Raw genomic sequence first — 144,179 nt, 5'->3', positions numbered from 1 at the left:
TCTCTCTCCCTCCCTCCCTCTCTCCCTCCTTCCCTCTCTCTCTCCCTCCCTCTCTCTCTCACCCTCCCTCTCTCTCCCTCCCTCTCTCTCTTCCTCCCTCTCTCTCTCTCTCCCTTCCTCTCTCCCTCCCTCCCTCTCTCCCTTCTCTCTCTCTCTCCCTCCCTCCCTCTCTCCCTCCTTCCCTCTCTCTCTCCCTCCCTCTCTCTCTCACCCTCCCTCTCTCTCCCTCCCTCTCTCTCTTCCTCCCTCTCTCTCTCTCTCCCTTCCTCTCTCCCTCCCTCCCTCTCTCCCTTCTCTCTCTCTCTCCCTCTCTCCCTTCTCTCTCTCTCTCCCTCCCTCCCTCTCTCCCTCCTTCCCTCTCTCTCTCCCTCCCTCTCTCTCTCACCCTCCCTCTCTCTCACCCTCCCTCTCTCTCACCCTCCCTCTCTCCCTCCTTCCCTCTCTTTCTCCCTCCCTCTCTCTCTCCCTCCCTCCCTCTCTCCCTCCCTCCCTGTCTCCGTCCCTCCCCCTCTCTCTCTCCCTCCCTCTCTCTCCCTCCCTCCCTCTCTCTCTCCCTCCCTCCCTCTCTCCCTTCCTCTCTCTCTCTCCCTCCCTCCCTCTCTCTCTCCCTCCCTCCTTCCCTTCCTTCCTAGCAGCCAGTTATGAGTGAGAGCATGTGGTATTTCTATTTCCTTGTCTGGTCTATTTCACTTACCATAATTTTCTCCAGACTCATCCATGTTGCTGCGAATGGCAGAATTTCATTCTTTTTTACAGCTGAGTAGTATTTCATTGCATATATATATATATAGCACATATTCCTCATCCAGTCATCCATCAATGGACACTTCAGTTGGTTTCATATTTTGGCTATTGTAAGTACAGCTGTAATGAACATGAGAGGGGAGGTATCCCTTCAACACGATGATTTCCATTCCTTTGGCTATATACCCAGAGGTGGGATTGCTGGATTATATGGTAGCTCTATCTGTAGTTGTTTGAGGAACCTCCATACTGTTTTCAGTAATGGTTGTATCAATTTACAGTTCTACCCAACAGTGTAGAAGAGTACCCGTTTCCCCACATCCTCACCAGCATTTGTTATCCTTGGTCTTTTTAATAATGGTGAGTCTAACTGGGGTGAAATGATATCTGAATGTTTCTCTGATGTCCAGCGATGCTTAGTATTTTTTCATGTACCAGTTGGCCATTTGTATGTCTTCCTTTGAAAAATATCTGTTCATCTCTTTTGCCCATTTTTAATTGGATTATTTGTTTTTTTACTGCATAGTTATTTGAATTCTTTGTATATTCTGCATTTTAATCCCTTATCAGATGTATAGTTTGCATATATTTTCTCCCATTCTGTAGGTTGTCTTTCTCCTCTGTTGATTGTTTCCTTTACTGTGCAGAAGCTTTCTAGTTTGATATAATCCCATTTGTTTATTTTTTCTTTTGTTCCTTAAGATTTTGGGGTCTTATTCAAAAAAGCTTTGCCCAGTCTTACTTCCTGGAGTATTTCCCCTGTGTTTTCCTTTAGCAATTTTATGGTTTCAGGACTCATATTTCAGTCTTTAATCCATTTTGAGTTAATTTTGGTATATGGTGAGAGTTACAGGTCCAATTTAATTTTTCTACATATTGATGTCCAATTTTCCCAATGCCATTTATTGAAGAGGCAGTCTTCTCCCCATACATGTTCTTGCTGCCTTTGTCAATGATCAATTGGCTGTAAGTATGTGGGTTGATTCCTAGGTTTTCTATTCTGTACCAATGATCTGAGTGTCTGTTTTTTATGCCCAAACTACACTGTTTTGGTTATAATAGCTTTGTAATATAATTTGAAGTCAGCTAGTGTTATGCTTCCAGCTTTATTTTATTTATTTATTTTTTGCTCAGGTTTATTCTGGCTCTTCAGGATTTTTTATTGTTCCATATGAATGTTAGGATTGCCTTTTCTATTTCTGTGAAGAATGCCATTGGTATTTTGATGGCGATTATGTTGAATCTGTAGATTGCTTTGGTTACAATGGAAATTTTCATGATATTAATTCTTCCCATCCAGGAGCATTGTATGTCATTCCACCTTTTTGTGTCCTCTTTAATTTCTTCCAGTAGTGCCTTGTAGTTTTCATTATAGAGATCTTTCATCTCCTTGGTTAAATTGATACCTAGGAATTTATTTTTTTGGCGACTATTGTAAATGGGCTTGATTTCTTGATTTCATTTTCTTCTAGTTTGTTACTAGAATATAAAAATGCTACTGATTTTGGGGTGTTGATTTTGTATCCTGAAGCATTACTGAAATTGTTAATCAGCTATAAGAGTTTTTTGGTAGAGTCTATAGGTATTTTATATATAAGATCATGTCATCTGCAATCTAGGACAGTTTGACTTTGTCCTTTCCAATCAAGATGCACTTTATTTCTTTTTCTTGCCTAGTTGCTCTGGCTAGTACTTCCAATACTGTGTTAGATAAGAATAGTGAGAGTGGGCATCCTTGTCTTGTTCCTGTTCTTAAAGGAAAAGCTTTGAGCTTTACCTCATTCAGGATGATATTGGTGATTCGTTTGTCATGAATGCTTTTTATTGTATTGAGATAATTTCCTTCTTTACCTAATTTGCTCAGAGTCTTTATCAGGAAGGGATGTTGAATTTTGTCTCATGCTTTTTTTGGCATAAACTTAATAATCATACGGGTTTTGTCCTTAGTTTTGTTGATGTGGTATATCCCATTATTGATTGCATATGTTGAACCAAACTTGAATCCCACTTGATCATGGTGTGTAATGTTTTTGATGTGTTGCTGTAATCTGATTGCTCGTATTTTGTTGAGGATTTTTGCATCTATGCTCATCCAGTATATTGGCCTGCAGTTTTCTTATTTTGTTGTTTCTTTATCTGGTTTTGGTATCAGAATGATGCTGACCTCAGAGAATGAGTTTGGAAGAATAGCTTCTATTTCAATTTTTTGGAAAAGTTTGAAGAGAATAGGTGTTAATTTTTCTTTAAAGATTTGATAGAACTTACCTGTAAAGCCATCCAGGCCTGGGCTTTTCTTAGTTGGAAGATTGGTGATTACTTCTTTAATCTCATTGCTTCTTTTTGCTCTGTTCAGTTTCTCTATTTCTTCTTGGTTCAGTCTTGGTAGTTTGTATGTGTCCAGAAATTTGTCCATTTCCTCTAGTTTTTCATATTTGTTGGTATACAGTTTTTTACAATAATCTCTAACGATTCTTTGTATTTCTGTGGTATTAGTTTTAGTGTGTCCCTTTTCATTTCTGATTTTTGTTATTTGTGTCTTTTTTTTAAACCTAGCTAATGGTTTGTCTATTTTATTTATCTTATTAAAAAAGCAACTTTATGTTTCATTGATCTTTTGTATTATTTGGGTGGGGGTCTCTATTTCATTTAGTACTGCTCTGTTCTTAATTATTTCTTTTGTCTGCTACTTTTGGGATTAATTGTTGTTGTTTTTCTAGCTCTTTGAGACATAGCATTAGGTCATTTATTTGAAGACTTTCCATTCTTTTGATGTATTTATTGCAATAAGCTTCCTTTTAGTACTACTTTTGCAGTATCCCACAGGTTTTGGTATGATGTATCTTTATTTTTGTTATTTCAAGAAACTTTTTGACTTCCTGTTTAATTTCTTTTTGGACCTATAGGTCATTCAGGAATCTGTTGTTCAGTTTCCATGCACTTGCAAAGTTTCCAGAATTTTGATTGTTATTGATTTATAGTTTTAACCCACTGAGTTCTGAAAAGGTATGTTTTATTCCATTTTGTGTTGCTATAATAGAATACCTGAGACTGGGTAACTTATAAGGAAAAGAGGTTTATTTAGCTTATGATTTTGGGACTGTTGTATCTAGCATGGGTACGGGCCTCAGGCTGTTTCTACTCATGGCAGAGAGTGGCAGACAGCCAGCAGGTACAAACAAATCACATGGTGAGAGGAAGCAAGAAAGAGAATCACGAGGTGCAAGGGTCCTATAAACAATAAGATCTTGTGGGAACTAATAGAGTGAGAACTCACTCATTTCTTCCCCCTCCCCCAGGGACAGTGTTCATCCATTCATAAGGGATCTGCCCACATGACTCAATCAGTTTTCAACACTGCCACATTGGGGATCAAATTTCCACATGAGTTTTGGAGGGGACAACATATCCAAACTCCATCAAGGTACTTGGAATTATTTCAGTTTTTAAAAATGTGCTAAGTCTTGATTTGTGACCTAACATGTGGTCTATCCTAGAGAATGTTCCATGTGCTGATGAGATGAATGTGTGTTCTCTAGTTGTTTGATAAAATGTTCTCTAGATGTCTGCCAGGTCCAATTTATCTAAGGTGTAGTTTAAATCCTGTGTTTCCTTATTGATTTTTTGCCTGAAATTTCTGTCTAGTGCTGAGAGAGGGGTGATCAGAGCACTCACTATTATCATAATTATGTATTAGTATATGCTGCCTAAGCATACACTATAAACTTCTTCAATTCAATTTTATTTGCAGTATAATTTGCATACAATAAATCTGTCCATTTAAAGTATACCTTTGGATGAGTTTTGTCTCTATAAAGCTCTAGTGATGAAATAATTGGTACATAATTAATGAGTTGAGAAAATATTTATTACTCTTTAAAAAATTCAGTTTGAGAATGTAATCTCTGATATTTTGATTAGGTTATTAAAATTAATCAGATAACATATTTAGTCTTTTCTGTCTATAACAATCTGTATGTCTTTGACCAAATTGTTTAACCTTTCTACGCCTTGGTGTTTTTATTGGTAAAGCTAGGAAATAGTTACTACTATTATCCTCATGTTATAAATTATAAAAATGAAGAATAGATGGGTTAAATAACTTGTCAGGGACACAAAGCCAAGGAATAATAGAACTCAATCAGTAATGCTAAAGCCTATGACTAGACTTTCTGCAACAAACAGTCTCTCATGATTTATCTTTGCTTTAAAGTTGAGGTAAACTGAGACAAAGAGAGGCTAGCGTATTCACCTAAGATTATGTGGTTAATGAATGTCAAATCTGAGACTTGCATACAGAGCTAATTATGATTCTTGTGTTTCCTTTGTACCAAGCAGCCTAACAAAGTGGATACCTCATGAAGTTCAGCAGTAGTAAGAAGAAGACTCTAGAGACAATGGCTGGTCAGTGTGTGTGTGATACTGTGTGCATGTGCATTAATAGGTTTTCAAGGTTGGGAATGCATGTACATGGTGTATAATCCAAACAATACATAGATGTCTAGTTCTTGTCTAGGAGGCAATTACTATTAACAGTAGCTTTTCAGAGACTTTCTATATATTTACAAATATACACGTGTATATGTTCTATACATAAATGGTATATACTACACTTACTATTTTGCTTCTAACTTTTTCCTTTGAGGATGCTTCCATATGATCCACTATATATCTGTCTTTCTTTTAAATGGCTGTACAATATTCTGTTTTATATGTGCACCATAACCACTTACAAAATAAAGAACTTATAAATTATTTCCAGTTTTTGTTATGATAAACATACCCACAGTGAATATACATCATTTTAAAGTATGCAATTTTATTTGTAGAAAAAAGATCAATAGGGGTAAACAAACATATATTTTTAATTTTAATAGATACTTCAAAATTGCTGTTTAGCAAGCCAATAGTAATTTCCTGCCCAGCGGTACTTATGAGAAGGATTGGTTTCCACACATTCTCCATTAGGGTTATCCAATTATTTTGTTGCTCACTGGCAAAACATGATCTGGTGGTTTTAATTTTACATGTCTTATTGAAAGAGAAATGAAATATGTTTCAGTTGACAAAATGCCTCATTGGAAACTGTTTTCTACTATGGCATGTGCTTCCTGCATGTACATTCTTACTATCAAGATAATGCAAATGTACAAATGAAAATGACCTAATGAACTCTGGGACTTCACCCAGGTAATTCAGATAGTACTAGGGAACTTATTAATGACCACATTGTGCATGTCCTTGTTATTTACTGTTTAAAATATATGATAAGCTAAATTCCAAAGTTATCCATACTTTAATGCAGAGCAAGTTCTTTGAGGATAAAAATTTCTGACTTTTCCACTAACTGTGGACATCGAACTTTGTCTTTTCACTTGAGTTTCTGGAACAACTGCTCAATGAGTGTGGGATTTTTTTAAAAGAATTTTTTTGAGGATAAAATAAAACAATGAGAAAAGAATGTTTTATAAAAAGTCATAGAAATGTGAAGTTTCTTTCACATAATAACAGATATTTTAGTTTACTTCAAAAAATGTCCTATAATAACTCTCCAAACATATTTTTATGACTTTAAAGTCTTTTTTTTTTCTTGAATTTTTTTTTTTCTTTTTGTGAGACCTAGCTTTATTATTTAGGGATTTTTTTTTTTTTTTTTTTTTTTTTTTAGAGCAAGAGAACTTTATAGTGACCTGAAATGTCCAAATATTTCAAGTAATTGATTTTATTTCAATCAACATGTGAACTTTTAAAATAAAAAAGTTAATATAAGGTAGAATCACATAACATTGTACATTATGACGTCTTTAATTTCTTACCAACTTTTTATCATTAAATGCTATTATTTCTATATGTCTACATTACATTATTTTTAGTAATTTGCCTTCACAGACCTCTTCTTTTGGCTGCTTTTCTTAAAATTACTTGGCCATTACTGGCCTTGAAAGAGAAAATGTAGGTTCATTACATCTCAAAAACAGTTCATTTGAGATTGTTACCATTAATTTGAGTTCTGATGTAGTTATTATAATAGATTTACTCCAAATAAATAACCTGTACTCTCTTCCTCTTTACTGCTCAAAGTGACCACAAAATTAGTAAAAATAAATTTAATCTGATTCATTTGCAAATTATTTTTTCTTGCTTAATGAAAAAAAATTCAAATTTATCACAGCAAAGCCATATAGAATGAGATATAATTTGTTTACACTTCCCCGCACCTCAAGTATTATTTATGTTCTTTTCCTTGTATTCTCTTGTGTCCTGAGGCTAACCTTGAAACTAAGAACATGACAATTTGAAGAAATAAATATATTATTTGTTTTGTATAATGGGCTTCCATTCTTGATTTGTGTAGTTGTACTTAAGGGACAAGATGTAGTTCTGTATTATTAAAATTATCTTATTATTAATTATTTCCCATCAACAGACTCTACCTGCTGATCTTTCTTCTTGTCATAATCTGCACGTACAATCCTTACTTCTATTATTATCTCAGTCATATCTGACCCACATCTGTGGGCTTTCTAATCCATAAAGTGTTCAAGTAAGAGTAATCATCTTATTCACTGTCTATTCCCTACTGCTATTGCCTTCCTCAGTCATCGTAACTGCAAAACTTGACATAATGGTTAGTAGGTATCAGTGGGCATATTATTAGTAGGGTGACAGAATAGAAAAAAAGAAATTAGTGAGCCAGAAATGATAATTTCATCTTTGTAATGGAAAGAGATATGGAAATAAAAATATTGGAAGTGAGGAGGAGGAGCTCAGGTATCTGAGATTGTTTTGTTTACTTCAGATGGGTGAATCAAAAAAGATTATTTTTAATGCTGTTCTGGAAATGCACACATATACAGATTACACACAAATAAGAATTTCCAAATTTTAGACCCAGTATTTTATTTTGGCAGCAAAAAACAGGAAAGATTGAAAAATAATATTGTCTGAGCTGAGAAAATTAGATCTCATAGAATGAAAGAGCTTTAGCTAAAATGGAATTTACTGTATAAAGGAGAAACTGAGGCAAATGCGAAATAACTTGCTCAGTCTCAGATTTAAGTATTCGTTAGCTAAACAAGATCTCCTGTCTTCCAGACCAAGGTTCCAGACCAAGATCACCTGGAGAGAATAATCAATTGCCATGGGTATGAGGCAGGGTGATGTTAACGACCCCAGGTTAATGCTGGTTTTAGAAATAAATACATGGAAAAACCAACGAACAAGTCAAACTCACTATTCCTGAACTGTAACATGAAGAAAGCATTTAATATCCTGCTGATAAATTAATCGTTTATCCTCATTTAACAGATATTTATTGAGCACCTACTCTGTTGAAACCTCTTGTTTTTGTTAATGGTGCGTCTATTTTGTTTATCTTTCATAACACCAGCTTTTGGTTTCGTTGATCTTTTGTATAATTTTTTAGGTATCTATACTAGTTAGTTCTGCTCTGGTCTTAATTATTTCTTTCCATCTGCTAATTTGGGGATTGGGTTGTTCTTGTTTTTCAAGTTCTTTCAGGTGCAGCGTTAGTTCGTTTATTTGAATTCTTTCTATTCTTTTGATGTATGATGTGTCTTTATTTTCTTTAGTTTCAAGAAAGTTTTTGATTTCCTGTTTATTTTCTTCTTGGACCCGTGGGCCATTCAGGAGCATGTTGTTTGAGGGATTTTTGTATTAACTGCTGCTGCTTTGTTCTTCTGATGACCCAGAAGGTTAAGAGCTACAGCCATTCAAGGCTCCTCATCTCCATTGTGGCTTAACTGTCTCTAAGTGAGCTTTTAGCATCTTTAGTTGTGACATGGTCGGAAGTAATCTCTGGAAATGGCTTAAGATTGATTGTCCTATTTAATTAAATGTTGTGTAGAGGATTAATTTCCTATGTGGATAACCAGTTTGAAATAAATATAATTTAATACATAATAAATACTGATCATCATGTAACATTTTCTATTAATTCTGAAGACACTTTGAGAACTTGGAGCACATCCTGGTCATCATCATATGAATTGAATCATTTTTCATTGTCCAATATTTTGAGGAGATATTCTAGTAATATTTTATCTTCTGTATTTATATTCAGTAAATATGGTTGCTTACTAAGATAATAAATCTAACTTTTGCATTTCTCTTTTAGCAGGCACCAGACTTTGGCTGTTAATATCAGTGAAAAGTTCAGAAAATGGGTGCAAACCGAAGGATGCTAGGCAGTGCTAGAACATAGCAATGCTAAAACCCTAAGAATGATCTGCTTAGGATTCTGTCAGCACTACTAGACCCACAGTTCTGTTTCTTCCCTGTGAATTATCTCTGGCAGTTAATGTATCTGCTGAAAGCAAGGAAAGAGATTATCTGCTCCCTTTATCATGAGTGACAGTCGTTATTCCCTATGTCTTAGGATCTTTCTTCCAAAAAGAAGGGTTTTGAGATGTTATAACTATGATTTTCTTTTAGCCAATTTTTGCTTATATTTAAAGTAAAAGAGACTATATGGAATGACCTGTGTTTTCCAAGCTTGATACTTCACTACAGTGATGGCATTAACTAATGATATTATACCAGGAGGCATTATACACAATTTAAAACTAATCAATGATGTCCTTTTTTAACACCCTTTCCAATATTTTGTTTTATATCCTTTTCACATGCTAACATTTGGCGACCTGTCTTTTGATTTCAGATTTTATTACTTTGATTCCGTGGGTTTTAATTGTGACTATAAATGACCCAGAACATACTCAGGTAAATTTATGATCTCTGCAATCTAGTGTTGCTTTACTTATTATCAAATAGAATAGTTTCATTTTTGTAAGACTCATGTTCATTAACTTACCAATCAACCAATAATTATGTTAAATATATGCAATGTTTTCAGAATGGGGTAGAATTTGAAGAAAACTAAAAAGAAAAAATGTATCCTGATATATTAGGAGGAAACATATAACCTAGAAACTTCTTCAAATTATGAATCAGAGTAGAATTAAATCCAAGTTCTACTATGTGATTTTGGGATAGATATATTACTTTTAGTCTCAATGAACCATCTGTAAAATGGTAAGTATACATTTTACTTGTCAGGATTTGGTAAGGATTTAAGATTATCTAGGTAAGACATTAAGTACATAATATACATAGCTAAGTTCTACACGCTTAAAACCATTAGGGAACAAAATAAGATGTACTTAATGTTAAATGTATTTTATAAATACTATAGAAATTCTGAGATGGGAAAGCCCTGATGATCAAAGCTTCATGCAAGATCTGAAACATAAAAGGTGATAGATAGATGTTGAGGATGAGTTCTATAGAAATGGTGTCACCAAAAAATCTTAAAACATTTTAGGAGAAAGTTGAGAGGAAGGATGCTGCATTTGATTTCAGAACAGTTGACTTTGAAGGATGGAAGAACATTCAACTAAAAATGTGCAGCATAATTTGTAGGCATATTGCAGTTTAGATGAAAAAATGAAACTAGAAAAATGTACAGTAGAAAGTAAGGGATACTGTAGTTTCGGTGAGAAGAAAAACTAGAAAAACAAATTTAGTAGTTTTCAGTATAGAGATGACAAGTGAAGGATGAGTTCTCTGAAGAATGGGATTTTGAGAAAGAACAGAGGCCCAAAGTAATTTTAAAAGTCAATAAAACATATTATTTGTTTGCTGTTCTATCTTTCAAGGTCTAGCTCAATATTCCCTTGACAATCATGGAAAATATGAAGAAGAGTCCACTTTCACAAAGCGAATGTTGTTACCTTCTTAAAAATCCTATCTGGAAATCAAAGACCCAAATATACTTACATTTTAACTTAATTCATATTTTAGTGTACTAGTACAAAGAAATACTTCATTTATAGATCAGTTAGCTACATCTTTTCTAGTGAAAGATTTTTTTTCCAAAAATATTTTAACCCTTTGATCTAGGAAATTTTTGAGGAACAGAATATCTTTACTTTATAGTAAAGTACACTTTCTAAAAAAGTCCAAGACAAAAGTAAACTTTAGACAAAAGAGAACATATTGCTTTTCACGACCCTAAATTATGATTGAAAATAAATTTATCAAGTTTCAAACAGCCAATTTTAGATGAAAAGTTATATCTCCTGCAGATAATTCCATCTCCTTATAGGTTTTTAATCAGCAGTCAATTATGATTAGGGACAGTCTTGTTTATATTCTGTGCTTGCCCTTTAGGACAAATGGTGTCTTTGAGATGTGAATATCATGCAGATCAATACTTGTATACGTTATAGGTGAAATAAAAATTGTGAACAGAGAGATTGGGTATTCTAAAACCTATACTTGGATTAAGCCAGATAAGCAAAAATTTAATCTTCAAACACCACGGTTTTGACCTCTTCTAGAATTAATTACGAACTACCCTTTGACATTTTTCTGTGAGCTTATATAGAGAGGCAATAGAAAGGACAAGCCAATGAAGCTCACTGGCTTTAGATGCTATAATTAGGTGATATAATATTGATTACTTTTCTGTGTCCTATACACAAAATCTTATGAAATAAATATATTTACAATCTCAGTACAAGGAACTGGTGTAAGCTCTCTGAAAAACTAGCTTGATTTTATCTAATAAAAATGAGGAATTACCTAACTGATTCTGACTTTCACTTGGTTTAGGCTACTAAAGAGCTGAGAACAACATTTGTGGTCATTTTCTCAAATATTCAGAAAATTGCATCATCAATCTTCGTGTTATCATCAATCCTGATTTTTTAAAATCGTATTATCTCTCTCTATCTCATTTTTCTTTATTATCCTATTTTATGATGTACAGATTTGTGCAAACTCTCTTAAGTTCTTTTTATTATTCAGTGAGAAAATTATATGTAAACAAATAAATAGGGTTACTTGCTAATGCACTGAGTGATGTTTACTGAGTATTTACTAGTTGATAGGCCATGAAGCAACTAGTATGAGGCCTTATGCTAAGTGGTTTGGAGCAGTAAAAGATTTTTAGTAGAATGGTTGGCAAATACATGCAAATACTAATGAAACAAATAGGAAAAGGAAGACAGGAGAGAATAAAACATACCATATAGCGTTTGAGAGAGGAGAGAAATTGACAACAGGTAGTATAAGACAAGCGGTGTTCAAAAAAGTTTTCATGATAGTTAGGGCATCACTATCTTTAAGACCTGATCTTTAAGGAGTGGTAGGATATATATATCAGCACTGTCCTGTATGGAATACAATTCTGTATATCTGGTGATGCATCAAGTGTGTTTACTTATAAACATATTAACTTGTATTTCTTGTAGGTAGCACCCTATCCAAATTTTTTAAGCTAGTAAAATAAATAAATTCTCCTCACAGTTTTAGCAGATTAACTTTCCTAACATCAGCAGATATAATGAATGACTTTCTTATTTGGCGTTTTTGTATTAAGTTTACTTTAATTTATTAATTACCTATGTCTAACATTTACTGGTTTCTTTTTTTATGTGCCAGATGTGCTACAGACTATGATGAATGCAAATATCGCAAAAATATTAAATAATATTAAAGAAACAGAGTAAATTGCATACTGTTTCACATTTATTGTCTTAAAAATTTCAGTTACAATAATTTAAATAAACGGAGCACAAATATATAGAAAAAGATGCACGTGAGCAAAACACCTAATACAAAAGCCCATTATGTCATTCCACTATGGTTATTAAACAAAATGAGAAAACAAAAGGTATCCGTTGTTTCTCTTATTTTTTAGTACAGAACATCAGATCCCAGAAAGTAAGAGGATAAAATTTTAAAACAAAACAAAACAAAAAAAACCAAAAAGCAAACAAACAAAAGACATCTGCAAAAGTGAAGACTTTTATCCTGGAAATCTATAGCACTGTGACTGTCAATGATTATCAGCTCCTATCCTATTTCATCTTTAAAGCACTTTGCTTCTTAAATACATCGACATAGGTTTTGGAATAACTTTCGTTGTTTTGTTGTTTTGGAATAATTTTTAATCACTATTTTCATTTTGACTATTTAATGAATAAATTTTTTCACTTCTGTGGCTTTTTTCATAAACAGTAGGCCAGAATTTGCTACAATTGCCTTAATCATATCATCTTAGCCACTTGAGCTTAATTTTGTTTTTCCCTAGTATTCTACAATGCATTATGGATTTTATTTGGAAATTCCTTCAATGTTATGATTTGGGAAAAACAATTTAACCTAATAAGAATATTTTTCTCTTCCATCCATGTTGTTCTTTTTATTTCAATAACACTACCTTTTGTTAGTTTTTTTGTACTTACAATTGAAAAGCTTCTGCCTGTATCATTCTAATTCAAATTATATATATTTTTATTCTTGCCTTTATTATTATTGTTCTACTAACAGGATAATTTTTGCAGTGTTTTATAATAACACATAATTTCATAGTGACATTAAGAAAATGGGAGTGAGAAAAATAAGTTTGTAAAGAACTAAAATATCATATAAATAAAATTATTTCTTTAGGCTTTTGAAAGAAAACACAGGGAAGACAAAAAATAGACACAGAGGGTCACTACTTATAATATTTTAAATATAATTTTAAAATATGCTCATTTTAAATAAAGCATTTGTAAGTACACTTTTATGGGTTGCATGTAATTGTATGATGATTTCTATTCTAAATGGTAACGGAAATGTTAAGTCAAAGTAAGTGTTTTTACCTTTTTTTTCCTATAACAAAGAAAAGTAAAAGTTATGCAGCTTAAAGATACATAATTTTACTTATTTTGGAAGTTTCACTGGAGACATTGGAATTAAAAATCAGACCTGTAGCAATTTCATCATATTTCCCAGATTTATTAGATGACTCTGCTCTCTGATATGGTTTAATGAAGGGAGTATCATTTCCCTGGGGGAGTGGCACAGTGTTGCCAAGACAATATGTTCTCTATGTGTGTTCACTTATCACCCTTAACCCTTGACACACTATTTTATTATTATGTTAATATTGAGGTGGATGAAAATTAACACCTGAAAAGAAAATGTAAAAGAAGGAAATAACTACATATATTTAGGCTGAAATGAGAGGCAAATAAGGAAACATAATCTTGGGATTTGATGAACTGCATTTGTGGCTTACTCAGTGAACTATTCACAAAAAAATGAAATTTAAATAATTTCAATAAACATACATAATTATTTATACCAGTTAACTTTTAATATTTAAAATGGGGATAAGACTATATTAGTAGTTAACAAATTTCTTTTCACATATTGAGTGTTCTAACCAAAACAAAAAACGTAAACAAAGCAGAAAGAGAAGTGGGGAAGGACTGTATATAAGATATTTACCTACTAAGTTTTTAGAATGTTAGAATTAAATATGACTTATTAAAAAAATTACTGTTTTGTAATAATGGATGTCCTAATTATATTGATTTGATCATCACACACTGTACACAGGTATTGATAATTGACTATATACCCCACAAATATGTGCAATCAATTATTTTACAACAAAACAAAACAAGTAAAGATTTAAAAAGACTAGCAAATCAAACCAACATTATACAGAAAGATAATATGTTATGACCATGTAGAATTTAATCTGGTAACGCAATGCTTTTTTGATATTTGTAAACCAATTTGCATAACCTCTATTTCTTTTGCCTAATTGCTCTAATACTTCCAATACCACGTTGGATAGGGATGGTGAGAGTGGGCATTCTTGTCTTGTTCCTGCTCTTAAAGGAAATGCTTTCAGCTTTTCCACATTCAGCGTGATGTTGGCAGTGGGGGTTTGTCATATGTGGCTTTCATTGTGTTGAGATATTTTTTCTTCTATAACTAATCTGTTGAGGGTCTTTATGATGAAGGGATGCTGAGTATTGTCAAATGCTTTTTCTGTGTCTATTGAGATAATTATATGTTTTTTGTCTTTGCTTTCGTTGATGTAGTGGATCACATTTATTTATTGATTTGCATATGTTGAACCATCCTTGCATCCCTGGGAGGAATCCCACTTGATCATAGTTTATAATCTTTTTGATGTGCTGTTGTATTCTGTTTGCTAATATCTCGAAGAGGATTTTTGCATCAATGTTCATCAAGGACATTGTCCTATAATTTTCTTTTATTGATGTGTCTTTTTCTGATTTTGGTATCATGGTGATGCTGGCCTCATAGAATGAGTTTGGGATAATGGCCTCTGTTTTGATTTTTTGGAAGTCTGAAAATGATTGGCATTAATTCTTTTTTCAGTGTTTGGTAGAATTCAGCAGTGAAGCCATTTGGTGGTGGGTTTTTCTTCATTGAGAGACTGCCAATTACTGCTTCAATCTCATTGCTTTTATTTGTCTGTTCAGGTTTTATATTTCTTCTTGGTTTAGTCTTGGTAGTTTGTATGTGTCCAGAAATTTATCCATTTTCTACAGATTTTCAGATTTATTGTTGTATAGTTGTTCATAGTAGTCGTTATTTCTGCAGTATTGGTTGTAAGGTCTCCTTTTTCATTTCTGATTATTGTTACTTGGGTCTTCTCTCTTCTTTTTTTAGTTAGTCTGGCCAATGCATAATAAATGCTGCTGTGACACTTGTATATCCATGTACAAAAAATTAATACTGCCAGAAGTTGCACAGTATACAAAAAAAATATATATATAAAAATTTCTGGAAAAAAAGTAGAAGAAAATCTGTAAGACCTCAGGTTAGGCAAAGATACTGTAGATATGACACAAAAAGGATAAGCCAACAACAACAAAAAAGAAATATTGGACTTTAAAAAATTAAGAACATCTGCTCTTCAAAATACTTTGTTAAGAGAATAAGAAACCAAGTCACAGAGCAAGAAAATTTACATTTAAAAGAATTACATATATAATAAAAATATAAAATTATATATAATTACATTATATAATCACATTATATATATTAGATGTACAGTCATATTATATGTAGTATATATAATCCATATATGAGTATAATCAGCTATGTAAATATATCTTAAATACATAAATTTATTTTTATATAATTATATACATGATTAAATTACATACAAACTATTATATAAATTATGTAGATTATTTATAGATTATGCATCATATAAAATTACATATGATTATATTACATATTATACATGTAATGCATATTACATGAATTTAATTACATAACTGATTATATACTTTATAATTATATGTAATTATTGAATATATTCTTTATTATGTAAATACATGATATCTACATATGTATACATCCATACATTATATATGCACGTAGGCATATTTTTCTTTGTGGCCTCGTTATGGTAAGTTGTACATCAATTGTTCAAAGTTCCTTTGATTTAAAATTTGAAATTTTAATATATAAAGCAATATTTTAATCTCTGCTCTTCCTATTTAGTATCTCCTCTTCCATTAGTTTTATATACTTATGTCTTCCCTCTAAATTCTAGTCTCAATGTTTTCTTTTGTATCCTGTGATTTTAAGCTTGCTAGTATAAATACTATTCTTTAAAGAGGATGCATATACCAAGAAAATAAAAGAACAGCACTTTTGAGATGTGATGAAGTTCATTTAAATATGGTTAAATGTCTCATTTGTAAGGCAGACTGTCAAGAAAAAAAATTTTTACCCTGATGTTTTAGATAAAGTTTGTTTCTCAAAGCAATAGTAGGCTTATAATAAATGGAAATACAACCAAAATTTTAATAATAGTTCAGGTTAAGTTCTTGGATCTGTGAATGGGAATACATATCATTTTTCTTAATATTTTAGTTAGAAATTGGTTGAGATCACTAAAAGAATTCAGGTAAAGGCTGTTTTAAATTATTTTTATTAATTTTTTAACTGATACTTATTGATTGTACATATTTATGTGGCAAAAAGGTATACTTTAGTGCATGTATTCAATGTGTAATGATCAAATCAGAGTAGGTAGCAAATTCATCACTGCAAAAATTTATCCTTTCTTTGTGAAGAGAACATTTGAACTTCTCTCTTACAGCTATTTAAGAACGTACAATAAGTTGTTGATTATAGATGCCTAGCACTACTACTGTACTCCACTAGAACTTATTTTTCCTATTTAGCTATAATTTTGTGTTCATTAACCAACCTCTTACTATCCAGCCTCCGTAATAATGGTCATTTTTAAACCTTTAAAAATCTTTATATTCTGTTCATGTTCTTTAAAGTTTTTATTTTATCAGCAGGCTTCTTGTGAATCAAGTTATTACATTTTTCATTTTTCCTTTAGATATTTTACTTTTTTATTATCTTCATTAAAAATAGATTATATGTAGAATTTTATTTCCCACAATATATGTAGGCATAGGTTAACATTTTTCTTCTAGAATATTTCCTGGTAACCAAATTTCATAGAACATACAAACATACATATTTCATTGTATCACTAAAAATTTGCTTCAGTAAATTTTAATTAGCAAATATGGTATTAACAATACATTATTTGAATAGGATAAATAAAGGAAGCTAATATATCATCCATGATCTAATGGGTGTACACTATTATGAATTATGTAAATATTTCTGTACTGGTGCGAGACACCAAAAAAAAAAAAAAAAAAGAATTGTGTAAACAATTACAAGTAAATCTGGTAATAAAAAGAATCTGGGTTATCCTTTGTGGGATAGTAAGAACTGAGGTAAACATTGTTTATGCCTGGAAATGGTTACATCATAGCTTTTGCTAGTCCTTTATTGTTGTGGAATGTTGTGTTAATCTAGTCAGGAGATAAACTGAGTTTGAATTTTTTTGTTACTAAGGGTACCCTAATTGTACCACAGGCTTCAAATTTCTCTAGAATTACTATAAGTTTGAAGCAGGGTGGGGTATAGGGGTGGATGGCTTGCAGAGTGTGTTTTTCTCAATGTCTGCCCCATCCTTAGCTTTAGGTCTTATTTTTTCTTCTGTACCTCAGAGAGGGTCTCTTTCTGTGTCCTTGATCCTTCCCTTAAGAGTAGACAGCTGTTCCCTTTTTGCCAATGCTCTTTAACTAGTCTATTACCGGGTACTGTTCTTTGCTGTTCTAGCTTAGCTTCCATTTCAGCAGGTACTGTGCCCCTGGGTCTCAAGGGTGTGGCCTTTTTAGTGATTCTGACCCTTACTCATGGGAAGGGAGACCTTCTACTAGTGCATGTCCTAGACATGTTCCTAACCCCTTTCCTAAGAGTAGAGGGCTTTTTTACTGTTTATTTCTCCTAGCTTCAATAGGTCTTCACCTGCGCCCTAAGGACACCAGGTTCATTACTTTTTCCCAGTGTCTTAAAGCCTTTGCTCTGTGGTGTAGTTATGGGAGCAGGTGGAATACTGTGCCTTTCTTAAAGTGGTGGCCATTTTCTTCTACTATGCCTGCCACATAGGGGAGGATTTCTCAACACTTTCCCCCCAGTCACCAATCAAATGCATGAGAAGAACTTGTGGGTGCATGCAAATTCCCCTATGTCTTTGGCTCCAAGAGTTTCCATACTCCTGTAATAGCCTTCAGCAATTCATTACAGATTTCAATAGTGTTCTGCTTACTGGCTTTTATGGCATTTGTGCCCATCTGCTCCAGGTAAGCAAGCACTCATATCCCATGTCTCTTTGGGTTCTTTTGGATTTCTCTAGATTTTGAGTTATTAGGTTTACTGTGTGCTGTAGACTGGATGCCTTGCCAACCTCACTGAAGTTTAATCCTCACTGTAACTGTTGGGGGTGGGAAATCCTATTATGATAATTGAAAGGTGGGGCCTTGAAGAGGTGATTAGATTGTAGGACCATGCTGTAGTGAATGGATTAAAAATGGTAATCATGGGCGTGGTTCGGAGGACTTTAAAAGGGCAGTGCATGAGGAACTGTCTCTCTCTTGCTCTCTCTGCTCCACCATTTTCACAATGTGATACTCTGCCATCACTGAAGTCACCACCTAAGAAAGCCTTCACTAGATGTGTTTCCTGGACTTTGAACCTCCTAGCCTTGGAAACTGTAAGCAGTAAATTTCATTTTCTTTCTAAATTACCCAGTTCCAGGTATTTTGTTATAAACAAAAGAAACAGACTAATACACTGTGACTTCGACTGCCTGATGGATTCAAGGAAAGTTGTGTTTTTGCAGAGTCTCCAATTGTTTTGTTGTAAAAGTATGATCTCTTTAGCTCTCTTTATACAGACGTTGGAATCTCCACATTTTGAAGTATGAGTAAAACAAACTACTTTTTGAGAAATTATGTTGCCAAAATTGATGTATCAAAAAGTAGAAATTTATAACAACTCAGTGTTTACTGCAGAAACTGACATATTATTCCCTCCAAAATGTGTCTTGGTGTGCCGAGTTTTCAGTTTTGTGCCAGCAACCCAGTGGATATCCAAAGCACAGCATTAGATGTTTTCTGGGGTCTTTTTGTCTATCAGCTGGAAAAGAGTGGAATAGTTAATTAGATATATGTGTAATAGGTGACAGGTAATGTGGAATTTTGCTGGATTAGGATTTCTTTTAATATAATTTAAGTAATATAGTATAAATCTAAAATGAACCCTCTTTGTTAGTCTGACTTTATATTGTAGCTATAGATTCTTAGACATTCTAGGGGAAATAATTACAATGTTAATATTGTAACCTTTGTTTTACATATTCTGAAAACATCAGGGAAGTTTACTAGCAACATAAAATGTCTTCCTTATGGTTTGTGTTCTCATTTTAATGGGACAATTTTCCTGTTGTGTCATAAAGAATTTAATAACTTGAGACTTTTGCAGCCAGTATGATTAGGCCTCACAGTCAGCTTAACATAATAAGAACATGTGCTACTCCTTCCCCATGTCCCCCTCCCCCCCTTTTTTTCTCAGGCTGGTGCTTTCTGATAAAAACATCTTGTACAAGGCCAACCCCTCACCCCCCAAAAAACCCCGCAAAGCCATTATGGAATGCTGAGTGCTCAGAATAGTTGCCCTACCCCCTCCCAGACAAACTCTGGGCAGAGTTTCAGTTTCCCCTCCAGGTTCACTGGAGTAAATTCCCTTGCTTGATAATGTCTGGCTCGGAGTCTTTATTCTGTTTGTCTCGCTGACCTAACATGTACAAGGTCTCAGATACTCTATGAGCAGTGATTGTATTGTAGTACTGTTCATCTATTTATCCTCCCTAATGCAGAGTTGGCATTTGGCAACATATCAATAGGTTAGAATGGTCATAAAAATCTGAAAATGTGGTGAATGTGAATATTAGAGTTGAGCAGGGTTTCTTGGTTCAGTAGTTGTTCATTGGCTTGGAGAACTTATGAGTTAAATGAGCCTTTGAGCCAAAAGTTTCCTGCTAAAAACTTACATGTTTCTTGAAACTACTGCTGATATGGATGGATACTAAAATGAATATTGAAAGATATTCGGTATAATCTTGATTGAAGGCTTAGAAAGGACACATTTGGAGACTGCTTCATTACTTTCAAATAACTTATATTTAAATTAAATTGGTAAAGGGCCACAAAAACTGATGACATTGTATATTGTTGAATATACTAATACACCTGATTTGGGCATCACATATTACACACAGGTATTAATATTCAATTCTGTACCCACAGATACAGACAATCAATTATCTTATTATAAAAGTAAATAAAATGAAATTCACTTTTAGCAACTGCCAATTAATTAATAAATGTTTTGTCAGTTAGGTTCCAGATGTGAAGGAATATGAAACCAAGTGTTTAGTTCATGTTTATTGAGAACTTGCTATCATTGTTAAAACCTTTATAGAATTAGAACTAAAAATTAGTTATACAGAATCCTATGTGATTTTTACTCATATCATTACCAGTATAGAAATCGCCTTGGAAGAATTTCAAAAGCAAGTTTCCAAGCTGGTTCCAAAGTTCCCGACTTATTTGCCAAAGAAATATGGCTTTAAGTTTCTAGAAAATATTTAATTAAAAGTAGATAAATATCACAGTGCTAGGAGAATCAGGTTAATTTCAGAGCAGCCTCTAGTCACTATATTTTTATTGATCTTTACTGTAATTTATGAAAATTCTGTTTCAAAAATATATCTGTGTCAGGCCTTAAAAACTAACGGCACCTTAAGTGACATTACAAGTGGCGCCATTATGGGCCCACAAGGGCGTATTACCGTGGCAGCCTAAGACGGCACCCTGAGGAAGTAGGGTGGGAGTGTCTGCAGAAATCTTGCCTTAGCCCTTATTGGCCAAATACGTGCTTCTGCACTCGTGAACACTGCGTGATTACAATAGCTAGGCATTGAGACAGGATGCGTGCCCTTGACTTTTAAGATGATAGGATTATGTTAAAACCTCCCCTCCCCATCTACCTATAAAAGCAAGTGTTTGTGTGATAATAAACGGAACTGCTCGACAGAACCACCGCCGTGACTGAATGTCCTTTAACGGGCTTGTTGGGGCCGGCGGCTGTGCTCACCTCTCTTCACGGCTCTCTTCCCCCGTCTCCTCCCAACGCGGACTGGAGGGAAAGAGGAATCTGGGCTATTCACTGGCCCACCAAAAGGAACGAGGCTATGGCTGTTTGGGGCAGCCGGCAGCGGACCTGACAGAGAGGTGCCCCTTGTGAGGTGCTTTTTAAAACTCGTGGGTGAAAGGCAAGAGAGTGAGGCCCCTGGCTGCTCGGTCCTGAAAGAAGGTCGACGAAGGGTGATCAACCAATGGAGTGGCCCCCACAACCACGGTAGTCGCTGTGAAGTAATCCGCTTCCAGCGTGTCAGGGTGAGTACCATAACAGGGGGAAGTCCCTGTACTTCTCTGCCCAGTTGCTCCCTTTGTCCCTTCCTCATGGGGCAACATGGGAGGCGTGTGTGGAAAGAGTGAAGAGACAGCCTGCAAGGCTCTAAAGTACATGATAAAAAGCAGAGGCCTGGAAATATCAGACTCCACAGCCACCAATGCCTGGCGTCATGTGGTGAAGGTAGCCCCTTGGGCACCTTCGTCCAACTTGTTCTCGTATGAGACTTGGGACTGGGTTCAGACCCTGGCCAGAAAGAATGAGATTAGTCACGGGCTAGATCCCCCCTTAGGGTTCTACATAACCATCTCTGCCCTAAAGCTTGCTTCCTTCCGAGCATCAGGAAAGGGCAGAAAGGGATTGGGCGCAGTTCCATGAGGAGAGAAAAAAGGAAACAAAGCTGCCAATGCAAGGTCCTGAGCCACTGAGTTGGAGCCCGTGGGGGGAAGCGTCCCTTCAGGCCTATCCGGTCAATGTTGTGAAAGAACTAAAAAAGGCTGTTGCCAAGGCCAGGACTTTATCCTCAGCCTTGCAGGCTCAGACACAAAACTTAACCGAAGAAGCCTGCAAGGCGTTTACCGCCCTGATCCCCTCAGGAAACAATACTACCCCACCCTTCAAGGGACAATGTTTTACTTGTGGAAGACAAGGTCATTTTAAAAGCCAATGTCCCAAGGCTAAACACAAAAAAATCCCTACCACACCTTGCCCCCAATGTAAAAAATGATTATATTGGAAAAAGAACCCTTGGGAAGCTCACGACCTTAAAGAGCTGAAAAAGGCTGTTGCAGAGGATGGGCCCAATTCCCCATGGGCAGAAACCATCCTCCAGGGCTTAGCGCACCAACCCTGCACAACCCAAGATTGGAAAATGCTCTGTAAGGCTGTCCTCTCACCAAACTTGTTTATCAAGTTCTGGGCCTTCTTTAAAGAAGAGTGCCATGTGCAGGCAGAGATAAATCAAGCAGTAGCATTGCCCAATGCCACCAACCCCAGACTCACCTTCCCGTGGGTCCTTGGCAAAGGTTCCTCCGTAGGTGCCAACAAACCCTTTTGCAGCACTGTGGCAAATCTCACCGCCCCCGAAACCCAAAATAAGCGGACCCGAAACAAGCGGGCTGCAGGGGCAGCTGCGGTGGCCAGCAGCTCTCTCTTGGGAGTTATTGGAGCGGGTACCAGGACCACCGGAATAGCCTTGGCACATCAACAGGTAGCTTCCCTTAGGGAGGCAGTGGACATAGATCTTGGCCTCTTGGAGGTGTCTGTATCACATTTTAAAAAATCGCTAACATCACTTTTTGAAGTTGTTTTACAGAATTGACGTGGACTAGACCTGTTGTTCTTACAGCAAGGAGGATTATGTGCTGCCCTCAAAGAAAAGTGCTGCTTCTATGCTGACCACTCTGGAGTGGTCAAGGATTCCCTAGCTAAGCTTAGAGAAGGATTAGAAAAGCGAAAAAAAGAACTCGAAGCCAATAGTAATTGGTTCCAAAGCTGGCTTTCAAGTTCCCCATGGCTCACCACCCTGCTGTCCTCCCTGCGGGCCCCCTAGCCATTTTCCTTGTCTTAATCATCTTGGGGCCTTACGCCATTTGCCAGGTTGTGTCTCTTATAAGGCACAACACCACTTCTCTCGTAATGCTCACCCAGGTGTTAGAGGAGGTGGACCATAATGAAAGCCCTGACAGCCCTTGGGTCAATATGGCCCTTCAAGAAATCAATTCCAATCTGTAAGGCTCTGCCCCACCCCCACTTGGCTTGATAGTCAATGACGGGTAAGATTTCCAGAGGGAAACAACCTAAGACAGGCACAGCCACCTGAGGGGATGGAGGCAAGGCTGGGAAGGTTAGACGCCTCCAGCTGCCTTATTAAAACAAAAAGGGGGAATTGTCGGGCCTTAAAAACTAACGCCACCTTAACTGACATTACAAGTGGCACCATTATGGGCCCACAAGTGCGTATTAACGTGGCAGCCTAAGACGGCGCCGGGAGGAAGTAGGGTGGGGGTGTCTGCGGGAACCTTGCCTTAGCCCTTATTGGCCAAATATGCGCTTCCGCGCTCGAGGTTGCAATAGCTAGGCATTGAGACAGGATGCATGCTCTCTTGACCTTTAAGCTGATAAGATTATGTAAAAAACCTCCCCTCCACATCTACCTATAAAAGCAAGTTCTTGTGTGATAATAAACGGAACTGCTCGACAGAACCCCCGCCTCGTCTGAGTGTCCTTTAACGGGCTTGTTGGGGCCGGTGGCTTTGCTCACCTCTCTTCACGGCTCTCTTCCCCCATCTCCTCCCAATGGGGACGGGAGGGAAAGAGGAATCCAGGCCATTTGCTGGCCCACCAAAAGGAACGAGGCTAGGGCTGTTCGGGTTGGCCGGCGGCATACCTGACATATCTGTTAAATAACCATTGCAAAGACATCATGCCCTGTTTATTTTAAACTCCTTATTGTAGTCTTGTTTTTATTGGCTATTTCCAATATGTGAATGAATATTTCATATTCCAAACTTCGTTTTTACTGTAACAAGTCTCCTAAAATTAAAATATTGAAATATGGTAAAGAAAATTATTAACAAATTGGAAATCTGAGGACTGTTTTCAAGAAAGAGATGTCTTTTCATGATATTTACAATGTTTACAGTGATAATTATTAAGACCATAATACCACCCAAATTCACTGTTCACATTTCTAGAATGCAGATTTGACAAAAACAGATGAAATTTTTATCAAGTAGCAAAGTGTGAGGGACATTTTTATGTTTTATTCCATTTTATAATTATTTATAGTGACACTATTAGTCTTTTAATATTTTTATTATTTCTTCTTAGTGCTATATGTTTATGCAGTGAATGTATGCATATAGTTTCCTGATTTGTGAAAATACTTGGCTGATACCTAGTGGAAGGCCAAAGGAGGTAATAGCTAATGCACATAATTCAAATAGCAATCTCTAGATCCATAGTTGACATAGTTAACATTTCATCACTAGAGTTCATAAGTCAATTGCGAATATTTATTCTCACCATCGTATCAGATGAGTATGGAACAAGCTATTCTAATTAAAAGACCACAGTACTCACAGGCTTTAAAAAAAATACCTTATTTCTCTTTCATTTTATCTTCAGAAGAATGTGAATAATTCAGGGTGGATTGGGAGCTATGGTCCACAATGTGCTCCAGTGATCTAAGACTCTTCCACCTTTTGTTGCTCTATCATTTCTTAGGGGAAACATTTCCAAACCTGACATATAGACATACATTTTTTTGGTCTGTAGAAAGAATTAAATACAGGATGTTGCGGGGGGGTGGGGGTGGGCAAGAAGTTTATTCTTAAGAATGTAATGTGGAAGTTGCATGAATGAATTCTGGTTTCATCCCATTGACTAGAATTTAATTACTTAAACAAAATTAACATCATAAGAGGTTAGAAAATGTATTCTGGATGGCCATGTATTCCATTAAATTTACGTGTTCTATCTCTGAAAGGAAGAAAAGATCGAAAATGAAACATTGGCTCTGGTTGGGATCAAACTATGCTAAACTTAAACAATGTTTTTAACAATTCCGTAGTGTTGCTGTAAAGATTGACTTTTGAGTATGTTGATGCTTTATTAACAATGACATCCACATCTTGACTTATGTTCCTTTCACCTCTTGAACAAGGATTATGATACCTGGCAAATGTATTGCTGAATTGCCTTTACTTCTGCACATTATTCAATCCAGAGTTAGTCTTCCCTTCTCTAACCTCTCTTTATAGTCACACAGCACAAGTCCAAATCCTATAATAAACCTCTTCCAACTTCCTCTTGCTAACACACCCTGTTCTTTCTTGTTTGACTACAGTTGTGTTCCTGATGGTTGTTGCTGGTGGCTTTGACAAGGGAGAAATGATATAGGTATACAAGTGGCAATCACTGCTATACCTTTCTCCCTACAAAACATTTTGTGAGGCATTGTGAATTAAGTAAAGGCAAGGAAGGCATTGTCCTTGCTTTCTAAGTGTTCCCAGTCTCACATGGCCACTGATATGGATAACTTTATTATAAGACAAGCTAAGACAATACTGTAATACAGGTATAAGATACATTGTTATTGAGGGACTAGAAGGAGAAATTAGTGCTCTTGAAGGCAAGCATAAGTATTTGAAGGGTCTCTTTGGAAGAAAACTGATGTCCACTGAGCCTTGAAATATATATTCAAATTACTTTAAGAAAAGGCAATCCAGTTTCTGGACCCAATAAGCATAGGTATGAAAGCTTATGAAAGTGGAAGGGGCTTAGTAGGTACTTATGGCAGTAGAGTGGATTGATTTTGGAATGTAAGATGAAATGGCAAACATAGAATGTATAGTTTTAAATATAAGGTTAAGAAGTTTGGTTCTTTTAGGAAGCAGGTGTCATTGGAATACTGCATTGGGAATGTAATGAATTATTTTCTTGGGGAGAGTTAGGTGGATATACTTTAGGGAAAAGAGAGAATTTGAATAACTGGAGTCTGGAAGATCAGTTAAGAAACAATTACAATAATGTGGGCTTGAAGTTATAAATTATAGCAGCAGGAGTAAAGTGAATGGAAAAGGCTAAATATGAGATATCAAGGGAGAGTACTTGCAGAGTTAAGTATCTACGTATAATGCTGAAGAAAAAGGAGTTGAAAATTTTGGTTCTACATGAATTGGAGATAAGTAGAGATTATTAATTGCAACAGAGAGAGAGAGAAAAGGAATGGTCTTGATGGAGTTCTCTTTTAGATCTGCTGAGGATTTGGAAACTTGGGTCTGAAGCTCATAAGAACAGTCAGATCTAGGGATAAAAACTGGGCGGGGGGGCGGTCACCTGTACTATTTATCAGTGAATGATAATACTGGGATACCAGCACTTGCATATGTCCTATTTTCTGGAAGCTCTTCACATAGCCCTCCAGGTCTTGGTCTTTCTAATGGTGTTGGTCTCCAGCTCCTTAATTTGTCTATTTCTTCTAAAATTGTTTTCATTCAATGCTTTTTACGTGTTTTCAGGCAGGAAACTTGGCTTCCCTATTTATATTTGTGTCTACTACATCTGCTTTTGACTTTAGAACTAACAACTCAAACAATTCATCAACTCCTAGGACCTCTTTTCGTCCCTTCTCCTCTTTCCATGTGGCCATTTTCCTTCTAGTTTTTACAGTGGTCTCTGAAAGAAATAGGGACATTTTTGATGAGTTAGTGTTTTGAAGTACCTTTGCATCATCACTGTGAGAATCAGATTTTTGTCTTCTCTCCTGTTGCATTTTGATGGGCAGCAATCTATAAAACTAACATATGAAACGACACAACTTTTAACCTAAACTACCATATGTTTGAAATTCTAAAGTGCAACTTACAAAGTCTAAGCACATCACAGTCCATAAAGAGAGTAGCTGTGCACTAATCTGTTCTGATTACACTAGGTGTCAATCACCAGTTATGGTTCAATTTCATTCTTGGTATTTACAACTTTTTCTGCCTACTGCCTAACCAATTTAGTAGTTATTTTGCTCCATGAAATTTTAACATTTTAGCACTATTTGAATATTAATAATTGGCATTTTAAAATTTATATTATCTTTTAAATGAAAACAATACGTTTTTAAGTTAATATGCATTCTGTTACTAATGTATATAATTTCTTTTTGTTTGTAATTGAGTATCTTTATATGGTGATTTTGTCTGAATTTACATTGTAAGTAATTCATGAATACCTTGCTCCCCTGTGGGTTGGGGTTCATGGATGGGAGGAGAACCAGGGTGGGAGAAGGAATGAAACAAACAGAAGAAAAGAAACATTTCAAAGCAAAGGCCAGCTTGTGGCACCAGACAGGGAGATCAGGATGTGAAATAGAAGACATAAAAATTGAAAATCACATAAAGTTTTTAATTTGAGAGAGCAAAAGCTAAAACTTAAAATAGTCTTATACATAAAAGAAAATATAAAGGACTATTAAAATTTGATGGAGTCTTAAAGTTTCAGTTCAAATATGTGGACAAGTGGAAAGAATGTTTGTTCTCACTCATAGAAGAAGAAAAAAAAGATAGACAAACTGCTAATTAATTACTTTAAAAAAATCATTACACAATATAAACATTTTTTGTGGACCTTTACCAATTTCTCTCTAACCTTCCTTCCTTTCCCCCTTTCCCACCTCTTTTCTTGAACCTGTCAGAGAACTGAAATTGCAGAGAAAACAACCGAAAATTTAAGATTCATCCATGTTGCATGAATCAATAGTTCATAACTTTTCATTGCTGAGTAGTTCACCATTGTGTAGATTTGCCAGTTGTTGCGTGACACCCAGGTTGTTCCCAGTTTTGAAAATTATGAACAAAATTGTTATAAAAATTGACGTATAAAATTTTCAGTCAACTTACTGGACCTATTTGCTGAGATTTTGATTTTGATTAGATTGAATGTATAGATCTAATTGTGGAAAATTGACAGCTTAATATTGAGTTTTTCAATGCATGAATACAATATATCTCTCCATTTATTTAGATCTTCTTTGACTTAACATTTTTTGGTGCTATTGTAGATAATTATCAATCTATCTATCTATCTTAGTGAAAAAAAACACACTCAGTTTCTTCCACTATACTCTCATAAAATGCTTCTGACACCAGATGATTGGGAATTTCTTCCCAGCAGCAAGCAATCATTTTTGCAGCAGCCAATCAGCAGGGCATCCTCTATTCTAACACTATCTACCTGGAGATATACCATCAGATCCGACAGGTTGAGGGCTCAGTCTCCAAGACTGCCCCCAACCCTTAACTCAGGTGCCAATCTCAAGCCCCAGGTTGTTTAACCTGTGCTTCTGACCAATTGGCTATAAATCAGACTTCCCAAAATCCCCCCCTTGGATTTGATTCATTTGCTAGAGTTGCTCACAGAACTCAGGGACATGCTTACTTTACTGGTTTATTATAAAGAATATTGCAAAGGATACAGATGAAGACTCACATGGGTCAAAGTATGGGGAAAGGAGCATGAAGCTTTTATGCCCTCCCTGGGTGAGCTACTCTACAGAAACCTCCACATGTTCAGATATCTGGAAGCTCCCTGAACCTGTGCTTTTGAGTTTTTATGGAAGCTTCATTATGTTTTCCATGATTAAGTATGGACAATCATGTAGAAATGTGAATGGACAAAAAGGGTGTGGTCTAATACTAATAGACTGAGTTGGGCAGGACCCCTCCAGAAATGGGGGTCTTACACCTGCTATCAAACAAGACAGGTCAGAGAATTTCTTTATAGCCAGCCCCAAGACAGAAAAGCAGGGGAAGATTAGAGTCCTGCCTTGGGGTGCCAGGACCTGTGGATGGAAAAAAAGTATGTGTGTGTGTGTGTGTGTGTGTGTGTGTGTGTGTGTGTGTGTGTGTGTGTGTATGTATATATATATATATGTATGTATAAACTATCACACTATCCATTTATATCTATGCCTATATTTTAGTTTCAGTTTCCAATTGTTTATTGCTGTTATGTAGGAACTTGATTTACTTTTGTATATTGACTTTATATTCTACGACTTTGATATGCTTTCATCTTGGTTCTAGGAGATTTGGATAGGTTTGGATAGATTTAACAGGATTTTCTACCTACTTAATTACATGGTATATGAATAGAGAATAAATTACTCACAATTTCTATTACATTAGACTTAGTTCTGCCCATTGAGGTCATTCTACAGTGATTCTAATCTTATTTCCATAAAACTGTTCTTTATGTACTGGAAGTTCTCCTTTATATCTCCCCTGAGTCTTAGAGTAATCCATGTATACACTTCTTTTTATTGTTTCTCTTTAAATTTATGTTCAGTTTGCTTCAAAAACTAGTTGCTCTTCTCTGTGTGACCACGTTATTTTAATTAGTATATATTTTTATTATATATTGGCTTTAAACTTGGTGTTTTAGAAAGGGACCATGCTATTTATACAAATTGACATCCATTATGTAAAACTGACAAAGGCTGGCATTGGAGGCAGCCTCAGCCCTGGACCTCCAGCTACTACTGCAACCTCTACAGCAGCCACCCTCTAAAAACTGGTCTCTTCCTGCAGCCATGTTTTATCATTTTTATAATTTTTCAGTGATTAAAAATAAAATGGGTCACAGGAATACATTTATTCCTCATTTGTTGTTAAAACCATCCTAACATGCTTGAATATTAGTTTCAATTAAAAAAACAAATTAAAAAAAAAGATTCAACAAAAAAAAAAAAAGAAAATGAAAATGATACTTATTATTTCATTATCACAAAGGTCTGAAATCACAATTTAGGCCTACCATGAAGTTACCTCAGTTACCTAAACAACTAGTGACTGTGAACTAGAATCAGAATCACAAATAGAATATGTGTGCTTGTATGTAAATTTTTTTGTTCTAGTTTTCTAGAAATTTAATTGTTAAATTTGCAAGCATTTTACACAATTTGCCTAGAGGAGATTTTGCCAAATTTGTCAAGCATGCTTCTGCTAATATTTTAATATGTAGTTTTAGAAAAGATAGTGCCCAGATTGTGTTCAGAACTCAAATATTAGACTCTCTTTATGATAGTAGAGCTACAATAACAGTAATAGGCTATATTTGCTCATATAATTTTCACAATGATCCTGTGGGTAGATATTTTAATTAACACTCTGTAGATAAACAAAGTCTTAAAAAAAAAATAACAAATTTGCCCATGATTTCTCAGGTATGTGTAGTACAGCTAGAATTTAAACACAGATATTTTATAACAAATCCTCTGCTCTTAAACACTGTATGAGCTTAAACCAATAGTGTAATTGATTCAATAAATTTTACTATATAAAATGAAAAGTGTTTAAAATATGATTTTTGATAATTAGTGCTATACATAATAAATAAATAGGTAAAATGTTGATTTTATTTCTGAATTATTTATCTATATATCTCTACTTTTATGTTTTATTCCTATAGATTGGTCAGTTCTTCAACCTTAAGGTTAAGAATGAGATAAGGGATAACTTTTGTTTAATCATTGTTATGAAATTTTATATTCTATTGATAAGTCCTGCAAATGTTTTACTAATTCTAACTTTCAAATATATTTTACTTTCCAGTGATAATTTAAATTTCACACATGAGCTAAAAGTTATGAAAATGAAAATAACATACAGGTAATGAAAAAAATATGTATTTGAAAAGAGAAAAAACACTTTGAAATAACTACTTATATGTTAATATAGTTCATAACTCCTAGAAATCAAAGAGTATCTGATAGCACAATTATTAATTAACCTAGATTCTCAAAGAGTTATATTTATGTAAAGTAATTTTAGTATTAAGGCCTTTAACAATTGCATTTTGAACGGAAGATTATTAAACACTGATAAGCTGCTGAGGGTGTAATAAAACTTTATTAGTAGGTGAATATATATCTGACCAATTTTTTCTGATTATTACTTTGGCAGAATTACCCAACCCTCGTACAACATAGCAAACAAACAGGCTATGAAATAAGGTAAGTCTATGGATAACTTTTTTTGTTACTTTCATGTTCCTAAGTAATTATGTTTTCCCCTAATTCACGTTAGCAATATTTCCATCTATCTGCACTTGTTTAAAATAGCAAAATTATATATTTTAAGCTGTCATTTTAAATATATAATACCTTGTATAAAACAGGAGAAAACATTTCTAATGTTTTAAAGAAATGAGAGTATTTTCTTTGCTCAGCTCTTCATTATAATTTTTGTCAGACTCAGGTGGAATCATAGCAAGTTTTGCTTAATTGTTCTATATCAAAGAAAATAAGGATTCAAAAATATTTTGGAAAATAGAGGAATAATGTAAGTATAATTAAATACATTTTAAGAAAATCTATATAGACAGAGTGCAATGCTACATTTCTAAAACACTTAATTTTTTAGCAGATCTTATAAAGATTAGTCATCAAGCTACCATCTTATAAGACATTATTCATTTTGATAATAAACATGTAGAGAAAAGGTATAAATGTACAATTTTCAAAAAATATTTGCTTAAAATTATTGTGGTCCAAAATATCATCACTGTAATTATCACCTACAGCATATAAACAATTTTAGTACTGATTGTTTATGAGTATTTATATGAGTAATTTAATTTTGGTACATTAATTTGTTCTGATATTTCTAGATTAAAGAGTTTGTTTCATGACAATATGTGTTTTTTTAAGACTTCCCCTAACAAAATAAGTGTAATTCTTTTGGTTGACTTCTTGATACCAAAGAATAGTGCTTTAAGTGAGACTTTTCACTTATTTAAAGTTAGACATTAAATGTAACCTTGTCATTTCTCACATAACATCGTGCAACTGGGTTTCATTTACCAAACAGCTTCATATATCACCTGTTGTTTTGGTTAAGGTTAGCTTACATTCAGTTTCTTTGAAAATTACCAGTGGAATACCTATCTGTAACAGGGAATCTTATGCTATAATTGAATATTAACCTTGAAACATTCATTCGTAAGGTATAATAAAAAATTAAGCTTTTACTTGGTTACTCGATGTCATTCTCTCAAATTCTTTCATATTCTTGCTATTAAGAATGTAACAATATAATACAGAAAATTGACATTCATAAATACTCATAATTGCAATAGATATGATATGTGTTATGGTAAGATGAAGAATGAATATATTAATTATGCCTGCAAGAGTAAGAATGGGCTCACAGAGGCCATGGCATTTGAACTGGGCATAAACTGGAATTGACTTAGAAGAGTACATGGGGAGAGACTGAAGGAAGATTGAATAGCAGGTGTGAAAGAAATATATCCAGATAAGTTGCTGCAGTGTTGGGGATAGGATGAGAGCGTAAATCTGAAAATACTTTGGGCATGAAATCAACAGGACTTTTTGAATGACTGCATGTGGTAGAAAAATATGGGAAAAAGAAAAAAAGATTTTTAGGTTGAGACAACTGGGTATACAAACTGGCATAGATAGTCACAGAGGGAAGAACCAGGGTGAGGCCAAAAAAAAAAAAAAAAAAAAAAAAGTTTAAGCCAGCAATTTATTGATACATTTACCATAGCAATTCTATAATCTATCTGGGTATATGCCTTTAGATTAGGATTTATATAAAAATTATGGAATATAGAAAATCCATGGAAACTTGAAGACTAGGGAAAAATAAGAGTTGTATGTTCAAAATTAAATTAAATAAATACACTCACATTTAGTAATTATGGAAGAAGGGTTCTTCAGAATCTACATTTGGGTACCACATGCTAACTCACAGGCATAATGTTATCAAAAAATAAATATATATCTTGATGTAAGAGTTTGGTGGAATTTATTTACTATTTCATGGAAGAAATTGGAGATTGTATAGTCAACACATTTTTAAAACAGAGAAACAGCTTCCAAATATATACTGTTCTCCCAACTGTATGTGTTTATATTCTTTTCTACAATATTAGTATATGAAAGCAGTGTTGGAATTGGAGAGATGAGAGTTAGAGTAGGAAGAACTGGATTTTTTCACATTGAAATATAACTTATTCTCTCTAAGCTTGAAATTCCTAATCAGTAAAATGTGAATAACAGCATCTCCTTTACAAAATTGTGAGAACTAAGAAACAGGGCAATTGGATGTCATTGACTTGCAAAATGTTCTAAAATGAGAGGAGGGCAAGACACACCTGCTTAGACCTATTTTTTCCCCTCTATGTTTTCATTTTAGAGTACCACTGTAACATGAATCCCTAATTCACCCCTTTTACTTAAAATTGCTTGTGTTGCTTACATTTTTGTCAATGTATGTTACTTTCGATTACAAACTGATAGAGCTATCTGCAGCTCTTTTCGGATTGTGCTTAGTAAAAAATATACATATGTGTAATTTTATGATTATTGATGATGGTTTATTGTAGTTATATATATTATATTTTAAACATTTTTTTCTTTCTTTAGATGGCAAGGAAGAAATTTTCTGGATTAGAAATCTCTCTGATTTTCCTTTTTGCCATAGTTACTATAATAGCTATTTCCCTAGTTGCTATTTTAGCAACTAATACACCTGCTATTGAAGGTAGGTAATATTAATAATACTTATATATTATAATAAACTTAAGAGAAAGTTACTCCATAATAGTAATGGATTTTAAAAAATAATTTATGTGAGATGAAACATGAGAAGAAAGATCTAGGGTAAGTTACACAATTAGTCCAACCTTTTCTGTCTATTTTGTTCCAATTAGTTCAATGAAGAGCCATTGTAGTTAAGGAAACCATGTGATTTGACATTTAATGACCTTCCCTACTTATGTTGCATGAGAAAGCAAAGAGGCATAGGAATCAAAGTGCTAGTCTAAAGTGACATAATTGCCTAGTATTACCAGTGAAATTATTCTCCTTAGTGGGAAAACATGGGTTTTTGCTCTGGCCTTCAGACACTTGCAAAGGGAATGGGGAATTTGGTGAATATTCTTATTGTCCTGGATCAATTTTTTTTTTTTTTTTTAAGGAGATAGAGGTTATATGAAAAAGGCAGGTAGAGGGAAGGTGAAAAAAAGCTTGAGGTGAATAATTATTTTTTTCTAAATATTTAAATCTTAACTTAGAGTTGGTGCATATTTTTCTAAATATTTATATCCTAATTTGGAGTTGGTGCATACTACTCAGGACCACCAAATCTCTTTCTTCCTCATTCTCTCTTGACTAAATCGGAATTATAAAGTATGTCCAACATTATCTTCTAAACTAACTGTAGTGCTGTGTTTTACCTTCTTCCGGTAACTGAGAGTTCACTATATTGTAAAGCAATCAGTTTTATCTTACCCATATCTGGTTGCTAGAATTTTCTTTATATAGAGTTGGGATCTATTTTTCTTTGCTATTTCCAGCTTTCTTTTCTGTACCTATCAAATTATTCCCTTCGAAGTATCTTCTTCCTCCTATTTTTCTCTTTTCTAATTTCTAATTAAAAGGGTCTCGTTTTGAACATTCTTTTCTGATCACATGTTTCTCCAACATTTTTCCTCAACTATAAGACACAAATTGTAAATGCGGTGTGAATGTGCATTTTGTTTCATTTTTGAATCTACACCAAGACTTTCTAAGAATGTATTTTGTTTTTCTGAAGAAACAGTCTACAGGTTACTACATTGTCGATATTTAAGTGTTATTTATATCTTATCCTTTTGATGACTAGGGCTTGAATTTGTAAGTCCATATTTTAATACAAGATTTATTTTTATTTTTATTATATATAAGTTCATATTTTTTTCGTAAAATATTTATTACTTGACACATTTGAAAAAAATTAATTATTATCATGTATTATTTCATTGAGTTTTTTCCCTCCTCAGAAATTACTGATTCTAATTCAGCTCCTTCAGCTTCAGGAAAATGTCCAGATGAAGTAAATGATCCTGTCAATGAGAGAATAAACTGCATTCCAGAACAATTTCCAACACAGGTCTGCAACAAAAGTTCTTAATATTTTTATGAATATATAAATCATTATATTAAGGTAATTAGATCTCAATAGCAGATCAATTCTATATTATTAGAAATCTAGACATAAATCGGGCTGCATTTATCTTTTTATTGTAACTCGGTCAAACAGATGATAGATAATAGAAGTTACTAATCTTGCTTTTGTGCACCTCTGTTCAGTTCAAATTAACAAGTTCATATTCATCCGTGCTTAACAAGCTATTGTTAATTTTATAAACCTTCATGAAATTCTGTCCTCTCAAATCTACTTCTTAAAAAAAGTATAATCTTTGATAATATGGAACATTTGAGAGAGAATGTCTATGCTCCATTAGAGTGTTAGCAATAACAACATTAAAAGTACCTGTGGAAAATAAAATATCACACATATTTTGAAAATTATTTTTCATTATTTAGCAACTAGGAAGGACAAAGTGCAAATGGAGGAAATTAAGGGTAACTGATTTGATTCATGTAACCCTAAATTGACTCTTCTTTTTCCTTCATAAACCTGTGTGTGTGTATGTATATACACACATTTTGCAAATATTTGCATTTTGAAAATATTATAATATGCATATGTAAATCTCACCTCTCCCACTTCTGCCAACCACACTGATAAAAGAGCTGTATAACAGTATTTATTGTGACACACTGAGAAAAGTGGCCTAAACTAAAGATACTCTCTTTAGTTTCATTCTCCTTGTATGAAGTTTAATGTAGAATTTTATTAGGAACAGTATGGGCTGTGAGGGTCTTGTAGGCAAAGAACATTTAAAAGCTATTGGTTTAGGGTTTTGATGCCTGCTATTAGTTTTTAATATCAATTTCACCTGTTAGGTTGCTAAAGAGTGTTTTCGATGTGAAATGAATTAAGCTTATGAATTAAATGAATTAAACAGCTAATGTATGTATGTTTATCATTTGAGAAAAAAAGTAAACATCTTTTTAAAAGGTTTTTAACTTAGTATATCTCAAATGAATTTAAATGTTTTCTTGACATTTTTATCTAGGAAAAGCAAAATTTAGCAAAGTAATTTTAAAGAGATTCTAATTGTAAATGGAATATCATTTACAAAGTTTTAGACTTATATGGGAACTTAGAGAGTTGTCCAAGGCTAAATGAATACACTAGGGTCACTACTGGTTTAGAGGCAAAGCTGGAGTGAGAACTGTGGTATGCAAAGTTCAGTGTGAGCTCATGTTTCATAAACTCAGTAGTCACTGTTCATTTACTAGAAGTGTATATTTTCCTCTAAGTGGATCATTTTACAAGATAGTGTTTTTCCATTATAGAAAATGGATTAAAAATAAATAAGGAATAATTTTTTTTAAAACTACCTAAAATTAGGATAAGGGCCTACACATTTTTCCCGCTTTTTTTCTTTTAGAAGATGTTGCAAATTTCAAACGAGATTTTTAGTCAAACTTTGTCACTCATAAATGTTTTTTATTTTATTTATATTATATACCTTTCATATTTTTTCATTAAATCTTTTGAAGATTCTTAAAAATACTTCGAATGCTGGTTTTCCATCATCTCTAGTGATCAAATAAAAGCAATTATTTATCACCTTAAAAGTATATACTTACTTTTCTAAATATGAGAATCATGCAGTCTCACTAAATATTATTTGTTCTAAACAAGGTGATTAAAATTAAATTTGGTCAAAGTGGTGATTTTCTAAAAATTTCCTTAAGTTTTTCTAATTAAAAAAAATTTCTGTTGGGTTTTCACATATATGAGGATGGATCATGATTATAAAATATTTGAAAATAAAAAAATTGTTTATATTGAACTTATCATATACATAACTTATTTTTTAATTAGAAAAGGCATCCCTACTTATTGCACAATGATGAGAAAATATGGAAGAGTCAAAATAATAATTTAAAATACAGCCCTTTCCACTCAGGTTGCCATAACGAAATACCACAGACTGGAGAACTTAAAAAATGTTTTCTCACGGTTCTGGAGGCTAGATGTCCAAGTTCAAGGTGTCATCAGGGGTGTTTTCTAGTGAGGTCTTTCTTTCTGGCTTATAGACAGCTGCCTTGTCCTTATGTCTTCACACAGCAGTTCCTCTGTGTACATACAAAGAAGCAGAGAGATTTCTGGTCTTTCTCTTTTTATAAGGTCACCAGTACTACTGGATTAGGGCCATACCCTTTGTTTTAGTCCATTCTGTGTTGCTATGACAGAAATACCTGAGACTGGGTAATTTATAAAGGAAAGAGGTTTACTTGGCTTATGATTCTGGGACAGCTGTGTCTGGCACAGGCCTCAGGCTGCTTCTACTCATGGCGGAAAGTGGGAGGCAGCCAGCAGGTACAAGCAGATCACATGGCGAGAGGAAGCAAGAGAGAGAGAGAGAGGAGGTGCCAGGGTCCTATAAACAACAAACTCACGCAGGAACTAATAGAGTGAGAACTCACTCACTACTCCTCCTCCTCCAGGGAGAGTATTAATCCATTCATGAGGGATCCGCCCCCATGACTCAATCAGTTTCCAACACTACCACATTGGAGATCAAATTTCCACATGAGTTTTGGAGGGGACAACACATCCAAACTCCATCACCCTTGTTAACTCATTTACCCTTAATTACCCTCTTAAAGGCCGTGTCTACAAATAGAGTCACATTGGAAGTTAGGTCTTCAATATATGAATTTTAAGGGGACACAATTTAGTGTGCATATATATATATATGTCTGTATATGTGTACGCACACACATATACACTCATGTGTTGTATATATACACTTTGTATATTATTACATGTAATATTATTATGTATAATTGTATATATATTTTCATATATATGTATATTATGTATAATTGTATATATAATTATATATATAATGAAAATAAGAATATAACAAGTTTATTGTATTTCTACCTACTAAAGTTTAGTGAAACTATATTTATTGATGGATACTTAGTGTTTTAATTTTTTGTTTTTTCAAATGAAGCAAAAAAAAAAAACCCTTGAAGTTAGATGAAAAATTAAAAATAATGCTAAAAATGCCTAAAATCCTGAAAAATGAAAAGAGCAACTAAACATAAACAAGTGTTAAAATCTGCACAAGATATACTAAAATTACTAATAATTTAAAAGCCATAATTGGAATTACAGCTTTTACTAATATGTTGATGTGTATATGTGATAGATTGAATAATGATCTTCGGAAATTTATGTCCACCTGGAGCCACAGAATATGATCTTATTTGGAAATAGAGTTTTTGCAGAACTAATTAGTTAAAGATCAAGACATACTGGATTAAGGTGGGCCCTAAATCTAATGACTAGTGTACTTATAAGAGGAAGGAATAAAACAGACAGTGGAGAAAGCCATGTGAAGATCTTAGCAAAGATTGGATAGATGCATCTACAAGCCAAAAAATACCAAGGATTGCCAGGAGCCACTAGGAGCTAGGAATGGACAAGAAAGGATTCTTTCCTAGAGACTTCGGAAGCAGCATGGCTCTGCTGACACCTTGAATTAGGTCTTCTAGCCTCCAGAAGTGTGAGAGAATAAATTTCTGTTGCTTTAAAACACCTTTTTCACAGTTTTTATGGCAACCCTAAGAATCCAATATAGAATATTTTGAGGAATTTAATATGTCTATTTTACTGTATATTTTTTAGTTTTTCAAATTGTGATTATAAAGTGCTTATTTATTTTCTCTTGTTTTTTAAACTTAGCACCTTTATACCTTTTCAAATTATTTTATCTACCTCCTTGTTTTGTACTATTATTTATTTTTAAAAAAACCTTATAAAGACTGCTGCAAATGATAATTTTTGTACAGTTTTCTCTTTGTATTGCTGGGAATATTTCTACAGGTTATGTGACTAAAGATAAAATTGCCTCATCAAAAGTCACACATAGTTTAGACTCTGATAGGTAATTACCCTCTAACATGGTCAAATCCAATTGTCCTCTGGTTTGCAATATATATGTATGCATATGAATATGTGTGTGTGTGTGTGTGTGTATCTAATACTATTTAAAATTAATGTGAAAATAGTGATGCATGTTACAGTTAATGTATTCTGTCAGCTAACTAAATATGGAAACTTTTAACATATTTTCATAGCAAATAGCCAAGAGGGGGAAACTCTACAAGGGTTCAAATTATGAAAGCATGTCATGTTAAATTTAAATATTAAGTAGATTTTAATTATACTATTGTTATCACATAGCATCACCGTGTTGCTCAAAGTTTTACATACAAATTTTATCATTTTTCTTCCACTTCACATAATATTTTCATATAGATAATAATATTACTGAAGGTCAGTATTTGGCTTTATTCACTGAATGCAAGTTTCCGTCAACTAGATTTGATACCAGGCACATAAACTAGTTAAAATAGTTTAAATAGTTAAATATTGAACTAATAAATAGCTGGAAATAGCCATCTTAAACATTTTATGTGGGCTTGAATTCAGGACTATATCTTCATCTTTTTAGCTTCACCTGCAGCTTGATACAAAATTAGTACAAAATAAATATTTCAGTTCTTCTGAATCAACACTGACAAGAGAATAAATTATAGTTACACAGAGGGCGGGAACCTTTAAAATACATGACCTTACAAAAATATTGATATGTGGAAAGTATTGTGAAAGTACTGATATGTGGATCTGATAAATCACAACTCAGAGCATAAATTTCCGAGAGGGTGTAACAATTCAATTTATCAAATTTATAATTCTTCCAAGTAAAAGGAAGAAGAGAACAAATAATAGTTTGGTATTTTATATAGGTGAAGAAATAAGCTTGTTTTTAAAACATTTATTCATTGGAAAAATAGAGACTGGTGCATCTGATAACAGTACTAATCATATTGTTTATTTTTAAAAAAAATTCATTAGGCAACTTGTGCACAGCGAGGCTGCTGCTGGAGGCCATGGAATGACACTGTTATTCCTTGGTGCTTCTTTGTTAATAACCATGGCTACAATGTTGAGGAAATGGCAGCAACAAATACTGGTGAGAAGTACTCATGATAATTCAATATGATATATTCCATATGGAACAAATAATGTGTTTAAAATTCTCTTTGGGGTACATCTACACAATGGAATACTACTCAGCTATAAAAACGAATGAAATACTGCCATTTGCAACAACATGGATGGACCTCGAGAGAATTATATTAAGTGAAACGAGTCAGGCACAGAAAGAGAAATACCACATGTTCTCACTTATTGGTGGGAGCTAAAAATTAATATATAAATTCACACACACACACACACACACACACACACACAAAACCGGGGCGGGGGGAAGAAGATATAACAACCACAATTATTTGAAGTTGATATGACAAGCAAACAGAAAGGACATTGTTGGGGGGGAGGGGGGGAGGGAGAAGGGAGGCAGGTTTTGGTGACGGGGAGCAATAATCAGCCACAATGTATATCGACAAAATAAAAAATTAAAAAAAAAAATTCTCTTTGGAAAAATATTTTAAATGGAATCAAATGAAAATATGTGCACAAGAATGTTCAAATTGGTTATACTAAGAATTTCTTTTTTGCATGATCGTTGTCATCCAAATTTTAAAAATTACTTATTATTTGTTATAAATGTAATTAAATTATAAAAGTATAAAAATATTCAGCAATTATTAATCTTTGTAAATAAAATCACCAATGCCTGACTTTTCCCCTTTTTAAGGACTTGAAGCCAAATTAAGCAGGATAGCTTCACCTTCACTATTCGGAAATGACATTAACAGTGTTCTCTTCACATCTCAAAGTCAGACACCCAATCGTTTCCGGTTCAAGGTATATTTTTGGAGATTTTTAAAGATTTTATATTACGAGACATTTTATAAAGACACCCTTCACCCTACCAGTACCTTTTCCCTCTTGAGAAATATTTATCCCAAAGCAAAGGACTGATTAGACTGGTTACTCCACCTCTCTGAGCCTGATTACTTAAAAATAATGCAAGGGTAATAATAGTTTCTCCTGTAGTTATTTTTGAAGAATTTAAATAATACAGTCTATGTAAAATATTTAGCATAGTGTCTTGAGAAGAATAAACACTCAATAACATTAGTAATTTTTATTATTTCAACTGTATGCTATGATGAACAATTAGTTTAAAATTTAATTTAAGAAAGATGATAATAGTGCTGTATAAATTCAGCTTATACTCACTACTTCTTTTAACTGGTTTTCTCTTGCATTCATAACTAAAAAAAAACTCATTCTTTCTGTTTTTCAGCAAGTAGATTATAATATGGTTTCTTGGACATGGAAGTTAAAGCAGCACTATATCCTTTGTATATTACCTTTTTAGCAATGATTTCACAGGAAATAAGAGATTTTTTAAAACAAATTCAAAATCCTTTTAGAACTATCTAAGGGGGTGAACACTGAAAAACACTGAGAATAATTAAATTCACAAAAGTGTAGTATGAAATAATCAATATTTGTCAATGCTACTATTGATTTTTTATATCAGTCAATAAAAATTTTTACTTGATTTTATACACAGTACTTTCATAACTAATTCTATTTATTCATTAACAATTTATATATTTTATTTGTTAATAGCCATTCAACAATGCTAACATTAAGATTGTGACTAGATTAATAGCTCTTCCATAAAATTACTATTATATTCTATTTGAAGGTTGCATTTAATTCAGAATTTAAAAAAACATCAATAATAGCTTTTGCTAATTTGTTTAAATCTTTGCAGATTACTGACCCAAATAACAGAAGATATGAAGTTCCTCATCAGTTTGTAGAGGAATTTACTGGACCTGCATCTTCTGATACATTGTATTCTGTGGAGGTTACAGAAAATCCATTTAGCATCAAAGTTATTAGGAAAAGCAATAGCAGAGTTTTGTAAGTAAATATTTTATTTTACATTTATTTAAATTTAAATAATTAGTCCATTTTATTCTATTATTATATAACAGAAAGTCTTAATTCCAAGATATTTTCAGAAATAAATTTCTTCCCAGAAGAGGGTGGGTGTGTATTTTCATAAAGCTTGTGATGATAAAGGTGTTTTGTTTCCTATGAATGAAAGGTGATAGAATGTGAATGAAAATATACAAATTGGTGCCAACCAAAAGTGAAGGTACAGAGCATCACTACTACAATTATAGCCTTCTCTATATTTCTGCAAACATAAAACTCTTGTTTTATCTTTTCCCCATTATTCATTATATTCTGTTGCTAATTGGTAGGATCAAATGGTTACTATTCAGAGAGTGGTTAATTTCCATAATATTAAAAGAATTTTCTTATATATATTAAATTAAATATAGGCTGGACACCTTTATTATAAATATATTTGGGGGGGTATTGGTGCAAGGGGTTCAGTAATTTCCTGTGAATATTTTTTAAAAAAGGAATATGTATATTTTTAAATTGAAACATTGAATATACATATTTATGGAGTACAGAGTTATATTTCAGTACATATATACAATTAGTGAGGATTGAATAAGGGTAATTAGCATATTTATCTTTGCAAAACTTTATCATTTCTTCATGCTGAGAACACTTGAACTGCTCTCGTGTAGCCATTTGAGACTATACATTTATTGTTAATTATAGATGACTAGCACTACTGTACACCACTAGAACTTATTTGTCCTACCTACCTATAATTTTTCATCCTTTAACCAATCTTTCCCTATCCGCCCTCCCCTTCCCAGCTGCTACTAACCACAATTCTCCTCTCTGCTTCTAAAGGTTTAACTTATTTTGTTTTTCAGTTCCCACATATGAGTGAGAACATGCAGTATTTGTCTTTCTGTTCCTCACTTATTTCATTTAACATAATGTCTTCCAGGCTCATCCATGTTTCTGCAAATGGCAGGATTTCATTATTTCTCATGACTAAGTAGTATCCGTTGTGCATATATATCACATTTTCTTTGTCTTTTCTTATGCTAATGGGTATCTAGGTTGATTGTATATCTTGGCTGTTGTCAGTAGTACTGTAATAAACATAAGGATGCAGATATCTCTTCAGTATGCTAATTTCCTTTCCTTTGGTTAAATACCCAGCAGTGGAATTGCTGGATCAAATGGTAGTTCTAATTTAGTTTTTTGGGGGAACCTCTACACTATTTTCCATACTGGCTGTACTAATTTCCATTTTCACAAACATTGTATAAGAGTTCTCTTTTCTCTACATCCTCACCAGCATTTATTTTTTGTCTTTTTGATTGTAGGTATTCTAACTGGGGTAAGATAAGCTCATGTGGCTTTGGTTTGCAATTCCCTGATGATTAGTGATGTGGAACATTGGTGTATAGAAATGATACTGATTTTTGTGTGTTGATATTCTGTCTGGCAACTTTACTGAATTTGTTTATCAGTTCTAAGAGGTTTTTGGTGGACTCTTTAGGCTTTTCTATATATAAGATCATGTCACCTGCAAACAGGGCAATGCGGCTTTCTCTTTTCCAATTTGGATGCCCATTCCTTCTGTTGCCTAATTGCTCTGGCTAGAAGTTCTGGTACTGTGTTAAATAGGAGTGATAAAAGTGGATATTCTTGTCTTGCTCCTGTTATTAAAAGAAAAGTTTTCAACTTTTCCCCATTTAGTATGATGTTAGCTGTGGGTTTGTCATATATGGTCTGTATTGTGTTGAGATACTTTCCTTCTATACCTAATTTGTTGATACTTTTTATCATAATGGGATTTTGAATTTTATCAAAATGCTTTTCTGCATCTATTGAGATAACCTTATGGTTTCTATCTTTCATTTTATTGATGTTGTCTATAACATTTATTGATTTGCATATGTTGAACCATACTTGCATTCCTGGGATAAATCCCACTTGATCATGGTGTCTAATCTTTTTGATATGTTGTTGAATTCTGTTTGCTGTTATTTTTTGGGGATTCTTTCCATCTATGTTCATCAGGGATATTGTCCTGTAGTTTTCTTTTTTGTGTGTGTGTCCTTGTCTGATTTTGGTACCAGGGTGATGTTGGCCTCATAGAATGAGTTTGTAAGAATATACTCTACCTTTATTTTTTTTAATAGTTTGAGAAGAATTGGTATTAATTCTTCTTCATTCAGAAGTTTAGTAGAAACCAGCAGTGAAGCCATCTAGTCCTGGGCTTTCCTTTGTTGGGTGACTGCTAATTCAGTCTTGTTATTTGTTATTGGTTTGTTCAAGTTTTCTTTTCTTTGTTCAGTCTTGGTACTTTATATATGACCAGAAATTTATTTGTTTCCTCCAGATTTTCTAATTCATTGGCATGTAGTTGACCATAATTGTCTCTAATAGTTACTTGTGTTTTTATGGTATCACTTATTATATCTCATTTTTCACTTACAATTTTTATTAGAATCTTCTCTCTTCTTTTCTTAGTATAGGTAATTGTTTGTCAAATTTGTTTATCTTCTTAAGATACCATATTTTTACTTTGTACATTTTTTATATCATTTCTTTGTTCTTTATTTCATTTAGTTCTGCTTTGATCGTTATTATTTCTTTTTGTCTATTCAGTTTGGGGGTTGGGTTGTTCTTGCTTTTCAGTTTTGTAAGGAGCAACATTAGGCTGTTTATTTGAAATCTTTCTGCTTTTTTACATAAGCACTTACTGTATTAAAATTCCCTCTTAGTACTGCTTTTGCAGAATCCTATAGGTTTTGGTATTGTGCTTCTATTTTGATTTATTTCAAGGCATTTTTTAATTACCTGCTTAATTTCTTCTGTGATCCACTGGTTGTTCAAGAGCATGTTGTTTAATTTCCACTTATTTATAAATTTTCCAAAGTTTTACTCATTATTGATTACTAATTTTATTGTGTTGTGATCTGAAAAGACACTTGATATGATTTCAATTTTTGAAAAATTTGTTGAGACTTGATTTTTGGCCTTACATATGGTCTATCCTGGAAAATGATTCATGTGCTGATGAAAAAAATATATATTCTGTGGTTTTTGAATGAAATATTCTGTAAATGTCTGTGAGGTCCAGTCATTCTACAGTGCAATTTAAGACCAATATTTCTGTTTTTTCTTTTTCTTTTTTTTCTTTCTTTCTTTCTTTTTTTTTTTTTGTGTGTGAGTGTGTGTGTTTGTGTGTAGAGGATCTGTCCAATGCTGAGAAAGGGGTGTTGAAGTACCCAACTATTATTTTATCAGGGGTCTATCTGTGCCTTTAGATCCCGTAATATCTGCTTTATATATGTGGGTGATGCAATGTTGGGTGCATATTTATTTACAGTGTTATATCCTCTTTCAGAATCGATCCCTTTTTCATTATAAAATGCCCTTCTTTGTCTCTTTTTATAGTTTTAATTTAAAGTCTATTACATCTGATATAAGTATGGATACTCCTGCTCATTTTTGGTTTCCTTTTATGTAGAATCATTTTTTCATTCCTCACTATTAGTCTATGTGTGTCTTCACAGGTGAATCAACTTTCAGGGAACATATTGTTGAGTCTTGCATTTAATCTGTTCAAATAGTCTATATCTTTTTCAAGATAAATGCGCTTGCATACTCAAGAAATACTAATAAGCAGTTGTCCAGATTGAATATCAGCAATTACTTTTATTAAACATACTGTAATACTTTCACAGTTGACTCTGTGTTAAATCATTAAAATGTTAAATGCTAAGTGACAAATACTGCATGACCTCACTTATATAAGGAATCTAAAAATGTCAGAATCATACAAAGAGAGAGTAGCATGGTTGTAACCAGACACTGGGGGTAGAGAAAAATAGGGAGATGTTAGTCAAAGGGTCAGACAGGAGATCATACATTTTAGGGATCTATTGTAGAGCATGGAAACTATAGTTTATAATTTAATTTAATGTATACTTCAAGATTTCTGAGAGTAAATTCTAAATGTTTGTACCACAAAAAAAAAAAAAAAAAAAGAAGTGGGTTAAAGGATATGCTAATTATTTTGATGTAGTCATTCAATAAATGTATATCAAAACATCACATTGTAACCCATAAGTAGTACTATTATTTGTCAGTAAAGATAAAAAATAAAAAATATTAATGCCATTTAACAATAATTGTAGTACATATTTCATCTGCAAAAAATATACAACCATCTTCTCTATTAGAAAAAATGGTTTTGAACTTAATTTTAGTATAAGTGTTAGATACGTTGAGGGCAATATCAGATGTATTCTAAAAATCTGCCCCTGAAGCAAAGGCAGAACCGGGTTTTTGAAGCCTGGCTTTGATGCCTACCAGTTTGTGAGCCTTGAAAACATGAACTAACTTTCCTAATTTGTGTCATCTGTGAGAAGGGATTGATAAATGTAGTTAAGTTTTCAGGTTGTGATGAAGATTAAAGGAGAGAATGCACGTGAAAGTTATTGGTGATGATGAAGCAAATTGTGTTGGTGCAGTGAACAAGTTTGGTTATGGGATAATTTGTGTTTTCCTAAGAAGTGCCCACAACTAAAGAGTGATGTCTTTAAAATAAAATATTCTGGATACTGTTGACATAACCCAAATTTGGTAGATAGTTTGCATATATTTCTAGATCATTTATTTTTTTATTTCATTGTTCAGGTTTGACACCAGCATTGGTCCCTTGGTGTACTCTGACCAATATTTACAGATTTCAACCAGGCTTCCTAGTGAATATATGTATGGCCTTGGGGAACATGTTCATAAGAGATTTCATCATGATTTGTTTTGGAAAACATGGCCAATCTTTACTCGGGATCAAATTCCTGGTGATGTAAGAAACTATCTTACTTGTTATATATAAAATCATTATATTGGAGCAGATGTTAATTTTAACTTGTTTGAAACCATCATTCATTTGAAATTATCAACTAAACTATTTGGATATCAGCGATATCTGATTCAGAAGCTTGCTTAGCTTAGGAGTGAAAATTGATAGCTAAGTCCTAAATTAATTCAGCGACTAATAGATTTTGTGAATGTTTGAACAGGTATTTTCAGTTTGATGATGTTTTCCTTTGCCTTTCATCTTTATATTTTATCTTTCCTTTTTCAGTCATTCTTGTACTTTAACCCATCAGTGGTTAACCATTGCACTACAGTAATTCCAAACATTTACCATGTTCTATATCTTTTTATATGATATGGTGTCTGCTTATCTGTTGGACATTATCTCATGCATCTCTGTCCTACTTCTTCCTGTTCCATAACATAAGATAATGTTCCATAACTCCGAATCTTTGCACAGGGAGTTGATTTTCTTTGTAAGTACTAAATGTTGTGGTTCTTTATCATTCACATAATCTGTTGTTGAAGGTTCATCTGAATTCTCACCTCATAAGAACTTCTCTCAAAGTCTCCCATGTGGAATTAGTCTTTACCTTCTAACCTTTTATTTATATTTTAGTATGACAGTCATCACAGTGTATTATTTCTGTATATATTTGTCTCTCCCTCTAGGATGTAAAATTTTTCAGGACAAAATACCACACCATTAAAAAAAATAGATTTTACATTGATTCTTGATTGATTTTGATATGTTTGTGATTTTTTCAAATGTGAATACTATTTATTCCTAAAAATGAATAAGTGCATGATTGTTTTACAGATCCTCATTCAGTACAGAACTACTAAGCTAATAAATTCTAGCAATCTCTGTTTACAGAAACACTGTCTATAATAAACACCAGACTGAGAACTTCATAGCTATTTTCCATACATCCATTCCTTTCAATCTCCATATTCACTCAGTGAGGAAGTCTTTTTCCTTTCATCTTATCATTTTTTTTTTCCAGTTTGCCTTCACTATTTCAGCTTCTCATCAGCCTCAACAGTCATACTGCAAAAGTTCTATGAGAGTGGGCATCATCTTGGAATTCCCTGTAGTGCCTTGGGCATACATTGGGCATAATAAATAAACATGCCATGATGTTATCATGAATGGCTTATTAAAACTCATTTAAGCATAGTAATACATAAAGAAAAGTTAAGCAATCTATTAATAGTATAATGCGTATATTATGTTATATATTTTATATGTTAATATATTAATCGATAAAATAAATTAGATGTTTTTTGTGCTACAATATTTTATATGGTGCAAATACTGAAGAAAATTAGTATAGAAATATGGGGAATAATTATAAAAACAGATATTTGCAAAGACCGTGTTAACATATGTAATCTTTTTATTTTAAATAGATTTGTACAGTTAATTTTTAAATTTTTGCCTTTTAGAGTAATGATAATTTATATGGCCATCAAACATTCTTCATGTGCATTGAAGATACTTCTGGAAAGTCATTTGGTGTTTTTTTAATGAATAGTAATGCAATGGGTAAGAATAATTTATTCAATAATATGTTTAAATGAAATTAACATGGTTTAACTGCTCTCTTTATCCCAAACATCCATAATGTATGCCAGAGTAAATGTTATTGTTAATGATTGCAGCAAGTGGACTTATTTAGGTAGGTTTAGAAATTAGTGAGATGATAGATTTTTGCATATCAGTGCTTCTATTTTGTGGAGAGTACACTATGTTGTGACATTCAAACATTTTATTTTCCCTTCAGACCAACATTGAAACATGTACATGCAAATGAGTATTCTCATTTCCATGGCTTCATTTGTGAAGATAAAATTAACATACCACTACAAATAAAAAAGAGAAAGGTGTCTATGGGATAGAATAAAGGAAGGGTAATTTTTTAATTTATCATAATTCAAAAAATGTAGAATCTTTTGTTTTTTAATATTGTGAGTGCAATGTCTTTTTAATAGGTAAATAAGCAATAAAAGTTTACAAAAATTAGTAATGTTCCAGCAGGAGCAGTACATTACATGGTTATGCAGTCAATTAATGTGTTTTACATAAGAAAAGTTAAATAAAAAAACTTTGGTATTTTTTCTTCTTAGAAATTAATGTGTGGTAATATGATCATTCAGAGAATCTTCAGTTAAAATTACTAATTTAAATGCAATTTTGGAAAGAAATTATTTTGTTGTAAGAAGACAAATCTTTTACCCCTTACAATGTAGTGTGCAGGGGGACTTTTGCCAACATGTGTAAAAGGAAGTATCTGGAATATCCTATCATAAACCTCATGCATGGTAACATACTACTCTTCTCCTGTGCTGTTTCTACATTCAATAATTTATTTCTTCTTAATTATTTTATAATAGTGTAAAATAATATGGTTAATGCAAAGTATTTTAAGTGGACTCTGCAAATTACTATGTACCTTTTTACTATTTACATATATTTTTCCAATTTTTATTTTATAGAAATTTTCATCCAGCCTACTCCAATAGTAACCTATAGAACGACTGGTGGCATTCTGGACTTTTACATCTTTCTAGGAGATACACCAGAACAAGTAGTTCAACAGTATCAACAGGTGTGTTTCTGATAGATTTTATACAATTATGTTCTGACATACTTTTCTTTCATCTAACATGTCCTCCTATTTAGATAATTTTATTTTACATATCTGGGGCTCTTAGCTAAATGTATTTTAAAGATACATTTATTACCATTTTTAGGATACAAGTAGGTAGTTTTTATTTCTTCCCCCTATACAATTAACCACATGTGTATTTAAATGTTTATATTTCTTGTTTCAAAATGGTTTCTTATTTCTTGGCAGCTGGTTTCAGGAGTTGGATTTCTTAGAGATTTTGCATATTAAATCATTACTTATTTATGACTGACTTTGGTGGAATAAAGCAAAAGGAAGCATCCTATGTTTAATACTGAGAATATGCAATGAATGTGTAGGTCATACATCCTTTTGATCAACATCCTAGAAGTAACTGAGTTAAGAGAAAGGCCAGTACAAGTTGCTTCACTACTGCAAATGCATAGTAGGTAAACTCCAGGAAAATTGGCTCTGATCCTGAGGCCTGGAGAGGGCCAAGTTTTAAACCTCGTCTTAAGCCTTGCATGTTATGTTACTATCTAAGCAACTCTCAGTTACTTAATTTAATAAAATCTTAGTGTACCTAAGCCCAAAATGAGCTTAGAGAGGTGAGTAATCCAAGACTTACACTAGGTCTGATTCTAAAACTACCTCCTGTGTAACTGCTCTCCTGTTAACTATTGGTATATATAATACCTGGTGTTATCGTGGAAAAGATAATTATTTCTTTTGTTGGTGTAAGATTCAAGGATCATACTATTTTAAAAATTTGGTCTTCTTGAAATACCTTTAGGCATATAGATTTCATTCCCAAAAATGATTTCAAAAGAGAAGTGATTACTATAAAAATATTCAAATTAGGATCCAAAAATCTGAAATGAGACTAGCTAGGGTTTTAGGTGAATCATTTACAGTATCTTAACAATTCCAAAATTTCTGTTTATAAATGTGAATTTCAGAAAACAAACACAAATATTTAACAGTCTCTGGAATATAAAATCATAATTACAGTTCTGGGTTGACCTGTATAGACTTTGTGTGGGGTTATCACATGAGCAAAACAGGGGGAAAGAAAGAAATGTATGTTTTTTGAAAGAAATTGACATTTGATTTATCCAACATTAGTTGGCATAGCTGTCTATTATATGCTAAGTAAGGTCTGTGGTCAGCAGTAGCTGAGTGTGACTCATGCTTGCCATATAAATGTAGCATACATACAGTACAATAGTGCACTTGCTTACAACATTTTATAAGTAAATTGGCCGAGACTTGAATTTAAATAATAAGATGAAAGAATAGTATAGAATATAGCACTATTAATCACCACTAATTTAAATGAGCCTCAAATTGTATAGAGAGTAGTCAGAAGAAACTTTCTTATTTGAAGAAAAATGAACTACCCACTGTGCATAAACTAATGTATTAATGGTATCAATGTGTTAAAATTTAAAACATATTTTTTGAATTATTTTATCAATTTTAAAGATAATTTATACATATACAAATATAAAATAACACATAAATAAATATATAAAAATATTTTACATACTTATATGAAAAATAAATATATACACACAAACATATATGAGAGTATTTCACAAGTTTATGGGAAGATTTGTCTTATCAATCTATTTGTTTTTTTATTTATTTTTTGCAACTGGTGGGTATGGTATCCAAACCCTTGACACGGGGGTTGTAACACCACACTCTAACCAATGTATTTTCTTTTAATTCTATTTTTCCACAAACTTTTTGAAGTGACCTCATATGTGTGTGTGTATACATCACACATATATGAGAAGAAATTTCAATCAAATGTTCAAATCTTTAAAGAATTCTACAGAACATAAGGTATTTACTTAGAAATATCATTTGAAAAATACTGAGTTTTTTGAAAGCTTTACTTTATACAAAGTTATTTTCAAAATAAATTTAATACTTTATTTGAATAGAAAATAATAACCCAACGTGCGTAATTTCTGTTTGGTTTTTATATAGCAGTTTTTCATACATAAATCATGGATAAATCATGAATCCAAAATATAAGTATACAAAAGCCTCAAAGAACACCCATTATGCCAAATGAGGTTGTGTTTTTGTAACCTAACACTCAGTTATTAGTGAAAAAAATTAACATCAGTTACATCCAAATTTCCACATGCTAAATCATGTCTTCTGTTGTAATGAGACACTGCTACTCTCTTGCAATTTGTACACTGAGCTTGCTTGGGCCACCTCAGATGGAAGGAGAAGGTGGTTCCTTTGGTCCCAGATGGAAGGGCAGAAGCCAAGGTACTGCATGTGAATGAAATAAGAATGCTATGCAATAACTGGCTGGGACCTTTATAGAACATACATTTTATTAATATTTTTGCAAGCCAGGAAAGAAATAACTGTCAAAATGTAAAGGAATAGAAATTGTGTACTTTTAAACATCTTTTTTTCTTACATAACGACTTTTATTTATTTGTTTATTTGTTTGTTTGTTTGTTTATTTATATATTTATTTATTTTGTGTGTGGTGGGAAAATTTCCCTTTTATCATATTATTTCTTTGTTGAAATTCTTTTATTCCCTTTTTTAACTTTCCATGATGGACAATATATATGTTTCTTAAATGCTGTACTTTCTAATTTTTTAACACAAAATAAAAGATGAGGGGCAAATATAAACTTGTTAGGCAATTTGTAACAAAATTTATACAGATATCCAGGCAATATTTTAGATAACACTAAATCTTCATTTAAAATATGTAAACTTAAATGAATATTAGAGAAATAACAAAATAAAAATCACATTAATCTTAGTTACTAATTCTAAATGCATTTCTTTTTATTGAAATGTCTATTTATTTCAAGCTTATTGGACTACCAGCAATGCCGGCATATTGGAGTCTTGGATTCCAGTTGAGTCGCTGGAGTTATAACTCACTAGATGTAGTGAGAGAAGTGGTACAAAGAAACCGGGAAGCTGGCATACCATTTGTAAGTAGAATGAAGTGTTTGTAGGAATATACATTGTCACATAATTTATAATGGAGGGAATTACCAAAAATATCTAATATATGTGTAAGTTATATTATACATTTATAATTATAAAGCTACTTTTTAATGGTAAAGTATATTTCATCTCCATATACATTGCTCATGCTACCTGAGAGTTACAAATGAGTACTTTTGCAGAACTAATTATTAGTTATACTAGAATGGAATGCATGTTTAATTGTTTAAAATTATATTCAGGTTTTAAATGTAGAGCTTCATTTTAAGAGCCCATATATTTTAAAAATAATTTTCTGAAATGTGTAAGATTTTGTTTTCTATACAATGAAACCAATATATATAAACATAGTGTAGTCATCACTCTAAAAATTTGAAGTCATTTAAATGCTTTATACTTAAGAATGCGAAATAACTAGTTTTATAACCACTATTATTACTTCCTTAGTAAAATTAAAGGGTTATAAGTTTATTTATCTTTTAATCTTTATCATACAAGTTCATTGGACTTTAAAATTGAAGTGATTAGAGAGTCCTTTTAGTTCTATTTATTGAAATACTCTTTGCTAACTTTCAGGATACACAGGTCACTGATATTGACTATATGGAAGACAAGAAAGATTTCACTTATGATCAAGATACTTTTCAAGGACTTCCCGAATTTGTTCAAGATTTGCATGACCATGGACAGAAATATGTCATCATCTTGGTAATGAATGATTACATATTAATACACTTTTAGTATTTCCAATTTATAAGTTAGTAGATTTTTCTCTAATTTCTTCTTTCTATTATTAGGACCCTGCAATTTCTACAGGGAAACTTAGCAGTGGAGCAGCATATGAAACCTATGACAGGGGAAATGCACAAAAAGTGTGGGTAACTGAATCAGATGGAACTACACCACTTATTGGCGAGGTAAATTATTTTATTCACTGAAGTTGTGTTGCTCAGATTTTCTACTCTGCAGCAACAAAATTTCTGTAAGTGTGTATGTATATTTGTTTTCAACTCTAGATTTGATATTTCAATTATGAAGAGAAATTTAGACAGAAAATATTCCAAGTATCTCTAAAACAGTCTTTATAACAAGTCATACAGACTAACAGATGCCATATTATTTTCAATTCTACAAACAAAACTAAAGCTAAGAAAATACAATAATTTTAGATTATTATAAGGATTCTGAGAAGTCTATGCAGATATTTGATACAAAATAATTGCAAATATATATTGAGTACTTATATAATAGGCACTGTTTTATCATTTACATTTAATCGAGAAAATGAGATAGCGATTATTAAAATCCTTACTTTACAGGTGAAAAAATGGAATCTTAGAGAGGTGACGTATCTTTTTTAAGATTACAGAACTAATAAGAAGCAGAATCAGAGAACTGCCTATTTCTCAAATGCACATTTTTATCCAGAATAAATATTCTTTTGGAGGCAACTTTGAAAGATATATCAAAATCATAAAATGCCTAGACACTTTGAGTTGGCAAATTTACCACTGTGGTTTAATCAAAAAGAATAAAACATAAAGAGAAAATATTAATTTATAGAAACATGTTTCTTATAGCATTATTTACAACAATGAAGAATATCCTAAGCATCAAACTTAATCACATTCATCAAACTAATATCACATTCAACAAACTTAAAACTCTGGCGAAAGTCTTCTTCAAATAATTATGAGTTCCATCAAGGAAAAAAAAAGGACCACATTTTTATATTCTTGATGCCTATCAACATTTCAAAGAATGCATTTTATTAAATCCTGGTTTGTTGGATATAGACAGTTCAGACAGTCAATATGGATTATATGGATATAAAACAATATAATTTATCTCAATTTATCTGAATTTAAATTCTTCTCTCCTAATGTTTTCATTGTAAGTAATAAGTAAATAACGTAAAATAGTTTGAAAAAGTATAAATCATAAAGAGGCAGCAGAGTGAATATACAGTGTTCGATAGCATGAACTTCAATATAAGATTGCCTGAGTTTGAATTCCTGGTGTACCTGTTATTAGTGGTATGACTTTGAACAATTTATTTAGCTTCTCTGTGCATCACTTCTGTCATCTGCAAAATGGGCTAAATTATAGTACTTACCTCTTCTGTAAAGTTATAAAAAAAGTACCTACCTCCTAAAGTTCTAATGAAGAATACATGCTAATAATTATAATAGTGCCTAAAACAGTGCCCACCATATATGTTGTATTCTGTTTGTTAATAAAATAAATAAATAAAAACAGTTGTTTTTTAAAAAATTTCTTGAAGCAAATGTCTTTGGAAATAAACTAATGTGCTTTCTTTTATCAGATAAGGAATATACTATGTAGTTTTTGTTTATTTATTAACCTAACCTACAAGAATGCTCAGAAATAAATTTAGTTGCTTCAAAATAGCAGCTTTATCCCATGTTCTTATATCTTTCTCTTCTTGAATGCTTTTTCCTTAAATGCATCTTAAAGTAGGCCCGAGATTATTATGAACATAGGTGGTTCATGAGACACATATATCTAAAGAAGTACAATATTATAACTTTAATAATTTTGCTATTCTTCTCAGATAAATAAGTTCAAAATTCTGTTTATTTATTTTTCGTTTTATTTACGTATATATGTGAATGATCTGTTCTTCCAGGTATGGCCAGGAGTAACAGTATTCCCTGATTTCACTAATCCAAACTGTATAGATTGGTGGGCAAATGAATGCAGTATTTTCCATGAGAAAGTGGAATATGATGGACTTTGGATTGTAAGTAGCTATTTTAAAACAATGATTTTGGTCAATGAACATAGAATGATTATCTGTAAAATTAAGATATATTTTTTCTAATGCCTTCAACATAAAAATTAAAAGCTCCTTTAATATTTTTCTAGAATGTGTAAATATCATACCTGCCATTTTCATGGGTTAGAAAAGATCAGAACCAAAAAATTGCAAATTGAGATTTTTTTTCTCTAGTAATATACCTTAGGAATAAATTTTGCTTCTGTAACTTTACGAATAATAATTCATCTGAAAAACTGAGGCTTCTAGCAATGCAATCACAAAAACGTTTATTAAAGTCTACAATGGGCATGTAATTGCAGCAATATGAATCTTAATAAGCCTCCACCATTTAGAAACTTCTTTTTAGTAAACTACGGAATAGGACGAATCAAAATTGGCAATAGCTTATGTGTTTTATCTTTAAAAACACAAACACCAAACAAAATCCTAGGTACTCGTAAAGCTATTAAAGAAAAACACAAATGTTAGAAGTTTCTTCGGACAAAGTTTCGTATCTGTAGCTACTGATAGCCTGCTAGCTTATGGTATAGAATAATATTTGATGATAGTGAAGGATTTAGTGCCTTTAGGTGTTGGTAACTATAACCACATTTGCAGAATGAAACTACCTGGTATCCCTGAGTTCTATATTTTGGAAATAATATCTGATAAGCCTAAACACAGACAGTACACCAGGGATATTGTCCAAAACTATTACAACTGCATAGAATTTTGGAAGAAGGCATGAATGATACTCTAGGGATAGCTATATATTTTTTGGCCATTTAGGTCTATGTTATGTCTTCTTTCCTGAAGTGCTCATTAATCACTCAGTCATTATTTTTATTATTCATTTATGTATTGAATGAATGGATGCTTTATTTTGCACCATCTATGTATCAGGTATGCTGTGAGGAATAAAAAAATGTGAAAATTATTTTTTCTGATAACAACGTGGAATTAAGTAAACGGTTAGCATGATCTTCAGGAATCCTGTGAATGAAAATGGAGTCTTTAGATATTAACACAAAATCAGTGAGATCACACTACTAACACGTAGCTACTGGTAGAAATAACCAAAAAAATTAATCGAGCTTCTTTTTAAGTTTTAGTCTTAAATTATTTAATTAAATTTAAAGTTTATTTAGTGCCGGCCCGCTCACTCGGGAGCGTGCGGCACTGCTGGCGCCGAGGCCGCGAGTTCGGATCCTATATAGAGATGGCCGGTGCGCTCACTGGCTGAGCGTGGTATGGACCACACCGTGCTGAGGGTTGTGATCCCCTTACCAGTCAAATGAATGAATGAATGAATGAATGAATGAATGAATGAATGAATGAATGAATAAATAAATAAATAAATAAATAAAAAGTTTATTTAGATTTTTTCCCCCCCAATTTAGGAAACACTTTGATTGGAGCAAAGTTACAGGTATAAATGACACTTCAGAAATAGCAAAAGAGAGTTGATTGTGCTAAAGAGAGAGAATACTTCATTTCCTACATCCACTGAAGACTGAAATCCCTGATTCATCTCCAAAAATAGGGAGGGAATGGAAGGAGGAAGATCATCTGAGAAAGTCAGGGTTTTTCCAGTACTAAATACAGAAAGATTTTGACCAATACTTAGACAAAAAAACCTCACAATGTGAAAATAGTACGATTTCAAAGCTCACTAAATATCAATGAATTAACACTATGTTTAAGCAGTGGATATTCTGCTTCTAGCTCCTACTTGAATAATTGCCAAACCCTACTAAGTTGTTTGTCTAATTCCTTCACTTTTTTTAGATTGTTTTTCCTGATCCAGTTAAAAGTAGTGTTGTTAATTAACTGAGGCTTTATTTTCATGTCACGTTTAAAAATAATTTTATCGTTTACTAGATTTGTAATTTAGTTTCTATGCTGTTTTTGAATTTTAAGTTTAAATATTAAAATTGCTTTGGAAAATGATATGAGCTTAATTGTCATTGAAAAATAGATTTTTCCATGTAAAATATAATACATTTGAATTCTCTTTTTTCTTTTATTTTCTTGAGATAACAAACTAATACTTGAGAAATGAGAACCTACGGCACTTGATATAATTAAGGCTGAATTTGTGATTTCAAAATAAAAGCATTAGTCAATATTTTTAAAATTAAATGCCATTTTAATTTTTCTGAATGCATAGGCATTTTTTTATATCATGTTGTTATCATGGTTTCATTCTTAAAAATCTAACAAGCAGAATTCTTCAATGAAAAAACTCTAATATAATATATAGTATTTGGAAAAAAAATTTATTAAGAAGATATAGCCAAATACGTTTATATATTCAAATAACCGAGAGCTTATTTGGCTATATTCTCCCTACATTTTATGTGATTCTTATAAAAATTAAATTCTTTTGCAAATTCTTTTAAAATAAGGCTATATTAACTTAGATTTAGTTTAAATGTTAAGACATGAATTATGACCAGATTACTACACACAATTTTCAATTAATTTTAAGGAAAAGAACCTTGAGAGACATTCCCCCCTCCCAAAAGAGTTGACAATTCCTAGAAATAGTCATTAGTAGACTTATGATGATTTGAATAATACTGGAATATCTTTAGGTATACTTATTACTTGCAATTCACTGAAGATTTTGCTTCACACCTCAATAATGCTTGGAATCTGCTGGCTTTAGTATTTAAAATACTAATTGAATTGACTTTTATATGATATTAAATAACTGTAGTTTCATTTAAATCATGTGGATAAGTTAGAGAAAAATACTTTCAAAATTTTCAAAATGCCTACACACCACATTCAATTAAAATATTTCTAGTAAGTTTAACCAAATACGATCTTACCGAATAGACATACTTTAGACATATGTCAATAAAATATAATAAAATATTAAATGCTATATTTGATGTAAAATATAGTTAAAATCATACAAAAGTGTCACTTTTTTCCTTTAGTAAGTTAATATTTATCTTCTTCAGCTCAGAAGACTCTCTTCCTTTATAATTTGAACTGGTAAAATTATCACATTCTGATTATATCATGTTTACATGATTGCATGATAAAACTTTTAAGTATTATTGATCAATTCTTTCATGTAAAACAAATTAATTTTTAAAAATTATGTTTATTCTTAAATTATATAATAATGTTTACTCTGAGTGATTGCTGGATCATATCATAGGTCTATCTGTAGTTGTTTGAGAAAGGCCCATACTGTTTTGCATAATGGCTGTGCTAATTTTCTCCAGACTCATCCATGTTGCTGCAAGTGGCAGAAATTCATTCTTTTTTACAGCTGAGTAGTATTTCATTACGTATTTATAGCACATATTCCTTATCCGGTCATCCATCAATGGACACTTCAGTAGGTTCCATATTTTGGCAATTGTGAGTACAGCTGCAATGAACATGAGACGGCAGGTAACCCTTTGACATGACGATTTCCATTCCTTTGGCTATATCCCAGGAGTGGGATTGCTGGATCATATGGTAGTTCTATATATAGTTGTTTGAGGAACCTCCATACTGTTTTGAATAGTGGCTGTATTAATTTACAGTCCCATCCAACAGTGTAGAAGAGTACCCCTTTCCCCACATCCAGACCAGCATTTGTTGCTCTCCATCATTTTAATAATGATGAGTCTAACTGAGGTGAGATGATATTTCAATGTGGTTTTGATTTGCATTTCTCTGATGCTTAGCAATGCTGAGCTTTTTTTCATGTACCTGTTGGCCATTTGTATGTCTTCCTTTGAAAAATGTCTATTCATCTCCTTTGCCCATTTTTTAGTTGAATTTTTTTTTTTACTGTATAGTTCTTTGAGATCTTCATATACTCTTGATATTAATCCCTTGTCAGATGTATACTTTGCAAATATTTTCTCCCATCCCATTGGTTGTCTTTCTGCTCTGTTGATTGTTTCTTTTGCTGTGCAGTAGTTTTTTAGTTTGATATAATCTCATTTATTTATTTTTTCTTTTGTTGCTTTGATTTTGGAGTCTTATTCATAATGTCTTTGACCAGTCCTACTACCTGTTGTGTTTCTCCTATATTTTCCTTTAGCAATTTTATGGTTTCAGGTCTTATATTTAAGTCTTTAATCCATTTTTAGTTGACTTTGAAATATGGTGAGAGATACATGTCCAATTTCATTTTTCTGTATATGGATATCCAATTTTCCCAGTACCATTTATTGAAGAGGCAGTCTTTTTTCCAATATTTGTTCCTGCTGACTTTGTCAAAGATCAGTTGGATGTAAGTATATGTGTTGATTCCTGGGTTTCCTATTCTGTTCCATTGATCTGAGTGTCTGTTTCTATCCCAGTACCATTCTGTTTGGGCTACAATAGCTTTGTAAAATAATTTGAAGTCAGACAGTTTTATGTCTCTAGCTTTATTTTATCACTATTACTTTTTTTGCTCAGAGTTGATGTGGCTATTTGGGGTCTTTTGTTATTCCACACGAATGTTAGGATTGCTTTTTCTATTTTTGTTAAGAATGTCGTTGGTATTTTGGTGGGGATTTCATTGAATCTGCAGATTGCTTTGGGTAAAATGGACATTTTCATGATGTTAATTCTTCCAATCCAAGAGCATGGTATGACTTTCCACTATTTTGTGTCTTCTTTAATTTCCTACAGTAGTGTTTTGTAGTTCTCATAGTAGAAATATTTCACCACCTTGGTTAAGTTGATACCTAGGTATTTTATTTTGTGAAGCAACTATTGTAAATGGGCTTTCTTTCTTGATTTCATTTTCTGCTATTCTGTTATTGGAGTATAAAAATGCTATTGATTCTTGGGTGTTGATTTTGCATCCTGCAACATTACTGAAGTTATTAATCAGCTTTAAGAGTTTTTTGGTAGAGTCTATATGTATTTTATACATAAGATCATGTCCTCTGCAAACTAGGACAGTTTGACTTTGTCCTCTCTGATCTGGATGCCCTTTATTTCTTTCTCTTGAGTGATTTCTCTGGCTAGTACTTCCAATACTGTGCTAAATAGGAGCAGTAAGAGTGGGCATCCTTGCCTTGTTCCTGTTCTTAAGGATGATGCTGGCAATTTATTTGTCATAAGTGGCTTGTATTGTATTGAGATAATTTCCTTCTATATCTAATTTGCTGAGAGTCTTAATCATGAAGAAATGTTGAATTTTGTTGAATACATTTTCATCATCAATTGAGATAATCATATGGTTTTTGTCCTTGGTGTTGTTCATGTTGTGTATCACGTTATTGACTTGTGTATGTTGAACCATACTTGCATCCCTGGGGTGAATCCCAATTGATCATGGTGCATAATTTTTTTGATGTGTCACTGTAATCTGATTGCTAGTATTTTGTTGAGGATTTTTGAATCCATGTTCATCAAGGATATGGGCCTGTAGTTTTCTTCTTTTGTTGTATCTTTACTTGGTTTTGGTATGAGGGTGATGCTGGCCTCATAGAATGAGTTTTGGAGAAGGGCTTCGGTTTCACATTTTTGGAAAAGTTTTAAGAGAAGTGGTATTAATTCTTTAAAGGTTTGGTAAAATTCAGCTGTAAAGCCATCTGGTACTGGGCGTTTCTTCATTGGAAGATTTCTGATTACTTCTTCAGTCTCATCACATGTTATTGGTATGTTCAGGTTCTCTGTTTCATCTTGGTTCAGTCTTGGTATTTTATATCTTTCCAGAAATGTATCCATTTCCTCCAGGTTTTCATATTTGTTGATGTACAATTGTTTTTAATGATCTCTAATGATTCTTCATATTTCTCTGGTATCAGTTTTAATGTCTCCCTCTTCATTTCTGATTTTTATTACTTGGGCCTTCTCTTTCTCTCTCTTTTTATTTTTTTGTTTTTGTTAACCTAGCTAACAGTTTTTCTATTTTATTTATCTTCTCAAAAATCAAAGTTTCTGCTTCATTGATCTTTTATCTTGTTTTGGGGGTCTCTATTTCATTCATTTCTGCCCTGATTTTTATTATTTCCTTCCATCTACTACTTTTGGGATTGGATTACTGTTGTTTTTCTAGTTCTTTGAGGCATAGTGTTAGTTCTTTTTTTTTTTTTTTGAAGTTTCTTCATTCTTTTGATGTAAGTGTTTATTGTAATAAAATTCCCTCTTAGTACTGCATTTGCAGTATCCCATAGCTTTTGGGATTAGTTTCAAGAAATTTTTCATTAGTTTCGAGAAATTTTTGATATCCTGTCTGATTTTTTTTTTTTTTTGACCCATAGTTCATTCAGGAATCTGTTGTTCAGTTTCCATGTACTTGAGTAGATTCCAGAATTTTACCTGTTGTTGATTTCCAGTTTTAATCCATTGTGGTCTGAAAAAATACTTCCGATGATTTCAATTTTTTGATATTTGCTAAGACTTGATTTGTGACCTATTATGTGGTCAATCCTGAAGAATGTTCTGTGTGCTTATGAGAATGTATATTTTCTAGCTGTTGGATGAAATGTTCCGTTGTTGTCTGCCAAGGCCTATGGTGTAAGGTGCAGTTTAAATCCTGTGTATTTTGTTGATTTGTTGCCTGCAAGATATGTCTAACACTGAGAGAGGGTTGTTTGTTTCACCTTCTATTATTTAATTTGAGTCTATCTCATGTTTTAGTTCTAAGAGTGTGTGCTTTGCATATCTAGGTGTTCCAGTGTTAGCTGTATATGTATTTATGATTGTTATGTCTTCTAACTGGATAGATCCCTTTATCATTATATAATGGCTTTCTTTGTCTCTTTCTATGGTTTTTGATTTGAAGTCTATTTTATTCTATATAAGAGTAGCTACCCCTGCTCATTTTTGTATTCTGCTTGCAAGGTATATCTTTTTCCATCCCTTCCCTTTTTTCTGTGTTTGTCTTTACAGGTGAGGTGGGTCTCTTAAACACAGCAAATGGTTGTGTCTAGCTTTTTAATCCATTCAGTCAGTCTGTGTCTTTTGAATTGTGAGTTTAATCCATTTACATTTAGTGTTATTATTGACAAGTACCTTTTCACTCCTATCATTATATTGCTTTTTGTTTAGTTGTTTTAAATATCATTTGTTCCTTTCTTTCACTTTTATTTTTAATCTTCAATGGTAGTTGGATTTTTGAAGTGAAATGAATTCGCTTCTTTCTCTTTATCATTTGCATTTTGGTTTTAATGGCAAGTTTTGGTTTTTCCTGTAAATCATTTTTCAGATTCTAGATGCAGGACTTCTTTGAGTATTTCTTTCATGGCTGGTCATGTGGTAGTGAAGTCTGAAAGTTTTTGTTTTTCTAGGAAATACAGTATTTCTCCCTCATTTCTGAAGTATAACCATGCTGGGTAGAGAATTTTGGGCTGTTTCTTTTAGTCTTTTGAATATATCATTGCTTTTTCTTTTCTTTTTTCTTTTTTTTGGCTGTAAGGTTTCAGATGAGAAATTTGCTGTTAGTCTGATGGGGTCTCCCTTATATGTGACTTGACAGTCTTCTCTTGCTGCTTTTAGAATTCTCTCATTGTCTTTGAGTTTTGCCAGTTTGAGTGTCACATGTCTTGAAGAGGGTCTTTTGGGATTGAATCTGTTTGGGCAGGTATCGGCTTCCTGGATCTGAAGGTCTGCATCCCTCCCTATACCTGGGAAGTTTTCTGTGATTACTTCCTTAAATAAGTTTTCAATGACCATTCCTTTTTCCTCCCTTTCTAGAATATCCATGATATGTATGTTTGTGTGCTTGAAGTTATCTGCTAGCTCTCTTAAATTTTCTTCATTTAAAAAAATTTTTTTTTCCTTTTACTTGTCTGCCTGGGTTATTTCAAAAACATCATCTTTGAGTTCTGTAATTCTTTCTTCTGCTTGCTCTAGCCTGCTGCTCAAACCTTCTGTTCTGTTTTTTATTTCATTAAGAGAATCCTTCATTTCTAGGAGTTCTGTTACATTCTTTTTTAAGTTATTAATCTCTTTGTAAATTTCCCCCTTCATATCCTGGATATTTTTTCTTGTTTCATTGTGTTCTGTAGCTGATTCTTTTCTTATTTTCTGGGATTTGATTAAGATCAGTGCTCAGAATTCCTTTTCAGACATCACAGGGGTTTCTTGCTCTATGGGGTTTGGTACTTGAGAAGTACCATATTCCTTTGGTGATATCATATCTTGTTTATTTGTAGTTCTGATAGTTTTACTCTGGTGTTTAGTCATCTGATAGAACACTTGTTTCTTTTATCACTCTGGAGTGGACTATGAGGGGGAAGACTTTCTCCTCTTTTTGTAGGTTCTGCTGGTGACTTTTCTTGTATCATTGCAGTGGAGTGCACAGTGGGCTGCCTTTGCACCTGTTCAGTCAATGAGCAGGCCCCTCCAGTTCTGGCTCTGGGTGGGTCTACAGCTGTGTCAGTCATGGGTTGTGGTGCAGGTTTGGCATACTTACCTGGGTGGCCACATGGTTATTGGATGGGTCTGTGTGCCCCTTTGGTGCTCAGGCATGGGCACAGCCTACAGTTATGTCAGTCCTGTGGTGCAACTGCAGTCTGGCATGCTCACCTGAGCAGCCACAGGGTTGGTCCCTTTATCATTTCTTATAAGGCAGGTCTAGTGTTGGTGAATGCCTTCAGCTTTTGTTTGTCTCAGAAGGGCCTTATTTCTCCTTCATATTTGAAGTTTAATTTTGCCAGATACAGAATCCTTAGCTGACAGTCTTTTTCCTTCAGCACTCTGAATGTATCATCATATTCTTTTCTGGACTGTAGGGTTTCTACTGAGAGACTTATTGGGGATCCATTGAATACTGTGTGCTTCTTTTTTCTTGCTGCTTTCAGTATTCTCTCTTTCTCTTTGGATTTTGATAATTTGATTATGATTGCTTTGGAGTATTTGTATTTGTATTGAATTTTTCGGTGACCTCTGAGCTTCATGTACCTGGATTCTGTCATGAGAAATTTTCAGGCATTATATCCTTAAATATGATTTCTATATATTTTCCTTTTTCACCTCCTTTGGGTATGCCAATTATGCAGAGTTTATTTTCCTTGAGGGAGTCCCATATTTGTTGTATATCTTTTTTTTTTTTTTTTTTTTTGCTCCCGTGTAGGATAATTTCATCTGTTTTATTTTCAAGCTCACTGATTCTTCCCTCTGTTTGATTAATTTTGCTGTCAGAACTTTCTATCGAGTTTTCAATTCAGATAATATATTCTTTAATTCCAAAACTTCTTTTTTTAATTGATTCAGTTTCTTTGTCAAGTTTCTTGCTCTGCTCCTGGATTGTTTTCCAGATATCATTTAATTTTCTGTCTGTATTTTCTTGTGACTCCCTGAACATTCTTAAAGGATTTTTCTGGATTCTCTGTCAGACATTTCATACATCTGCTTTTCCTCTGCATCCATAGCTGGTATTTTGTTTGTTTTATTTGTTGGTGACATATTTCTCTATTCTTTCTCAATTCTTGTGTTTTTACATGGGTGCCTAGGTATTTAGAAGACTGTGATCTGCTGCTGATTTTCTGGGAGAGGCTTTACATATAGACCAATAATCACTTCCAGATCTGGGCTGTGTGAGTCTTTCCTGCAGATTGAGCCCACTGCAGGTCCTAACCACCCTAACTGATATCCACTGAGACCAGCTGCCATGGTGCACCTAATGTTCCCCTGGTGGGCCAACCCCTCCCCTGCACTCCAGCAGCTTCTTGTTGAGCAGGCCATATGTGCATCCTTGTGATAACCCACCGGCATCTGGGTGGCTCTTTCCCTCAGTCAATTGTGGATGCCTGCTCTTTGAGGGTCCAGGGAATCCTCTGAGTGGTCTTTATGGCCTGTAAGTTGGTATGCTGTGCTCTGAAGCCCTCCTTTCCCCTGCAGACTCCAGGTAGGTTTATACAAAGGGTGCCACTGCAGCCTTCTCAGGCCTTGATCCATGCATAACAGCTAGTCCGCACCTCTGTAGCAGGCTATCCCAGAACAATAGGTACCTGCCCTATACCCTCTCACCATTGCCGCTTGTGCCCTCACAAACTCAGCAGGTCTCTTCTCCTCCATGCTTAGCTCCAGTGGTTCCAGGCTGGCAGCCTTTGCTTTTTACTTGTGGGAAGGTACAACACTGGGAATCATCTATTCTGTAATCTTGATGATGCCACTCAATAAAGTTGTTTCTGAATTATATTTAACTGGTGGACTCATGAACAAAAAGTGGTTAGGTTAATTTAAACATATTGGCTGTATAACTATAGTATCCCTTTATTAATTTTAACTGGGCACAGGCAAATAAAGTGAATATAATATTCCAGGTAATTTCAAAGAAATAACCCCACTGAAGCTTTAGGCATTTTTATAATTCAGGATAATTACATTATTTTCCATCATTCTTGGCTGTTCCAAAAACATTTGGGAAATGGAGACATTTGTCTTTTAAAACCTGCATCACTATGAGAAACCTATTCCTTTTTATTCCTTGAGTACCCTTAATTTCTCATTTTATTTCCACATGACAAGTTTCCTTACATTCTCTTTATATCCATAATCTGGATACTTCCATGAGAATGTTTTGAGGTTAATACCAGTAAAAGTGAGTACTCATTTACAGTGTACTAGGGTCAGAAACAGACAATATTCAGGGAGGCTGTAGCAAACTGAATAAGTATGTCTATTTGTTATAATAAAAAAAAATTGAAAGAAATAATGTAACTATAATAAGATTGATTCAATTTTGCATTTTCAGAAAAAAGTTTTTATTAGTCACTTTTAGTGACTGTGCCAATCTCTTAGAATATTATTCAATCTGTTGATAAATATAACTGCATATTTGTGAGGAATCAGAAGGCAGTACAAGAGATGAATCCAACCATTGAAATATTAATACATGAGTTTTAAAGTTAAAGGAGATGCTTGAAAGCTGGAATAAGAGAGGGAGTCTCATGAAGGTGAAAAGAGGTTTCACTCTTAAAATATGGGCATGATGTGGGTGGAAGAAGTGAAGAGTAATAAAGAAAATATACTTCTGATGGAAAAATACATTAACAGAGACAAGGATGTGACAGAATGTGATGGCTTTGTGAGAGCAGAGACAACTTATTAAAGAGATATGGAAAATAAGGCTTGGAAATTTATAGAAGTCCTCAATGTAATTAGCAGAGAAAGAGGAAGAAATACATATTTCTGGAACATGTGTGTTGTGAGATCTGATTTGATATGCATTATCTTTTTTAGTACAAAGACTTTAGCTAACTGGTTATAATCAGACAAAATCAGGGCCTAGGTTGAATGGCCAGAAAATCCATGAAAATAATACTCCACCACTGTGCCTTAGAGAGGTGTTTAGATTACGAGTTCTCAGAATGTGGTCAAGCTGGTATAAAGGTCTTCAAGAATCTTTCAGGAATTCAGTGAGGTAATAACTATTTTGATTAGGATACCAAAGGCTATTTGTCTTTTTATACCTTCATTCTCTCATGAGAGTAAGGGAGCTGTGGGCTAGGCAAATATTGCTGCTAAAAATGTGCTTAGCCCATCACAGAATCTAGATAAATGCCAGAAGCAAAATATGTTGATGAATATGCTAAGAATGTGTGTAATAGTAGACTCACAGTGAGAAAACTGACACAACTTTTTAGAAAAGACTGTTGCTTAATACTTATAATTAATGTCTTATATGTATAATTAAAACTAGGTAAGTGAAATACATTTTGGTTGTTCAAAATCTGTCAATTACATCTAAGATACCTCTTTCATCTGGTGTATACATTCTGTTTTTTTTTAGGTTGGTAGCTCATGCATTTGTCTTCTAGGAGTGAAAGAACATCATGATTGCCTTAGATAAAACATTTTCAAACAAATGGAGAGTTTCTACTTGTATGATTTATAATTAAAATCTGCTGTTCTTCATTTTATATCCATTCAGGACATGAATGAAGTTTCTAGTTTTGTTCAAGGTTCAGCAAAAGGATGCAATGACAACAATTTGAATTATCCACCTTTTACTCCTGGTAAATTTCATTTGGTTGTCTAATTACTATTGATTGAGAATAATTTTCTAATTGACTGGTAAATTCCAGCATATATTTCCAAATCAGAATCTTTGGTATAATTTTGAAACCCTGAAATATTTTTTTTTCTTTCAGGCAAAATATTTCCTGCTTGACATTATATTTAAATAAATTAATCTACTGTAAAGCTTTATTATGAGTCTATAGGTATATGATGCAAAATATAGATGTGTATATGTATGTATATCTATTAAAGCTTATTTTTTCAAAGGATTTAGTTATTATTGAAATTAGAAATGAGTATTTGTTAATGTAGATATAATTCTAATAGTTACTCCAAGCCCAACAGGAGTGTAAAATGGGGACTTAAGTGGAACTTAGTTTAATTAAATTGTCCTGTTTCATTATTTTTTGACTAAGCATGATATTCCATAGCACATCATAAAAAGGGATATACAATTTAAAATGACAAAATATCTCTTAAAAATGTTTATTATTTATTTTCTCTAAGATATTCTTGACAAACTCCTGTATTCCAAAACAATTTGCATGGATGCTGTGCAGTATTGGGGGAAACAGTATGATGTTCACAGTCTCTATGGATACAGCATGGCCATAGCCACAGAGCAGTAAGTGCAATTTCATTCAGAAACTCATTTCATACTTATTGTCTAGTAATTTTTTGTACTTTATCCATATAGTTAAAAAATAGCAAGAGAAGGAAAGGTAATGTTTTCATGCTAAAATTTTATGGCATTCAAAGTATTAGTTTTTTTTTTTTTTTTACTAATATTCGTGAATTTGGAACTCAGTTATCAAGAACTCATTTATCTGTATTTAACTAGAATTATTTTTTAATTAATAGGTTTAAATTATCCTTCAAATTTTTTATTCAGTTTGCCATCTCTTAATATAATTGATTTATAAGCAGGAACTTCACAACTGACCTGGGAAAATGTTGCTCCTACACCAGGTCTTTAACTATTTTCTTTTAAGCGTTGCAATTAAAATGTAATTTTCTAGAGTAATGTTTTACTTGTATGTAAAAGTGAACATAGTACAAAACAAAAGACAGGGACAATCATGTGTTGATTATCTGCTATTTTCTGAACATTGTATAAGGTCCTATAATGTAGTAGTCAATAAAACCCAATTCTGGTCTCAATATATTTCTAATTTTCTCATAATTAAAAAATTATGATCAAGTGTTAATTAAAAACTAATATATTTTCCTGGTCCCAAATAACACCATAATTTCAAAATTTGTATAATTTGTCTCCATAGTATTAGTTTCCTTCACTTTTTAAACTCAGTAGAATATTATATATTGCAGTGTTTCAGTCCATAAATTCTAGGAAAGAAAAAGCAACAGCCTATGGTTCAATATGATGAACATTATAATATGGAAAACATAATAATAACATCTGAGAATATTATTATATTTGTACTAAAGTAGGCAAATAATTTTGTATATTGAATTAAATTTTTGTATCTTTTCTTGCTTATTTCTCATTTATGGAAAAATTATCAATAATAGTCAGGTACCAGTAGAAGTAATATGAATAATGCTAATAGTTGTGGATGGTGGTTTACTTATGGAAGCCCCAAAATTAAAATGCCTATTAAATACATAAGTTTTATCCCAACATTGCTTGCTAATGCAGACATTAAGATAAAATTATTCATTGCACTACAAAAATTGTATTGAGTTCAAGTTCAGATTACTACATTTTATATCTATAAAAGGGCTTCAGTGAGTTTAAACCATATATTTCCCAAACAAATGCTGAGTGAATATCAAAAGCACGTTTCTTTAATTTGATAAAGGATGAGTGATGTTATCTTCCAGTCATTTTTAAAAGCTCAGTCATTTCTAAAAGATTTTCTTTCTCTATGTTTGATAAGAATGTATTTAAATAAGCAAATATTGATAAATAAATACAAAATTGAAATAAAATGTTGACCAAATAATTGCAGATATTATGGCTTGGCTGTGGGAATTATAAGATACACATTTGACATTCAGACTTTAAAACTTACAATTACCAACTTTATTTTTCAGATAAATTTAATTTTATTTTTCAGATAAAAATTAATTTGTTTTTATCTTTTAGAGCTCTACAAAAGGTTTTTTCCAATAAGAGAAGCTTCATTCTTACCCGATCAACTTTTGCTGGAACCGGAAGACATGCTGCACATTGGTTAGGGGATAATAATGCTTCGTGGGAACATATGGAGTGGTCTATTGCTGGAATGCTGGAGTTCAGTTTGTTTGGAATGCCTTTGGTGAGGCAGTTTCATACAATGTTTTTTATAAAATTTACATTTAAATTTTTATATCATCTTAATGATTTTTGGTAAGATGATTAAAAGGCATGTCACAGAAAAATTAAATCTCTATTCTTAAGGAAGTTTTGAGAAAAACGAGAATATGGATGTTGTCTATAATATTCAAACCATTAGAAGAGAAAAATGGACTCTACAAAATTCAGTCAAGTCAAAATAATTCAGGAAAAAAATATAAATACAAACAAGACATAAAAAAAGCTGACTGAATAAATATAAAACACCAGATAAGTTGGTAAAAAAAAAAAAATACAAATATATCGGTAATAGAAGTAAATATCAAAGTCAGAATATATTTAAAATACTAACTAGATCATCAGTTTAGATGAAAAAATAAAATAAAGACTTTATTAGATAACAGGTAAAAAATAAAGACAGACAATTGTTCAGAATTTTTAAAGTGGAAAAAATGTATTCCAAAAAATGTAAATAAAAGAAATATGGCAAATCTCTAACTATATCAAACAAAAAATAAGTATACAGTGTTGATATTCGAAACTAAAGAGAGCCATTATGCAACAAAAAATGTGAAACATATTAAGAAATTATGATTCACTTATTCTTCTCCAAAATTTGACTACAACAAAATGAAAACTTCTGTTCATCAAAAACTTTTAAAACTTTAAAAATAAATAGCAACTCACATACTGCAAAATATTTCCAACTCATATAGCTAATACATGATTAATATTCAATTTAAAGTGCCTACTCTAAATCTAGAAAATAACAATAGAAAAATTAGCAAAGGCTATAAACAGGCAACACTATAGGAAGAAAATCCATATGGACCCAATGAAATATTCTCAACTTCCCTGGTAATCAGAGAAATGCAAGTATAAACTTTGGTGAGACACATTTCATATAGGTAGGTAGGAAAAAAAGATTACAAATAAAAAAATATCAAAAATTGGCAAGAAAATGGATAAAGGGAACTTTCATGTACTGCCACAGGACTTATAAATATTTACAGCCAGTTCTGATTAAACAATGTAATTTTTAATTATTAAAATTACCAAAATTTTTATTTCCAGTAAACAAGAAAAACAATGTTATGTGTATATACCATTCAATAAGTTTTTACATATTGAAAGGAAACCTGTTTATGGGGTATTAATTTCATAGAAATTAATTTCATAGAAGTACTTCCAACGGTCAAAAAATGCAAAAGTGCATTATGCGTAAAATAGAGAATGAGAGCAACATTAATATAATTAGATCCCATGAAAACAAAGAAAAATGTGTCGTAATGCATGTAACGTGCCATTTATATAAAGTTAGTGAACATGAAAAACAACTGTACAGATGTAATAATATTGTAAATAATACGATGTAGTTGCAGATTGTTTATAGATACATACATGCTTACGTAGAAGAAATAAAGGAACGCTTGCAAATAATACGTGTAAATTCAGGACAGTAGCTTCTGGAGAGTCCTTGAAGGACGGGTAATGCAATCTTACATGGGCACATATTGGGTGAAGCTCAATTTTATTTGGAATACTTTATTTCACAAGCTCCACATGAATACACAGTCATTGTTTTTTTTATTCTTACTCCTATATTAATATATTATATTATAAATGGGAAAAAATCAATCAAGGATGGTGAGATTTGGATTAAAAAGTAACACATTTTAGTACAGTAATTTTATGTTTATACATTGAATTAATAATAAAGTAAATAAAAAATAAATATACCAGGCTAAGAAAATGTATAGAGACAGTGAAGAAAAGAGTATATAAAATAATACAATTAGAAGCAGGGATGGAGCAAAAATGAAAAATAAGGAAACTGAGTCAAGGAAGGGTAGATAAAGGCAGTAAAACAAAGAGATTGTAAATAATGTGAATTAATCAGTTAAGGCATAAAACCTGATGCTCGAGGCAAATTTGAGACTCTTAACACTGTAAATAATAGATATATTTGTTATTTAGGTCGGAGCAGATATCTGTGGATTTTTGGGGGATACCACAGAAGAGCTTTGCAGAAGATGGATGCAACTTGGGGCATTTTATCCATTTTCCAGAAACCACAATGCTGAGACATACATGGCAAGTGCCTCTTGTTCTCGATGTTTTGAAATATAATGCAAACGTATTTTTAACAATGTACTTAAATTAAATCTGTAGAAGACATGGTCTGAGAGATTGTAGCACAATTCATAGAGAATGGTTAGAAGTTCTCTGCTCAAGACCTATATATATTTTGAATAAAAAAGGTCTAATAACAAAATCATGAAACAAAATGTATTTGCAACATCAATATTTTCTTTAAGCCTAAAGCACATACAAGTGTGTTAAATCACCAAAATTTAAAATTACAGCCACAGTTTTTTGTGTATGGATTCTTGGATTTTAACAATGTAAGTTCCAGGTAACTTTTCTTTCATAAAAAATATACTAACAAGAATTTCCAGTTTTTGTTTAATTAAAAAAACAGCAACAACAAACTAAAGACACTTGCAAAGCAAATTTGAGTCCAAAATCTTTCTATAGTACATAAATCTGGGATAAACAGGTTAGGAAAAAACAAAACTAATACTTTAAAACAGAACTGAACTGGTGGGAGCAGACTTACAAGGAAATACAGAACTAGTCTACCAGCCCTGGGAATTCATCATGCTGTGGACTCTCCTAGGTATATTTTTCAGAAGGAATAATGAAATTAAGTTAAACCATTAAGTCAATTAAGTACATATTGGATAAGAAATTATTCAGAGTTCACACACTAGTTACATACAGGGCCTTAAATCGGTTTGAGAAAACCAAAAACTTAGCTCAGCCTGGAAGAAGCCATGGTAGAACAGAATTAAAAGGTACAAATTAGAGATTAGTCACTTCCTAATCGACCTACAAGATGCCTTCCAGAAATCTGTGTCCATAGGAGATCTTGATACGGATTACATTCCAATCTGTGTTCATTTGTGTTCTCCAAAAAACAAATGGCAAGACAGAAAAGATACATTAGAGATTTACCGGTGAAATACTTATGAGGGATAAAGGGGAGGGAGCATGAGAAAGTGGGAAGAAACTTCAGAACACAGTTTAGCTCTGAATCTGGTGAAGACTACAGGGGAAGAAAGTGGTTGATAGGGAGAATCACAAAATGCAGCCGAATTCTAAGTATCAGTCAGGTCTACAGGGAGTCATCAAGGCAAAGATGACCATTGACCTTTCCTGTATCTCCCAGGAAAAGGCCTGCGTAGTATTCCCAGCATGCTCATTCAATGGCTGGGATCAGTTAGAGGAAACTTGGCTTCAGTACAAACATAATGCTGATCCAGGGAGGCAGTAGCTGAGGCCCTCAGTTAACTTTGTTATCTATAGCAGGAGTTCTAAACATCAGTGCACCCTGGCAGAGGTAGTCAGTTGATCTAGCCTGGGCTCAGGAGGGCAGCTCTACTTCAAGGTGCAAGTCTCCAAGCTGGCCAGACAGCTCTATTCCCCATGGTCCTGGTCCAGCAGGTGACCAGGCTTATTCTTCTAATGGCAACGGCAAGGCGCAAGACTTCCTCAGACAAGCACATTCCAAGCCTATAGTTGAGTATGTCACATGTACTAACATTCCACTGGCCAGAGTAAGTCATATGGCTGAGCACAAAGTCAAGAGGTGGCAAGGTACACTCCATCTTCTTTGGTGGGGACTACGAAGTTACAGAACAAAGGTTGCAGGTAGAAAGAAGCATGAAAAATTAGAGTCAATTCTTCATTCTATCACAATTAGCAGGTTAAAAACTCTTATTTTGTTAAAAACCATTCATCTTTTCTAAATGTGTATATTTAAATAATAAATGTCCACTTCAAAATTAAGTTTCAGTAAAATATATAACCAAATGAAAACATACAACCTAGAAATATTCAGACACTGATGATGAAATAGGGGTAATTTCAATCTATTTTTAGCTTTCTTATTTCAATTTCTCTTTTTTTCCCACAGCATCAGGATCCTGCTTTTTTCGGACAAAATTCACTTTTGGTTAATTCATCGAAGCACTATTTAACTATTCGCTATACCTTATTGCCTTTCCTCTACACTCTGTTTTACAAAGCCCATATGTTTGGAGAAACAGTAGCAAGGCCAGTTCTTCACGAGTGAGTACTCTGTACAAGAATTATAATACCTTTTAAAGTATATTCAGACACATATTTAAAAGATTAGTGGAGATAAATCAATATAGTAAAGTAGATTTGTGCTGCATGTTTTTTTACATTTATATAAATGATTTAATGAAGTATATAGTGAGGCAGTAAATATAACTAATTTGAAGGACTGGACAACATTAAACTAGAAATGTGAGAATTAAATAGAACTTACAAGAAAAAATAGATATGTAGAATACATTAGAGAAATATGTCAGTAAGAAACATTAAACATGTAACTATAGAAAACATATCAAATATATATTGTAAAAATTATCTAAATATAGATCAAATTTAGTATACAGGGAATTTTAGTACTTCAAGTGGATGCTTGAAATTATGGATGGTATTGAACCCTGTCTATACTATGTTTTTTCCTGTCCATACATACCTATGATAAAGTTTAATTGATAAATTAAGCACAGGAAGAGATTAATGATAATAACTAATAATAAAATAGAACAATTACAACAGTACGCCAGCATCACTACTTTTCCATTTTGGGGCTATTAGCAAGTAAAATAAGGATTACTTGAAACAAGCACGCAATACCCCCACAATCTGATAACTGAGATAGCCTTTAAGTGACAAGGGATGGGGGTGGGGTGGGGAATAGCCTATACAGCGTGAGTACACTGGACAAGGGGATGATTCACGTCCTTGGCAGGAGGATGTGAGAGGGAATGAGATTTTGTCACACTACTCAGAATGGTGCATAATTTACAACATATAAATTGTTTATTTCTGGGATTTTCCATTTAACACTTTTGGACTGCAGTTGACCATAGGTATCTGAAACCACAGAATGCAAAATTATGAATGAGGGGTGATACTGTAGTTACAAAATAGGTGAATTGTGCTTATCTTTGTATATCATGACCAGAGCAGGGCCTCTCCTCAAGAAATAACTCAAAGATCCTTTCAAATCCAGGTCCAAAATAGGGTTTATAATAAAAAGTTTAAAGTTGAAAAAGTAGAATATGAAAGATTTCTGGTACTTTATGAACCTATCTTACAGGAGAAAAAATTAAACAGAAAGAATAGTTGTTTATTGCAGATAAATGAACTTTATCATCTATGATAGATTTTTTCTGAGTACTAGAAGAACTAATTCCTTCCTCCCTCCCTCCCTCCCTCTCTTCCTTTCTTCTTTCCTTTTCCTGTGTTTCTCCTCCCCCCCACTTCCCCCTTTTCTCTCTTCTTCCTTCCTGCCTTCCTTCTTGAGTATCAGATGAACCATAAAGGATATAAGAAGTATGGATACAAAATAACATATCAAACAAGTAAAATCGAAGCTACTAATCATTTCCAGGGAAAAAGTGAAAAATAAATTGAACTTGGAATTTGCATGAACTTGTTTATCATTATATCCTAAACATTGTCATTGTTCTTAGGTTTTATGAGGATACAAACAGCTGGATTGAGGACAGTGAATTTTTATGGGGCCCCTCATTACTTATCACTCCTGTTTTGCAACAAGTAGGTTGTACAAGTTTAATAAGTTTATTTCTTAAAGGGAACTTTGTACAGTCAAATCCACACTAAATTATAAACATCGTATATGTTACTCAACGGATTGTTTCAAGCTGATAAATAGCCTTCTATAATATGGAAGAAATTTCAAAATATTATAGAAATATTAAGTAGATTTGTGCTTAGCAAGTATATAATATCTGACTGAGGATAAAAGAATTGTATTAAATTAGTATTATCCTGAAAAAGCTTTATTTATTTATTAAAAATCAACTCTTAAAGTAATACCAATGAGCTGTCACCGTAGTAGATGTGAACATTAAGGTTTTATTAAGTTGAAAATAAAAGGGAATTTGAAAACCAGTTGATCATATGAAAATATTGAAAAAATAGTGGAGTGAATTTTGTGATTATTACCTATGTTTAAAAGTCTATATGCCTATGGGGATATATAAAAAGGAATATGTTCACATTTCAGAATGACCATGTGGTTTATAACAATTCAAATGCATGCATGCTTTATTTTAATTTCTACTTAAATTAATTTCATCTTCACCTCTTTGCTTTTGGTGTGTTTTACAATATATTATCTAAAACTAGTAAAGTAGCTCTTTGATTATTATCAAAGCGTGTAACAATATGAAGGATTTCTTTTTCCTTGACTATGCAAACCCATATTTTTTCTGTTAATTGAAATTGTAAAAAATATGTATTATTTTGCTTTATTTCAGGGAGCAGATACAGTGAGTGCATACATCCCTGATGCTACTTGGTATGATTATGAAACTGTAAGTACCTTAATGTAATTATGAGCTCACAAGTATATTTTCAAACATCTGTTCTTGGAAACTTCACTTGAAACACATAGCATATCTATTTTTATAATTTCTGTAATTATTATAAAAAGAATAATTCCAAGTTTGAGAACTATGCAAAAATTTGTGTAAGTGTACTCTTTGTTGCATATGAACTAGAGTTTAATATGAAGTTATAGTCTTTAGTATAAAGAGATATTATTCATCTTAAAATTCTGGTAATAAAATGTCAGTATCAATTTTAGGAAGGGGTGGTAACTTATTTTAATGGTTTTTTTACTTCACATATTTATCTTAATAGTAGAATTGAATATTGAGTAATCTTATAAATTTATTTTTATGTAGTACATTCAAACATTTGGAAAGGTCTTTTTATTTTAACCTTAATAAAGCAAAATAGCAGCATTCATTCGAACAACCCATTTTTTTCAATTGATCAAGACCTCTTGAAGTATTTATTTTAAAAGGCATTATTTTACATATCACTTATATTTGCTAATCAGAGCCTCTATTTTTATGGGAATACTGATTTTTTTTTTTTTTTTTTTTTTTAAAAGGGAATACTGATTTTTAAAAAGTTCTTTCTAGAGTCATGGTTAACTGAACTAAAAGAATAAAAAGTGGGGCTAATTACAGATATTGTTAATTCTTGTAGAAAGAAATGGATTTTCTGTATGTTGACTTTTTGGTATCAAAACAAGTGAAAGTGAACTTATTTTTCTCTGCTTTGTTTAGTAAACTGGAAAAAAAATGTTTTTCTAAAAGTTAGAGAACAACTTATTAATATCCATTTAGATGGCATAAATTGCTCATAATAAAAATTGTTCAATGTATAAACTTTAATTCTCATGAAATAGACTTTAAAGTCTTCACTAATAATAAAAAATATTTTTTTTATCTTTCAAACATTAGGGTGCAAAAAGACTATGGAGAAAACAACAAGTTGATATGTATCTTCCAGCAGACAAAATAGGATTACATATTAGAGGAGGTTATATTATCCCCATTCAACAACCTGATGTAACAACAACAGCAAGGTAAAATGAAAAATCATTAACTGAAATCTAAGGTTTAATTCAAGTTTTAATATTTTATATTGTTATTAAGAATCGGGATTAATGTTTTCTTTTTTCACCAGAAGATATCTGACACACAGAGGTAATCCTTAATTTTAACCATCATAGTTACAAATAGAATCAAATTATGCATATTGTTACAAATGTCTTGATTTTAAAAATAAATATAGAAGAATGTTGATAACCTGAAAGTAGAGTAGAATATTAGTCACTAGAATCTGGAAAGAGTAGGGGAAAGGGGGATAGTGATAGGTTGGTTAACAGATACAAAATTACAGTTAGATAGGAGGAGTAAGATTTAGTGTTTTATAGCACTACAGGGTGACGGTAATTAACAACAATTTATTTCATATTTTCAATTAGCTAGAAGAGAGGATTTTGAACGCCTCCAACACAAAGAAATAATAAATGTTAGAGGTGATGGATGTGTTAAGTAACCTGATTCTATCATAAGGCATTGTATTCATGTATTGAAATATTATACAGTACCCCATGAAGATGTACAATTGTTACATGTCAATAGAAAATAAATTTTAAAAATGAGTAAAATTAGATTACAAATGTATTTCCTGTAACAAAAATTAACTCGTACTCTCTGTAGAATATACAGAATTGAAGATAATCTCTTATTAATAAAAATGTGGAATATTAATATTTGTTACATAATTGATAAAAGTATGTGTCAGTTTTTACATACGAGTGCTTGGATTTTCTATACATAAAAAAGTCATATATGCATATATTTTAATCATATATGCACCCAATTTTACTTAACAGCCGTAAAAACCCGCTAGGACTTATAATTGCATTAGATGAAAACAACACAGCAAAAGGAGACTTTTTCTGGGATGATGGAGAAACTAAAGGTAAGTCTCAAGCTGATATGCTTTCAAATGTTCATTCTACTAATGGGAAATTTTGGCTTTATTGATATTAGTTGCCTCCATTTAAATAATATCAAAACAAGTTTTTATTTTTAATTTGTAATGTTTTTATGTGTTGTAGGCATTTATGTTATATTATAAAATTTAATATTGTTATTTGAACCATATATATTTAATTACAATATCTAATTTTGCTCATTGGCTTGTTGTAAAAGTCTTTGACAAGTATACATATCTTTATTATTAGATTAATATTCTAAATTAAACTAGTTAATAAGTTTCCAGATGTAAATTATATCATATTTTCATCTGTTTTAAATTAGTTTAGTGGTTAAAACTTAATTTTTGTTACTGTGCACAAAAAATAAAACCAGCATTTAAAGCTTTAATTAATTAATATAAATTATTTGGGTAAGAATATTATCATATGTATGATTCACAATTTATTTCTTTATCAAGTGTCTTTAATTTTATTTCTTGAGATCTAAACTGAGAATTCAGTACATCAAACAAATAAAAAAATTAGCCATTTTATGCTAACTTCTAATTATGCTATAGTAAATTTATGTTTGTGTTTAATTGGTCAATTAGAATTTTTCTCATAAACTTAAGTTTTTTATACCATTTCTTATAATAGAAGGCTCTTAGCTATGTGTCTTATATGTGTGCACAAAAAAAATTATAGCTTAGCTTCTATTTTAACTCACTATTTCTCAGATGTATGAAAGAATATACCATATTAATTTAAATGTATATGAAACATCCAAATATTTCAAACTTAACTCCAAGAAGTAGTCTATGTATTAGTGTACTCTCCTATAATCGACTATAATCGTTACCTGTAATCTTTCCCTTAATGAGTGTATTCTTTTGTGCCATTTACCCAACTCCCAAATTTATATCTCCAAACCAGACATCTGTGTACTTTACCTCTCCATTTATACGTCTAATAAAAATCGAAAACGTAACCTGTCAAAATATAACTCAGACCTTAGAGCAAATTATAGATTTGCTCTAACTATAGTCTACCTTTGTTAGTTGACAGTAACTTCATCTCTACAGATGCCAAACACCTCACCTTAACTATTGTCTCTTGCAAAGGTCCTGGAATTTGTCTTGGTTCTTCCTTAATCTGGATCCTCTCTCATCAGCTCCACCAGAGTCGCCACCCTTTCATTTGAATTACTGCAGTAGCTCCATAAATGGTCTATAGGTCTATGGTTCTTATCAATCCCTTTTTACAGTCTGTTTATAATCTAGAAGATAGAGTAATTTTTTAAGAGGTGATTCAAATCATCACACCTCTGCTAAAAACTTTCTAATGAGTCTCCATTCTACTCAATTAGGAGCCACAGTCCTCACAAAGACCTGGAGGGCTTACCATGATCTGATGTGCACACACACACACAAACACACACAATTTCCCATTGCTCCCCATTTCTCATTCTATTCCAACAACCAACCTTCTTGCTCTGCCTCAAACTCCCTGGGTAACCTAACCACATTGCGGTAAGCTCTCCTGTGAGAATAAGTTTCAAGCACTTACTAGGTAGGAGTTCCGTAAGAGGAGATTCCAGCTGACCCTAAATTATTTGTAGTCAATAATCAATGTTGTTGAAATGATATCTCTATTGGTAGCATGTAGAGCATCATTTTACGTTTACTCTTATTTCTCAAATTATATAAATATTCCTAAATACAACCCTTTCTTTCTACCTGTAAGAGATTATACTGAAAATTTACTTTCATATAAGCAGGTGTGTAAGAATATGAAAATGTGATTTAATGTCATCCAATATGATATTTGTATAGTATGTGCATTAAAAAGCTAAAGAAAATAAGAATTTTTTGAGTAGGAGTTTGTAAGCAAACATGCAAACAATAAACTGATCTTCAATTAAGGTTCTGATTCTAATTTTATTTCCTAGGTTTACAATTTTAACTAAATTAATACTATTCAAAGTATTGTATATAAATTCTAGGATTCACTTTATATTTTTCGCACTCTGTTTTCTTCAAATTATTTTACAACTTATCTTCAGTTTCTCTGTTAAAGAGACACGTTGATGAAGTTTTAGTACATATATGGTACAGAAATTCTATTTTCCTCATTTAAATTTACTTCAATTACAGATTAAAGTTTATTTCAATCATTAACATGTCTCCACATTCATTCCTTTTTCCCAAATAATAAAAAACAGTGAAAAAATAAAGAGATGCAATATAAAATTATGGTGTGCCATGTCTTCCTAGGGAAACTTGCTATTCCATGGTTAGAGAATAAGATATCATTTAAAATAATAAATTTATAATTATATATCTTTTACTATAAGTTTTGCATTTTCTGAATTTCCAGAAATATTTTAGCAGTCTTTGAAAAGGTAAACTAGGCAAATATGTATTAATTACCTTTCCTTACTGGGAAAACAAAATGTCAAGATTATTTTATAGAGACAGTTTAAAAACCTAATTTAAAAGGAAAATCTGTTCAGAATGCTTCATTAGTAAGAGCTATCTAATGTTTTCATATTTCTTAAGTGTTATATCATATCACTGTACAAAAAAGAGCAGAGAATCTAACATTGCATTTTGATCTGATAGCTTTATTTTTTCTTCTATTTCAGATACCATACAAAATGACAACTACATATTATATACATTTTCAGTTTCTAATGTAAGCATTCTCTTTGGACACATAGTTCAATGTGTACTTTCTTAAGGTCTAGGTTATTCTTTTATCATGGATTTTTTTCAAAAGATGTTTACATTTCCCTTCAAATTTCAACAGAATGCAATAAAATAAATTGTAAAATTAAATTGTTAAACTTAAATTTTAAATTATAAACAAATTATTACCTTAAGATTTTATTTTTAAGTGTAGTAGATGAATGTGTGACCATATAACTGATACTGATGAACAGAAGTCTAGACTTTTTAAAGTAGTGTGTCTGGTTTTAAGCAACGTGAGTTGGGAAATAATTTTAACATATTTAAAAATGTTTTAATGTATCAGACGCAGCAAAAATTGGTGTGGATTTTGGGTGAGAACCTATGTACAAGATTAAATTTTGAATAATTAACAGAGATTATTTTATAGATGTTGTATTTCTTAATATATTCTTTTTTTTTTTTAACCAAAGCTGAGTTACTTTTCATCAATGTTAGGGCTAGAATAAGAAGGGGTATATATAAGTTGCATCATGAGTAATTTAGGTTATCACTGAAAATAAAGTTTTATTGTCATATATACAAAAAAATGAAAAGAGTTACTAATGAGTATATTTATTTCTGCTACTTGGATGGGGAGAGCTAGTAGGAACAGAGAGGTAGATGATTGGTCATTTTCCTATTTCATACCTCTATTGTTGCTTAAGTTTTGTGTCTGATGACTTAATATTATTCAATCTTCTTTCCCCAGAACAATTTAGATATTACTTGCACACATTCATCATACCAGGAAGGAACCACATTAGCATTTGAGACTATAAAAATCCTTGGGTTGACAAACCGTGTTACAGAAGTTACAGTGCAGGAAAATAATCAACCAATGATGACTCACTCTAATTTCAATTATGATCCTTCTGACCAGGTAAATACATTCTTTTAAAATATTTTAGCTGTCATATACTCTCATGTGTAACATTATGTGACCATTCAAGCACTTGGTTGTTTTAAAAATTTTGTTTTTCTTTCTGGCATATCCTTCCTTCTTCCCTCTCTTCCCCGTTCTCTTTCTTTCTCTCTATTTTCCTCTCATTTTCTTTCTCTTTCTTTTTTCCCTGTCTTTCTCTCTTTCTCTTTCTTTTTCCCTGTTTTTCTCTCTTTCTTCTTTCTTTCCCTTCCTTCCTTCTTTCCTTCCTTCCTTCCTTCCTTCCTTCCTTCCTTCCTTCCTTCCTTCCTTCCTTCCTTCCTTCCTTCCTTCCTTCCTTCCTTCCTTCTCTCTCTCTCTCTCTCTTCCCTTTTGCTGCCAATATTCTATTTTAGCTGATTCCAATTTGTATTTTCATATCCATATTAAGAGGACTCCTTGCTACTTCTCCTTTCCTATTTCATTTTCTCTTGGATATTGCTCCTATATAGGTCTTCCTGGTGCTTTTTATACCATTCTTCTACTCTGAACTCTAACTTACCTATTACATACAATAAATATTCCAAATGTTTTAGCTTTTTATTTAAGACAATTTAAGATATTAATTTATTATCCATTTATTAATTTATTATCCATTTATTCAATCATTCTCCCTGCTCCCCCTTTTATGAACTCTCATTATCCTTAGAATATATCTTGAACTTTTTGTCTACTCTTTTCCCTTCCTGTAGAAGGTCTTTCTTATCTTGTGATTTTTGTCTCTCTTACCAGGTATAATAGAGAGGGAAGATGAGTCACAGTATTGGGCTGTAATTCCAGCTCTGCTATCTGTGTGTTGAAGCACATTAAATTCATCTCTCATTACCTAAGCTTCCTCATCTGTAAAATGTAACATTTAAATCATAATGTTGATTTGGGTAATAAATTAATGTATTTAAAATGTTAGAAATAGTAATAATTCAAAACATAAAAGTGATTGTTTTGTCATTTACTTTTCCGCCATTTAGGTAATACTAAATTATTAGTAACATCAGCATAAATAAACTTTTAATCATTTGAGTTAGAGAACATTGTCTTATAATATTGTTTGTCTGACTCCTAAGCCATACGGCCCAGGGGTTATCACTTAGCAAATTTCAGAAAAAATTATTGGTTAATTATTTTTAATTTAGTAAGCATAGTATGGTGTGTGGATTTGATAGCACTAAGAATAAGTCAGTACTGTATAATACAGGCTTATTGAGAACTTTTTGAATATAACGAAGATTGTCAAGGGGGCATAATATAGAAATCATTTTATTTGGTTATTCTGCAATATCAATTTATATCTGTGTCTATTTTACTTTACTTTTATGCTTATATAAGTATATACACAAACACTAGTAGATCAACCTTCCTAATTCTGCTGTGCTTAGCTGATCTATATATGAATTTTCATTCCTCAATGTAGATTTATGAATGTAGGTTTGGTGATATCAAAAAGTAAACTAAGCCTATGAAAATCTGTTTGGGATAAATATTGCACAGGTTATTCCCAAGGTATACAAGTGATAACCAAACGTAACTTTGCAATATCCCAATAAAGTGTATTTTTTTTCTTTTTTGCATAATGCCATATTATCTCCTCTCCAACTTGTCCCTCAAACATTGTAAGTAGTGGATCCAACTAGAAGCAGAATTAAAGGAATATGTATTCTCCTCTTCTGTCTCTGAGAGCCTCCATATCAACGAAAAAGGTCAACTTTTTCTTCACTGTGTTTTCCTTGAGGGAACTAACATTTATTTCATACATAGAGTGTCCCAGACATTGCATTTGGTGCATTACATTTCACATCTCATTCATTTTGCATAGCAACCCCTCTCAGTAGGAGTTAGTATTCCCATTTTACAGGGGAAGATATTGAGGATAATACAGAATATGCAATTTCCCGAAAGACTCATTAGCATTAAATAGCAGAACTGAGAATTGAGCTCATGTCTGGATTAAGAAGATAGTGCTTTTCATCCATATTGTACAATCTCTCATAGCTTTCCCGTCTTGAAGTCTTAGCCATTTCAGTGGTGTGACACTTTTCTCCTTTCTATTCTGTTTTTCAAGTTTTATATCAAAACTATTAATGATTTGATCTGAAGAATTGCTGTGGCTGTCACATTTAGTAAAATGTTCAATATTTTTAAATTGTCCAATGGTCAGTAATAATCTTTAATTTTTTTCTTTTCTCATTTTTGTCTTTGAAGGTTCTCCTAATTAATGGTCTCAACTTTAACCTTGGAGGAAACTTTATCGTTCAGTGGAATCAAGTTTTCTCAGAAAATGACACGTTTACCTGTTATCCAGATGCAGACACAGTAGATGAAGAAAAATGCATACAACGTGGCTGTATATGGACAACGGTAATAAAAATTTAAATTATGACTCATGATATGGTTTTAAAATAGCATTTCAATATAAATGTTACATATTATAATGTTACACTGCAGTATATGAACTGTATTCATATATATAATTTGGAATTTATTTTAACAGCTCTGCTAGATAATTCATCTTTACCTTAATTTTCCAAAGACATAGCTTAGTAAATGCTAGGCTAAATGAATGTATAGGTTGCTTTCCAGGTATTTGGAAATATGTAACTTTATTTAATAAATGATATTCTGTTTATTGCTCTTTATTAGATATTGGCTGTGTCTGACTAGCTCAATTAGGTAAGATTATGCCAGTAACAAACAATCTTTCAAAAGCATTGTCTCCAGTTACTAAAACTTAAGAAGTTGAATGATGGGCTATTTCTGTTCCACTAAGAGGTGATAATTTCTGGACAGTTATTTTGGCCATTTTTTCAACAGAAGGATAATGGTTTATTTATTTTATTTTATTTTTTATTATATTATAATATATTATATAATATAATATTATATAATATAATATTATATAATATAATATTATATAATATTATATAATATAATATAATATTATATTATATTATATTATATTATATTATATTATATTATATTATTATTTTTTTTTATTTTGTCAATATACAATGTGATTATTGTGGCCAATTGCCGAAATCTCCCTCCCTCCTCTCTCTCCCTCCTTCCTCCCAACAATCCCCTTTCTGTTTGCTTGTCTTATCAACTTCAAGGAATTGTAATTGTTGTGTCTTCTTTCCTCCCCACCCCCCAAGTTGTTTGGGTATTTATTTATTTATTTTTAGCTCGCAAATAAGTGAGAACATGTAATATTTCTCTTTCTGTGGCTGACTTGTTTCACTTAATATAATTCTCTCTAGGTCCATCCATGTTACTGCAAATGGCAGTATTTCATTCTTTTTTATAGCTGAGTAGTATTCCATTGTGTAGATATACCACATTTTCCGTATCCACTCATCTGATGATGGACATTTGAGCTTGTTCCAACTCTTAGCATTGTAAAGAGTGCTACGATGAACATTGGAGAACAGATATCCCTTCGACTTGATGATTTCCATTCCTCTGTGTATATTCCCAGCAGTGGGATAGCTGGGTCATATGGTAGACCTATCTGCAATTGTTTGAGGAACCTCCATACCATTTTCCATAGAGGCTGCACCATTTTGCAGTCCCACCAACAACGTATGAGAGTTCCTTTTTCTCCACAACCTCGCCAGCATTTATCATTCACAGTCTTTTGGATATTAGCCATCCTAACTGGGGTAAGATGGTATCTCAGTGTGGTTTTGATTAGCATTTCCCAAATGCTGAGTGATGTTGAGCATTTTTTCATGTGTCTGTTGGCCATTCATATATCTTCCTTTGAGAAATGCCTATTTAGCTCTTTTGCCCATTTTTTAATTGGGTTACTTGTTTTTTTGTTGTAAAGTTGTTTGAGTTCCTTGTATATTCTGGATAATAATCCTTTGTCAAATGTATTTTTGCAAATATTTTCTCCCACTCTGTTGGTGGTCTTTTAACTCTGTTAGTTGTTTCTTTTGCAGCGCAGAAGCTTTTTGGTTTGATATAATCCCACTTGTTTATTTTTCCTTTGGTTGCACATGCTTTTGGTGTTGTATTCATGAAGTCTGTGCCCAGTCCTATTTCCTGAAGCATTTCTCTTATGTTTTATTTAAGAAGTTTTATTGTTTCAGGGTGTATATTTAATTATTTAATCCATTTTGAGTTGACTTCAGTGTATGGTGAAAGGTATGGGTCTAGTTTCATTCTCCTGCATATGGATATCCAGTTATCACAGCACCATTTGCTGAAGAGGCAGTCTCTTTCCCAGTGTATAGCCTTGGTGCCTTTGTCAAAGATCAGATGGCTGTAGGTGTGTGGGTTGATTTCTGGATGTTCTATTCTATTCCATTGATCAGTGTGTCTGTTTTTATGCCTGTACCATATTGTTTTGGTTATTATAGCTTTTTAGTAGAGTTTAAAGTCAGGTAGTGTTATGGCTCCAGCTTTATTTATTTATTTATTTTTGCTCAGAATTGCTTTGGCTACATGTGGTCTTTTGTTATTCCTTATAAACGTCTGGATAGCTTTTTTCCATTTCTGAGAAAAATGTCATTGGAATTCTGATGGGGATTGCATTGAATTTGTAGATCACTTTGGGTAGTATGAACATTTTCACAATGTTGATTCTTCCAATCCAAGAGCATAAGATATCTTTCCATCTTCTTGTGTCCTCTTTAATTTCTCTCAGAAGTGGTTTGTAGTTCTCATTATAGAGATTTTTCACATCCTTGGTTAACTCAATTCCTAAGTTTTTTTTGTTTTTATTTTGGTGGCTATTGTAAATGGGCAAGCTTTCTTGATTTCTCTTTCTACATGTTTACTATAGGAGAATAGAAATGCTACTGATTTTTGTGTGTTGATTTTGGATCCTGCTAATTGGCTGAAATTATTTATCAACTCCAAGAGTTTTTTTTGTAGAGGCTTTAGGCTCTTCAATATACAGGATCATGTCATCTGCAAACAGAGACAGTTTGACTTCATCTTTTTCCAATCTGGATGCTCCTTATTTCTTTCTCTTCTCTGATTGCTCTGGCTAGCACTTCCAACACTATGTTGAATAGGAATGGTAAGAGTGGGCATCCTTGTCTAGTTCCTTTTGTTAAAGGAAAAGCTTTCAGCTTTTCCCCATTCAAGATTATATTGGCAGTGGGTTTATCATACATGGCTTTAATTATGTTGAGATACTTTCCATCTATACCTAACTTATAGAGAGTCTTTGTCATGAATGAGTGTAAAATTTTATCAAATGCTTTTTTAGCATCTATAGAGATGATCATATGGTCCTTGTACTTGATAATATTGATATGGTGTATCACATTTATTGATTTGCATATGTTAACCAACCTTGCATACCCGGGATTAATCCCACTTGATCATGGTGTATAATTTTGCGTATGAGTTGCTGTATTCTGTTAGCTAGTATTTTATTGAGGATTTTTGCATCTGTGTTCATCATGGATATTGGCCTGTAGTTTTGTTTTTTAGTTGTATCTTTACCTAGTTTTGATATCAGGGTTATGTTCACTTCATAGAATGAGTTCAGGAGAATTGCCCCTGTTTCCACCCTTTGGAATAGTTTGTAGAGAATTGGTGTCAATTCTTCTTTGAATGTTTGGTAAAATGCTGCTGTGAATCCATCTGGTCCTGGGCTTTTATTTGTTGGGAGCCTTCTGTTAACAGCTTCAATCTCTTTTATTGTTATTGGTCTGTTCAGGTTTTCTACATCTTCTTGGCTCAGTTTTGGTAGCTTGCATATGTCCAAAAATTTATCCATTTCCTCCAGATTTTTAAATTTCTTGGCATATAGTTGTTTGTAGTAGTCTCAAATGAGTCCTTTTATTTCAGATGTATCAGTTGTAATATCCCCTTTTTTATTTCTAATTTTTATTTGAATCTTCTCTCTTCTTTTTTGAGTTAGCCATGCTAATGTATTGTCAATTTTATTTATCTTTTCAAAAAACCAACTTTTTGATTCATTGATCTTTTGTATGTTTTGGGGGTTTCAATTTCATTAAGTTCTGCTTTGATCTTAATGATTTATTTCCATCTGTTAACTTTGGGTTTGGATTGCTCTTGTTTTTCTAGTTCTTTAAGGTGAAGTGTTAGTTTGTTCATTTGCCATCTTTCCATTCTTCTGAAGAAAGCATTTAATGTGATAAATTTCCCCCTTAGTACTGTTTTTGGAGTATCCCACAGGTTTTGGTATGATGTATCATAATTTTCAGTAAATTTTTTGATTTCCTATTTGATTTCTTCTTGGACCCATATGTCATTAAGTAGAATGCTGTTTAATTTCCATTTGCTTTTATAGTTTCCAGAATTTTGTTTGTTATTGATTTCTAATTTTAATCCATTGTGCTCTGAGAAAATACATGGGATAATTCCAATTTTTTTGAATTTGTTGAGACTTGATTTGTGACCTAATATGTGATTTATCCTGGAGAATGATCCGTGTGCTGATGAGAAGAATAAAAATTCAGAGGTTGTTAGATGGAATGTTCTGTAGATACCTGCCAATTCCAATTGGTCTAGAGTATTGTTTAGATCTTGTGTTTCTCTGCTGATTCTTTGCCTAGATGTTCTGTCCAATATTGATAGTGAGGTGTTCAGATCCCCTGCTATTATGGTATTCATGTCTATTTCCTTCTTTAGGTCTAATAGAGTTTACTTTATAAATCTGGCTGTTCCAACATTGGGTGCATATATATTTATGATTGTTATGTTTTCTTGATGGATCAATCCTTTTATCATTATGTAGTGTCCCTCATTATCTTTTTTTATGGTTTTTAGTTTAAATTCTATGTTATCAGATATAAGAATAGCTACTTCAGCCCATTTTTCATTTCTGTTTGCATGGTAAATCTTTTTCCATCCTTTCACTTAGTCTATGTGAGTCTTTATAGGTGAGGTGGGTCTCTTGAAGGCAGCATATAGTTGGGTCCTCCTTTTTAATCCAGTCAGCCAGTCTGTGTCTTTTGATTGGGGAATTTAATCCTTTTAGATTAAGTGTTGTTATTGAAAGGTGTTGATTTACTCCTTGCATTTTATTGATTTTTGTTTGGATGTCTTAAGTGTCTTTTGTTCCTTTCTTTTTGATTTACTGTTTGTTTTCTGTATTTGTTGGTTCCTTGGGTTGTAGATAGCCTTTTGTTTGTTTGTTTGTTTTCTCTTCATAGATGCCATTTTTATTACACTAGTGGGTTTTGATTTTTCTTGAGTTTTTATTGCAGTGGTAGTTATTTTTCAGGTACCAAACCCAGTACTCCCTTGAGAATTTCTTGTAAGGGTGGTCATGTGTTTGTGAACTCCTGCAATTTTTGTCTGTCTGAGAAATATACTATTTGCCCTTCATTTCAGAAGGATAGCCTTGCAGGGTAGAGTATTCTTGGCTGGCTATCTCTGTCTTTTAGTATTTTGAACATATCATCCCATTCCTTTCTGGCTTTTAGGGTTTGTGATGAATAGTCTGATATTAGTGTGATTGGGGCTCCCTTATAGGTGATTTGACGCTTCTCTCTTGCAGCTTTTAAGACTCTTCATCTTCGGGTTTTGCCAATTTGACTATAACATGTCTTAGAGAAGACTTTTTTGGGTTGAATACATTTGGGGATCTTTGAGCTTCCGGAATCTGAAAATATGTCTTTTCCAGTACCTGGGAAGTTTTCTGCCACTATGTTGTTGAATGTGTTTTCAATGCAATCTCCTTTTTCCTCACCTTCTTGAATACCCATGACTCAGATATTTGAGTGCTTAAAGTTGTCTGATATCTCTCTTAGATTTTCTTCAATGTTTTAAATTCTTTTTCTTTCTTTCTTAATTTTCTTTTTTTTCTTTCTTTTTTTTTTTTGTCTGCCTATGTTATTTCAAACAACCCAGCTTCACAGTCAGCAGTTTTCTCTTCTGCTTCTGCAAGCCTGCTGGTTAAATTCTCTGTTGTGTTTTTAATTTCATTGAATGAATTCTTCAGCTCAGCAAGCTCTGCTACATTCTTTTTCAGGGTATTGATTTCCTTGTACATTTCTTCTTTCAGGTCCTGTATACTTTTCCTCATTTCATCATGTTGTCTAGCTGAGTTTTTTTGTATCTCATTTAGTTTCCTTAGAATTGTCACTCAAAATTCCTTGTCAGACATTTCAAGGGCTTCTTGTTCTATAGGATCTAAATCTTGACAGATATTACCCTTTGGTGGTATATTTTCTTGATTTTTCATATTTCTGGTGTCTTTCCTTTGATGTTTAGTCATTGTGGCAGGGATTTCATTTTCCACTGGTTTGACAATATTGTCTGGCCAGGATGCTTCTGGGGCTTCTAATTTGGTATGGCTGCCTCAGTGTCTGCTCGGTTGCCCTCTATTGCCTTGGGTGTGTGGTTGCCTCAGGTCTTGGGCCTCTCAGGGGAGGTGCCTCTCTGGTCAGCATGCAGTGGGCTGAGCTGGGGATGGATTTGGGCAGCGGTGGTGAGGCATACCTGCTGGGTCGTGCACTGGCACCACAGGGCCTCTGGTCTCCGAGGAACTTCCACTTCTCCAGCTGGGTTCCTCTTTGATCCACATGCAGTCAGCTGGGCTGGGGATGGATTTGGGCAGCGGCAGTGAGGCCTACCTGCTGGGTCATGCACTGGCACCACAGGGTGTGTGGTCTCCATGGAGCTTCCTACAAAACCTTTTCCAGGCCTGTCTGTACCTCACAAAGGGCTGCAGCACCAGATCCGGTCACCTGGAGTTCCCCCATGCTACGGTTCTCCCAGTGGCCACTCTGCCTGCCGAGGATAATAGTTTTGAATGACAGACATTTTTATCCATGTTACAAGAAAATAACATGGAAAATGTCCCCTCTTTCTAAGCTTGTTTTTTCAAATTTTGTGCTTTTGGTTACATTAGTGGATTTTGTCAGCAAAAACATTTATTTCACATAACTAGAGATTAAATGCATATCACTGAAAAGAGTCAAGAAGTCAAGACATATCTGCTGGCAACTTCCCATAAATTTCTGCATTTTTATGGGGAAATACATACAATTTCTGCCTCCAGAGAAATTGTCAAATTGTCACATCCTCCCACACACCCACTACCACCACCCCTTTCCTTTCCATCACTTGATAAAGCAGAATAATCTTTACCATTAGAAAAGATTAAGGAATAATTGAAGAAAAGAAGAAATGAGGAGGAGAAAAGATTCTGAAATCAGTGAAAACCAAATAGTGAAGTATCTTTCATTTCTCCAGTAAAAGTAAAAAAAATTACTTTTCTCAGAACCATTTGTATTCTAGCCCCTTACATATTCTTAAGTCAAGGAAGTGAAGCTTTAAAATTAGGATGTCAGGCTCAAGAAGGTTATTAAGCTTGATGATGTATGGTGCAGATATACTTCCTGTGTTTCTTTAGACAATACTGTTTCTTCATTCATTTATTTAACAAATACTTATTGAGACCTAGTATGTTCTAGTCAGTATTCTAGGTGAACAAAATAAACAAACTCCCCTTCCCTGGTAGAATATATATTCTAGGGTGAGAAAACAAATGAATAATAAGAAAATTATGTGTTACGTAGGATAAGTACTATGGAATAAGTATATCAGAAAAGAGGAAAGGAGGAAGAATACCAGTGATGTAATTTTAATGATTGGACAGGGAAGGTTTCTTTGAGAAGTTGACGTTTGTTCAGAGAGATGAAGGGAAGAAAGGAATGGCATGATATTCTAGAAAGAAGAATCATCAACCTGAAGTGCATCTGAAGTAAGAATACACCTAGTACAGTTGACAAATAGCAAGGAGGACAGTGTGTGTGAACCATAATTAGTGAGAGGAAGAACCCCAGGAGATGATGTCATAGATCATACAATCACAGATGTATGGAAACAGAGAATGCAGATCTATCACTTCGGCCATTTTGGGGATTAAGAGTTTTACTCAGAGATAGGATGCTGTTGGGAAGTTTTGAGCAGAACAAGTGAGAAGATTAAACTTCCATTGTAATGGGATCATAATGGCCGCAATGCTGAAAACAGACTTTTAGAGGATCACGGTAGGGAGACCAGGAATGAGGCCTTTGTAATAACCAAGGCAAAATAACATTGGTAGACTGAGCCAGGGTGGTAATGGTAGCATTAGTAAAAAATTTGTGCATATTTTTAAGATAAAGCCAGTTTTTTTCTTTGATTGGATGTATTAAATGAGAGAAAGAGAAGAGTAAAGAATGCTTTCAAGTTTTTGATTTGAACAACTGGAAAAATAAAGAAAAGGAAATTGATATTTACAGACTTTGGGGAAACTGTGCTGGGAGACAGGCTTGGAAGGTAGGGTTATGTTTTGGACACATTAAGGTTGAGATGCCCAATAGAAATCCACATGCCACTGTCCAGTTGTGAGATGTATTTAAACTAATAAAATTGAGAATTTTATATCGCAGGTAAGTTTTAAAATTTAGAGTCAGTACATGTACATATGTTTAAAGCTATGTGATGTGATAACATTATCAAGGGAATGAGAATGAATAGATAAGAGAAGACTTTAAAGACTAAAGCCTGGGTCACTGCAACATTTAGTCAGGAAAATGAGGAGGAACGAGAAAGAATATCAAAAGTATTAAGCTGAAAACAACATGTTGGATTCTGGAAATCCCATGAACAAAGCATTTTAAGATGAAGGAAATGATCAACTGTGCAAGTTATGCTTATAGGTCAGTAAGATGAAAACTGGAAATTGACATTTGGATTTGGTAGCATGAAAGTCTTTGGTAAATTTGACAAAAAAAAGAAAAAAATTATCAAACGGGTCCTGTGGGCTAGAGACCTGGTCAGTGGGAGTTCAAGGGGAACGAAGGGACAAATCAGAGACAATGTGTATGGTGAAATCATCTATCTTTTGCTGTAAAGAAAGCAGAAAAATGGAACAATAGTTGGAGAAATCAGTGAGGTGACAGTTTCTTTTAATTTATATGTAGTAATTGTACATATTTATGGGACATATGTGGTAATTTGATACAATGTGAAATGGTCAAATCAGGGTAATTGGTATATTCAGCACCTCATACATTTATCACTTTTTTTTTGTTGTTGAAACATTCCAAATCTCTTCTAGCCATTTTGAAATATACAGTAAATTATTGTTAACTATGACCACCCTGCTGTACTTTCAAATGGGAGAAATAAAATCAATTTATGCTATTAAGATAACCTACAATAAATGTAATATTAGTGCAACAGGAGAGAGAGTGGAGAATTGAGGGAGAAATGTCTTTGCAGACAAGGAATTGGATACACAAATGAAATGGTTAACCTTGGAAGTAAGATAGTACATATCTTGCAACAGGAGGTGAAGATGTGGGTGAGCGAGTAGATAAGGTATTTAGTGCTGATTTTGCTCTGATTATTTTCCTTTTCATATTTAAATAACAAGAAAACCATTAGGTGACCATGAGAATAGGGAAGAATCTGTTGGTGGTCAGAGAAGAAAGGAAAATGTAGGGTAGTGTGTTGGTGAATGAACTAGGGAAATAGAGTATGATTGCATCATTAGGACCCACTGGGGCTTTCATGATTATATAAAGAGAGCAGTCAGCATGGTTGTGTGTATTTCTCAAGCCACATTTAACCGCACAATTTTAGGCATTGAGAAGATAGAAAATAGATTTTTTCCCCCCAGGATTTGTGTTTTGCAACTGAGTACGATAAAATGCTAATGAGGTGCACATAGATTGATGTTGTATGAAAAAGTGATTTTAGTGATTGAGAAAAGAAACAAGCTTGGTAAGGAGGGAAGTGAAGACATCAAGGGATGAGAAACAAATAAGAGTTGGATGGTGTAGTTACTCTGGCTGTGGTTACTCTGTGCAAAATCCTTTAATTTGCTTACCCTTATGTAAAAATAAAGACAAAAGAAAAAAATCTTTTCCCAAGGCTTAACATAGTAAGACATTATTGACACTTCCTAAATCACTGAAAATTTCAGGAAAAGATCTTACCTAGAACATCGAAGTACCTTACTTATTCTTCAAAATCATCCCTGTATTCACCTAATTTCACATTTGTACTTAAAGCTGACATCAGATCACATGAACTCTAAGGGTCTTACTGATTTAATGTTTTCTGAAAACCCCAGAAGTTTTGTTGCAGGTGGTAATTTAGCTACTTCTAAGATATATAGATATATGTGAAGAAAACCATGTTTAAGTATTTTTTAAAAAACTATTCAAAGGTATATTATATTTGAAATTTAATCAGTTATATGTTATTTGGGTAAGCCAAGTTTTTAAAAAGTTATCTGTTGAATACTTAGCCCATAGGTCTTTATAATGTTTCCCTAAATTAAACAGCCTGATTATTTTCATACTAACTACAAAAATAGCAGTTCTGATGAGAACTATCAATAAGAAAGATATGATTTATTAAACAATAAAATGAAAGTGATACTGGACAGAAAATTAGCTATAAGGGAGTCACAGACAGACTTTGAAATTTTCTAGTCAATCATATTCCTGGTTCAATTGGCAGGCACTTAATGCACTGCATTTGGAATGAGTACTACTGTATTCCTATCAGTGAAAGATTGCTTTAAGCTGAGAGTATCAGACACCTGAAGTCTGACAAAGTTAAGCAAAACAGTACTTATATTTCTTTTACAAATCCCAGGCCTAATATGATGGCATTTCAATGTCATCCATGCCCCAGGCTCTTCCATATTTACCATTTGGTTTTCATCTTCGAGGTTGTACCATGGCTTCTGCCATTCTATTTGCATTCTAGGCACAAGAAGGAAGATAGAAAAGTAAAAGACATCAGCTTATTAATTTAATCAGCCAATTCCCCATTCTTTTGAAGAGATTTTGGGGGTCTTATTCAACTTTTTCAAAATTGACTGGGAAATGTAAATGAACATATTGCATCTTCTACCAATATAATAATTAAATGAGTAAGGAAGATGGGGAGAATGGATTGTGGAAAGGCAACTAACCACCAATTCCAAAGTTTGTCATTTTTTATCTTAGGCTCCCACCTCTACATAAACCAATCAGCTTTCTATAGAGCCATTTTTACACATGAAAAGCAAGTCAATATGAAGAGTGAGAATATGCACAGAACCAAAATTTACAAGTAACATACTAATTTTTTACAGAGAATACAATCTAACTCCGTTTATTGAGTTGCAGAGCTATGACATTTGATCATTCTGCTCTACTGTTATATTTTTAAAATAAAAATATAAATATTCTGCATAACATTTTAGTATATGGTGTCTCAGCTGCCATACTAGATATTTTGTGTTGTCATTGTTATTCTATTTTAGTATTAAACAATAACATTTGTAAATCATATAACATGTGATTAAACATAAGTCGGCCTTATTTTGTTAGAGTCAAATATCACAGTGCTTCCAATTTCTGGCAATGATCATGCCTTGTGTTTTTAGGTTCCTTCGGGATCCAGAGCACCTCCATGTTACTTTCCCAGTGACTACAACTCTTATTTAGTAAAGTCAACTCAGTATTCATCAATGGGTATAACAGCTGACCTGGAAGTAAATACTGCAAACCCTAGAATAACACTACCTTCTGAACCCATCTCAACTCTTCGTGTGGAGGTGATATATCACAAAAATGATATGCTGCAGTTTAAGGTAGGTATAATATAAACTATCCCAATTCTTGACTCATCTCTCGAGACAGAGATTTTGAGTAGATTAGGAGTTCAGATTTTTAATGTAATATTAAGGGTTAATAATTGGCTTTTTCACGTTTTGATTCTATAAAAATAAATTTTTTTTCTACATGTCTCATAGGTAGAAGCACAATAAATGAAGCTTCTCAGTTTTGCTAACGTTGTGAATAATGAAACATACATTGTGGACTAAAAAAAATTAAACTCTTGTTAAATAGATAAATCACTTAGATTTGAACTATGTTGATAGTCCTGTTAACGCACACAAAATGGGATGCTTACTATTTCCATTATTGTTAAATAGTGGCCTGAATTTTGGGGCCAATGTGATAAGCCATTCAAAAGAAATAATTTCTTTCAACTTTTACAGTTAATTTTTTTTTTTCAACTTCAGAATTCCAAGGGAATCCATTAAGAAAACTATGGAAAATGATAACAAAGATTAGCAAAAAGAATGGATACAAAATAGTATTTCCAAAAAATATTTTCTTGTATATGATCATTCACCATTTAGAAGCTAAAAAGGTGGCAAATCCCATTAGCAAAATCAAATAATAATTTAAAAAAACAGTAAGAACATAAAGAAATTATAGGAGTAAGTGAGCCATATGTAAGGAAAAAAACTATTAAAAAGTATTAATAGATATTAAATAAGTGCTGAGAAAGTCTAAGGCAAATGTTATTTTACAAGTTAATTCACTTTAAATCAATTTATTATTTTAAAGTATTTCCCTAGAAACCTTAGTGGAATGTTTTTTGAGGCTTTGTAAAATAAACTTTAAGTTCATCTGGAAAAATAAACATATGGCAATATGTTTAAATATCTTTAAAAAGATGGGATGGGTGACAAAAATTTGCAAAATTAAAGCAGGGTGGAGCTATTACTAGAATTGCTTGACAGTTTATTAAAACAGGATGCACAAAAGCATAAAGATAAGTATATGTGTATATATATATATATAGAGAGAGAGAGAGAATCTTAATATAAAACAAAGCAAGCTTCACAAATTAGTAATAAATAGGTTATTTAATAATTCATATAGAAAAGTGTATCAAATCATATGCTAAAATGAAATTTAGATCGAGTTTCATGTGCAGAAATCAAACATAAGCCTAGAACAAAATTTAGTTGCATATTTACCTCGTATTGGCTAGTAGTTTTTTTAAGCCTCAGGTAGAAAGCATAAATCCCATAGATAAAAATCTATATATTTTCAATAGAAATTAAACATGTTACCACATCAAAAAGCATTATAAATAATTTGAAGAAAAAGATAGGTAAATATCTGACACAAATACAACATAAGGAAAGCAATTTCAATTCATACAATCAAGAAAAATAGCAAGACTTCATAAGCACACATTTAACAGAAGAAATAAAAATTGGAAATAAAAACATGATATTTACACTCACTAAAAATCAAAGGAATGAAAAGCAAATTCAAAGAAGAGGAAACATAGTGTTGAATGAAATGAAGAAAAATGTGCATCCTCATCAGCAGGGAAATAATTAACAATTAAAAAATGCTTTTAGTTTAATATAAATTAGTATTAAAGTATACACTATGGTGAGAATATTAATGAATACAATAATTCTTGAAGGCAGTTAACCAATAGATATAAGGACCCTAAAAATGTTAGTACACTATAATGTAGTGCTATCACTTCTGAAAAAATGTTTAGAGGAAATTAGGACATTAATAAACACAAATTAGAATTAACATTTATTGTACATTCATATGTGTGACAAAAAAAAATTGGAACAACTTCTGTGTCTAACCATGAAATGATAAATAATTTTGGTATATCCATGTAATTGAATATTTGGCTCTAAAAGTTTTGTATTTTTAATTTCTTATTAAATGGAAAAAGAATCACAAAACATTTTTTAGAAAGGTACAAAAACACAATACTCAATTTGATTTCATTCTATATGTGTATATGGAATTGTATACAGATATATCAGCCATGGACATAGAATTAGGAATTACATGGACGACAATTCTAAATATTCTTGTTTGAACCATAATTTAAATGATTTAATGACATTTATATGCTATTACAGCAATAAGAACAAACAGTGTCTCTTTTTATTAATTCTCTGCAATAGATTTATGATTCCCAAAATAAGAGATATGAAGTTCCAATACCATTAAATATTCCAACCTCTCCAACAAGTACTTATGAAAACAGACTTTATGATGCTGAAATCAAGGAAAATCCTTTTGGTATCCAGATTCGACGGAGAAGCACTGGAAGGGTTATGTAAGTAATAGAATTATTTGAGTTGAAATATACTTTGATTTTCGCTTAGGAAGAAAAAAGTAAGATTATAATTTTCACAACCTTTACTGTGCTAGAGTAGCATCACTCCAGTTTTATTGTGTTAAATGACTTTGCCTATTCTAGCATTTCTAAGCTAAATAATTAGCATACCCAAAGGATTATCATATAGAATTGGTCTAAAATTTCATTTACACTTTGGATGTGATCAATTTCATTGTTAAGTATCAGACTTATTCTTCTAGTCAAGTTGAGAGCCAAAATCAAGACTCCCCTTGAAAAGCAAAATGAGTGTTGGTAAAAATAAGTAATTGGAAATGAGTTATGTAAATATTTTATAAGAACTGTTAAAATTGTTTATTGGGGTTGGAGTCTGATAGAGTTAATAATTTATCTGCTATGTATTTATGAAAAGAAATTGAGACACATAAATGTAGGTATATTTTTATTATAATTAATAAGTTTAATTTAAAATCGTCTTTGTTTTCATCAAAAGTGCTAAAAGCTGTAATATAATGAAATATACTTTTATGTAATTTAAGCTCGCCATGCTATTCTCTAGGTGATGTTGTCAGAATATTTTCAGGTATTGGCAGGGTGGATACAAATAATAAAGAAAACCATGTCTGCATTATTTTAATAATTTGTTGTTACAACAACATTTTTGTTTAAAAGGCTGAGAAGCTAAGTCATTTTGTAAAAATATCCTGGTGTAAGGACATTATTTATTGTTATTTGGGAAGCATTATTCTCTATTAAGAAGTTTTTCAAAATAATTAATAAAATTTTGAATACATCCCAGGTTATTTGTTGTAATACTTCTGTTTCCTCTCCCTGACAACTGTATTTTCTTTTCCTTCTTTTCTTCTTGCACATGACTAGGATAACAATAACACATTTCTTCACATAACACCAATTTTAATAAATACAAATTAAAAAAAAACAATTGGGAGTAGTAACTTGGGATAGTTAGAAATTAAAATATCTATTATGATTAAAGTTTATTGTAATATTGATTTTTAAAATTTTATATATAAAAATATTTATAGTGATTATCTCAAGGGAGTAGGAAAATGGACTTCTTTCATTTCTAGGAAATACATTACTGAGTCTTTTATAAGTTCATGTTAATTTTACGGGTTTCTTTTGTCCTTTTCGTGACCGGCACTCAGCCAGTGAGTGCACCGGCCATTCCTATATAGGATCCGAACCCGCGGCGGGAACGTCGCCGCATTCCGAGCGCCGCACTCTCCCGAGTGCGCCACAGGCTCGGCCCCTAATTTTACTTTTAAAAGTAATACTTGTCTAAAGATAAACATGTATGATCATATTATTCCTATTATGGTTCACATATGTATATATGAAACATATTTTACATATTCCTTGACTTAGGCAAAATAAAAATGTATTGGAGTAATTATCTATTTCCATTTGACACCTGGGTATTATTAGATACATAGGGAAAGAAATTATTAATTTTCAGATCACCTAAAAAATGATTACCATTTTTATTTGTGATGTTATTTTGTATATATTTTTACGAGAACAGAATTGTTTTCTTTTGTTTTCAGTTGGGATTCTCACCTGCCGGGATTTGCTTTTAATGACCAGTTCATTCAAATATCTACTCGCCTGCCATCAGAATATGTATATGGTTTTGGGGAAGTGGAACATACAGCATTTAAGCGCGATCTGAACTGGCATACTTGGGGAATGTTTACAAGAGACCAACCCCCTGGGGTAGGTACCAGCATTTGACCACCCCATGAGGGACCTAACCATGTTTAGGATCCAAGCCACATTTTACAGGCATGTAAAAAAGTAACCATAAACTACAGGTGAAAGTAGAGGATTGAATAGATAAGAAAGTAGAGGATTGAACACTTGCCTGACTATGGTGAGAAACTGGGCTGTGACCTTTCAGATGCATAGAAAGAATATGCTGATTCAGTATTACCTGTCAAGTCTACATTTACTCCCAGCTTTTAAATAATAACTATTAAGGGTTCTTCTTGATTCCTTCCCTTCTTCTTTCCTTCCTTCCTTCTGTCTTTCTGTTCTTTCTTTTTTTTTTTTTTTGACTTTTAGATAATGATTTGATTCTAACTTTTTCCTTTATAATCCACAACTGCAGTTGTGCATTTTTGTGAGACCATACAGCTAGCTACATCTTTAGAAAGTGTTTTTATATACTCATGACACTTTTCCCAAAGTTTTTTTCTTGTTAATGTAACACATTTCATGGATATTTAATGAACTGTTCAACAAATAACGTTAAATATAAATATTCCACACATATCATGAAAAAAATACATTTCCATTTTTCACATGTGATGTGTACTTAAAGGATATATTCAGTAACAGACTATAAAATTTGTGCTGTTGAAACTATTTTTTAATTAAGTGTTCAAACAACTTTTATTTGTATCATATTATTCCCAACTTAGGTTACTGAAGGCTGTTTTTCATTTACACCAACCTGAAAAAATATGTTTTACTAAATTCACTTCCTAAAAACCCTTCAACATTGGAACAGATATTACTAGGTTAGGATAATCTTGATTCTCAATATATAAAATTACTTTCACATGTTAATAAATTACTGGGATTCAACTGTGGGACGATGATTAAATGTTTAAAAAATATAAAATGTATAAACTTAACATATTATTTTCTGCACAGTTTTATTATTTCATCACTTTAACCATTTCTTGAACATTTTATTATGGAAAAAGAATAGCCAGTTCATAAATAAATGAAAACATAAAAGCTCTGGAAAGAAACTTAACTACTCCTAAAGCCAATGTTTTTCTACGTGGCAGTGTTTGTGGGTGTTATTGTATATTCATTTGCGTGCTCTAAAGTAGTAACAGTTCAAGCAATAAAGAAATTATTTTCTAAGAGAAATGCATTTATTTTAATTCAAGCATAGTTTGAGTGTGCTAAAAAGGGAACATTTAAATCCCAAGGCTCAGTCTAATACATAATTTTAAAACAGGATGAATTAAATTCGCATGCTATTATTATTTAAATGTATGTTTAATCTTTTTCTATTTCAGTATAAACTTAATTCCTATGGATTTCATCCCTATTACATGGCTCTAGAAGAAGAGGGCAATGCTCATGGAGTTTTGTTACTCAACAGCAATGCAATGGGTAAAACCATCATTTGTTTAATTTCTCATATTTTATGTGACATTTTCATAAACTAATATCTTATATATAAATAAAAATGGAATAATATTTTGGACTTCCAGATGTTACATTCCAGCCAACTCCTGCTCTAACTTACCGCACAGTTGGAGGAATACTGGATTTTTATATGTTTTTGGGCCCAACTCCAGAAGTTGCAACAAAGCAATACCATGAAGTATGATTGCATATTTCTTTTAAAATACAAAAAGTTTTCTTTATAATATAAAATAATTCTCTTAGTTCATGCATAACAAAAAAAATTTTGTTTTAAAGGTAATTGGCCATCCAGTCATGCCACCTTACTGGGCTTTAGGATTCCAATTATGTCGATATGGATACAGAAATACTTCACAGGTTCAGGAGTTATATCAAGAAATGGTGACTGCCAGGGTCCCTTATGTATGTATATCAATTTTTAAGACAATGTTAAATATGGAATATATAAAAGCAGAATAAAATAATTAAATGTACACTTTTAAATTATTTTAAGCATTTGGTACTAATGCTCAGTTTTTTAATAGCACCTTATGAAATCTTTCTACCAAGTTCTATGACCTTGATTTGTACTAAACAAGTCACCGTGCACTTGCTTACCTCTCATAAACTATGGGTTGCATAGGTAGACACATTCTATAAGTTCTTTGTGTATTATACTGAGTCCACAGGAGTCTATATCATCACTAATGTGACAATTACAGAGAAGGATTTGGGGGTGAAACTGGGTGATTATTGCCTAGGAATAGATAATAGAAACAATGTATAATACAGAATGAGGAGCTTTGCCAAATATTCTCTTCCCGCAATGTACAGGAAACTAAATATTCCGAAGTATTAAAAAACGATCAGTCCTTGTAATTTTACTTTTTGGTAAAATTAAGGAATTCTAGGGATCTTCTTGTTAACACTTAAACATCGAAATACAGAATTCTTGATATATAAAAACTCATTCTAAGAAGAATCAAAAAGACCTTATTTTTAAGATATGGTACTCATAGTAGAATCTAATATATAGTTCCTGAATACATTATTATGGGAAAATTGATTGTAAGGTTAATGATATAGAAATATGCACATGGAAACTTATCATAAAAAGTGAAGTTTTCTTATTATTAGACCTATTATATCAGCCATAATTTTTATAACACTTAGAAGAAATCAAGCTAATGTCGATTAACAGAAAATAACTAACAAATTTGTTATTTAGGCCTACACTGAGGATTCTGTGATAAAATCCAAATGTTTGTTAGTTTACATACATTTTCAAATACTTATCTGTAAGCAATATTTTGCTTATTCAAGCTGGACTGTTATTCCAAAACTTTGATGGATAATACAAAAACAATCTTAGTTGATGGATTTTCTAATAGTCCTTTCTCTCCTTTTGCCAAATTAGAATTATTTGAAATTATCCCATATTTGCTTTATACTTTCCAGAAATAGAGCAACACTTGTTTCTGTATACATTGTACAAAATTCCAATTTGCCATTTAACATTATTTCACAGCATCATAAATCCTTTACCCATGTCTTCCTGTTTCCTTTGAGAATTACATAAAATAAACTGATTTAGAAGAATTTTTCTTTTTAAATCCAAATTACTAAATGAACTGTTAACAAAACATTTATATGAAGCTGTTCTTAGAATATTTTACATCTTTACATACTACTTTCATTACGTGAATACTGCATTACTTGATTGATTCTTTTTAGGATCAAGTGAAGAGGAATTGAAGCTTTCATATTGCTGTTACTTTCATAAGTATCAGAGAATATGATACTCTTACTCTTTTGCGTTTCTTACCTCACTGTCACAATTCTCCTATATTTCAGGATGTTCAATACACAGACATTGACTACATGGAAAGGCAGCTAGACTTTACAATTGGTGAAAGATTCTCTGACCTTCCTGAATTTGTTGACAAAATAAGAGAAGAAGGAATGAGGTTCATTATTATCTTGGTCAGTATTTATATTTTATATCGTATTTTCTTGGTTTTATTAATTCTTCTAAAATAAGGGAGAAAAAAAGGTGTCTCAAAATAAGAAGCTTCTAACTTTGGGTTCTACTCCCAAATCTAAAACTTTCTTCCTATAGCATTTCATTTTATTTACATGGGCTGCCACCAGCTACCTTTGTAAATTTAGGTGTATCTTTAGAGATCCAAGTCTAAAGCTGGGAGTCAAAGACAAGCTAATTTTTAGTTATTATCAGGCTACAAATTGGTTTCATTTTGTGGCAGCTATCACAAAGTGATAGTGGATTTTCTATATCTATACAATTCTCCAGTCATTGTTCGGAATTGCTTCAGATGCTTTTTGTATTTGAAAATTTGTTTTCAGGTTAGTGATTCAGTGGGGAGAGTATTTTACCACTAACTTATAGGAAGAGAACTAGTCAGCCAGAAGTCTCACCATAGAAATAAAAACAAAACAAAATAAATACCCTAGTAAACTTGCTTCAAATTATAACTAATGCATTTTCAAAAGTCCTTAGAATTTTCTTCTAAGGATTTAGAAAACAATCTAGCTAGAACACTGATGGTTTTACTACTTGTTAATCCATGTGAGAGCACAATATTATGATATCGTGATGATAGAAAATGTATGATTATGGAAAAATGTATGATAATTATGATAATGTAATAATTTAAAATTATTGGTTGTTCAAGTGGCTATACTTTTATTCCATATGTACATTGTTTATATTCATTTTAATTTTAGGATCCAGCAATTTCAGGAAATGAAACACAGCCTTACCCTGCATTTGAAAGGGGACAGGAGAAAGATGTCTTTGTCAAATGGCCTAACACCAGTGATATTTGTTGGGCAAAGGTACTAAATTGATATCTTGAAATAGAATAAGTATAAAAATGTTATTTCATTGAAAGTTTCTATTTAATCAAAACATTTTAAAAATATATTCAGAGGGAGAGACAAACAGAAATGTAATGATTTAATAAACTAATTAAATAAGATAATATATACTCTTTAATACAAATTATTACAAATTATTTTAATACAAATCAGTAGACATGAAGAAAGAATTCATACAAGTCATGTGTCCAAATCCCATTTGTTTCATCTTTAAACTGTATTTTATGATATTTCTTAGTACCATTCATGTTATAAAACTACCATTAGCAATATGGCTATTCATTATTTTACGAGTCCTTTAAATGTTTGTGTTTCTCTTAAAAATATCACAATAAAATCAAGTGCTTCTAAAGGACTATGCTTATGATCTTAACTTGGATGAGGAATATAACTCACTGTATTTCATATAAGCAATAACATTCAGACCTAACTATATGAATATATTATTAAAATATCTTAATTTGGCTTTCATATGAAACAGTAAAAAATGCAATAGTCATAACTAGCATTAAAAAACACCACAAAATCCCATAATGGGAGACATACTTAAGTACAATGTGAGATCCTTATGGGACCTTGGACCAAAATTAAAACATTATTGATAATAATGTAAAATTCAAACATGGTCTATAGATTAGTTAATTGTATTCTATCAACATTAATTGCTTGGTTTTGATAATTGTACTATGGTTTTATAATATGTTAACAGGGGAAGCTAGGTGAAGGCTGTAGTCACACTCTAGGTACACTTTTTGCAGCTTTTTTTAAAGTCCAAAAATATTACAAAATAAAATAGTAAAATAAAATAGAAAGCAATCATGATAAAATTAGTGAAACTTTATAATGTTTTAAGAAACATGCAAGTAAGTATAGTATATTGGCCACAGAGGGGGATTATTTTTCCTTCCTACTTTTTCCTCATTCCATATTTCTACACATTTTCTGAGATTTCTACCCTCTTTTCCATTATTCCCCAACAGCAACTAAGCCCTTGTAAATAATTAGTCTTTTGGGAATTATTTACATTTTTTATATGGGACTTACTAACTTCGACAACATAGATTCAAATTCCAAAGCTTTCCCCACGACTGAATTTGGGCTGTGTTTTGTGTGTTTCTGGTATGAGTAGAGGAGAACATTGGTAGGTAGTGAGGCAGGAAAGGGTGGGGGTGGGGTGATTTGTGGCAAAGGGAAAGAAGGATTGAGTGTTAACTGTGAAAATCAATGAGATATTTGTCTCAGCATGACACTATACGATCAGATCTTCGGTTCCTTTCAAATAAAAAATATTTATTGCTTTTAGTGTTTAATCCTGGAGTAATTCTAGAAACAATTCTAATAGTTCTAATATATCACACTAAATTAAATTCGGTATATGCTTTTCATATTATTTCTTGACCAAAACTTTTGGTTGCATGCATTATTTCCAAAAGCAATAACTATCACAAAGGTTGGCAATTCATTTTGGAATATACCTTATTAAAGAGTAGACTAATAAAGAAAATGGGAATAGTTTGCAAAAGATACATACACAAAACAAAACTGGAAAAAAAATAACTGAAGGAATTACATACCTGGGGATCTTGAATTTGTAATATTCTAATACTCCATTACACTTTATTTACATCAAAATCACATAAGACTAAATTTATTTTGAACTGTTTTTTTCATTTTTTCTCTCTTGCAGGTTTGGCCAGATTTGCCCAATGTAACAATAGATGAAAGTCTAACTGAAGATGAAGCTGTTGATGTAAGTTTAACAATGGTTACCTATATAACTAAAAGAAATTCAGAACTTGGACTTGATGATCATTTTAACCAATAATTCAATTTCAATAATTTCCTTAAAAAAGTAAATGGCTTTTAATTTTAAAGTATCTGTATTGGACTATATGTGGATCATATTTACCTATGTTTTCCTAAATACCAAAGTGTCAGTCACTCTATTGAGCAATTTTATATTTTACTTCATTTAACCCAAACAATTTGTTTATTTTAAAAAATTATGATGATTCTAACACAGTGTGTTTAAGATCAGAGCTGAATTAAATGAAATGAAACCCAAAAAATGATACAAAAGATCAATGAAACAAAAAGTTGTTTTTTTGAAAGATAAATGAAATTGGCAAACCTTTAGCAAGGCTAACTAATTAAAGAAGAGAGAAGACCTAAACAACAAAAAGTGGAAATGAAAAAGGTGATATTACAACTGATACATCAGTTATACAAGGAATCATTAGAGACTACTATAAACAACTATATGCCAACAAATTTGAAAATCTGAAGGAAATGTATAAATTTATGGGCACATACAAACTACCAAAACTAAGCCAAGAAAATATAGAAAATCTGAACAGGCCAACAGCAATAAAAGAGATCAAAGCTGTTATCAGAAGTCTGCACAATTAAGAAAAGCCTAGGACTGGTCAGGTTCACTGCAGAATTCTACCAAAACTTCAAAGAGGAATTGATACAATTTCTCTACAATCTATTCTAAAAGACCGAAACAGAGGCCATTCTCCCAAACTCTTTCTATGAGGCAAATATTACCCTGATACTGAAACTGGACAAAAATACAAAAAAAAAAAAAAAAAAAAAAAAAAAAAACCAGACAAACAAACAAACAAACAAATAAAACCAAAGGCCAATATCCTTGATGAACATAAATGCAAAAATCCTCAATAAAATACTAGCAATCAGATTACAGCAACAGATCAAAAAATTATACACCATAATCAAATGGGATTTATCCTAGAGATGCAAGGTTGGTTCAACATATGCAAATCAATAAATGTGAAGCACCACATCAATAAAATCAAAGACAAAAACCATATGATCATCTCTATAGATGCTGAAAAAGCATTTGACAAAATTCAACATTCATTCATGATAAGGACTCTCTATGAGTTAGTTATAGATGGAAAGTATCTCAACACAATTAAAGACTTATATGATAAGCCCACTGCCAATATCATCCTGAACAGAAACTAGAAAAGGGCGCCCACTCTCACCACTCCTATTCAACACAGTGTTGGAAGAACTAGCCAGAGCAATCAGAGAAGAGAAAGTTTGGAAAAGATGAAGTCAAACTGTCCCTGTTTGCAGATGATATGATCCTATATATTGAACAGCCTAAAGCCTTTACAAAAAAACTCGTAAGAATTGATAAATGATTTCAGAAAAGTTGCAGGATACAAAATCAACACACAAAATCAGTAGCATTTCTATACTCCAACAGTGATCATGCAGAAAAAGAAATCAAGAAATCTAACCCATTTAAAATAGCCACCTCCAAAAATAGATTACTTAGGAATAGAGTTAACCAAGGATATGAAAAACTTCTACAAAGAGGACTACAAACCACTGTTGAGAGAAATATGTACACAAGAGAGAAAGAGGACACAGGAAGATGTAGAGATATCCCATGCTCTTGGATTGGAAGAATTAACATTGTTAAAATGTCCGTATTACCCAAAGTGATCTGCAGATTCAATGCAATTCCCATCGAAATTCCAATGACATTTTTTCTCAGAAATGGAAAAAACTATCCAGCCATTTATATGGAATAACAAAAGACCATGAATAACCAAAACAATCCTGAGCAAAAAATGGTAAAGCTGGATGCATAACACTACCTGACTTTAAACTATACTACAAAACCATAATAAACAGCATGCTACTGGCATAAAAACAGACACAAGGATCAAGGAATAGAATAGAGAATGTAGAAATCAACCCATACACCTACAGCCATCTAATCTTTGACAAAGGCACCAAGTCTGCACAATGGAGAAGAGACTGCCTCTGCAGCAAATAGTGCTGGGAAAACTGGATATTCATATGTAGGAGAATGAAACTAGACCTGTACCTCTCACCATATACCAAAATCAACTCAAAATGGATTAAAGAATTAAATATACATCTGGAAACAATAAAACTTCTTTAAAAAAACATAGGGGAAACACTCCAGGAAGTAGGATTGGGCACAGACATCATTAATATGACGCTAAAAGCACAGGCAACCAAAGGAAAAAATAAACAAGTGGGACTATAGCTAACTAAAAAGCTTCTGCACAGCACAAGAAACAATCAATAGGGTGAAAAGACAACCAACAGAATGGGAGAAAAGACTTGCAAAATATATATCTGACAAAGGATTAATATCCAGAATATACAAGGAATTTAAACAACTTTACAGTAAAAAAACCAAATAACCCAATTAGAAAATAGGTAAAGGAAATGAATAGGCATTTCTCAAAGGAAGATATAGAAATGGCCAACAGACACATAAAAAAATGCTCAGCATCACTCAGCATTCAGGAAATGCAAATCAAAACCACCTTGAGATATCGTCTCTGGTTAGAATGGCCAGTATCCAAAAAACTGATAATGATAAATGCTGGCATGGTTGTGGAGAAAAAGGAAATCTCATACACTGTTGGTGGGACTGAAAAACGGTGCAACCTTTATGGAAAATGGTATGGAGGTTCCTTAAACAGTTACAGAGAGATCTACCATATGACCCAGCTATTCCACGGCTGGGAATGTACTCAGAGGAATGGAAATCATCATGCCAAAGGGATATCTGTATCTCATGTTTATTGCAGCACTATTTACAATAGCCAAGAGATGGAACCAGCCCAAATGTCCATCATCAGATGAGTGGATAAGGAAACTGTGGTATACACCATGGAATACTACTCTACTATAAAAAGAATGGAACGCCACCATTGGCAGCAACATGGATGGAATTAGAGAAAATTATATTAAGTGAAACAAATCAGGCACAGAAAGAGAAATACCACATATTGTCACTTACTTGTGAGAGCTAAAAATAAACAAAGAAATATACAAACAAATAAAACAAATAAACAGTGGGGAATGGGGAAGAAGACACAACAATCACAACAATTCCTTGAACTCTTAGGACAAATGAATAGATATGATTTAGATGGACAGGGGGGGAAGAGTAACAGGTAAAGGGATATGAAAATCAACTACATTGTACGTTGAGAAGTTAAAAATTTTTTTAAAAGATTAAAGTTTAAAAAAATAAAATAAAATGAAAATAAAATAATTATTATGATACTAACACTACATTAGATCTGCTCTCTAAATAAATTATTATGTATACAATACAGTATTATAAACTATAGGGGCAATGTTATATAGTAGATCTCTAGAACATCTTCTTTAACTGAGATTTTAATGCCTGTTGATTAACAACTCCCTATTACTTCCAGCCCTGGGAAACCACCATTCTACTCTCTGCTTCTATAACTTTAGTCATTTTTAATACTTCATGTAAATGTAATCATGCAGTATTTGTCCTTCTGTGACTGGCTTATTACACTAAGCATGATATCCTCAAGGTTTATTCATGAAAGCAAAAGGAATGAAAATGTTTTCCATGCCAGTGATAACCAAAAAGGAGCAGTGTGGCAATAGTTATATAAGAAAAATAGATTTTAATCCAAAAACTGTCACAAAGGACAAAGAAGGTCATTATATAATGATAAAAGGGCCAATTCATCAGGAAGATGTAACAATTATAAATCTATATGCACCCAACATTAGAGCACTTAAATATATAAAGCAAATATTGATAGAACTGAAGGGAGAAATAGACAGCAATGCAATAATACTTAAAGACTTTAATACCTCACTTTCAACAGTGGATAGAAAAGCCAGAGACAAAAATTAACAAAGACACAGCAGACTTGAACAACATTATTGACCAAATAACTTAACATACATATGTAGCACATTCCATCCAACAGCAGCAGAACGTACATTTTCCACAAGTGCACATGGAAGGAACATTATCTGGGATAGATCACATGTTAGGTTATAAAACAAGCCTTAACAAATTTAAGAAAATTAAATCATAACAAGTATCTTTTTCCGGCCACAATAGAATGAAACAAATTATCAGCAGAAGGAAAACAAACAAACAAAATATTCTCAAATATGTGGAAATTAAATACTACACTTTTGAACAACCAATGGATTAAAAAAGAAATCAAAAGGGAATTAGAAAATATCTTGAGACAAACAAAAATAAAAATAAAACATACCAAAACTTATGGGATACAGCAAAAGCAATACTAAGAGGAAAGTTTATAACAATAAACATCTATATTAAAAAAGAAAATAATAATCTCAAATAAAGAACCTAACTGTACACTTCAAATAATTAGAAAAAAGAACTAAATGAGCACAAAGTTAGCAAAAGGAAGGAAATAAAGATTACAACAATAACAAAAAACGGGGAATATAAAATCACTAGAAAAAAAAGCAACAAAACTAAGAGTTAGCAATTCTTCCTTTAGGTAGATCAAATTTACAGTCATTAAATCACAAAAGTAAGTGTGGAAAATTAGTGGAGCTTAAAACTTACCAAACCTATTTCCTAAGCAGAGGCAAAGAACTGAACATACTGAACTATGTTGTTGAAGAAAAATGTCAGCATTTGATCTCAATTTGGGCTCTACCCACTACTCTGGAATAGTAGTGGTAAGACTAGAGAGGAAAGTTTGGCTTCTTATATGCACGTTGAATAATAGCTTCAGTTTATGTAGAATAGCTTACATAGAATCCCTTGAGATACTCTTCCACACAAACTATAAAGAATGTTGGATAACATGTATCTGTTAAATTTTCTGAATGTAATCAAAGATTTGCATTTAAGGGATAAAAGCAGTCACTAAAAGAATAAAGTAAACCGATAAATGAATTATGGAGAGAGCAGAAAAGAAGAAACAAAATCCATTGCTACCTTTCTTATTATTGGTATCTTAGGGAGATTCCAACATAGAAAATATTCTTTGACTATAACCACCCTAAGCTGTCTATCCTTATGAGAAAAATGTAATTATTGGGAAAGCTGATAAAATTAAGTCCATTTCAATTCTAGAAATATCCGTGATACATATTTTGCAAATCTCTGTATTCCCTACTCTTCGCATTTTCTCTATGCACATTGCCTTCCCGTGTTCTGTTCATGGAGAAGATTGTTCTGGCAGTTATTGCATAGTTTAAAATTTGCTAATAAAGCATTCAGGTTATGCCATGTTTTTAAGGCATTGACAGTTGATTTAGCCGCAGAAGTAACTTTGCTAACACAATTACTCTGACCTTGGAATTTATATGTGTGGAAATAGAAAAGTTTTCTCGCAGGGAATGGAATAAAACACCTCGTCTCTTCGTGGATGGGAATGGTTAGATGTGAGAGAGAAAGAAAACAGTTGTTTGGGGCAGTGGGATGATATATGGGTTCTGGGAGATCACAAAGCTGGGTAAAAACATTTTTAATCAGAGAAACAGGATAAACCACAGGCAGTCTCCTCCCCCACCATGGTCCACAAAGGTAATGTTGATGTATTGGGCTCTACAGATGCAGAGGAAAACTATCACTCTAAGAGGCACTAAAGATGTATTTTGATGTGTTTTGAGCTGTTTCTGTATAACCCACATAGGACCCCAGGCTGCTCTCTTCCCTTTCCATGTATATCTCTCTCTCTCCTTTTACTCCCATGGCTGCTGGGGTGGTTGGAGGAAAATCACATACATTTACATAATTAAGGTTGAGATTAGGTTGCCTTCATGATCACTTATGAAACTTGTGCATCTGATAGATAAATTTCTGATTCAGACACATAGGCTATCTCTTATAATTTTTTACATGTGGGTCTGAATTTTGGTTTTACAGGTTTCCAGAGCTCATGTAGCTTTTCCAGATTTCTTCAGGAATTCCACAGCAGAGTGGTGGGCAAGGGAAATTATGGATTTCTACAATGATCAGATGAAGTTTGATGGCTTATGGATTGTAAGAAAACTTAGAACAATTTATCTTTCAAGTTATTCATTGTATAGTGATTATGCAAAATTCTTACTAGACTCCAATGATGTCAACAAAATATTCTTTGTGAAAATTAGCCCACTCATTCATTTCTATAGATTTTTCTCATACAAAGGATTGCTAAAATACAGTTTTAAAAATTCAATTTACGTGTATGGATGCTATTCCCTGGACATTTTCGATTTGTCTAAGGAACTAAACTAGACTTTCTAGCTATTAATAAAAACCTGTAAACACTTATTTTATTTTCACTCAATGTAGAAACAAATCTAACACTCACATAACTATCAATCTTTTATTTAAGAAATAATCTCTTACAAATTTAGCAACATTGTCTTTCAAACAATTTATTTTAGGTGTAATTTTAAAATGATGGTAGTAAGATTTAGTAATATAATTTTGAGATAGCATAAAAAGGAAGTTACTACAAGTTAATGTTTAATACAGGAAATTTTACATAATCTCTAAATTTCTGGAGATGACATTTCTTACTCTGTTGGTTTTTAATTAAGGAAAGCTTTATAAAGATGACTTAGAAATATAAATATAAATTCATTTTCATATGTACAATAAGAATATGTATTCTAAATTTTTGTTTGTTTACCTTTCTCTCATTTTTTCAGGATATGAATGAGCCATCAAGTTTTGTAAATGGAACAACTACTAATCAATGCAGAAATACAGAACTAAATTATCCACCTTACTTTCCAGGTACAATATTTTTGCTATGCCTTTTTATCGTGTAATTTTTATTTATTAGCCAGTTTTATATATACCTTAGGATGTAGGGAATAGGATTCACATTCCCAATTTTCACTACCTACCCACACACTGGACAACACCTTGTTCCACTATCAATATTATTTAATAGTATTCTGAGTATTCTGGATATGTTTTATCCATATAAGCACAATTCTAAATTTGTTTAAAATTGTTATTTTGGGTTTCTTAAGAATCTTCCCAGATTTGAAAATTTTAAAATTCTTTAAATACTCTTTTAGATAAAAAAAATAGAAACATTTTTTAAAAGATTTTTATGTGTTTTTTTTTAAACTAGGAATAAATGAAAGAACACTTCTCTGCTTATCCCTGACCTAGCTGGGAAAGGGCCAGTCCTTTGGCATTCATTCTTATTCTCATATGTAGACAGAAAATATTATATATAAAGCGATGGCAAAGCTCTGAAAAAAGGCATCTTAAACTGAGAAAAAGTGAATCAAAAGATGTTGTTATAGCATTTGCCTGGCTCTTAATTTCAAAAGTTTATGTTACCAAATGGATTGTTTTCTGAAGATTTATTTAATCAGTATTTCTCATCTAAATACATGAAAAACAGTAGATACTTATGAGTGTACTTATTGTTCAAGTTTTTATTAATTCACGTAACTCATTTGTAATTGCAGGCCACGTTTTTCATTTACAATTAGCATATCACAGAGTGTACAAATGGTTAAACAATGAACAATTATTTTAGAACAGCAAGTAATCTCTTTACCAAAAGAACATATAGTTATGAGCTACACATTTCAATACAGTGCACTTTATAATATTTTATTTTTTTCATTGATTCTCTCAGAGCTCACAAAAAGAACTGATGGATTACATTTCAGAACCATGTGCATGGAAACTGAGCAGATTCTTAGTGACGGATCATCAGTTTTGCATTATGATGTTCACAATCTATATGGATGGTCACAAGTTAAACCTACACATGAGTAAGCAATAATTATAATTATCTTCTCTGACTCCTTTTTATCCTTCAGATATAATATTTAATGCTCCCTATTTTAACATTACTGCTGACCTTCTATGGGAGCCTTTTCCTTCCCAGTTCTTCTCTATAACTTACTTCTTCCTTCCCAGCACTTAGAAAAACTGTGTTTCTGTCATCTATTGCTCTATGTTGTTATCGTTTTTAATTTTCATCCTATTCCAAAATCAATCCTGGACCATTATAATTTTGTTCCTTATCATGTACCCAGCATAGGGCCTGGAAAATAGTAAGTGCTCAATAAATAATGTTGACAGAATAAATGATAAATAATATATAATTTGATGTTGTTAATTAAGACATTAAAGCTGGCTAAGTCCATTATTTAAATTTATTATTAATAAGTTAGAGCATCTCTGAATGATTTTGAGTTTATCAAACTTTAATGTTCATACTAATCATCTGTATTTTAACAAACTCATATTTAAGGCCAATGATGATGGAACACAGACTATTTCCTGAGTCTTTATTAGCACTGTCTAAACAAACTTTTCTGCAAGGATAGAAATGTTCTAAATACTGGATATCCAATGTGGTCCTTACTAGCTGTAGATGGCCATTGAGCAATGTGGCTATTGTGACTCAGGAATATAATTTTAAAGTTTATTTAATTTTAATTAAATAATATTACATGATTAAATGTGAAATAATAGGTGTCTGATAGCCACCACACTAGACAGTGCAACTGTAGATCACTGGCTCTTGACTGCACATTGTAATGACCTGGAGATTTTAATAAATGCTAATTTAATTGATCTCATCTATAGCCTGAGCATCCAGATTTTTAAAAAATCCCCAGGTGGTTCTAATAAGCATCCAGAGTTGAAAACCACTGTTCTAGTATATGACTGAAGTTGATAAAAGAATGAAAGCATTTTGGAGTAAAGAGAATGGATACAATTCCTCATGTAGTAAAACATGCTTATTTTATTTCTGGCACCTTTTATTCAACCCAGAATAGATAAATTAATTATAAAATTATTACATGAATATATGACCACAGACTTCTTCACTAAATCCCAAAATAGGGACCCTAAGTCTTTTTAGGAATGAACAAACTGGTCTTCAGCAATGCATTTTTATTGGGATAAGCATTACTTTTAATTAATGCTACTGGAACATAGTATTGGGGCACAATTAGCCTCAGCTAACCTCTCTGTACATAAAACTATAGATATTAAAATGAACAAAAATATTGAGAACTGACTGATGATCCCATCGGCAAAAATTATGCACTTTGAGTTGAAAGTATTTAGTTTAAGGAAAATTGAAAAAAAAAAAAATTCCTCTCCACAGAGGGGAGTAAATTAAACTTCTGGAGCACACTACAGAGTCTAGCATGGTTTCTGACACACTGTGAATGCTTAGTAAGTTTAAATGAATCAATCATTATCTCACTACAACTATCAAAATTGTGTGGATAAGTTCAAGGTAGATGTAGGAAAATTTCTAAATAGTTGATATACGTACAAAGGTATTTAAGGATATTTAAGGTTCATTTCCACTATTCAATAAAATAATGAGGAAGAAGTCAGCACAATCTTCCATAAATATTCTTTAATATAAAATCAAAGTATATTTATTTGATGCTAATTTTGTTAACAAATAGTGTTAATTTTGTTCTTGTCCCTAAAAGCTTTCAATGAGAATGTTAACCACATTTATTTAAATCAGATTACTTGGTTTTAAGTGTTGAGTTAAATAGCCTAATTTACACAATGCTATAGATTTTTAAATATGTTTTAGATACTTTATTAATTAACATTTTAATTTTTTTAATTACGGAAAATATGTTTAACTCTACTTTGGAAAATATTAGTGATTAAATGTATTCATTAAATGTTTAAAGACCTTGACAAATGTAAAAGAGGACACTATAAATAAATTACATTTTACATTTAAGCAAATGATGGAGAGAAAAGACTTATCATTGAAGAAAACTGAATGAGTTATAAACATAATTTTTTTCTCAAGTCATGCAAATCATAGCATTTTATTGTTTCTTTTGTGACTTTCTGTCTTTAAAAACTGCCACATATTTAACGTTCAACTCTTTTTTGCTACTGTAGTTTTCATATACAGGAAACAAACAGCCCAAGAAACAAGACATAATCAGCTTAAGAAATTGTAAATAGTTTTTGTGAAAAACAACCACGGATAACACTAGCAAATGGAAAAGTTTTATACAGAAATTCCATACAAAAATTTTCAGTCTTCAATTGATCTTTTTCTCTTATAATTTAAAATTCAAGGCTGTACTGAAACAAAGCTTCAAATGTAGGAAGAAATACATTTAATAGCCTACCTCAGATTAGGTGTTTAAATTTTGGATAGATATTCAAGTATTATATATCTATGTATTCTACATTTCAACTTTCAACAATACCTTGAAGGATTTAGGGAATACTACATACTTTTCATTAGAGAGGACTTGGAGAAATAAACGTGTTTGACTCCTTTTGGATGTATAGGTTGTGTTTGAATATATAATTTAAAAATAAATGCCCAACATTTTTCTAACCATATTTTAGAATGGAATGAAAAAGTCAATAGACACAAATTATTTCATCAGATTTTTTTTATAAACTGGGCTAGTTAGCCACTTGGAAAATATATGCTTTGCTTAGTTTAATGTAACAGTGGAAAAATAAGTACCATTTTGAGGTGGGAGATTTGCATACTATAGGAAGTGGTCTCTTCTTGCAATGTTGTGATTTTTTTTTTTTTGAAAGACTAGTGTAGGTAAAAACAAACATGATACAGCTTATCTTTCCACTAATTTGGAAGTTTTCTTTGTTGCAGCTGTAATTTTTTCTGTTTATTAGCTGTTAGTCACCTCAATAGACTGAATACATATCTCATAGACATTACATTCTGAATGATGTGGCTGACTACAAAACTGATACAACTAATGTATCATTTTTTTAAATTGAGATCTGAATATATAAAACTATTTCCATGCTTTAGCCTTTTACATTGTCCTCTCACTAAAGGAAATTTCATATCTACATTATTTACTGTACAATCAAAAACAATGAAAGTATCTCGACTTACAAAATACTTGTTATACAACTCAAAGACTAAAATTGAAATTACATTTTCTGAAATAATGCTAAATCTATTTGAGATGTGAATTGGACAAGTTTCTATTTCTAATGGCTATTAAATTTATAATACTGAATGGTTTGCTTTTTGAAAGGAACCCAGTATAATATTTGGTTTTCAAAGAGATTTTTTTCATAAAATTGAGAAAACAATCTCTTATTAACTTTCTTTTCTGACACTAATCTATATTCTATATTCTGTATTATAATCTATATTTATTGCCACCCAATCACTTTGAGATAGAAATGCTTTGAGCATATTTATAAATTTATTTTATCGGTAAATAAATACAATATTCAAGTGATTTCATTTGAAATTATAATCTTTTAGAAACCACGACTAAAATAAAGATAAGCACTTTTTGTTGGAATCTTTAAAATATTTAAAAAATTTTTTTTAATTTAATGTTTTTCTCTTCATGTCATTTTTGTAATATGCATGCAGAGTTTTCTAATTATCATTGTTTTCCTTTCAGAAGAAATTTGTTTTCCAATAATTGAAAATACTTTTATAATTTTTCTAATACTTTTCAATAAAATGCTCATGTAGGCAATAATAAACACACAACAAAAATACTTCTGGAACACACGTTAAAATTATTTTTATAAGCTGAATTTTCTATAGTCAACTGGTATCAGAGGATGAACTATCTTATGATTAAAAACGCTTCTCAAACATTAACAAATTAAAGTTAATTATGACTAAACCATTTGTAAAGTAGAAACACTGTTGGAAATAATTAGAAAATATTTACAGTGATGGAATCTTTATTCCTAATTAGTATCATGGTGAAATATTTTTTCATTTTTAATAGCCTTATAATGTAATATCATTCTACAGTCAGAGAGAGAGAAAAAGGGATAAGGAGGAAATGGGATGCAGATAATATAAAATGCATTATTGCATTATTCTTAACACTAGAAAATGTTTTAAAGTGCATAATAAGTCATTAAAGTCACTCTCTGAAGACAGAGGAGGGGAGTAAAAAATATTTCCTTATTTGTACAATCCATTCTCTTGATGGATCTGACTTGTGATAGATTCTGTGCTTGAAATAATACAATTATTTTTATTTTTAAAACCCAGGAAAGCCTTGCTATCTTTAAACTACGTTCTAAAACAGAGACAATTACAGTAGGGATTTTCTGCAGAGTAATATGTACATTAAATGTTGACCTACCCTTAGTGAATCATTGTGCAGTGTATGGATGTATTGAAGTAACACATTGTTCCCCACAAATATGGACAAGTAAATGTTAAAATAAAGAAAAGAGTTTTTAACTTAAAAAAAAGGTGTTGACAGGTTATAATTGAGAAGTGTTGGACCTATCAATAATCTACTCCTAGACCTTTGTTAAAATAGAACACATTTTAGTAGAATAAAAAAGTTAAATTTGATTAATTAGTTGATTTGATGATTTTAATGGCTGACTTAACTTCTATTCATTGAACAAATATTTAATATCTGCATGTCAACTCTGGTAAATGTTAAAAGGAAAAAAAGCTGTCATTCATGCCTGTGAGGATTTTATTGTATGATGAGAGAAGACTCATGTATAAAGAGCAAGTTGTAATGGGACAATATAAGCACCATAAAACAAATGTTTTGGGGTTTGTTTGTTTGTTTGTTTCTCCATGAAGTGGCCCTAGGTAGAAATATTTGAAAAACTAAAAATCCTTTTATATCTATATCAGTGCATTGCAGAAGACAACGGGCAAAAGAGGAATTGTTATTTCTCGTTCCACATATCCCAGTAGTGGGCGATGGGGGGGACACTGGCTTGGAGACAACTATGCACGGTGGGACAATTTGGACAAGTCGATCATTGGTATGTGAGAGTCACCATCTTTATCAATATTATTTTGCATTTTGTATTATTTATTCACTTCTGCTGATGCTATATACTTAACACGCTCTCAGAATTAGGCTTTCAACATCATGTCCTACAACATATAGCATCATGAAAAGGCAGCAGGCCGGGAAGCAACATCAGGAATGCTGTGTAGAAATGAATGATATTCAGCTAGTTTATTGTGAGAAAATAATTTCATCCTTTTTGGCCTCAGTTTCTTGGTTGAAAAGGGCAGGATCTGGCAAAGGTACCATCTTGATCTCAGAAATAAAAATGGGTAGAAATTCTAGATTCTAGGGAATTAGAACCACTGATAGATGCTAGAGAATGAAACTTTTCAAACCAAATATTTAAAGTTTTCTAGCAATAGTTAGATAAATGGTAAAAAAAAAACTATAATTTTAAAGGGAAAACAGATGCTTTTATCTTTCTTGTCTAGTGTTAAAAAATTCTTTACTATTGATAAATAGATTCAAGGAAAAAAATTTTAGAAATATTCCTTTAAAAAAGCTAGAGGGCCAGCCCGTGGCTCACTCGGGAGAGTGCAGTGCTGAAAAAAATTTTAGAAATATTCCTTTTAAAAAGCTAGAAAATTACATGCATTCTACTTTATTGAAGTGATCATTCCTGACAAAATTTTATTTAATTCAGTTTGTTTCAAGTGACAGAACTATGGTTAAATAATTGCAGAAGTATTGTCTATTTTCAAAAATGAAACTAGGAAAATCACTACCACTTTCTTCTTACACTGTAATATGTTCATAACAGATTTGTGCTCTACATATGTCATCTTGCAGGAGTCAAGGAAACATATAGTGCATTATTTTTATAAACATTATGAACAGAATAAAGTAAAAAATGTGTGAATATTATAAGGAATGATAGAAATGTATATTAATAATCTGAAAAATCCTTATTGAATTGGAGGTTGATATTAGAAAGAGAGCATCATCATAAATAGAAATAATAATAAAGATTAAAATACATGAAATAGTAGCTTCCTAAGAATTTTTTCCTAACTATTTTTAGGTATGATGGAATTTAGTCTCTTTGGAATATCATATGTAAGTAGTGTTATTCTTTTTATCTTCATAAGTTGTAAATATTAAGAAACAATCTATTCAAAATTAATAAAAAATCACAATATATTTTAGACAGGAGCAGACATCTGTGGTTTCTTCAATGATTCCGAATATCATCTCTGTACCCGCTGGACACAACTTGGAGCATTTTATCCATTTTCGAGAAATCACAACATTGCGTTTACTAGAGTATGTAATCATTGCATTTACTCTCAATCTTTCTCCCCAACCAACCTTACAAGCCTTGAACAGGATGCATCTTACCTGGCTGATTTTCAGATGAATGTTTTGAACTTCTTCAATTTACTGGGAACATATGAGCCCATCCCTTTGAGTATTTTCCGACTTGGGCTACACTTCATTATACTTTAAGGAATACGGCTTGGTTAGCTGGCGTACTTACTGATGTTCCATGTAATTCTGGAGTAGTCAGAAAACAATCTACCTCAAAACTTATTCCAGGAGACAGAACAATAAAGAAATAAGCTTCAGAGTAAATAATTGGAAGTGAAAGTCATTTGTATCAATGCATGAAATGGGCAGATTTAAAAGGGAAAAGTTAAAAAAAAAGGAGTTGTGGAATTGAGAAAAAAAATGAAAAGAAAGGGAATTCAGGAGAACTAATTTCTGTGTGATGGCACAAGTATACACTTTACTGAATTGTCTGAATGAATTTTTTGAGTGGTTGAAGAGACAATGCTAAAAGTCATGGAAAAGTACAAATAATCAGAGGCAATATTGAACTAAGCCCTAAATATTGCGATACTGACTTTCAGTGAAGAAGTGAAGAGAAAAGATAAGTTAGAAAAATGCACATCATTGAAGAGTTTGAAGATAGAGCTGGTCTTTGAAGAATGCCTTCTAGTCATAATAACTAAATGGTAAAGTTCACGATATACTATGAAACCTTTGTGGCACCCATGGGACATTTTAGTCAGAATAGAGGGGAGGTTTAATTTTAGAAAATGCTGAAATACAAGGAGAAAAGGCAGAATGGGACCACACTTTGGAAGAACTTGAATGCTATGCAGTAGATACATAATTTGATAGAACAGAAATATTTTGACAGGAAAACTTGTTGTCAGTAATGCTATTTAGAAGGCTGTAATATTGGAGAAGTGGGGCATGAATCAATAAAATCCTGGACAGGGATTCATTCATCAAGTATTTATTAAGAGCCTTCTATTTGAGATTTACAAAGTCCCTGCCCTAATGGTTCATATATTCTAAGAGGGAATAGAGATAATAGACAATTATATGCATAACATGTCAGACAAAAATGTGTATGAGGGAAAAGTAGAGCAAGTAAGCTAGAGTGATGGAGATTTATAGGAGTTCCATTTTAGAAGAGGTGCCAGAGAGGTGTTGGATGAAAGGACATTGGAGCACAGATTTGAGTGGAGAAGAGCAATCAATATAAATATATGGAGGAGAATTTCAAATGGGGGAACAAGCTAGAGACCCTGACATCACATAACGTGGTTGGAATATTTGAGGAAAGAACTGAAGAAGGAGGGAAAGACTGAGGAAGTATTTCTAAATAAACATCTAAACAACAGAAATCTCCACCTAAGTTTAAATATGAATCAATATAATTGAATTTAGGAATGTATAATTTTGAATTACCTGTTTATGTATTAACATGTTAAAACTGAAATCATTAACGAAGTCACTGAGCAACAGATATGATCTTCGCCTCTTCTTACTTGACAACAATATTTTTTATAGGCTTTAATCCTTCACCCTCAATTTTAATCCTTTGACCTAGAGTGCGTATTCCAGAGCAGACTAGGGCATGTTTTTTAATTTCATTCAACATTAGGTCTACTCTTCTACCTGGACTATAAATTCTTTAGTATCACACACTATTCATTTCTCATGAGGACCCATGATGTGCAGGTCACCATGATTAGCTCTGCATGTCTGTGTTTATTTCAATTCACTTTTGTATAGCACTTTTGTATAGCATGTCATTTTGTTTCTTTCCTGGGTTTCTCACCCCAACACTGAATTTCATCACAGTTGACAAGGTATTTGTCATCTATTAAAATATGAACTGCTTTTTGTATATGTTCACCTAGACCAAATCAAGCAATGGACTTACTCTGCATTTTTTCTTATTAAAATATTAATATTTTACCTTCTCTATCTATCATATGACAGAAATATTATTGTGTAAGATTTTCGTGAAGAATGTACATAGCAGATGACAGTGAATTAATATCATTTCCTACATTTTATTCTTTAGCAATGTATTTGAATATTATGATTTAAACAAGGGCAAGAGCTTATAACTATGTCATTTTGCTTTGTTTCAGAGACAAGATCCTGTTTCCTGGAATGAAACTTTTGCTAATATGTCAAGAAATATTCTAAATATTAGATACACTTTATTGCCATATTTTTATACACAAATGTATGAAATTCATGCTTATGGTGGCACTGTTATTCGACCCTTTTTGCATGAGTAAGTACAAAGTTTGTTTTTTTCCTACCTCAGAGAGGGCACTCTTGTTTAATTTACTTAATAATATAGTGCAATATAGAACTTTTTTATTGAAAGATAATTGATTATACATATTTGTGGGTTACAGAGCAGACGATCAGTATTTGTGTACACGTGATGATCAAATCAGGATTATTAACATATTCATTATCACGAAACATAATTATTCTTTGTGTTCATTACCCAATTTCTCCTTAATACCTCTCCCCCCTTTCCCACCTCTGGAAACCATAATTCTGTTCTCTCCTTCTGAAAGTTCAATGTATTATTGTGGTTGTTATTCTTTTTTACTTTCTTTTCTTTCTTTCTTTCTTCTTCCCTCCCTCCCTCCCTCCCTCCCTCCCTCCCTTCCTTCCTTTCTCTCTCCTCTCCTTCTATTTTTCTCTCTCCTCTCCTTCTTTCTTTCTAGCTCCCACTCATGAGTGAGGACATGTGGTATTTCTCTATCTGTGCTTGGCTTATTTCACTTAACATAATTTTCTCCAAGCTCATCTATATCTCCATGTTGCTACAAATGGCAGAATTTCATTCTTTTTTTTATGGCCAAGTAATATTCCATTGTGCACATGTACCACAATTTCTTTATTTAGTCATCCATCGATGGAAATTTAGGTTGGTTCCATATATATTGGCTATTATAAATAGAGCTGCGATGAACATGGAAGTGCAGGTATCCCTTCTATGTGATGATTTTCATTCCTTTGGGTATATATATACCCAGTAGTGGTGTTGCTGGTTCTTATGGTAGTTGTATCCGTAGTTGTTTGAGGTATATCCATACTGTTTTCCATAATGGCTGTGCTAATTAACATTCCCACCAACAGTGTGGGAGGGTTCCCCTCCACATCCTCACCAGCATTCATTGTTCTCTTTTCTGATAATAGTCAGTCTAATTGGGGTCCGATATCCCAAAGTGGTTTTGATTTGCATTTCCCTGATGAATAGTGATGTTGAGCATTTTTTAATATATCTTTTTGCCATTTGTATTTCTTCCTTTGAGAAATGTAAATTCAGCTCCTTTGCACATGTTTAAATCAGAATATTGGTTTTCTTACTGTTAAGTTGTTTGAGTTCCTTGTATATTCTCAGTATTAATCCCTTGTCAGATATATAGTTTGCAAATATTTTCTCCCTTTCTGTAGGCTACCTTTTCACTCTATTGATTGTTTCTTTTGCTGTACAGAAGCTTTTCAGTTTGGTATAATCCCATTTGTTTAATTTTTCCTTTAGTTGCCTGTAGTTTTGGAGCCTTATTCATAAAGTCTTTGCCCAGTCCTACATCTTAAAGTGTTTCCCCTATGTTTTTCTTGAGGAATCTTATAATTTCAGGTCTTATATTTAAGTCTTTAATCCATTTTGGTAGCTTGGTTGTGTCCAGAAATTAATCCTTTTACTCTCAGTTCCAATTTGTTGGCATAAAGTTGTTCATAATAGTTTCTAATAATCCTTGGTATTTCTGTGGTATCAGATGTCATGTCTCCTTTTTCTTTTCTGCTTTTCATTATTTGGGTCTTTTCTCTTTTTTTAGTTAGACCCAATAATGGTTTGTCTTGTGTTTAACTTTTCAAAAAAACAACTTTTTGTTTCATTAATTTTTTGTGTCATTTTTTTATTCTCTGTTTCTTTTAGTTCTGCTCTGATATTAATCATTTCTTCAAGTCTGGTAATTTGAGGTTGTATTGTTATAGTTTTTCTAGTTATTTGGGATGTAACATTAGGTTCTTTATCTGAAGTCTTTCTAGTCTTTTGATGTAAGCATTTATCAATAAAGTTCCCTCTTACCACTGACTTTGCAGTATGATGTATAGATTTTGGTATGATGTATCCTTATATTCATTAGTTTCAATAATTTTTTCTTTCTTTCAATATTGTGGATATATCATCCCATTCTCTCCTGGCCTGTAAGGTTTTTGCTGAGAAATCTGCTGTTCTCAGCAGATGGAGGTTCTCTTATAAGTGACTTGATGCTTTTCTCATTCTGTTTTTAGGATTTTCTTTTTGTCTTTGACTTTTGACAGTTTGACTATATAATGTGTCTTGAAGAGGACCTTTCTTTCTTTACATTTTTGAAAGATATGCACATTTATTTGTTCAAATAACAAATACATAAGCTGAATAACAGGTGAATAACAAAATACTCTGTAGAAAGTAAGGCTTCTAATTTTCACAAAAATTGGAGATATAAAACTTATTAAAAGTTACATATTTCATTGTATAATCTCTACAATTTTTTGAAATAGCTCTCTATAGTCTTCCAGAAATGAAATAATTTCAACAGAGGAAAATGAATAAATTTTTTAAAGGCAAATTAATTTCCATGCAAATCAACAAGTCATCTTAATAAAAGGAAATCAAGAACAGAAATTAAATACCTAAATTTAGCAACATAAATTTCATAAAAAAATCAATAAAGCAGAATATAAACACAAGGGAACTTCAAAAACTTTGTGGAAAAATAGAATTGAGAGATAGTGGAAATCTTTCTATGAACTTTTTTTATTTGTTTGTTTAAATTTTTCCATTTTTAAAACTAAGATCATAGAAAATGTGTTCTCTCACCATAATAACAGAAAAAAATTTAGAACATTCACAAATGGGTAGAAATTAAACAACAGCATTCTACTAAATAAACAATGAGTAAAAAGAAAAATCACAGGGAAATTACAGAGTACTTTGAAATAAAGATCAAAGTGTAACATATCAAAATTTATAGGATGCAGGGTTCATGCAGTGCTCAAAGGGATGCTGAGGCCCTCTATAGCTGTTCAGCTGGAGTGGCCATTCTGGGAAAGTCTGCTGTGATTGTGGACAGGCCCCTGTGATTCTAGGAGCATTACTGGGGCACTCTGAATCTCCTCAGCTGGGGCGGGCTGATGCTCATTGGGTCACTTGGGCTCTGATTGGATTGCTGTGCACCCAAGAGATAGCAGATCCCTCTGAAGCTCTCTTGCTGGAATGGGCAGCCCTGGGTGGGCTCATAGATACTGAAGGCATGTGTGTATGCCCAAGAGAAGTGTATGAATCCTCCACTACCTATTTGTGGCTACATGAAATGCAAGGGTGCCTCACCAACTAAGGTGGGGTTGCCAGCAGTGGCTAGATGCTTCAATTAGGAAGTTTTCTGACTCTGGAAAGTGCATGTCAATGTCCTCCATCCTCAGATGGCACCTTCACTGCACTGGATTGTCTGTTCCCAGGGTGCAAGAGCCACATGGCCACAGATGTGGCCAATCCAGACCAAAAATGCAGCCACAGGGAAGTAAGACCTCTGTGGGGGACAGTGTGATATGGTCTCGGATGTTCGAGCCAATCGCAAATCTGTGAACTCTGCATAAGTCTGGGGCTGGGAAAATGAGGATGGTTTAGCATGTGGCCCTCCCTGGGTCTATTTAGACATGTGTGCTGCCAGGAGTTCCTTACACAGGTGTCTGGCTGCAGAGGCTGCACCTGAGATAAGTGTGTGGGTTCTTCTCCCACTCCTCATGGCTGTGAGTTTTGTATATGCTGCCCTCCAGGCCTGAATAAGGTCCTGATCCATCCTGAGGTGCTGTAGGGTCTGCCACTAGCTGACAAAAACAGCCCTTGCCATGCTATCAGTCTCTCCCTTGGTGACCCTTCTGGTGAGCAGGCGGATTGCCAAGATTCCTCTTTTCCCGGTCCCTGTTGAGAGGAGACAGAGGAAGACAGCCGTGAAGAGAGGTGAGCACAGCCACCAGCCCAAACCAGCCCGTTAAAGGACACTCAGACGCAGCGGGGTTCTGTCAAGCAGTTCTGTTTATTATCACACAAGCACTTGCTTTTAAAGGCAAATGGGGAAGGGAGGTTTTTACATCCTCCAATCAGCTTAAAGGTTACAAGAGCATGCATCCTGTCTCAATGCCTAGCTATTGCAATCACGCAGTGTTCACGAGTGCGGAAGCATGTATTTGGCCAATAAGGGCTAAGGCAAGGTTCCCGCAGACACTCCCACCCTACCTCCTGCCGGCGCCATCTTAGGCTGCCACATTAATATGCCCTTGTGGGCCCATAATGGCGCCACTTGTAATGTCACTTAAGGTGGCATAAGTTTTTAAGGCCCAACATCTCCCTCTTTTTGTTTTAATAAGGCAGCTGGAAGTGGCTAACCTTCCCAGCCTCGCCTCCATTCCCTCTGGTGGCTGTGCCTGTCTTAGGTTGTTTCCCTCGGGAAATCTTATCCGTCATTGACTATCCAGCCAAGTGGGGAGCGGGGCAGAAACTTACAGATGGGCATTGATTTTTTTAAGGGCCATATTGATCCAAGGGTGGTCAGGGATTTCATTATGGGCCACCTCCTCTATCACCTGGGTGAGCATTATGAGAGAAGTGGTGTTGTGCCTTATAAGGGACACAACCTGGCGAATGACGTAAGGCCCCAAGACGATTAAGACAAGGAAAATGGCTAGGCGGCCTGCCAGGGAGGACAGCAGGGTTGTGAGCCATAGGGAACTTGAAAACCAGCTTTGGAACCAATTACTATTGGCTTTGTGTTCTTTTTTTCACTTTTCTAATCCTTCTCTAAGCTTAGCTAGGGAATCCTTGACCACTCCAGAGTGGTCGGCATAGAAGCAGCACTCTTCTTTGAGGACAGCACATAATCCTCCTTGCTGTAAGAACAACAGGTCTAGTCCGCATTGATTCTGTAAAACAATTTCAAAAAGTGATGTTAGCGATTTTTTTAAATGTGATACAGACACCTCCAAGTGGCCAAGATGTATGTCCACTGCCTCCCTAAGGGAAGCTACCAGTTGATGTGCCAAGGCTATTCCGGCAGTCCCGGTACCTGCTCCAATAACTCCCAAGAGGGAGCTGATGGCCACCGCAGCTGCCCCTGTGGCCTGCTTGTTTCGGGTCCACTTATCTCGGGTTTTGGGGGTGCTCCAAGTTTGGAATAAACTTTCCCTGGGATACCAGTGTACTGTGGGTACAACAGACACAGCTATGCTAGTGTCTTCTGCCAGGGAGGCATTGTAAATACAGTGGGTGAGCCCCGCCTTGTTGCATAACCAAGATCCATTAACCACTTGAGTCCAGGGGGTGGTGAGATTTGCCACAGGGCTGCAAAAGGGTTGGTTGGCACCTACACAGGAACCATTGCCAAGGACCCGTGGGAAGGTGAGTCCGGGGTTGGTTTTATTGTGGTTACGTACACATTGGCTAGCGTTTACACCTAGCAGAGTGTCATTGGGCAATGCCACTGCTTGATTTATCTCTGCCTGCACATGGCACTCTTCTTTAAAGAAGGCACAGAACTTGATAAACAAGTTTGGAGGGAGGACAGCCTTACAGAGCATTTTCCAATCTTGGGTTGTGCAGGGTTGGTGCGCTAAGCCCTGGAGGACGGTTTCTGCCCATGGGGAATTGGGCCCATCCTCTGCAACAGCCTTTTTCAGCTCTTTAAGTTCATGAGCTTCCCAAGGGTACCAAATGGCCGGCCGATTTCCACCAGGGGCAACATTGACCGGATAGGCCTGAGGGGCCGCTTCCCCCCACGGGCTGCGGATGGCTGGGGGTTCCCAGTGAGCCATGACAGGAAAAGCCTGCGGCTCTGCCGGGGGTGTTTTAAAGTGGGGCTAGCCTCCTCCACTTCTTCAGGTGCCCCTTCTCTCCTTCGGCTAGGCTCTGGCGGGATGAGTATGCCGAGAGAGGAGGGTACAGGGTAGGGGCATAGGTATCACTCAATGGCTCAGGGCCTTGCATTGCAGCTTTGTTTCCTTTTTTCTCTCCTCATCGAACTGCACCCAGTCCCTTTCTGCCCCTTCCTGATGCTCGGGACAGAAGCAAAGCTTTAGGGCAGAGATGGTTGGGTAGAACCCTAAGGTGAGGTCTAGCCTGTGACTAATCTCGTTCTTTCTGGCCAGGGTCTGAACCCAGTCTCAAGTCTCATATGAGAACAAGTTGGATGAAGGTGCCCAAGGGGCCACCTGCACCACATGATGCCAGGCATTGGTGGCTGTGGGGTCAGATATTTCTAGGCCTCTGCTTTTTAACATGTACTTTAGAGCTTTGCAGACTGTCTCGTCACTCTTTCCACACACACCTCCCATGTTGCCCCTCAAGGAAGGGATAAACGGAAGCAACAGGGCAGAGAAGTGCAGGGACTTCCCCCTGTTATGGTACTCACCTTGACACGCAGGCGGATTGCTTCACAGCGACTACCACGGCTGCAGGGGCCACTCCGTTGGTTGGTCACCCTTCATCGACCTTCTTTCAGGACTGAGCAGCCAGGGTCCTCACTCGCTCGCCTTTTATCCACGAGTTTTAAAAAACGCCTCACACGGGGCACCACTCTGTCGTGTCTGCCACCGGCTGATCCGAACAGCCCTTGCCTTGCTATCAGTCTGTCCCTTGGTGTCCCTTCTGGTGGGCGGGTGGATTGCCCAGATTCCTCTTTCCCCAGTCCTCGTTGAGAGGAGACAGAGGAAGAGAGCCGTGAAGAGAGGTGAGCACAGCCGCTGGCTCCAACCAGCCCATTAAAGAACACTCAGACGCAGCGCAGAGGGGATTCTGTCCAGCAGTTCCATTTAATATCACGCAAGCACTTGCTTTTAAAGGCAAATGGGGAAGGGAGGTTTTTACATCCTCCAATCAGCTTAAAGGTTATGAGAGTATGCTTCCTGTCTCAATGCCTAGCAGTGTTCACCAGCGCGGAAGTGCATATTTGGCCAATAAGGGCTAAGGCAAGGTTCCCGCAGACACTCCCACCCTACTTACTCCCAGCGCCATCTTAGGCTGCCACATTAATATGCCCTTGTGGGCTCATAATGGCACCGCTTTTAATGTCACTTAAGGTAGCATTAGATTTTAAGGCCCGACAAGGTGGATTACACTGAATCAACTGTTCCCGAGGTACGGAAATGAAGCCAAAGGCTAATCCTAGTCCCAAGCTTACTGCATCTGTCTGGGACCCATGGGGTGGGGGTGTGTGTCCCTCCCCAGGCCAGTGCAGCATCTTGTGCCCACAACATTTCCCAATACTGAATGCATAGCCACAGGGGCAGGTCAGACATTCCCTTGGGTAGGTCACAGGTCTGCTCACCTCATGGTCAGAAACTCTTCCTGAATCCCTGCCACTCCAGACTGGGGTATAGGGCAGTGTTGGCCAAGGAGAATTTTTTCACTCTCTTTGTGTCTTTCCTGAGTCTCTGCACTTACCAAAGTTTCCACCACTCCTTCTCCCTTCTTTCCTCTTTCTTGTCCAAGTGTGGCTGCATATTCCATGTATTCTCCATCCTTGTGGGAGAGACAAACAATGTCTCCTTCTAAGGAACTATCTTTCCCCCCTTACAAAGTCATAATATAGAATATTTTAGATCGGAAAAATTTTTATTGTTATTTTAGCATAAATTTCATATTAACAAATCATTTACATAAATAGATCTACTAATAGATGCCATTAAAGAATGAAACATGTTAGTTATTAAGGAGTAATAACTCTTTTTAGAAATAATTGTGTATACTGGGTATTGTTTTAGATGCTTTGTATACGTAATTACATTGAATATTTTTTAAAATTCTTGGAAATAAGTAATATCCCTCTTGATTTAATTAATGGAAGTTTACTACAGTTAAGTAAATCTACCATGTAGAGATGCCTGACTAAAGAAGACTATCCACCTTTTCCTTGAGTTATGCTAATAAAGTACACTAGAACAGTTTCAATATTTTCTTTAGAAATTTGTTTTAGATTTACACTTTAAATCTCCAACTGATATATGACCAAACCTTAAAAATGTTATTCAGTGGAACATAGTTGTAAAACTTTTAGCCTATCCCATTTTTAAGGCAAATAGAAACAGATTCTTATTGTGTACGTTAAAAAAAAACCAAAACACAAATTTAACATACAGAGAAAAACCCTTAAAATAACCATAGTATACTTAGCTTCTTATGTATTTTATATTACCATACTAACTAAATGAGGTGACTGGTTAGATTTCACTATTGGTGAACCAGTTAAGAAATGGCAAATATTCACCCAAATTAAATCAATAGTACCCAAAGTAAAATTAACAAAATAATAAGTTGACCAATATGCTTTCTCTTTTAGTAATAGGGTAAAAAGTCCAGTTTTCTACAGGAAAGAGAAAAAGCTTTCCCTAGATTCAAATTATGTTCTAGTTGCTTTGTTAATGTGTCTACCATAATCTCTTATTTATTTGTGGTAACATTTTATTGATCTCCTTCCTATTACATTTACAAATTTTTCCCCTTTATCTTATCCCTGCTCAAACTTCTCAGAATAGTTGGAGTATTAGCTCTGTACTGAGTCCCCAACCACAAGCATTATTATTAACTATGTTGACTCTTGTCCTACTGAGAGCACCTAGAGCTTTGCTGTAGTGGGAAGTTCATGGAGGAGTAAATCCAGCAATCTAATTCAACATTAATCTTAATTTTTAATATAGCAAAACAAAACAAAAACAAAAGAACAATTTATTAGTCTATTTCTGTTGCCTATAACACCATACCTGGAACTGGGTGATTTGTAAGAAAACAAAATTTATTGCTTACAGTTTTGGAGGCTGGGAAGTCCAAAGTGCAGGGAGCACATCTAGTGAGGGTCTTCCTTGGTGACTTCAGTGATGCACGGGTCTCACATGGCATAATGGCAGAGCAGAGAGGGCTAACCTTCTTGGTTGGCTTTTTAAAAAGCCATCAGAACCACACCCACGACCACCATTAATCTATCAACTTATTCACTAAGCATAGTCCTCACAATCCAATCACCTCATCAAGGCCCTGCCTTTCAATTACAATAATAGGATTTCTCATCCTCTCAGCAGTAACAGTGGGGATTGAGCTTCTAATATGTAAAAATCAGGAGAAACAATTTAATCCTTATCAAACAAATTTTTAAAAATCAGCTTTTCTCTTTCATCTCAATTGGCAAAGAAATGTGAACATTTAATTAGTGGCTATTCTCAAACTATAAAAAACAAATTTTGGTTTTTTTGGCCCTTTCTATCAAATTCAGAAATCTATTAACATATGGAAAAATCTTTAAGGACACGTAAATTCACTAATCAGAAAGGTCTTATTTAAGCAAGAGAAGCGAACTCTTTTAAAAGTTACTGAATTAAGATACTTATAACACACAACTCACAGTTCTCTTGGAGGGTATTTTTGGTTCCTAGTTTGTTGACCACATACTAGACAAAATTAATATTTTTACCTCTATGAATTATCTTCGAAGGTGATTTCTCATTCAGTTGGTCTTACACATTCATCACCATCACTACATTTTGTGAGAAGATTTAGTCATAGGCTAGATTTACTCATAAAGTATTGTACTATTGTACATTAGAATTTCAATGCTTTTGGAATAATAGAATGTTTTTGATATTTTTGTAGTTTGGTTTTTATTTTAATCCACAAAAGCCAATACTGCAAAATGTGATTTCAATAATCATTTTATGGTATTCAGAAGAGATAAAGCTTTTTGACTTAATTTAATTATTTGTGTTTATTTTGCCAAGGTTCTTTAATGAAAAGCCGACCTGGGATATATTCAAGCAGTTCTTGTGGGGTCCAGCATTTATGGTAACCCCTGTATTGGAACCTGTAAGTCCAACCACATATTTTTCTTCACAAAATAATTTTTCTTTGGTTTGTGTGTTTTTGATGATTATTTCTTTAAATTCCAGTATGCTGAAACAGTATACGCCTATGTCCCTAATGCTCGGTGGTATGACTATCATACAGTAAGTATTTAAGGAATTCTGGGGAATTGACTAAACAAAGGTTGGTCACAGTTTTGGTTCTAGCCTTTTCATTAATGATGTGTTTGGTTTACTTTTCACTTAAAAAGAATTAACATTTTTCTCACTAATTGTAGCTGAATCAAATTAACATGCAGTAAAAGAGAGTTAATTTATTCTGCTGTTGTTTGTTATGTAGTCATTGATTTATTTTAGCAAATAAACATGGAAATTGCACATTACTTATAAAAAGGTCATTGCCCTTTATTGGATAAGCAAAATGATCATTAAAGGCATGCAGCCCTTCCAAGAACAATGTAATGGCAAGTCAGGAACAGTTTTTGTGACCTTTTGAAAATCCACACGTCGTTTGCATGTGAGCTCCACGAAAACAAGTAGCTGTAAATTACTTTCAAAACTATTATAAAGACTTATATCTAACTAAGGACTAAGAATATGCTTTTTTAAAAATAAATTATATTGTCTATTTTTAAGGTATACAACATGATGTTACAGGATGCATATAGAGAGTAAAATATTTACTGTAGTGCAGAAAACTAAGATTTTCTGAATAAATGTTTGTGTTTTTATTTATATTGAAAACCATATTCTACGATTTTATAAATATGCCCCCTCAAGTTCCCATATTACTGATGATTCCACTTCTTGCTCCTCTTGTTTTTCTTTTCATTCTCCTTATTTCCAGGGCCAAGATATTGATCTCAGAGGACAATTTACTGTTTTTGATGCTCCTTTTGATAAAATAAACCTCCATGTCCGTGGTGGTTACATATTACCATGTCAAGAGCCTGCTCAAAACACATATCAGAGGTAAGTGAACTGTTCACAGAATTCAGGTTAAAGTTGTAGATATTCATTAACAATATCTCTACTCCTTTAAACTACTAAGTACCCTGCTTTCCACAAAGGAACTAAGCCTGTTTCTTAGTGGCCTTCTCCCACATAAAGATGAGGGATAACCCAGATTTTCTATCTATTACCATTCATAACTGATCATCTGGCCAGGATCCTCTCTTCTTTGCCTGAGGACCCCTACCTGGCCTTTTCTTCCTCTCATTCAGCAATAGGTCCAGACTACTGGGGACCATGGGTGCACTCTGTCTCCTATGACTGATATAATAGTAAATCTCGTACCAGTCACAGAGTCTCTATTTCCATTGCCTAATAAGTTCCTGGCTTAAATGTTCAGATTCTAGAGAATCACTTCCTATCCCTCTTCTCATTTTATGTAAGGTCTACTCTCTTGGTGATCTGCATGCTGACAGCTCCAGTTGGCATACATAGACTCTTTTCATCTTCTGGATCCATCCAGCTCCACTTCTATCAGGATTCTATGCTGATATCAATTAAAAAGGGGAGAAATGATTCTACCTGATAAGTGAGGGCCTTATGGAGGACACCACACATAAGTTGTGATTTGAAGAATCCTTACTTTTATTATAAGAGAGAAGGAGGGAGGTCTCTCTCTCTCTCTCTCTCTCTCTGTCTTTCATGTGTGTGTGTGTCTATGTAGCGGGGGTTAAATTAAATGGGGTATGAGGTTTAGGATATATAGAATAGACTACAAGTTGTAAAACTTTTTAATTCAAAGTTAATGTTGTTGGAAAATTGTGGGTTAATAATCCAGATTTTTGATGTTTCTGAGATATACTTATCTTTTACCCCAGTGACTGTAAACTGAACATATTTATGCTAAGACATATTGATAACTTTTACCTGAAAAATATCAAGCTACTGTGGAGATTTGAACTCTAGAAATTCTGGATATTTTAGGAGACTTCCATAACAGTACATCTTCCACCATTTGTGATTGGAAAAGGCAGATCGCTAAAAATAATTTGTCTGAGAATTTCTTCCTTAGGCTGTCAAACCAAATTGCTTCCCACAAATCGGTATGAAGTTAGCATAGAAGCAGTTCACAAACAGTCCTCTGTAGGCACAAACCTAGGAATTATTTTCTATTATAAGACTTAGAACTTGCAGGTTACTGTATACATTCTTATTAATAATGGCCAATAATAATTCAGTGATTTATATATGTAAATGTGAGGAGGGCTTAAATCATAAAAAATTTAAAATGTTATTAATAATGTTTAGTGGTCAATAACTGGATTACCAGAGAGAAGAATAAGTACATATATCAATAAATGTAACATGGTTTAAATTACTACAAGTGAGGCCTCTTCTGATTTGTTACAGTAGGTAAACTCTTGAGATCAAATGATATGCATTATATTTTCTATTATATATGGAGGATTTAATGGTTTATATCATTCCTATTAATTCATTTAAAAAATTAAAATACTTAAATTTTCTTTTCCTAATTCAGTTTGCATTCATCTTTATTGCTAATCTTATTTGTGTTTCTTTGGAAACTTATATGAATATCATATTATTACTAGACATGCTATTGTACAATCATGAGTAAAACTATATATTTCTTTCTTCTAGTCGACAAAATTACATGAGGCTTATTGTTGCTGCAGATGATAATCAGACGGCACAAGGATCTCTGTTTTGGGATGATGGAGAGAGTATAGGTGAGTGTTCCATTAAGTATATAAATATAATTGATGACATACATATTCTCCCACATTACTTTTATCCTACCTATTATTGTTTGGAAGCTGAGTACAAAACTATTAATATTATTTAAGGCTAAAGAGTTTAATAATTAGTTGATTCAATTTAAATAGATAAACAATGTAACAAAAATAAATAAATTCCTGAATAACTAAGAGATTTGTGTTGGCTAGGATTATATATCTATCACCTTTTCTATCAGAAGCCATCACAGTGTGGTTCACATAATAGACAATTGGTACATTTAAGGTCAACTTAGCTGAAGCTGTTGTTCTGTGTGCACATATTCATGCTGTAGGGGAGTAGAGGGGTTATACCTTTCCACACACATCTTAAGAGTCACAACCAACACCCCTATAACAAAAGACGGTTTAAGAAGAGAAAAGCATAACAAATTTAATCATGGTTTTACCATGACACAAGAGCCTTCAGAATGAAGACCCAAGAATACAGGGGAAGCTATGTGATTCTGTGCTTAGGTTCAGTGAACAGCTGTGTAGAAATGTGATTGGACCAAAAGAGCATTATCTAAGGAAAATAGTCTGAGTGGGGAAATCTAGCAAGGCTAGATTTCTTCTCATTTTTTTGTTGTAACATTTCTTTCTCTGGGGTATGGAGTAGGACTCCTCTGGAATGAAGATTTTTAATTTCCTTATGGCCAGCTGTAACACAGAATGTGTGCCCTTGACTAAGATCATATGTGGCATCTTCTCACATTAAGAACAACAAAACTGCTCATATCCTCCTATTAGCTGTCTCTTTTGGCGTTTTTTACCTCAGAATTCTATACTTGAAAAATTACTTGTAAAAACTTGTGCTAAAATTATTGTGTACCTAAAACTTAAGACTAAAATATTTAAAGTATATTAACACATACACCTCATAATACATATTAAATTAGCCATACGTACATTATATATAGAGAAAAAAAGTTTTAGGCATAATATCAATTTTAGCATAGGTAAAATTAATTGAAAGTTCATTTTTCAGTGGATTAATGAATACGATGTTGACATGTATAAGTGTAGATGGGAATTAAAATATATTGTTTTTCAATGTGATTCCAATACTTTTTGCAATCATTCATTTGGCCTACTTTTCCTTTTTCATCTTATGCATGTCTGTTTGTTTTTTAATATGAGCATAATCTTAGAAGTCAAAGAACATTGGGCTTGATTCCAGACCTTGACAGTAATTAGTTGTTTAATGTTTGACAGCTTATTTAACCACTTTGGGACTCACTTTTTTTTCTATATAGTGAGAATAATAACAGTACACATATCTTAGAGTAGGTGTAATAAAGTACTTAGAATTTGACAAACAGTTTTAATGAGTTTTAGCTGTAATATTATTAAAATTTATTTTAAATATGGCAATATTATACCTTAGATAAAGATATGAATATAAACCCTATGATTTATCAGTTTGATTTTAGTTAACCTGTAATGATCTCTAACAATTGAATTTTTTTCAGTTGGCACTAGAATGGGTTGCTACATAAATTTTATTCATAAATATTATTTTGTCAGTCATTGAGGTAGCAAATAAATGTCCACTGCTATCACCACCCAATTCTGTTTATTCTTTCACTTCTTCTCACCTGCTCAGAGCTGTGTGTTGAAGTGATTTTATACTTGTCACTGCTTTAATGTTACCCCCTACACACACACACACACACAAACACACACACACACACACACACACACACACACACACATGCACACCCCCCGATCTACCTTGTCCTTTTAAGACCCTTTCTGGTGACTCAGCCTTTGTTTTTAGTACTCCTTGGACTGTGTCTGAATAAGTTAAATAACCTTAGAGAAAAATTAGATATGAATTGATACTATTTGATACTCTTTATGCCAAAAGAGAGGGAAATTATATTAGTATTTACTATTGTTCTTCTTTGGAAATAAAAATATATCATCTTTTTTTTTTTTTTTTTCTCAACAGATACCTATGAAAGAGACCAATATTTATTGGTACAATTTAACTTAAACAAGGTGTGTAAGATCATTTATATGCAATTGTGTTAAAGAGTATTTAAAGTTTTATTTCATGTTCATTATATAAAATACCTCATTTCAAATATATGAATAAATAATTTGCTATACTATGAAATACAGTTCTGGGTAACAAATATGTGTGTGTGCATGTATGTAAGATTTAACTGTTTTTGAGAAGAAAGAGTTTAAATTATTTCTTGTTCATCTTTGTAGGCCACTTTGACAAGCACTGTATTGAAAAATGGCTACACAGAAAGAAATGAAATGAGGCTTGGATTCATTGATGTATGGGGGATAGAAGACACCGTAGTCAATGAGGTTTACCTAATATATAATGAAAATACAGAGTTACTTAGATTTACCCATCAAGCAGACAAGGAGGTAAGTGACATAAAAAAATATTTTTTAAATGTATTTATCCAAAACATCTGCATGAACTTCTTCTATTTCTCAGCTTTAAAGAAACATAATTATGAGTCAGCTATGACTTTTCTCATATATTTATTTTCTTATAATTCCGTATCTATTTCCATATTATTATCCTTAGTAACCTGTCATACAAATCAATCTAATGGCATCTATTTTATAACTGTCTTGACATAAAGGAAGATTAAATTATACTAAACCTATTAATCACTGTTATTCCTGTATGTTCAAGTGCTTCAAAAATTATTTTTGAAACATAAAATAATGACATTGAAACATTGCACATATTTTGAATAACATGCATTTGAACATTCTTGCAAAATTAATAGATGTCTATTAGCACCCATGAATGCAGCTGTATGAGGGATATGATGCAGACACCAAAATAGGAGTCAGTATTTTGTGATAAACTCTCATTGCTGCCAATAATTAGCTTTTTACCTTGAACAAATCATTTTAGCCCTTCTTTTTCGTTCCAAGTTAATAAAAATACACAAATAGAAAAATTTCCTAAGCTCCTTCAATCTTAAATTTTCTGAATCTATGTCTTAAAAGGATGGATTTCAAACAACTTATATTCTAGAATACATCTAGCTGTTATAAGTGTTTGATCCAAGTTTAAGGCACTTCTGCACTGCTAAAACTCTGTGTGTGTGTGTGTGTGTGTGTGTGTGCACACCCTCTTGTGTTTAAAGTTGGATGAAAACTACCAGTTATTAACCAATCACTTTAGATAAACTTAATTTACAAAACAGCCAGTAGACTGACTTCAAATTTACAAAATAGCCAGTTTGGCTAACTTCAACTTAGGAACAAAAATAGTAACATAAACAGTCTTAGGTCCTTATAGATTTTATAGGGTGTTAGAGTTAGGCAGCATCTGAAAGGCTGTTTCATCCAATTGAAACTTAGCATTCATCTTACTGCTACGGCTGTTTTGCAGGCAAGTGGGATTTTCCCTTTAATATGGAACTATGTCTTCTAACTACTTTGTGATGAAAACACTCCATTTTAAAAAAAATTACGTGAAGGTTGGAAAATTACAATTTAGTATACATAATGTTCTTCCTCGCTAAAATAAAGGTTTATAACCTAACTCATTTGTCTTCTTTTTAAAATTTTACTGGTTTACAAAATTTCAAAGTAAGGGAATCATTGATTTAGTCCAGTGGTCTTATGTGGCAAACCAATAAACTAAATCCCTGAAAAGAGACATTAATTCCTCAAGAATAACAGTCAATGGTTATAAGTCACAATTAGAAATCAGTTTTGTTGCACCTCACAATGTTCAATCAGATTAAAAAAAAAGATGGTTCGCCTCACATATTTTCTTGTTCTTTATTTAATAATACTGTGGTGAAAAGTAAAGCTCATGACTTACTATAAAAATAAAGTAAATAAAGTCAGTTGAACAATGCCAACTGAGATATTTTAAAATGTCAGTAAGATAATTTAACATTATTTAAAATAATATTTTAAAATTTTAACACTTTAACATATTATTTTAATTTCATTTTGACCAAATACAAGGCCTAAAAACAGACCATTTAAAAATAAAAGTGTATTCCATTGGTTTTCAAACATATTTACAAAGAATTTTGTGTTAAGAAATTTTTGACAATGTTTTATTACCTCAGTGATTTCAAATAAGATATTAACTTTAACCAATAACAATGGGCAGTTCCTTCTAAATGCATTTAAATAAAACAAGTATTTATGAGCACCTTCTGTTCTCCAAGTCTTCATAGGTATTTAAAGGAAAAAGGACAGACTGGTCAATTTCTTTCTCTGTTTTGGTTGCCCTTCAGTTTATGAAAGGGATGATTTAATTGCTCTATCAGTACAATCTTTAAAACATTTTCTTAGTAAAAATCATGCCTAGTTGATTTTTTGTACAAGGTACTAAAAGTTATGTGGCATAATTGTTGCTCTTCAGTTTTGATATAAAAGAATTAGCTGAAGTTTCAGTGTAAAATCAATCCATTTTAACCTGGATAGTGGATATTATAACAATTATTTAACTTCTATCTCTTTTAAACTCTTTCACTATAAACTGTGGCAAATCAATCCATGGTTGCTGTGCGTTAGTGAAGAATAAATTTTATAAAGCCCATAGGAGAGTGGTTGGTGTATGGTAGGCAGTAATGGAAGGTGGATTCTCTTCCCCTTCTCTAGCATATTTGATGAATGAATCCAAACTTTCCGAGCTAAGGCACAAAGGGTCATATAAGTGTATTGGAGAAAAGGCAGCAATTGTAAGGTCTTGTGAAATCATATCATAAAATATAACAGATGATTGTTTGACTACAACTGCCTAATTGATCATCTCCATGATTAGCCCATAAATGGTCAAATTGAGATTACCTCCAGTGAAAGAAAGTAACAGAAACAAAATTGAAATCATAGGCAATAAATAAGCATTCTAAAGCCCGTTGTGATCGAGGCAAAACAAAGCATATTTTAAATCTAAGTTTTGAGTGTAAATGACTGGATAACATTTGAGGGAGGAAAGCTTGGAGATTCAAATAGTGCTATTATATATAACTCCATATTTAGGAATCGTATGGAAAGAGGAAAGTAATAGAAATCAAGGTAATTTGTTAATAGTTTTGGTTTTTCACTGTTCTTTGACAGCCATTCCACCTTTCTGGGATTGATTTTCACCATCTGTAAAATGGGTCAGTTGGATGAGATTATTGCTGCAATGGTTGCTAACTCTATGGAATCAAATTTCATCAAAATAAAACAGAACAAAACAATATATATTCAAATAGTATTCATTAAAACAATAGCAGCAGCAAGAAATGCAATTCTGATTAAATAATTAATTACCATTTTCCTTTTTTTTCTTTAGATATTAAATATCAATCTAGTCGTCAATGATGTTACTCTAGATCAACCAATAGAAATTTACTGGTCGTGAAGATCACAATCAATTCCAGTTGTCATAGGGAAAGTAATACCTGGATTTAAGTATCACAGCATTTATAATCGTTCCTCTTCACTGGCTTCTCATATTCTATAAAATAGAATTTTCATAATATCTATCTAAAAGTTACTATACAGTGTATATCACTGGTAATGCTAATTTTATTATATAAATGTTGGCAGAATTTAATTTTTTAGCATGTTTAATAAATTTTGAGTAGTTTTATTTACCTTTGTTAAGTATCAGCTAAAACAGTAAACTAGTTACTGAATATGTATGTGTATAACTAAGATAAAATTAAAATAGTTGATTTTCAAATTATGTGAAATTTTTGTATAATGAATAATTGTGTACAGTATTTTCTTCAATGTTTAATAGATTTGGAGTATATAACAACAGTGCCACAAGATTATTTAATAACTTTTAGTATGGACATTTAATTAAAAAACAAGAAATAGAAGGTGTGTAAGTATGTAAAATGTATATAGGTTTTTCTTTATTTTTATAAAGGAAATCATCTTTGTCAGTTTGGGCTGCTATGACAATTTACCATAGACTGCGTAGCTTAAACAACAAACATTTATATTTTACGGTTCTTGAGGCTGGGAACTCTGAGATCAAGGCACCGCCAGATCCAGCATCTGATAATGGCACATTTTCTGGTTTGAGAGAGAGGAAGGAGAAGTGAGAGAGAGGAGGAGCTTTCATGTCTCTTATAATTACACTAATCCCATCAGGAGAACTTCACCCTTACCACCTAAATACTTCCCAAACCTATCATTTTCAAATATCATCACATAGGGATTATGGTTTCAACATACTAATTTTCGGGGGACACAAACATCATCAGTTCATAGCAGAAATCCAAATTTCTTTTTCTAGCTTTGCTTTATATATAGTAGAAAAATTATTACTATTTATTCTATTTTATTAGTTATATAACTCATCCTTGCTCATTCATTCAGGTTGGAGGACTCTCTACATCATGGCCTATAATATTTTTCATTGACATTTTTAACTTAGGTTGCTTTAAATTTACTTAATAAACTAATATCTGTGACTTGATATAATTATTTTCTAATAAAAAAATTTGAATATTGCTACAGTGGAATATTTAAGACAATTCATAATCCAGAATAGAAGGACCAGGGAAAACAATAATAATAATAATAACAATAATAATGATGATGACAAATTTGTTTTCTTCCTAGAAATTTTATAACAATTGAGGGAAATTGAAAAATAGGATATAAATGATAAAACAAGGTGCTGACAAGAAATCCACCAACACTGCGTATAGGATTATACATGAGTGCAGCCATTTTTGGAGGGCAATCCTATAGTATTCAATGAAATTAAGCTTGTAGATCATCTTTTACCCAGAGTTTCACACTTAAGATGCTCTCACAGAGGTGCACAAAGAGGTATAAACAAATATATTGACTGCTCATTATTAAAAAAAATAATAATAATAATCATTTACTACTATCAGCTTAAAATTGGCTTGGCTCTATGAGTCAGGCCAAAATGTTTTTCTGTTGAACAAAAACAATTTTCATAGAGCACCAACATCAGGCAAGGTTACTCTTAATCACAATGGAACAAGACAAAAACAAGGCCCTCTCTAATCACATTTGAAGACAGACAAAATAGACAAGCTAATGGCTAGACTAATTAAAAAAGAAGAGAGAAGACCCAAAAAACAAAAAATCAGAAATGAAAATACAAAACCTGAACAGACCAATAATAAACAACAAGATTGATGTAGTAATCAGCAGTCTCATAACAAAGAAAACCCCAGGACCAGATTACTTCACTGCTGAATTCTACCAAACCTATAAAAGAAGTTAACACCAATCTTTTTCTAACTATTCCAAAAAATCAAAACAGAAGCCATTCTCTCAAATCCATTCTATGAGGCCATCATCACCCTGATATCCAAATCAGACAAAGACACAACGAAAAAAAGAAAGGTATAGGCCAATATCTTTGATGAACATAGACAAAAAAATCCTCAACAAGGTATTAGCAAACACAAGACAACAACACATCAAAAAGATTATAACCCATGATCAAGTGGGATTCATCCCAGGGAGGCAAGGATGGTTCAACATACACAAATCAATAAATGTGATACACCGCATCAACAAAAGCAAGGACAAAAACCATATGATTATCTCAATAGATGCAGAAAATTCAGCATCCCTTCATGATAAAGACTCTTAGCAAATTAGGTATAGAAGGAAAATATCTCAACCCAGTAAAAGCTGTATATGACAAACCCACTGCCAACATCCATCCTGAATTGGGAAAAACTGAAAGCTTTTCTTTTAGGAATAGGAACAAGACAAGGATGTCCATTCTCACTACTCCTATTGAACATAGTATTGGAAGTATTAGCCAGAGCAAAAAGGCAAGAGAAAGAAATAAAGGACATCCAAATTGGAAAACACAAAGTCCGATTGTCACTGTTCACAGTGACACCAACTTGACATATTCTATTGATCAGAGCATGTCACAGGTATTATCCACACTCAAAGAAGGGAATTACACAAAGACACGGATACCAGCAGGACCATGGGGGCCATGTGAAATTCTGTTTGCCACACTTCCAAACTTATCTATGTGCCAAATTCTAGTTGAAGTTCTAAGAAAATTCTTCCCTTTGATAACAGACACTCCCCTTTTTCCTTTCTTGCATCTTGGGTGGATGAGAGGAAGCTTTAAAGTATATTGGATTTTAATCTCATTCATCGCATCTATTTGTAATGTCTACCTTATCTGGAAGAGAAAGAACATTCTTTTTCTTGATACATTTGAACTCAAAAGAAGTTAGACCCTAATCATATTATAAATATGTCTATTACTCATAAAAGAGATGAGTAAAATGTATGCATGTGAAGGAATACTATGCATCAATTTATAAAAGCAAAGATTCTACATATGACAATATAAATAAAACTCACAGTCACCATCTTAAGTTAAATATATATATATATATTTTGATCAATACTTTGATGAAAATAGTTTAAAACACACTCATGCAAAATAAAAGATAAAGTTTTCACAGAATCTCATATAGATGAATAATCTGAGAAAAGGCAAATTGGAAATACTTATATGGGAGTAGGTACCTGATTGCAGAGGAGAATGGGTTTGGAGATGGAAAATGAAAGGGGTAATATAAATAAATATAATGTGAAACAAATATGTGTCTTGCACCAACAAAATTATAGCATAGTGTGGCCTGCAGAATATGATCTGCCTTAGTCCATTTGGGCTGCTACAACAAAATTCCATATACTGGGTGACTTATAAACAACAGAATTTATTTCTCAGAGTTCTGGAAGCTTAGAGTGTGAGATCATGGTGTCAGCATGGTCCAAATTCTGGTGAGAGTGCACTCTATGGCTTATACATACACCTTCCTGTTTTGTATTCACATGATGTAAGGGGGAAGGGATGTCTCTGGAGCCTTTTTTATAAAAGGACTTATTCTACCTTCATGACCTAATCACCTCCCCAAGGCCCCATCTCCAAATACCATCACCTTGGGTGTTAGGATTTCAGTGTATGAATTTAGGTCTAGTTGGTTTATAATTGTTCATATCTTATATTTATTTGTTGAACCTCCGCATAGTTATTCTATTTATTATTGAAAGTGGGATGTTGAAGTCGCTATCATTTTTGAATTGTCTATATCTTTAATTCTGTTATTTTTTTCTTCGTGTAGTTTGGAGCGCTGTTATTAGGTGACATATGTATATACTTGATATGTCTTCCTTATGAATTTTCCCTTTTATCTTACAAAATATTCTTCTTTAATCTACTAACAACCTTTGTTTTAAGGTTATTTTGTCCAACGTTGGTATAGCCACTTGAATTCTCTTGTGCTAACTGTTAATATGCTATATCTTTTTACAATCTTTGATTTTCAAGCTACCTGTATTTGAATCTAAAGTTGTCTCTTACAGGGAGCACAAAATTAGATCTTTTATTATTTACCCTGCCAATTGCTTCCTTTTGATTGGACTGTTCATTCCTTTTACATTTTATGGAATCATTTGTAATGCAGTATTTAAAGCTACTATTTTGTTGTTTTTCTATATTTCTGCTTTTCTTTTCTTTCTTTTTCTCTTTTTTTGGTTCTACTCCTCCTTTACTGCCTTCTTTTGTGTTCGGTAGATATTTTCTAGTGTATTATTATAATTCTCCTGTTGTTTCTTTTACTATATATATTTTGAATTACTCCTTTGGTGTTTCCCTGGGACTAAAATTAACTTCTTAAAGACAATTTAGTTAGAATTAATGCTAACTTAATTTCAATAATATAGATAAATTTGGTTCCAATATAGCTTTTTTCCTGCTTCCCTATGTTATGCTATTTTAAAATACAAATGACATCTTTACACAATATAAGTCCATCAACACAATTTCTTGCTGCTTTATTCAGTTGTATTTTATTTATTGGTTTGTTTGTTTATTTATATTGTAATATAGTTGGTTGTACATATGTGTGATGCTCAGAATTGAATATCAATACTTATGTGCAATATATGATAACCAAATCAGGGTAATTAGTATATTCAAAATTATACAATGTTATCATTTTTCATGGCCCTTTACCAATTTCTCCCTTACCCTCCCAACTCCCTCTTTCCCACCTCTAGTAACCTCAGTTCTGTTCTCTCCCTTTTAAAGTTAATCAATTGTATTTTATTCTGATAAAAGAAGATAATTACAAATAAAATATATATTTTTTTCTTTTTTATACATAGTTGTCAAGTTACCCATACCAGTATTCTTTATTTTTTCATGTTTATTTTAAGTTGGTGTTTAGTGTCTTTTATTTCAGCCTAATAGATTCCCTTTAGTATTTCTTATAAAGCAGATCTGATAGCAACACATTTTTTTTCTTTTTTTTAGTTTTTCTTTAGCCAGACATGTTGTAATTTTACCTTTATTTCTGGAAGATAGTTTTGCTGGATATAAATTTTTGGTTGAT

General features: G+C 32.9%; 1 protein-coding gene across 1 annotated transcript; it reads left to right on the top strand.

The window, feature by feature from the left end:
- The first annotated feature begins 33,388 nt into the window (after positions 1 to 33,388).
- Positions 33,389 to 139,168, top strand: SI (sucrase-isomaltase). Its single transcript, XM_063098997.1, has 47 exons — positions 33,389 to 33,506; positions 34,786 to 34,895; positions 39,798 to 39,915; positions 40,606 to 40,715; positions 41,641 to 41,792; positions 46,464 to 46,635; positions 48,099 to 48,198; positions 49,149 to 49,261; positions 52,141 to 52,266; positions 52,859 to 52,990; positions 53,080 to 53,199; positions 54,933 to 55,046; positions 66,901 to 66,985; positions 67,497 to 67,614; positions 69,100 to 69,271; positions 71,266 to 71,382; positions 73,268 to 73,422; positions 74,865 to 74,949; positions 75,675 to 75,731; positions 76,671 to 76,795; positions 77,612 to 77,700; positions 80,343 to 80,392; positions 81,137 to 81,307; positions 83,546 to 83,701; positions 94,710 to 94,916; positions 97,068 to 97,222; positions 98,812 to 98,980; positions 100,300 to 100,396; positions 100,498 to 100,610; positions 100,709 to 100,834; positions 102,266 to 102,394; positions 103,157 to 103,267; positions 104,997 to 105,059; positions 111,021 to 111,137; positions 111,794 to 111,881; positions 112,747 to 112,885; positions 117,742 to 117,875; positions 118,929 to 118,963; positions 119,054 to 119,170; positions 121,300 to 121,448; positions 130,985 to 131,069; positions 131,153 to 131,209; positions 131,913 to 132,037; positions 133,679 to 133,767; positions 135,767 to 135,816; positions 136,033 to 136,200; positions 139,100 to 139,168. The coding sequence occupies exons 1-47, from the start codon at positions 33,389 to 33,391 to the stop codon at positions 139,166 to 139,168; spliced, it is 5,457 nt and encodes a 1,818-aa protein (XP_062955067.1).
- Positions 139,169 to 144,179: the final 5,011 nt, after the last annotated feature.

The sequence above is a fragment of the Cynocephalus volans genome, chromosome 1 (genome assembly GCF_027409185.1).
Source record: "Cynocephalus volans isolate mCynVol1 chromosome 1, mCynVol1.pri, whole genome shotgun sequence".
In the NCBI taxonomy this organism is placed as follows: domain Eukaryota; kingdom Metazoa; phylum Chordata; class Mammalia; order Dermoptera; family Cynocephalidae; genus Cynocephalus; species Cynocephalus volans.
Note: the sequence above shows the minus strand (reverse complement) of the source record. Positions and strands in the feature narration are given on the sequence as shown.

Bases quoted from the DNA above. Each gene is read 5' to 3' on its own strand.
- SI (XM_063098997.1), top strand. From the start codon at position 33,389: ATGGCAAGGAAGAAATTTTCTGGATTAGAAATCTCTCTGATTTTCCTT. The intron at 83,702-94,709 runs GTAATAAAAATT...TTGTGTTTTTAG, and splicing joins GTGGCTGTATATGGACAACG to GTTCCTTCGGGATCCAGAGC. The intron at 118,964-119,053 runs GTAAGTAGTGTT...AATATATTTTAG, and splicing joins GTCTCTTTGGAATATCATAT to ACAGGAGCAGACATCTGTGG.